This window comes from Schistocerca serialis, chromosome 5 (genome assembly GCF_023864345.2).
Source record: "Schistocerca serialis cubense isolate TAMUIC-IGC-003099 chromosome 5, iqSchSeri2.2, whole genome shotgun sequence".
NCBI lineage: Eukaryota > Metazoa > Arthropoda > Insecta > Orthoptera > Acrididae > Schistocerca > Schistocerca serialis.
Genome location: NC_064642.1, coordinates 257,686,584 through 257,830,762, shown reverse-complemented (window position 1 = coordinate 257,830,762; position 144,179 = coordinate 257,686,584). Strand labels below are relative to the sequence as shown.

The following is a 144,179-nucleotide window of genomic DNA, read 5'->3' as shown; positions in this document are numbered from 1 at the left end:
TTCTCTTTGCGGCGTATTAATCTGCGCGATTCGTGTTGCAAGCCTTCTATCATTGTTGGTGTGTCCTGTTTGGACTCGATAAACATGGTTTGTGTCGCTTGTTGGAATTTTGTTCGCGCCAAATGGAACATTGCTGTTATGTGAAGCCGTCTGAGGTGCTGCTTGTACCTCAGAATGACTTACGGAACCTGTATTTACTGTCTCTGAAAAGATTTGTCCTGATGTGTCACTGTGCTAACAGTCAATTTGATTACATTTATTATAATTAAAGAAAAACGCCTTCTTGGCATACACTAAGTGTTAAACGCAAGAACAAACAGACGAAACCTCACAACTCTTGTGGTGGCAAATCAGATAAGGAAACAAGACAATGGAAGAAAATACTGACCAAAATCTGATCTATAGAATAAAAAACACGACGTGCTAGAAAAATGCTATGGGGAGTGAATACAATGATAGAGCCGACCGGAAGTACTGGCCGGAGCTGTTCCTAGCGCGAGCGGTCTACGGCGCTGCAGTCATGGACTGTGCGGCTAGTCTCAGTGGAGGTTCGAGTCCTCCCTCGGAGATGGGTCGGTGTGTTTGTCCTTATGATAATTTAGGTTAAGTAGTGTGTAAGATTAAGGACTGATGACCTTAGCAGTTAAGTCCCATAAGATTTCACACACATTTGAACATTTGTTCCTAGCAGTTGGTAAACACTGCTGGTCTGACGGTCTAGGCGTGCTTGTAAAGCAAGGTCGGCAGAGTGCTACATGAGTCATATGAATTCCGAATGGTGGAAGGCTGTTACATGTTGTCTGGCGAAGTAGTTCCATGTTTATTTGGAAAGTCTGTTATTGTTTCAGTCTGCCCGCGATGTTCCTCTCCACACTCTTGAAAGGGCGTCGGCAACCCACCATGTGTGTCGGTTGTGTGGTCCCTCTAACGATAGTGGCCACCAAGACATTTCTCCCCCTGGGAAAAAATGCACAGTACCACAAACTTCCCTAGGAGTAGGGGCGTCCTGGTCGATAGACCAGGTAGACAATATCAAAATCGAACATAACCATGCTATCTGGGTGGACACAGTAGCACCTGGGTAAAACAAAGAAACCAAAGGTTTCTGATCGGCCTGTAGCGTGAAGTGACGAGTATACACGAAATCGTAGAATTTTGTCAGGACGAAAACCAGTACAAATGCTTCCTTTTCAATTTCACTGTATTTGGTTTGAACGTTGGACAGTTTTTTGGATGTGAAAGCCACCGGACTCTCAATGCCGTCGACCACTTGCGAGAGGATCGCACTCAGGCTATAGTCCGAGGCATTGGCGGCAATGATGTGGGGTATGGATGGATCTTAAGTGGCCAGACAAAGAGAGTGGGAGGGAGCTGACTTGAGATGTGGGAAAGCCTGCTCACACACCATGTCCCAAACTCAAAGTGCACCCTTGCGCAATAACCTGGTCAGGGGTGCCGAAATCTCGTCAGGTTGGGGTACAAAACGACAATAATAGTTGATTTGACCAAGGATGGATTGTAGTTGCCTCATGTTGGTGGGAGGAAGCAGCTTTTGAATCAACTAGACATACTCCTTAGAGGTGTGTAGGCCATGGGATTCATTCGTGAACCCAAGACAGCTAACCTCTCGCGCAAAAAAGTCAAACTTTTCTTTCCGGCAACGTAGGTTAGCCTCGGAAAAAGCTGAAACAGCCAATCCAGCTTGTCGGCGAGGCCTCTGCGGACGAGCCACTGATGATGACATAATCCAGATAATTGACTGCCCTGGGTACATGGCTTGTGAGGTGTTCCAAATAACGTTGGAAAATGGCGGGGATGCTGGCAATGCCAAACGGGAGGTGGTTGAACTGGAAAAGGCCACACGGGGCATTGATGACTAGGATCTGCTGCGATTCCTCGTCCAATGGCAGCTGCTAATAAGAGTCGTGCAAATCAATTTTGGCGAAAACGGCGAGCCCGCAAGACGTGTGAGTATGTCATCCACCGATGGGACAGAATAGGCACTGATGACAGACTGAGAATTGACCGTGACCTTAAAATCAGATGCGTAAAGCACCGTTCGGCGATTACGATAGGCGTCGCCCAGCGACTGTGTGCGACGGGAGAAAGGATGCCTTCGTCTTGTAAGTGGCTAAGTTCCACATGGAGCCTGTCTCGGAAAGCAAAGGGGATCGGGCGGGCCTTAAAAGAATGAGGAAGAAGCTGAACATGTGTGATGAAACCCTTCACCCCTGGTGTGGAGGATGATAACAAAAGTTTCGTATTTGCAGAGCAACGGGGCGAGGAAGGTATCCTATGATGGAATCGATACTGCCTGTACTGTGTCCTGCACTTATATCCAGATGACCAAAAATGTCCACATCCAGAAGGTTAGTAGCTCCGGGGGATCTGACCAAAAACTGAGTGGTGAATGAACGACTGTTGTAAGAGATTTGTGTGGAAAAAAAGCCATCGACTGATAAAGAGTGATTACTGAAACTGCGCAAGCCGCAAGTGTATGGAGATAAAGCCAGTGGGCCAAAACATTGGCATGTGGCACCATCCACAATAGAAAAAGATGGATGCCTTGTCAATTTGGAAGACCACCGGAATATGCGCGACCTCTAAGGTAAGGAGAAAACAGGCACCCGACTGGGGAACAATGGAAAATACTTGGCCGTCACTGGAATGAGAGGCTTTCAGGTCCTGAGCACCCGCAGGAAGCATGGCATCCAAGCAATGTTTCTGCAAAGCCTGACACACCACGGTGACATGGCCCACTCGGCTACAAGCAGTGCATCTTGCTTGCCAGCAGGGGCGCTCCGACCGTTGGAGAGGCTGGAAACAGTCCGGACAGGATGGAAGTTGGGTGAAAGACTTCATGTCACGGAGTGGACCAACGGATTGACGAGGCTCCTACTCGGCCGCAAAAACAGCTGGATCAAGACGCAGTGGTTGTAGCCAGTGAGATTATTCGAACGCACGAATAATCGGCAGACAGGTGTCGAGGGACGGGTCCTGTAACTTGAAAATATCAGCCAGAAGAGCCTCTTCCGGTGCGTGAAAGACTGCTTGCAGGCAACGTTGACGCACCGGAATTTACAATCGTGGGAGAGACCCTGGAGCGTCGTAATCCATTCCCGATAAGTCTGACCTGCGGACTTTCGACAAGAAAAGAAAGTCTGATGGGCGTAGGTGACGTGTATTTGTACGTCAAAGTACTCGAAAAGGCAGTCCTTATTGTGAGTAAATGAGAGATCTCGAGGGGTCTGATCAGGGCTCAACTGCTGAATTAAACGATACACCTGTGTACCGACTTTTGCTTAAAAAGAACTTCGATCTTCATCATGGATCCCATGCGTCACAGTGAATGTTGTTCGAACCATTCGACGTAATTTGACAATGGTTTGACAGACCTATCGAAAGTCAGGACCATCAGTGGAACCACGAGCAAAGTGTTCAATTTACCTGCGATGTAATCAACTCTATGAGCTACCTCTTGCAATGCTGGCGAGCGAGATCGAACTTCTGAATGCGTGAGCGCATTCCGTCCAGAAATGAAAGTTTTCTCCTCATACATTAATACTCCTTACGGGTGTGTTGGTCATGGGATTCATTCGTGAACCCAAGACAGATGACCTCTCGCGCAAAAAAGTCAAACTTTTCTTTCCGGCAACGCAGGTTAGCCTCGAAAAAAACCTGAAACAGCCGATACAGCTTGTCGCCGAGGCCACTGCGGACGAGCCACCGACGATGACATCGTCCAGATAATTGGCTGCCCCGGGTACATGGCTTGTGAGGTGTTCCAAATAACGTTGGAAAATGGCGGGGATGCCGGCAATGCCAAACGGGAGGTGGTTGAACTGGAAAAGCCCACACGGGGCATTGATGACTAGGATTTGCTGCAATTCCTCGTCCAACGGCAGCTGCTAATTAGAATGAAGTGTCCTGCGGTCGGCAGAAAAGAATTAATAGTCAGTTTGAATACACTTTATTATAATTAAAGGAAAACGCCTTCTTGGCATACACTAAGTGTTACACACAAGAATAAACAGAAAAAAACCCACAACTCTTGTGGTGGCAAACCAGATAAGAAAACAAGGCAATGGAAGAAAATATTGACCAAAATCTAATCTACAGAATACAAAACACAACGTGCTACTGCAATGCTACAGCTAGCGAATACAATGCTAGGGCCAGCGTAAGTACTGGTCGGAGCTGTTCCTACTAGCGATTGGTAAACACTGCTGGTCTGACGGTCTGGGCGTGCTTATAAAGCCTGGTCGGCAGAGTGCTACATGAGTCATATGAGTCCCGATTGGTGGAAAGCTGTTACATGTTGCCTGGCGAAGCAGTTCCAAGTTCACTTGGAAAGTCTGTTATTGTTTCAGTCTGCTCGCTATGTTTCTCTCCACACTCCTAAAAGGAGGTCGGCAACCTATCTTGTGTGTCGGTTGTGTGGGCCCTCTAACAATAAGGACCGCTATGACACTGTGATACTTCACTATTTGTTAATTCGGCAGTGCGTTCTGCATTGCCCCTGAGGTCATCCATTACATTGGTTGACTGTTGTAGTGAGATGGTAGAAACTTGTGTCGGATTATCTGTGCAAACATTTACCGCTTCAGTCTCTGAAGGCTGGGAATGTTCTGGAGAGATAATCTCATCATTAGTGGTGTCTGCATTTGTAACTTCCCTGAAGCCTTGTCAGAAAGCAAAGCCACCCACTGTGTCACTTCAAGCCCCACTGTCTCCTATTATCCCTCTAAAACTGAGGCATTTAGCAGCAGTTTATTTATTAGGACCTCTTGTAACGTCGGAAAATGGGTATGCTTGCATTTTTGTAGCAGTTGAATTGACATCAAAATACATTTCTCTTACTCCCTTGAGAAAAGCCACCGCAACGACAGTTGCTGCAGCTTTCCTAAAAAAAATTCCTAAAAGAAGTAGGCCATGTTGATAAGGTTTTATCCGTTAATGGCTCCCAGTTCATTCACGTTCTTGGGTACACATGCTACGTTGATCCAAGAGTAGACAGTAATGCTGCAGACAAAAACACTATCAAAATTTGAGGCAACGATGGCGTGATATTGTGTGGCAAGTCTGTGCCAAAGTGGTATGGAACTTTTACCGAGAACGCCATAATGAGCCATTATGCCGATATGCAGGAATGAGGGTCTAATAAGACGCACAACTATATATTCTACCTTGATGTGTACTTGCATACTTCTGATCCAGTTAATGGGGGAATTCAGTTTTATACCTCTTGTGGGAGATATTTCTGCTAAAAAAGCATGTATTAATATCCAGAATACCAAAAAGGGGGCTGCTTTCTCTGATCGCTTCTGGTTTGCGATAGAAATTACCTGAAACATGCATATCATGTGGATGCATATGAAACACTGGCGAGCTTTATAACTTCTAAGGCATCTCATTCGCTGCCACAATCTCACCACTACCAAGCTTCGAGAACTGAGAGGTTCATGTTTACAGCTTCGCCATGAATGAGAAAAAAAGCAAAACTGGAAATGTAAAGCATTAAGTAGCTGGACTCATCTACATTTACAAAGCAGCTGGTCAGTGTCCCAAACGTGTATACTTACTAATAATCTCCGAAGGTAGGAAGCATTCCTACATCTGGATGTTACAACATGTCTACCCACTTTACTCGTAACTGAATAAAAGTAGAGGGGACAAGGCATTTTTGCCTCAGACGCTTCAACTCTTCCAATAAGCATTAGTACTTAGAAAGGCATCATTTAATTGACTACTCAAGCAGGGGACCAATACGAGTGGGAACGTCCACTGAGGATAAGAAGTTCTTACAGTTTAAGAATTCCCACCAACAGGAAGGCTATCCCTTCATCGTATACACTGACTTTGAATGCTTTTAGTTCCTGTGGTGCATTGTGAAGCTGATCTTACAGCCTCTCGCACCACTTTCAAAGAATGACATGTACCATATGTGGCAGTGTATCAAGCGGTATGCTCAATTGACTCCAGTCTCAACAAATTAGATTCATACATGAGCAATAATCCTGTGAGATGGTTGCTCTCTGAGCTCGAGAAACTAACACTGAATCTTGATGTTTATAGCAACAACATTCCTATGAGCAAATCGCAGGAGGTGATGCCTTATACAAGCAGTCAGAGAATGTTGTATTTGTAGGCTGTTGCTGGATTGAAAAGCTGAAATTCTATATAGAGGCCACTGTCATCCAACGGAGAAATTCTGTGTTGCAACTCACAATGCATTCAACTTGAAATACAAACTGCCATGACACATAAGCGTCTGCTTCCATAATTTGTGTTGGTTTGATTTCTTGTTGAACCTTGGCTAATTTTGGGCTGAAGAGTAATAAGATAAACTTCATTCTCCAAGCAAACCACGTCGAGAATAGCACTCCGCCTCCTGGATTCATTTTGATTGATGCACGTGCCTCATTAGAAATTTGATGAGACAAGTGACAGGATGGTATGCATATCACTAGAGGTGCATACCTTGATGATGCAAAGTTTCAGCTTGTGATGAAGAAGGAAATTTTCCATATGAATGCCTGGATTCTGTAGAGAGGTACTCAACAAAACCACATTGCCTGATATAACCGCATACACCAGCAAACTCACAGACACTTTCATAATGGTTGCAGACTATAGGCACACAGTGAATGTTTGCCTCGGCACATAGACTCTGGATCCTGCGTTGTACGCTGACATGACAAAAGTCATATGATATCTCCTAATATCATGTCGGATCACCTTCGTCCATTGTAGTGCAGCAGCTTGACATGGCATAGATTCAACAAGTTATTGGAAGTCCACTGCAGAAATATGGAGCCATTGTTGGCTCTATAGCCACCCATAACTGCAAAAGTGTTGCCAGCACAGGATTTTGTGGACGAAATTACCTCCCGATTATGTCCCACAAATGTTCAACAGGATTCATGTCGGGAGACTTACGTGAGTAGATCATTTCTAACTGTCCAGGATGTTCTTCAAACTAATGGCGAATAGTTGTGGGCCAGTAACATGGCGCATTCTCGTCCATAAAAATCCCATCATTGTTTGGGAACATGATGTCCATGAATGACCGCAAATGGCGTCCTGGTAGCCAACATCACCATTTCCAGTCGACGTTCGGTTCAGTTGGACCAAAGGACCCAGGCTGTGCAAATAAACACGGCCCACACCATTATGGAGCCACACCAGCTCGCACAGTGCCTTGTTGACAACTTTGGTCCACTTTTTATGGAGTCTGCTACAGACTCAAACTTTACCATCAACATTTACCAACTGACATCGTGACTCATCTGACCAGGACGAGGTTTTACAATCATATAGTGTCCAACTGATATGGTCACAAGCCCAGGAGAGGTGCTGCAGGCAATCACATGCTGTTAGCAGTGGCACTCGCGTTGGTCGTCTGTAGCTATAGCCCATCAACGCCAAATTTCGCCGCACTTTTTTAGTGGATACGTTCGTCTTATGTCCCACGTTGATTTCTGCGGTTATTTCACGCAGAGTTGTTCATCTGCTACCACCGAAAACTCCATGCAAACGCCACTGTCCTCGGTCATTAAGTAATGGCCTTCAGCCACTGTGTTGTCCATTGTAAGAGGTCAGCACTGAAATTTAGTTTTCTTGGCACACTCTTGATATTGTGAATCTCAGAATATTGAATTCCGTAACGATTTCGAATGGAATGTACCATGCATCTAGCTGCAAGTACCATTCCATATTCAAAGTCTGTTAATTCCCGTCGTGCGTCCATAAGCAAGTAGGAAATCTTTTCACATGAATCGCCTGAGTACAACTAACAGCTTCGCCAATGCACAACTTTCGCGGGACACTGTTACTAAAAGACATGTATCAACATGTAACTGTTGACTGATGTTAGTACATTGCTTCTTTTCGAATGCAGGATTCACTGGGGACTTTTCCAGTGTATACACAGATAAGCCAATGCGAAAAATCCTCAAATAAGTGAGAAAGAGTAAAGCTCATCCGATGATTTGAGTCGCACACTTTACGAGGTGCATTCAAGTTCTAAGGCCTCCGATTTTTTTTCTAATTAACTACTCACCCGAAACCGATGAAACTGGCGTTACTTCTCGACGTAATCGCCCTGCAGACGTACACATTTTTCACAACGCTGACGCCATGATTCCATGGCAGCGGCGATGGCTTCTTTAGGAGTCTGTTTTGACCACTGGAAAATCGCTGAGGCAATAGCAGCACGGCTGGTGAATGTGTGGCCACGGAGAGTGTCTTTCATTGTTGGAAAAAGCCAAAAGTCACTAGGAGCCAGGTCAGGTGAGTAGGGAGCATGAGGAATCACTTCAAAGTTATTATCACGAAGAAACTGTTGCGTAACGTTACCTCGATGTGCGGGTGCGTTGTCTTGGTGAAACAGCACACACGCAGCCCTTCCCGGACTTTTTTGTTGCAGTGCAGGAATTTCGTAGGATGCACCTGTTACCGTAGTGCCCTTCGGAACGCAATGGGTAAGGATTACGCCCTCGCTGTCCCAGAACATGGACACCATCATTTTTTCAGCACTGGCGGTTACCCGAAATTTTTTTGGTGGCGGTGAATCTGTGTGCTTCCATTGAGCTGACTGGTGCTTTGTTTCTGGATTGAAAAATGGCATCCACGTCTGATCCATTGTCACAACCGACGGAAAGAAAGTCCCATTCATGCTGTCGTTGCGCGTCAACATTGCTTGGCAACATGCCACACGGGCAGCCATGTGGTCATCCATAGCATTCGTGGCACCCACCTGGATGACACTTTTCGCATTTTCAGGTCGTCATGCAGGATTGTGTGCACAGAACCCACAGAAATGCCAACTCTGGAGGCGATCGGTTCAACAGTCATTCGGCAATCCCCCAAAACAATTCTCTCCACTTTCTCGATCATGTCGTCAGACCGGCTTGTGCGAGCCCAAGGTTGTTTCGGTTTGTTGTCACACGATGTTCTGCCTTCATTAAACTGTTGCACCCACGAACGCACTTTCAACACATCCATAACTCCATCACCACATGTCTCCTTCAACTGTCGATGAATTTCAATTGGTTTCACACCACGCAAATTCAGAAAACGAATGATTGCACGCTGTTCAAGTAAGGAAAACGTCGCCATTTTAAGTATGTAAAACAGTTCTCATTCTCGCCGCTGGCGGTAAAATTCCATCTGCCGTACGGTGCTGCCATCTCTGGGACGTACTGACAATGAACGCGGCCTCATTTTAAAACAATGCGCATGTTTCTATCTCTTTCCAGTCCCGAGAAAAAAAATCGGAGGTCTTAGAACTTGAATGCACCTCGTACTTGGCTGTAAGCAATCACTACAGGCACACCATTAAATCATTTCTGTCGCGTGAAGGGTTGCAATGGCTGCTTGAAGATCAAATCGCAGATTGGAAACTGAGATTCAGTATGTGGGTGAGATGCTAGTGTGAGTCACGTCATGGAGGCAGACATGGGTTATCCCACCAATTTGCATAAGGAGCACAACGACTTGCTACTGTGTCCAGAGCGCCTGGTTCTGTCAAATTCTTCCATCACCAAACTTATGTCAGCATTGTACACAACAGCTTCCAACAATCTTCCAGGCTGGGGTTGGGACTAATTAGAATCACCCAAGCTGCCCTGCTTGAAGTAGTATGTTGATGTTGATACCAAAAAGAGAACTCTCACAAAGTGTGGTTTTTTAATAAATTAATGAATAATTCAGTTTTCCCCAAGCCTTGCAGAATGTAAGAACCCACTGGGAAATTTACTGCTGGGATGGGCGTTATGGCGCAAAAGATTAAAATGACAGGCGAAATTTGAAGCAGGCCATAATTTTCATGAAGGTCTAGTTACTGTTGATATGGCTAGGGTTCCAGTGCAGTTAATGAAACCTGTCTATATCGGTATGTGTATTCTGGACATCTCCAAACTCCACATTTAACCGATTCCACTACATGTTTGCAAACCTAACTTCATTGACCCCAGGTTATTTTACGTGGATATAGTCAGGTTCATCTAATGGTAAAAGACTGTAAGCCATGTGAAATAATTACATACAATCCCAAGAAACTGACATGTCTGGGCATGTGACCCATAATCCTTACAGGAGAACATCTCAGAAGAAGAAGGTTATAGAGCTCATGAAACACAAGGCAAATGGTGTGCAGATTTTCGAGTTTGTGCGGCTCAGATTCAACTGAGTAGATAACATACAGATGCAGGTGCACACGCAGGTGGGCTAAGGGTATGAATCGTGCAGCCTCAAAGGCTCTCACAATTGAGGACTTGCAAGGAGTACGTACACAGTGGAGCTGTGTCCCCACATATGGTGTGCCTACTGGTCTTTCGGCCCGTAAATAATGAGCGCCATAAGGTACACTGCAACTGAAATCAATCTGTTGTCATGACAACAAACACTTCATCTGTGTGGATGAGATTGGGATTCTCCCACTCTTAGAACTGTTCATCTGAGAATGACTGAGACTGCACACAATGTGTGCATGTATATGCATGTGTGTATGTGTGTGTGTGGGGGGGGGGGGGATGACTTCTCACTGTACAAGTATCCTTGCATATATTGTTATTATTATGTGAACCATGTACTCATTTTTTCACACTATGTATGCTTCCACATATTGTACAAGTGTGTATATATGGTTCTTTCTTCTTCACCAGTGTCTGATAGTACCGATACAGTGTAAATATTGTATATAAAAATCCATAGTAGTAGTGCCAGTATGATGTATCCCAGCAGAAATAAGCAAGCATCTGCTGTTAGTCATGTAAATATTATATAAAACAATGAACTGTATCAGTAGGGTGTATCTCTGCACATCAGCAATCAAATGTTACTAGCCATGTAAATATTATATAAAACAATGAACAATATATTAAAGCCTTCTCCATTCTTCCTCTTTAAGTATTAGTGTGATGTATCTCTAAATATAAGCAGTACTTTTTTAAAAAAGTTATTTAGAAATATTGTAAATAACTTTGAAAAAAGTATTGTTAATGGTAATAAACTATAAGTTAATTTGTTCTATCACTGATATTACTTATAAAAGATCATATCTTTTCACTATGGGAGTTATTATAGGGTGGAAAAAATAACATTTTTATTCACATATTCAGTTTTACAGTATTATCCCAATAATTGTTGTTATGTACCTTGAATTCAGCTTGATTCGTACTCAGACTCATAGGTGCAATGACTTACATAAGCATTCCTTCAGTAAATTTGGCCTCCACAGATTTTATGCTTGCAGGGTTTTCAGATGCATATTTTTGTATCGAATGAATATAACCATTTCTGCACTGTTTCAGTTGACACATTCACACTGTGCTCATGCAAACAGTCAACAAACTCACAGTGTGTGCCTTTAATATAAGGACGCCAGTGGCTCAGTCTGTCCATAGCAATCAGAAAAGCATTGTACTCCTTGTTCAGATTCACCACACTTGACTGCTTAATGTACGTGACCGCACCCTCAGATTTTAACTCAAGTACTGACGCCTCGCCCCTTAAAATACTGAGTATGTGGTGGGTTGCATTCAGTTGTCGTATGTCTCTCTATGATCTCTACCATACATTGCAGACAGTCCTATTTGTACCACACATACTGCACTCTGGTACCAAGGTGCTGAACATTCTCTATTTCAGTCACTTCATCAAAGTCACTCTGTTCTGCCGGGCCTAGATTCACACATTTAGATATACACTCCTGGAAATGGAAAAAAGAACACATTGACACCGGTGTGTCAGACCCACCATACTTGCTCCGGACACTGCAAGAGGGCTGTACAAGCAATGATCACACGCACGGCACAGCGGACACACCAGGAGCCGCGGTGTTGGCCGTCGAATGGCGCTAGCTGCGCAGCATATGAGCACCGCCGCCGTCACTGTCAGCCAGTTTGCCGTGGCATACGGAGCTCCATCGCAGTCTTTAACACTGGTAGCATGCCGCGACAGCGTGGACGTGAACCGTATGTGCAGTTGACGGACTTTGAGCGAGGGCGTATAGTGGGCATGCAGGAGGCCGGGTGGACGTACCGCCGAATTGCTCAACACGTGGGGCGTGAGGTCTCCACAGTACATCGATGTTGTCGCCAGTGGTCGGCGGAAGGTGCACGTGCCCGTCGACCTGGGACCGGACCGCAGCGACGCACGGATGCACGCCAAGACCGTAGGATCCTACGCAGTGCCGTAGGGGACCGCACCGCCACTTCCCAGCAAATTAGGGACACTGTTGCTCCTGGGGTATCGGCGAGGACCATTCGCAACCGTCTCCATGAAGCTGGGCTACGGTCCCGTACACCGTTAGGCCGTCTTCCGCTCACGCCCCAACATCGTGCAGCCCGCCTCCAGTGGTGTCGCGACAGGCGTGAATGGAGGGACGAATGGAGATGTGTCGTCTTCAGCGATGAGAGTCGCTTCTGCCTTGGTGCCAATGATGGTCGTATGCGTGTTTGGCGCCGTGCAGGTGAGCGCCACAATCAGGACTGCATACGACCGAGGCACACAGGGCCAAGACCCGGCATCATGGTGTGGGGAGCGATCTCCTACACTGGCCGTACACCACTGGTGATCGTCGAGGAGACACTGAATAGTGCACGGTACATCCAAACCGTCATCGAACCCATCGTTCTACCTTTCCTAGACCGGCAAGGGAACTTGCTGCTCCAACAGGACAATGCACGTCCGCATGTATCCCGTGCCACCCAACGTGCTCTAGAAGGTGTAAGTCAACTACCCCGGCCAGCAAGATCTCTGGATCTGTCCCCCATTGAGCATGTTTGGGACTGGATGAAGCGTCGTCTCACGCGGTCTGCACGTCCAGCACGAACGCTGGTCCAACTGAGGCGCCAGGTGGAAATGGCATGGCAAGCCGTTCCACAGGACTACATCCAGCATCTCTACGATCGTCTCCATGGGAGAATAGCAGCCTGCATTGCTGCGAAAGGTGGATATACACTGTACTAGTGCCGACATTGTGCATGCTCTGTTGCCTGTGTCTATGTTCCTGTGGTTCTGTCAGTGTGATCATGTGATGTATCTGACCCCAGGAATGTGTCAATAAAGTTTCCCCTTCCTGGGACAATGAATTCACGGTGTTCTTATTTCAATTTCCAGGAGTGTATTTGCAGTCAAATTGTGCGTATTGGCGAATAGCAGCATTCTGCTAGCACTTAGCTCAAACACGAGTTCTGGCTGTTGCTGTGCTACCCAATAGCCAAACTACAGAAGATTCGATAGGTCAGGAATACATCCTGTGGAGTAGGATGAAATAGAATCATGGCGTTACTTTTCAACAGGGCACTCCTTGTCCACACAAGAAAAGTGAGTCCATGTACTGTTGCCTGGCGTTTATGTACTTCTGTGGCCATCAAAATCTGTCGATCTGTACCCAACAGAACATGGGTGTAACCAGCTTGGACGTCAACTCTGTCCCACTGCCAGTATCTAGGATATAGAGGACGAGATACAGCAGTTATGAGCCAGACTGTCGCAGGAGACGATACAATGGCTTTATGACAGCTTTCCCAACCGAATCAATGCTTGTATCCAGGCAGAGGGTGTGCTCTGTCACAGTGGGTTCATGCTGCCAAGTTCTTTGCAAATTTGACTCGATTTTGTAATCACTAAAATAATACCACATACCCTTTCAACCCCGAGAAGTTTAATTTTGTTTCCTTCTCTGGTACTTGGTGCTCCCCTTTTATCACCAGGCAGTGCATTAATTACTCATTGTCATTTATTTGTAATTATGAAATGCAATCGCAAATTGCAAATACAGTTTACTAGTAAACTACGAAAATTTGTGCCAGACCGGGACTTGAACCCGAATTTCCCACTTTGCGATAGCGATCGTCTTAACTGTCTCAAACATTCAGGCACGTGCCCAGATCGACCCAAAATTCCCTATGTCCTAGTGTCTACGTCCCATAGCCCTCACATGCAAATCGTATGATTCCTGCATGGGAGACATTCTTTTGCTCGTCAGATTGCCTAACTTTGGTACCAAATACAGTAGGGCAGTGTCTGTATTTTACAATGTCTGCACAGTTCGATACAATGTTCCTCTGGACATGCATGCGTGTCCGAAGGAACAGACACTGCTGAAGATTGACATCTGTATTAAATTATGAAGTGCACTGGTAAATTGCAAATACAACTGTGCAACGGCTATACGATTCATTAATAGCATATGAAAATTTGTGTTGGACCAGGATTCTAACCTGGATTTCCCGCTTTACGATAGTGGTCACCTTAACTGCCTCGTCCATTCAAAGACGCGTCCAGGACCAACCAAAACTTCTATATGCCCTAGTGTCTACATCCCATAGAGCTCGGATACAAATCGTATCATTCCCGGAAGCTTGCATGGATGGCCGAGGCGGTTAAGGCGACTGTCCCTGTAAAGCAGGAAATCCGGGATAGAATCTTGGTCCGGTACAAATTTTCATATGTTGCTTGTAAATAGTTTACCCATGTACAATCGTATGCGCAATTTTGCCAATGTATTTCGTAATTTAATAGGGCTGTCAATCGTCAGCAGTGGCTGTTCCATTGGACGAGGATGCATCGAACTATGCAGACACCATACTACACAGCCACTGCCCTGCTATATTTCATGCTAATTCAAGGCAGTCTGACGAGCAGAACAATTTCTCTCCCTGTGTGGGAAACATACAATTGCATGCGAGCGAAATGAAAAATGGTTGAAATGGCTCTGAGCACTATGGGACTTAACATCTATGGTCATCAGTCCCCTAGAACTTAGAACTACTTAAACCTAACTAACCTAAGGACATCACACAACACCCAGTCATCACGAGGCAGAGAAAATCCCTGACCCCGCCGGGAATCGAACCCGGGAACCTGGGCGTGGGAAGCGAGAACGCTACCGCACGACCACGAGCTGCGGACTGCATGCGAGCACTATGGAATGTAGACACTAGCACGTTGGAAGATTGGGTTGATTCTGAAGCTGTGCTTCGATGGCCAAGATGGTTAAGGGCGAGCACTCGCATAAAACTGGAAATCTAGGTTCGAGTCTCAGTCCAACACAAATTTTCAAAAGTGCCTAGTGAATCGTATAGCCACTGTAAAATTGTATCTCGTAACTTACACTGGAGTAACAAAAGTCACGGGATACCTCCTAATATCGTGTCGGACCTCCTTTTGCCCAGCATAGTGCAGTAGCTCAGCGTGATATGCACTCAGCACGTCGATGGAAGGCCCACGCAAAGATACTGAGACATTGCAACCTCTGTAGCCTTACATAATTGCGAAAGTTTTGCCACTGCAGGATTTTGTACACGAACAGATCTCATAATTATGTCGCATAAATGTTGGACTGGATTCTTGTTGGGCTATCTGGGTGGCCAAATCATTCACTGGAACTGTCCAGAATGTTCTTAGATTAGATTAGATTAATACTTGTTCCATACATCATGAATACGACACTTCGTAATAATGTGGAACGTGTCAGGTTAATAAAAGATGTCTGTACAAGATATTACATTACACAAAATGTTGCATGACACTAATGTTTAAGTTGTTGTTTTTTTTTCCTTAATTTATATCTAAAAATTCAGCCAATGAGTAGAAGGAATTGTCATCTAGAAATTCTTTTAATTTATTTTTAAATGTTAGTTGGCAATCTGTCAGGCTTTTGATGCTGTTTGGTAGGTGACCAAAGACTTTTGTGGCAGCATAATTGACCTCTTTCTGTGCCAAAGTCAGATTTAGCTCTGCACAGTGAAGATCATCCTTTCTCCTGGTGTTATAGCTATGCACACTGCTATTACTTTTGAACTGGGTTGGATTATTAACAACAAACTTCATAAGTGAATATATATACTGTGAGGTTACTGTGAGGATCCCTAGATCCTTAAATAGATGTCTGCAGGATGACCGTGGGTGGGCTCCAGCAATTATTCTGATTACATGTTTTTGTGCAATTAATACTTTTCTACTCAACGATGAATTACCCCAGAATATGATCCCATACGAAAGCAGTGAATGAAAGTAGGCATAGTAAGCTAATTTACTGAGATTCTTATCACCAAAATTTGCAGTAACCCTAATAGCATACGTAGCTGAACTTAGACGTTCCAACAGACCATCAGTGTGTTGCTCCCAGTTTAACCTCTCATCAATGGACACACCTAAAAATTTTGAAAATTCTACCTTAGCTACCGACTTCTGTTCAAAGTCTTTATTTATTACTGGAGTTGTGCCATTTACTGTACGGAACTGTATATACTGTGTTTTATCAAAATTTAAAGAGAGTCCATTTGCTGGGAACCAGTTAATAATTTTGTGAAAAACATCATTTACAATTATATCACTTAGTTCTTGGTTTTTGGATGTTATTACTATACTTGTATCATCAGCAAAAAGAACTAACTTTGCATCTTCATCAATGTGGAATGGTAAGTCATTAATGTATATCAAGAACAGTAAAGGACCTAAGACCGAACCCTGTGGCACCCCGTACTTGATAGCCCCCCAGTTTGAGGAATCAGCTGTTGTTTTAATATTACATGAGCCACTTATTTCACCTTTCTGCATTCTTCCAGTTAAGTATAAATTAAACCATTTGTGCACTGCCCCCCTCAAACCATGATTTAGCTTATCTAAAAGAATTCCACGATTTACACAATCAAAGGCCTTTGAGAGATCACAAAAAATACCAATGGGTGATCACGAACAACTGAGGCCCAGTGATATGGTGTGTTGATGTCCAGAGAAATTCCATCATTGTTTGGAGACTTGAAGTCCATGAATGTCTGAAAATGTTCTACAAGTAGCTGAACGTAACTATTTCCAGTCAATGATTGCTTCAGTTGGACCAGAGCCCCAGCCCATTTCACATAAACACAGCCCATACCATTACAGAGCCACCACCAGCTGGCACAGTGCCTTGTTGACAGCTTCAGTCCATGGCTTCGTTGGGCCATATCAACTGAAATTTGGACTCATCTGTCCAGGGCAGGATTTCCCAGTCGTCGAGGGACCAACCGATATGGCCACAAGTTCAGGAGAAGCGCTGCTATAGCCCATTAAAGCCTGATTCCGCCGCACTGTCCTAACGAATACGTTCGTCATACGTCCCAAATTGATTTCTTCTGTTGTTTCATGAACAGCTGCTTGCCTGTTAGCAGTGACAACTCTATGCAAACGCCGCTGCTCTCTGTCGTTAATTGATGGCCAACGACCAATACGATGTCCATGGTGAGAGGTCATGTGTGAAATTTGGTATTCTCGGAACACCCTTGACTCTGTGTATTGCGAAATATTGAATTCCCTACCGTTTTACGAAATGAAATGTACTGTGCATCTAAGTACAACTACCGATCCACTTTCAAAGTCTGTTAATTTCCTTTGTGCGGCCGTAATCACGTCGGAAACCTTTCCACATGAATCACCGGAATACAAATGAAAGCTCTGCAAATACTTTGTGTACACGATAATACCGCCATCTATATATGTTCATATCGTTATCCCATGACTTTCGTCACCTCAGTGTAATATGACTGTTAATTGTCAACAGTGACTACGATCACACATTATTTTAGGAATACTATAGTGTGGTTCTTTTCTTGTAGCTGACCGTTATGCACTTAATATTGTAGCACTTCCTTTCATTTCTCAGACTAATCGATAACTTCTTCCACCCATCACTCAAAACATCAATATCCTTACTTTTAAAAAATGAATATATTCAAATAAACTGCCCATCTAATCTTCATTAAAAGTATCCCTTCCACAACTGCTGCTTCTGAACTCTCTGTAAAACATGGTTTACATTTTATCTGGCTGGCTCATTCATTTGTGTCACAGACCCTTGTACAATTGGCAGTGCAGCCTGGATATAGAACTCTGCTCTCTGAGCTCAGAGGTACACAGCTCGTGGTCTAGTGGTTAGCATCCCTGCCTCTGGACCACAGGCTCCCAGGTTCGATTCCTGGCTGGCTCGGGGATTTTCTTCACCTAGGGACTGGGTGTCTGTGTTGGCTTCATCATTTCATCGTCATTCAGAAAAATAGCGAGACTGGAAAGTGAAACGATTGGGAATTTGTAGAGGCGCCGATAACCACGCCATTGAGCGCCCCACAAACCAAAATCATCATTATCATCTGAGCATAGAGCTTCTAGGTCTCTGATTCCTGTGTAGTAATAGGACCAGCAGTAACAACAGTAATATAGTGTTCTCCATATGTAGATCATTTTTATAAGGGCACTGGACATTTTGCGCTATTACAATTTAAGAACAACAAAAATACATTAGTTCAAATATACAAACATTTACATGCTTATAAGTGTAGTTGACTAATATTGCACAGGTAGTCACGATGGCCTTAAAGTAGGAACCATCCTGGCATTTGCCTGAAAAATTGAAGAAAACTGTAGAAACAGTATGGCCAGATGAAGACTGGAGCCACCAACTTCCTGAATGCAAAGCCTGTCTATTTAAAACAGTTGTAACTGATTCGCTTTCTGCCTATTGTACTATAGCGTTTTGCAAACAAGTTATTTTATAATGTAAAAGGCTGGTGCTACATTGTTCATTCATTTCTCACTGCAAGTCACTGCACAATCTATACAAACATATTTCGTAATGTACCTCTTCACACACTACCAGCTGACATCAGCACAATACCGACAATGTATGGTTTCCATTTTATGTACCATACCTTCCTATCTGCTAATCTGAAAACTGAGTCAGCATCCTTCTATAATGAGTGAGACGATCAGCCAAGCAAGAGGACTGGTAGTATTATTATACTGCACATTACATAGTTTAGGAAGTAATGGGTCCAGTAATTAAAAAACAAAAAGGGCGAAAAGACTTAGTGTGAATGTATTATGTGAGATGATATACAGGGTGAGGCTAAAGTCTGGATACACCCCTATAAAAGTCGAACAGTGTAAGGAATCATAATTGTATCTGGTATGGGATGTCTGTATGTGGGGGTGCAATATATAGGAGTTATGACGACAGCGTCGGCCATCTTGAATTCCGCCATCTTGGGTTTGGGTTACGTGTCTCATACGGGAAGGGGATCGTGTGGCACAACATTTTGAACTGTCTTGTTGAACTACATCACAGTAGTAAAGATTAGGCACGACTAGTGTTTGGACTAATCTTTGTTTAACATGGGTTGGAAATATTTTTCTAAATTTTTGAATTGCACTTAGGGAGGAGAGCGATTTCCGGCAAGCTGTGACTGTTTGTTCTTCCCAGTTTAGGTGTTCATCCAAGATTATTCCAAGGTCTTTTACTGTTTTTTGGTATGGTAGTTGGGTACTATTGAGGAGTATTTGAGGGACTGTTTCGCGAAAGTACCGGCTGATTAACTTTAGATGAGATATAAGTATGACCTGGGATTTCTTGGGATTTAGTTTCAGACCTAGGTTCTGTGCCCATCGAGAAACAGAGCAAAGATCTGCATTCATACTCGCTACTGCGTCAGCAATGTTCTTGGATGTCGTCGGCATATAGATGGTAGTTGCAGGAGTGAATCACTGAAGAAATATCATTAATGTACAGTGAGAAGAGTAATGGACCAAGGACGGAGCCTTGGGGAACGCCAGAGCGAACGTTTTTCCATGATGAGCACATGTAACGTCCATATCAGCAGATAATTTTCTTGAAATCCCTATATTTGAAGCCCTGTTGAAAGAAATCTATTTTTATGTTGACTTACATGTCCCTAGAATATTGACTGGCAACGTAGATTATAGGAGGTAATGCATCACTTCAGGTACCAAATATGAAGCTGAAAACTTTTTAATATCAGTTTACATTAAACAAGTTCCTGATTTGTTACTGCGTAATATTTATTAGTAGTGGTGTGTTTGAGCAAGCGATTTCAGTTATGTTCTAGAGGTGCATGCATTATTTAGAACACCTCATTTTAGGAATGAAATATATTTAAAGTCGATATTGTAGTTCCTATGTTGTTAAGAAGAAGAATGCAATGCTCTTTCAGATATGCATACATGTCTGAAGGAACAGGCACTGTAGCTTCTGCAGCCATTGTGCAACACATGAAATTTATTCACAGTTGCAGATACGAACAGCCATCAGCTGTACAAGAGAATGACGACAGTAAAAATTTGTGCCAGACCGGGATTTGAACCTAGATTTCCCACTTTACATGAGCAGTCACCTTAACTGGCTATCAGCGCACGATTCACAACCAGAGACAAACCTCCAGATGGCATCGTTCCTGCATCACAACCTGTATTCCTACATGCGTTATGTAATAATCCTACAGTGGAGGACATTTTCAATTTAAAGTCAATGCCTAGTGCTGCCGGATAAATACGATATTGTGGTGCCTATGTTGTCAAGAAGAATGATGTGCTGTTACTCTAGACATGCATGCAGGCAGAAATATTGCCTCGTTCTTCTTAACAGCACAGGCAGTGCAATATCGTATTTATCAGTCAGTACCAGGCAGTGAGTTTCAATTAAAAATGTCCTCTCTGTAGGGGAACTATACAATGTGTGTACAAGCACAGGTTGTGACACAGGAATGATGACATACAGAAGTTTGGGTCTGGCTGTGAGTCGTGCATGGGTTGCCAAAGCTGTTAAGGCGACCACTTGCACAAAGTGGGAACACTGGGTTCATGTCCCCATCTGACCAAATTGTCATTGTCATATTCCCTTATTTAGTTGATGGCTTTTCGTATTCGCAATTGCAAGTACATTTCATGTACACACTGATCATGCAGAACATTATGATCACCGAGCTGCTATCGATATGAACACGTATAGGCGATAGCAGTGGCAATCAGAAAGGAATGACTACTAATCAGACACATGTACAGTGCATACAATAGTACCAGTGAGTGTGCTGTCCATGTGGAGAATGGTGAGGGTACCCGATCTATCTGAGTTTGACAGAGGGCAGATTGTGATGGCCTGGAAGCTTGGCATTTCAGAAATGGCACGTCTTATTGGGTGTTTGTTGAGTGCTGCAGTGTCTTAAAGAAGTGGCAAAACCAAGGATGAACTTCGCCCAGACGTTTTGGGTTTGAACAGCAATCCCTTACTACAGATGTCGTATGTTGTACGCTGGGCAGACTGGTAAAACAGGAGAGGTGGTGAACTAATGTTAGACTTTAACGCTGGCAGAGTATAAGTTTGCCTGAACACACCCTGCACACTGCTAATGATGAGCCTCCACAGCCGACGATTCATTCATGTGCCAGTGGTAGCACCACGACATCAGCAACTGTAACTGAAATGGGCACGTGACCATCAGCACTGGATGTTGGCACAGTGGCAGGGCGTTGCATGGTATGATGAATCTCGATATCTTCTTCATCACGCCAATGGGAGGGTGCGAATGTCGTCTTCCAGGGGACACCTGTACTGCACCGCAGAGATAAGCTGGCAGCAGCTCCATTATGCTCTGGAGAACACTCACTTGGGCATCCATGGGTTCAGTGGAACTCGTGCAAGGCACAATGATGACCAAGGAATGTCATACACTGGTTGCAGACTACATTCACCCCTTCGTAACGATCATTTTTCCCGACGGCACTGGTACTTTTCAGCTAGATAGTGCGAGATGTCACAAGACCAGGAATTTCATGAAGTGGTTCGAGGAACACAGTTGCGAGTTCTAATTGATGTACTGGCCCCCCAACTCTCCAGGTCTGAGCCCCATCGAACAGCACAGGGTGCGTCAGAGCTCATCGCCCCCTCACCGGAATTTACACGTATTAGGTGACTTGTGTTTGCAGATGTGATGCCAGCTCCCTCCAGCGACCTACCAATGCCTCATTGTTTCCACACCATGACGCGTTACCAATGTTATTCGTGGCAAAAAGCTGACATACTGGCTATTAGGTAGGTGGTCATAATGTTCTTGCTGTTCATTGTTTATTTAAAGATTAACGTATTACAATAGACCAGACCAGGAATGTAACTGCATAGCTGTGTGATTATGGCTGATGCCATCTTGGAAGACAGTATACTCACCATGAAAATGTAGGAGAAAGGGCAACACTTGAGTACAGACAACATTGAAAAACCTGTCCTGGTTCATGTTCACTGTAAATTGAATGTGTGGGATCAAGTCAAGGCATGAACAACACAACCAAAACACCACAGTGCCACATCGGATCTGAACTACATCCTCCATACACTGCGAGTTAAACGACTCATTGATCTGCTCATGCATTTGCACTTTGCATTATTTTGAAAGAGACTAAATCGTGACTCGTCAAAAAACACAGGCAGCTACTTATATCTGTGTGAGTGGTTTCTGTTCTTTTGGACTTTTCTGAAAGAACAGACATCATTTCTGTGTTTGACCCGGACGCTGGACATAGCATACATTCAAAAAGAAGAAACTTCGATTTCTGTCACATTTGGACAACGAAAGAATTCACTGACGACAAATGAAAATTTGTACCAAGACCAGGTTTCGAACCCAGGTCTCGTGCTTCCTAGGCAGATACAACTGAACGGGCTACCCAAGTGGACTACCCAAGCACGCCTTCCCCCACTCAATTCAGATTCCTAATGACAGACACTACAAAAGTAGCGTCCCCTAGCCCTTTGTCCTCATTTTGTTCGTCACATCACGTGCTGTCCTGCACGAAGTCGGGCTGAGAGTGCTCTGCACCACTCAATGCTCCATGAAGGCTAATACAGGGTAACTGTTATTGACCTATATTTTAAAAAAACTTAAATTAGTTAGAAACCACAGGGTGCATACACTTTATTCATCATGAAAATGTCACTACAGATATTCAAATTTACGTTATGATGTGTTCGACATGCCTGCCATCATTGGCGATGACGTGGTGTAGACGAATAGCGAAATTCTGCTTGATCCGCTGAAGTATCGAAACGTCAATTATATCGATGACCTCCTGAATGGCTGTTTTCAGCTTGGCAGTGGTGTTTGTGTTATTGCAGTACACCTTTTCTTTAATGTAGCCCCACAAAAATGTGTGGCATATGTCCAAATCCAGAGAAAATGGCGGCCAACCGAGGCCCATGCCAGTGACCTCTGGGTACCCCAGGGTCAGAATGCGGCCCTCAAACTGCTCCTCCAAAACATCAAACACTCTCGTGCTTCGATGGTATCAAGGTCCGTCTTGCATGAGCCACATCTTGTCGAAATCAGTATACTTAATGGGGATGAAATCATCTGCCGAAACCTTCACATACGATTTGGTAGTCACAATGCCATCAAGGAATATCGCACCAATTATTCAGTGACTTACATTACACACCATAGACCCATCCGTTGAGGGTGAAAAGACTTCTCGATCGCGAAATGTGGATTCTCAGTGCCCCAAATTCACCAATTTTGCTTATTGACGAATCCATCAAAATAAAAGTGGGCTTCGTTGCTATATCAAACCATACAGCGGATATAATTCCCATCATGCCCCATAGCCAACCATGCAGTTTGAACATCCTAACTGTAAACCGTTCAGAAGTTATGATGATTTTATTTCATGTAGTTCAATAATTGTCACCCTGTATGATTATTCAGCCTTCTTTGCCTGACCTCGAGGGGGACTGTGTGTGATGCGACGAACAAAATGAGGATAAAGTGCTAGAGGACACTACTTTTGCAGTGTGTGGCAAATGGGAATTTGGATGGAGAGGAGAGGCATGCTTGGGTAGTTCGTGCAGTTATGTGTAACGATTGTGCCAGGATGGCGTAGTTAGTTAACCCAGCTGCCTAGTAAACAAGCGACTAGGTTTAGAATTCCAGCCTTAGCGCAAATTTTCATTTTTCGCAGTGAGTTCCGTCCCAGCCCAAATGCGATAGAGTTCGGAATTTCTTCTTTCTGAATACAGTCAGCTGCTGTCCAGCTTCTGTGTTGTGTGGCCTATTGAACATTGCAGCTTTATATGCTGTTGTGAGTAATGGCGTTTAATATGGAATCCCACTCTATATGTTCAACGTATGCGCATGCAAAACGCACTGAGATGCTGGTTGATACGGACGTGTATCCATTCAAAGCAGAAATCGCTGTGGAGTTTGGAACTGACTGAAAAAGACAAGGCGTGAAATTAAAAAATAAAAAAAAATAATAAAAAATGAGGGAAGAAGAGCCCCCCCAGGTCAACGGTAAGGCAAAATGGAAAATGGAGCACAGCGACAAAAACAACATATAGAAGAAAGGCAGAAAGAATTAAAACTGTACAACAGAGAACCGTGGTTGGCTGAGCCAGCCACTCTCATCCTTTTATTTTCGTGATCAGGCAGCCACGGTTCTCTGCTGTACAGTTTTTAATTCTTTCTGCCTTTCTTCTACATGTTGTTCGTTGGTTAGGGTATTTTTACCACCAAAGGTTTGACGCTGTATTTTATGGAGGCGAGTGGTACACCTTTCTTTGTGGACACATTGGAAAGTCCACGTTGAAACTTAAAAAAATAGGATACTTTTATTCATTGTGTGGTCATGGATACGTGCATACACGAAATTGCAGCTCTTTTTTTGTCATTCTGTCACATCAGCTCGTCGACCGGTATTACTGTGTTGATTCCATATAATCAACGGCCACTGCCATGACTCTAGACAATGGTGGCAGTTCGCTGACCTCCGCCATACCAATCACAACCCTCCAAAAGCGAATAGCCTGCTCTTTAAAAAGGATGACAAACAATTTCTCTGGTGAGCTTATTTCGAATATTTCGTATGGTTTGTGACATGGGTAGTTTGTGAAATATCCTGTTCTTAAAAACACACAAACTGTAGCTTCTGGACGTATATTTATGAGAAATTTTACCTATGATTGAGACTGAACGACCATCCCTGACGATGGTAGAAGTATCTGTAATGCATTCTGTATTTATAATTTTGCAAATTAATCAGTGGTATACATGATCGTAGAGTGAATGGCTATGAGTAGTAACATAGATATTACTGATGTTTGTTCACAGAAAGAGGAAGGCAGTGGTTACACCAAAAGTGTACGGCATTTGGCTACATCGTGACGACGGATTCCAAAAAACGGCCGTTTGGCCACAAAATTGACGTCTCCTACAGGGGGTTTCTGTAAAACCGTGTTTGGACCAGAGTAAGTAATAGGATCTTCAGTTATTTTAGCCACTGTACATGTGCTAACTGGAACACACATTACAGAAATTCCAAAACTTAAAATAAAATTTTTCCTATATTACTTCATACTGACAGCAGTCTGTAAGAATGCATATTTCCCTTATTACACGCCTCCAAAAAGGACTGTGTAACTCGATGGCATGAAGGATGGCTAGCAGCGGGTCTGTGGACATTCTACTTAAAAAAACACGAGCACACTCTTTCTTCATGTAATTGACACATCGCATAACAGTGGTAAATTGTGTTCTCACATTGAAAGAAAAACTTTCTTTTGTATCTTTTCGTTTCTCGCTCTATGTAGATTTGAAAACTATTGAGCTGAAATATTATGTCTGATTCAAGAGGTTCTCTGTACCTACTAAAAGTTGACGTTGTATGTGATCGAGGCTGTATTAGGATCGTTTCTGTCGTGATCCACACTGTTTACAGTAAAATAATAGTGTTAAATGCCGATTAGCGAACTGGTATGTCAAATTATGAGAGTTACTAACATTTCACGTTTTGCGGGTCTTCATGTCCGCCAATGATAGCTTTTTAATTGCTACAAACAACTTTCTGAGGAGGGCAACCACTGCTCAGAGACATTGTGAATAACAATAAAAAACATTCACACTCAATACTCGTTCAAATTATCATAAAAATTTTAACAGTTTAAAAAGTCAAGAATGATGAGGCGTTTCCAAAAGCAACATAGCTGTATGAAGGTGCTTTGTTCGCAACTACCAGTTTGACGTCAGTGTAGACGCATCTTCACGATTATAATGGCTAGTTGGTATGGTCATAGCGTTTTTCCGTAATACACATAATAGATACACATAACAGAGACTTAAGTCACGAATATTACACTCTTCTTCACTACTTACAACAGCCTGCCAAGACTGGGGTAACTTTCCAATTCTGCGATTGTAGAAATCACGTAGTTTTACGGCGAAAAACTCTTAAGAGTCCTGTTCGGTACGCATTTTTATCCTAGAAGGAAGTTTCTTGAAGGTTGTTCGATAGAGAACGGAAAAGGTGAAAATCTGAGGGCACAAAATCAGGTAAATGAGGTAGGTGTGGAATGACTTCCCACCCCAATTTCTATATAGTGTTTTCTATCATTCTAAAAGAATATGGGAGGGCGTTATCGTGAAGTAGCATCACTTCAAGCAGTCCTCCCGGTCGCTGTTCTTTGATTCCGTCTGCAAGACGTCTCAGTTGTTGACATTGTCAGCAGTGATTATTATACCACGCGGAAGCAATTCGTAGTAGACCGCGCCGTCGCTGTTTCATCAGATGCATAACATTATCTTATGTGGATCCACACAGGTTTTGTATAGGGAGTTGCTGCATTGTTTGGGGTCGTTCAACCACTCCTTTCTTTCGCTTAAGTTGGCATAAATACGCGATTTCTCGTCACCAGTAACGGTCCAGGACTGGAATGGTCTGTGTTGTTCGCGAGCCAATTGATGAAAAGCAAACAAGCACATGCGACCATCTGCTGATTTTCGTGGATCTGGCTTAGAGCCTGTAGTACACGTACACCCGTTTTTTTGAAGCTTCTCCACTGAATCTAAATGTCACATGATGGTGGAATGTTCATAGTTCACCACATTTGCCAATTCTCGAGTACAGCGACGTAGATTACCGCGGATTAATGCCTTTAAACGATCATCAAATCCCTAAGTTCTTCATGAACATGGAGAGTCCCTAATGTCAAAAAGATACTCCATGAAACGACAAAACCATTTCCTTTCCGCGCTCTGCCCAATGGCATTACCCTCATACATAGCGCACACGTTTCTGGCTGCCCCTGCTGCTGTCACCCCTCTACTGAACTAAAACAGAAGAATATTTCGGAAACGTCCCGATTTCTCCAATTGGCACTCCATTTTCTACCGTCCACAGCTCCACTTACTATCTCCAAAAACTCAAATAGCAACAGTGAACTACAAATAGAAAATGACAATAGATAAATAAACACATAGCAACCGGAATATCAATATGCAAAACAAAAATGCAATGAACTTAATACACCAACCTAATGTTTTCGTAATGTGGATGGGCAACCCATGCAGGGACTCCATAATTAAAACAACACAATTTATAGCCAAAAACAATGGCTGTAACATCAGTATAGTACACAGAATCTGATACAAAAGCAAAATACAACTAAACAAAAATTAAAATAAACAGAGAACAAAAGCACCAAAGAACCCCACAAACAATGTAGGCACTACGACACACATAGTAACACTCATGACATGTCTAACGGAAAGTAACGGAAAGAAATGGACCCCTTTAACATACAAACACAAATCAACACGCATAATGGCATATATAACGAAGAAAGAAGGATTACACATTGCTTACAGAAGAAGAAACATACCTCACACTCATTTACGAACGGCAGGAGACAAACCAGGGTGTATACCAGTTAGAATGTCAAGAATGTGAATAAGTATATCAGGAAATGACAGAAATTTCAAAACTAAGTATAAAGAAAATATAAGAAGCTGGAAGCGTAAAAATAGCCTTTCTATCTGTACTGAAGACCTAACGAAAAATGGACGTGTACCACCCAAACATGGAACAAGAAAGGAAAATTATTGGATTGAACCATTAAAAAAAACCCTGATATTACAAAAAAAAAATTCATATACAAAGAGCCCTTGTAATGAAAAAGAAAGTAGTTAATAAATACCGCATTATATATGTGAATAAAACCTTAAAATATGCATGAAAAATGCTTAAAAATGCATGAAAAGTGTCGAAATATGCAAGATCAAATAAAGAAAACATGGTAGTTACTGCGTGCATTATATCGCAAAGTCGAACATGTCACGCGAAAAATCGGCACATTTAGAACGCTGATATCATTTTCTGAATGCTTTCTGGTAATCGTTGGAAGAGGTCCTTTCTGGGTTTGTTTTCTCAGAATTTGTAAAATGGGGACGCACAACGTATTTCAAGAATTGTTCCTTGTTTGCTATTGTTGTCAGTCACAAGCGGATGCGATGCGAGTCAGTCTCAGCGTACCAATCGATATGTGCCGGACCAACTTCGAGATCTGTCGCACGCAGAGGGGGGCCAAGCTAAAAAACTACGTAATATTTTATAATTGCGTAGGCTTTTGCGGCCAGAGTCAGTCGACATAAAAGTTTTCTGGGTATGGTACCACGTCATAATGTAAAAACATACTGCTGGAGAAAAACCAACGTTACAGCCACGATTGCAGCGGCCTTCTTCTGGGTCTAAGTAGTAGTTTTTACGTTGTGACGCGGTACCATACCCAAAAACTTTGTCTACCTAATATTTTATTTAAAAAACAACTTACAATCATGAATTTTTCTGAACAGCATTAGCTTTTAATTAATACCATTGGACCGAAGCATCATTTACAATTTATTTCACACTTTTCTACCACTGTAAACATAAACGACCAAGTGCTGTTCCAGATGTTCGGTAGTAAGATTGTGTCTTCGATCACTCAAAACATTTTTATAAGCAGAAAAGGACCGTTCTACATCAACTACGGTGACAGGGCAGTATTTGAATTTGAGTGCTATGTTGGCACTTATTGTTTCTGGTAAAAGTTCACCTGTCCCATTAACAAAACTATCTATTTGGCACAAGGGCTCAAAGCCTTGGTTATTGTTTAAAACGTTTTCAAACTTTTCTTGGGAATACCTCAGACAATGAGGAGTTCACTGGAATAAATGTATTCATTACTGAATAGATTCATTCAACACCAAACCTTGAGTTCCAAGCTTTTTCATACTTGCACGTATATGGGAAAAATGCGTGCTAATCACAGCAATGTCTTTTTTAATACCGGAATCATTAAAAGCTTCCTTGCACTGGCAAACAGCCAAAGCCTCTGTACTATCGAAATCGTTTACTACCCCTCTTTCTTCTGTAGTGGTCAATCCAAGGATTGGTTTGCAACAGCTACAATGGCAGCTTGTCTCCATTCTGTGCGTCTTTCAGCTTTTCTCTTCATTTCTTTATAGGTGTTACGTCCCACATCTTTCACGATTTGATCCATGTACCTCAGTCGTGGTCATCCTCTTAGTATTTTTCCCTCGACATATCCCTCTATGATTATGTTCAGGAGTCCTTTATGTCTTAATAGATGGCCTGTAAATTGCACTCTGCTTTTAACAATGAAACTCCAGAAGCTTCTCTTCTCACCTGCTCTTTCCAGAACCACTTCGTTTGTGACCTTGTCGATCAAATAGCACCACATTAGCTTCTGGTCTTCCTCTGTCCCGAGAGTCCATGTTTCACACCCATACCCCTCTAATGGCCTCGAAATGTTAATTGTAAAACAACACAGCTTCGACCCACGTACTGCAGTGAGTTACCAATGATTCAGGAGGTAAAGGCACATTTGGTAGCGGGAGCCTTTAGAAACACTTCCTTTGTGCATGAAATCAGTTTATTTACATTCACAAAGGTGGAACCTTCTTCTTCAGCAAAGCGATGTTCTCCATGAGCAAAGCACGTCTCATGAATCAAATTGAGATAAAATACTCGGAGGGCTTTTCCTGCCTTGATCATAGAGTGAAAATGGCTCTGAGCACTATGGGACTTAACATCTGTGGTCATCAGTCCCCTAGAACTTAGAACTACTTCAACCTAACTAACCTAAGGACATCACACACATCCATGCCCGAGGCAGGATTCGAACCTGCGACCGTAGCGGTCACGCGATTCCAGACTGAAGCGTCTAGAACCGCACGGCCACACCGGCCGGCGATCATAGATTGATTTATTTTTTTTCAAGACCTTTGCAGGCCGCTAAATAGGAAGAAGAAGGCTCTTCTTTTAAAGCACCAACAATTAAATTTTCAATGCAACGGCCACAATGTCTGTAGTTTCGTTAACTGAAATCCAGATAATGCTGTCCTCGCGTTCGTTGCCTCTTTCTTCCAGAATATTTACGTAAATTTTCGGTATGTAATTTTTACGCAATGTTGATCATCTGGTATATTTTAATTTAAGAAATATTTGCGCAGGAAGCCTTTGAGGGTAGGGTTTGTAAGTTTGTGAAGAGAAACAATGCATGCAATGAAAGCTTCAAGGCGTCTGTGTCCCCATGTCAGGGGCGGCCTGGACACATCTTCTGCGGCTAACAACTTCAGTCGTATAACTGGACGGACATGAGCTGTCCAATTCAAATTTTTTTTTAGCTCATGGAATCGAGATTACCTCAGGGGGACAATCCCCCATTGACCAAGGTCGACGATTCTGGGGGACCTGCCAAAAAATCGACAAGGGAAGAGTCGGAGCTCCCAAGAACCTCAAAGAAGATTAAAACTAAAAATACTTTCAGAATTGGAACCATAAATGTACAGACAATGATTAAGACTGGTAAACTTAAATAGGTAATAGATGAGATGAAAAAGAGAAGCATTGGTATATTAGCGATGCAAGAAACAAGATACACTGACGAAGACACAGTGGAGACAGAAGGCTTCATAATACTGAAGGGGAAACCAGGAATTAAAGTGGGAAAGGAAAGACATGCACCTAGATGCTTTGGTACAGGGTTCATAGAAGACAAGAGATACGAGGATGGCATAATTGAAATGAAGAGCAGGTCAAAAAGGATATCAACACTGACTTTTCAAGTAGGGAACAAAAAGTATACAATAATAAATGGACATGCACCTACAAATGACAAGAACAGGAAAGACAAGAAAGTTGCTGATAGTTTCTGGGAAGAGCTAGATGATACACTGAAAGACGTACCATATAGACATGTAAAGGCACTAGTAGGAGATTATAATGCACAGATTGGAAGAGAGAAGCAACATAAAGGAGTAGTGGGCCAGTACTCTGCACACCAGCGGAGAAACAAAAATGGAGAAAGACTAATTGAACTGTGTCGAGAACACAAAATGAGATTGATGACAACACACTTCAGGGTCAAACCATGTAAGAAAAAGACATGGGCAAACCATGCACCCACCTTGGGGAATTCCAAATTGACCACATAGCAATCAGCTGGACAAATGCTAAAGAGATCATGAACACAAAGGTCAGGAAGAACACAAGAATAGAATCGGATCACTATCTTACAGAAGTTAAGTGCCTTTGGATTCCAAACAGGGACAGAAGAACAGAAAACATAAAGGTAGACAGAGACAAATTAAGACACAATCGATCCAGATATGAGGAAGGAATTGAATAATTCAATGCATGGGACGACGTGAAGCGAAATATGGCGGAACAGGCTGAACTATGGGGAAAGGAAGAAAAGAAACAGAAGCACTGGTGGTGGAACAAGGAATGTGAGGAAGCAGTAGAGGTTCGCAGGAAAGCCTGGAGAGACTGGAGCAGCAAGAAGGACCCGAAAAAACTGGAAGTTTTCTTAGGAGCAAGAAAGGAAGCTGCCCGAACAATAAGATGGACCAGAAGACAGAAGATGATGCAGGGACTGGACGAGATTGAGACGAACTTCAGGAAAAACGACAGCAGACACTTTTTCGGGAAATTCAAAAAGAGTCTGATTGGATACATGGGTAGAGAACTGTTTATAAGAGATAAGAAAGGGGAGCTGGCTGTCAGTGCGAAGGAGAACTGTCGGAACCACCTGAAGAAGAGCTGGAACTGGAGACTGACAAAGAAGAGAGAGAGAAACACGCTCTCCAACCAGGGATGAAGTCGCACGTGCCATAAGCGATCTGAAGAATAATAAGGCAACTGGAGAGGACGGTATAGCAGCCGAGATGATAAAGTGGGGAGGCAACAAAGCAATAGACAACACGACCAACATAATTCACCAGATCTGGAAAACAAAGAAGTTGCCAGAAGAATGGAAGAATGCAATTGTAGTACCGATAGGAGGACAAGAGAGATAGAAACAACTACAGAGGAATATCGCTACTAGAGGTCGGATACAACGTGCTGTCAAAACTATTGCTCAAGAGAGTAGAAGAACAGGTAGAAAGTACAGTTGGCGACTACCAAGCGGGATTCAGGGAGGGAAGAGGTTGTGTAGAACAGATATTTATCCTGAAGCAACTAATAGAATATAGAGCCTTAAGAAACAAAAAGACAGTAATAACCTTCGTGGACTTCACAAAGGCATATGACTCCATCGACGGACAGACTCTTGTTAGGATCCTGAAGAACAGAGGACTTGATGGAACTACACAAGAACTCATAAAAGAAATTCTGACAGACACAAAAGCAAGGGTGAGATTCAGAGGAGCACTGTCAGAAGAGTTTGAGATCAAGACTGGTGCTAAACAGGGAGATGGATTGTCACCACTGTTGTTCAATATAGCACTGGACGAAGTCATCAGGCAGTGGAGAGCAATAAACGAGGAAATGGGAATACCAAAGACCCATGTGGGGGACAAAAACGACAACAGGGCTTAAGTGGACTGCCTAGCCTTTGCAGATGACATAGCAACAGTAAGTGAGACGGAAGAAGAAGCAAAGTCACAACTCGACAACTTAAGTAAGGTAGCCAGAAAGGTGGGACTGAGGATCGCCTATAACAAGACAAAGACATTAAACACCACTGCAGACTGGGAAACATCGGAAGACACTGTGCAAATGGTGGACAAATTTAAATGCCTGGGAGAATTTATAATAGGACGGAACAGGAGCAAGGAGGGAATAACAGAGAGGATAAAGAAGATGAGGTGAGCCTTCTGCATGACGAGAGAGATATACAATAAAAAGAATATGCCCACAGAGGCTAAAAGATAAGACACTACAAGGCAACAGTGAGGAATGCAGTATTATATGCTGCTGAGACGATGACACTAGGAAGAAATGGGGCAGAACAACTACAGAAAGAAGAGAGAAAAATACTGAGAAAAATACTAGGTCCCAAAAGAGGTGGAGAGAGGTGGATACGAAGACATAGGAAAGAATTGTACTGGAACATGAGAACAATATCTGGGGAAATCAGACTCAAAAGGGCAAGGTTTGCTGGGCATGCAGTTAGGATGAGTATGGACAGAATGACGAAGAGAGTTTGGGAAACAACAGGGAGGACAAGGGGAAAGACAGAAACCAAGTGGATTGTTGAACTTCGGAAGGACTGGTTGGAATTGGGGATCAAGGTCGAAGGAAAGGAAAATTGGAGGAAGAAATATACACCGACAAATATGCCGGAGATCAATGACAGAGAAGAATACAGGAAAAGATTAGAATGTCACCAGTGGAGCCGCCAGGAGAAACAGAAACTGAAGATCTCGGGAGAAGAGCGGGAGAGAAAGAGAGAAAAAATGAAAAGGTTCTGGGAGAAGAGGAAAATGCAGTCCATGAAGGGGCAACCCGTGGTCCTACAGAGGCCGTAACGCAAGAAGAAGAAGAAAGCTTCACATAGAGCCATGTTAAACCGACTTTTTTGGTTACCTTTGGACACATCCCTGCTACTGTCACTTTTTACTGTCAGAAGTCATTGTCGTGGTCCTTTCTTCTGCATTCCTGCGACATGAAGACTTGTCTTAACATGCAGGTCTATTTGAAAAGTTTTTTGCATGAAATATTTCTCGGTAACTCGACAATATAAAGTAGTTCCGTCATATGTAAATGTTCCAGGACGGTCGGCTATCCACGAAACGACGTTTCTTTTTTCGAGTGGCATGGCGCACAACACGTTACACGTCGTAAACACGTTCAACTGTGTACAAGTAAACAGGAAGCTGTACTGAAACAATGGACTGTGCGACTAAAAGCTTGCGTAGTTTAATTTTATTGTTGCTGACGCGTACGGTATGACAGCGGAGCGGAATAACCGGGCGCATGAGCATTCTGTCTGCCTCTTCCTGCTCCTCTTCTGTAATGATTTCGCTAGGCAGTGGCTTCTCGGTTAGCGATTGAACGCAGTTCTATGTCGCGGTCAGCCTGTGAGACATCAAAACCAGATCGAGCTAGAGGCCGTTCGTCTAAATTTTTAAAATATTGCAAACAGAGCGAAAATATGCATCGCCGCTAGTTTTTCGTTAAAATATACAAAACCGGTGAAAAGGAGCCAAATATGCAACATGCAAATAATCCGGTCTCTAGTAATTAATATAATTAATGACGTAACCAACATAAGGAACTACTCACTGGTTATGTTAGCCACAAACAATAACAAACAGAAATGTGAAACATAATCACATTAAATAATTAATTAATACTCTCTCTCTCTCACTGTTTCACACACACACACACACACACACACACACACATACATACATAACACAAATCCAATCACATGAAGAATAAGGCATTCACACGTACAAAACACACACACAACAAATCAACAAATACCAGGCCTCACAACACAAACAAAAGATGAAAGATAAAGAAACCGTGTCAGTTGGGAACACTACGACACAGTGAACACACGCACGTTTAACAAACAATGAGTGTGGCAGGTCAAGTGTTATCATAAGTTTGGTTGAAAAAAAAAAAAAAAAAAAAAACGAGAGAAATCGGCCTTTTGAATATGGGGACTGAGTAAACACATCTCCAGGAGCACACAAATGGACTGGCAACACTGGAAATCGTAATACCCAACTATAATTTAACCTCACGAACTTTATGATGCAAAACTTGTTTACAGCCTGAAAAAGAAGAAAATAACATGAGAAAACGTAACATATAACATACACGTAACTACATATTTATAAATATATCAGGCCACTTCATAAATAAAAGAAGCTAAAGGCGTATGCAAAAAAAACAACCTATCTTTATTTAGTTGCAAAAACAGAATATACCTCCACGAATTTTGAAGCAACTAAGGAACGACGGAAAACGGAAAAAATCACTGTTTTTGCTGGTGAGTTGGGAGACAGTGGATTCATTCCTTCACTAACGGATAAACTCTTTCTGGAAAATCAGTGGCGTTTTTGAAGGAATGACAAAATGATCCCAAAGAAGTACCTTCGGGGTAATGCAATATAAGTTTGTAGTGACAGTTTATACAAGTGGTAAGAGGTTTCCAGCACAGAACCTTCGCTACCTGATATTTACCGTCAGAGTCAACAGTATAGCTCTGTCTCGATCTGAAATTATTTATGTAAGTGGTGTCTATGACATTTCAACTTCGCTGTTTCCGAACCAACTCGGGTCAGGTTACTATAATATTCTCTGCAAAGCGCTGGAGCGGAAGCACCAACTACTGTGAAATACATCATGCAATTTTCTGAAAACTATTTCATGAAAACATTTGTTTTTTTTTTCTCGGCTTACAGTTTGAGACTTCACTGGATAAAAAACTGAATTTCTTTTCGTTATTCGTTGTAGTTACTTTGCTACACAAACCTATGTAAATGACTGCATGAAATTTCTCAAGAGTTCGCACAAGTAAAATCGCACTGCATAAAATTTGCGGCTATTTCATTTTAGGTATTACATATCTCCAAATGAAATGTAGCATATATAAATTATATTTAGAGTTGAGAACAGAATTATATTTCTCTCACTTCCCGAGATTTTGCATTGTATATGTGGCAGATGGGCCGCACGTGGCACACCCAAAAGCGTGGTCATAAAAATTGTCAATTTCGTAAATAGAAATCGTTCAAGATATCGAAAGAAGTCCCCCCCCCCCCCCCCCCCCCAAATGACAGCGCACAAAGAGGACGTATTTTGTCTAAGTGCGTCTAGTTCTGCAAAAAAATATTTAATTTGTTAAAAGTAATCACAGTAATTAACAGAAACTTAGTGATATGAGGAAAAATTGAAATATTTCACGAACAGCTGCCGCTGGCTATGTAAATGAAGTGTCAAAAAGTTCTTCTCTTCGCGGCCTAGACATTTTGTGCACAAAAAGATATTTAACTATCGAAAAGGATTCTTTCGGAAAAGAAGTACTAAATTTGGGACATTTCGAGAACAGGAGACACTAGGAACGCAAATGAGGTGTCAGTAAGATCATGCTGTCTGAGTAAAACTTGAAAATTAAAAAAAATAAAAATAAATGGTTCAGATGGTTTGTGAAATGCTTTGTGTAAAAGAAATAAAATAGATCAAGGAATCATTTGACATATCTCTGAATGATGCTCGAAATCATGTACAGCAAATGAAGTGCATCAAATGTTTCTCTGATCTGTTCTATTTCTTGTTTTGCCTCAGGCATGGATGTGTGTGATGTCCTTAGGTTAGTTAGGTTTAAGTAGTTCTAAGTTCTAGGGGACTGATGACCTTAGAAGTTAAGTCCCATAGTGCTCAGAGCCATTTTTATTTCTTGTTTTTAGACAAATAATTTAAAAAAATACAATTTGACCTTTTTCTTCAAAAATTTTGTATGCTTTATTTATGGAGACTATTTAGATTAATTGAAACAATTGGCATTAACATTGATTGCTGGCGAATTATGTCCCCAACAATCAAAAACCAGTAAAATATCATGATTGTTCAATGTGTTTTATTTTGAATTTTATCCTGGGATAGGTGCGTACACATTTAAAAATCAAATACTTTGGCAAGACCTTAAAAATATACTTTGACATGCAGGGTTCCGAGTATAGATAAAACTTGGTACATAGATCAGTTGTTAGGGCTGTACACATCAAAAATATCGGTTGAAGAAAAGTATTGACCAAGAATCGAACACAGACCAGCGGTTTGGTAGTTTAATTATCTCACACAACTCATGAGGAATGTCTAGGGTGACCAGACATCCGGGTTAATACGGACATGTCCTCCTTCTAAGCTCTTTGTCCGGGGTCCGGGTGGATTTTTACAGTGTTCGGCTTTTTTGCAAAGATGAGCGTAATACAGTTAAATTTACAATTCGTCCCCTTCTATAAAAACAATTGATGCCACACTGACACCACAATCAATGTTTTTAATTTAAAATAAAAAAAAAATATTGCTCTGGGAATCACCACCTGACCACCAGTAACAATTAACTACTAGTTTTACCAGTAATTCCCGGCAGTCAAGTGACTTGTCCAAAGCTGACGTGTGGCGTCTTCATCTGCAGTTGACCCGTTTGATGTGTCCTCTTTTTTTCTTCCTTTGTCCTCTTTTTTGAAGCTGTTTGTCCTCCTTTTTAAACAATTGCATCTGGTCACCCAAGGAATGTCACTCATTTTTCCATACTTACATTAGTCAGCCATTCTTAAACACTCATCGGCTGTTGAAAGTTCGTAGTCACATAAGATACACTCGTCTTAATTTAATTGATTATATAGTGGAATGTGTGTCTGCTTGTCCATGTGTATTTGAAGAATTAATCTGGTGATCTTCATAGTCAATGTTCTAAACTATGAAATTCTGCAAGACGATTCCTCCTCCTGCAAATATTATGCACAGCACTCCCTTATCACCCCATTTTCTTCAGTAAAGCTAATTTCAATGCCTTACTCTCGAGATACAATATTTTGTGGTTTATGGGCGCTGTTTTATGGAAACAGCCGGTCAGCTACAGCGGCCATCTAGTAGCGGGGATCGTCAATCGCACGCAGGACACGATGATATGTCGTCCAATGCTGCTGTTTGTAACTGCAATGGCCTGAATTCAGTGTCGAATGCTCTCAGTCACTTCAGTCGGTGACGTAGGACGCAGATTAAGGCCAGTCACACTGTTGGACTCAGTCATGCAGGGTGGGTCAGCGCGTGTTTCTGTGTTTCCCAGCAGAAGTTGAGGCACATAGCAGGATGACACAGTAGTGCAAGTGCTTCTGCCTGCCCCACACAATGTTCTAGAACAGTTTACTGTGGATATGCAACATAATTTCGGCAGTGGAAGCCTCTTTCCTTGGCATTCAGCTCAAGAATCTGCATCAGTTCATCTTTAACATTCCTTAATTAGCCCATTGCCGTGCCTTCAAGTTCATCTAATGGATCTCATGCTAACAATTTTTCTAATTAATTTTTCTAAAACTACTTCTATAATTCTAATTATTCCCAGATGCGAAGGAATGAGAATAAGGAAATTAATGAATAGCCATTTGTTAAAAGGGCAGACGTCACAGTATTTATGATTTTTTACTTTTTCATTGATTATAAAACCTGAAGGTGGATATATAATTCTGCATTAAAAGGGCAGCAATGTCTTAATTGCAAGTATGTTTAAAATGCTGTTATTTCCTTCATATTGTATGAAAAGGACAAATGTCCTGAACATTTGAGTTTTTAAGAAAGTAATTCATGTTACTTTGTTATTGAGTTGACAATGTACTTTGTCACCTTTTAGGGGAGAGCACAACAATGCATTGTAGTTGATACAATTGTGTAACGATTTTATTCTGTTGCTTGAAAGCACATAGCACCATGGTTTCCTCAGATGAAAGTGAATGTGTAACTGGAGGGAAAAGAAATCAAACCCCCAAAACTATAAGATAAATATAATAAAGAAGCAAGACTGAGAGGAGCATCTTATCCCAACAACTCAAGAAAGAATGAATGCCAGAATGGTAGAGAATGATGGTACTTTCATATTATTTAGTATTTTTGTCCCTTAAACTAAATCATTTCTACAAGAGGACAACCATTTTCTTAGAGAGGTCAATCAAACAGAGGAACGATGTAATTCATTTTGTGTAAGTTCTCTACACCACTTCATTTATGATTCCACCAACACTGCCTATATTGTGGGATTGCCATTCATCAGTGGTCTACTCAAACATACCTTTAATGTTGGCCTAAGCAAGAATGTTGAACAACAAAGAAATATATATATCGTATTTACTCTAATCTAAGCCGCACTTTTTTTCCGATTTCTGTAATCCAAAAAACCGCCTGCGGCTTAGAATCGAGTGCAAAGCAAGCGGAAGTTCTGAAAAATGTTGGTAGGTGCCGCTACAACTATAACTTCTGCTGTCGAATATATGTAGCGCTAAACAGGTATGCTTTGTAGGCACAAAGATAAATACTTTCGCCAAAACCTCTGCGTCAGTAAATAAATTTAAAAAAAAGGTGGAAGACGAGCTTTTTTTTTCTCCGCTCCGAGTTTCGACCACTGCATTTTCATACATTATCCAACGAAGTAAATACAAATTCCATATTGTTCGTCTTCGAATGTAGCAGAATTTCAATGTACTACGAAAATCCGACTGGCAAGACTGTTTAGGATGTTTGTCAATATGGCCAACTCTACGTTCTGAATTTTTTCCTACCAGTGAGAAGAGATGGTTGCTAATAGGAACCTGATGAAATGTGAATCACATGCAGTATCCTCTTCACCATAAGAATAATCAAATATAAACATTTTGCCATGTATTCTTTCGCGTTTGCTGCTATCTCATTTAAATCCTGTCTGCCTAATAAACTACGAAACTAGAGTGAGACAACAGCGAACGCAGAAGAATATACGTATCGTGTCATGTTTATATTCGTATTATTCTTATGCCTAATGTGATACAGTCAGAAATGAAGCACGGCAACTGACTAGATTTTTAAATCTAAGATGACTCTAATTTCTGTGCAGAATTTGATGTACTAAAGAAGCGGCCGCAAAGATTTTCAAACGGAGAAAAATTTTCGCCGAACTCTCGTTCAGAACATGTTCTATCATACGCAGTCTATTATTTGGTTCTTGTTGATCATTATCAAAGAAAGCAGCAGTGTAAGTAACAACAAATAGCAGTCTCTTGCCATTATTTCGCTAATGAGACGATTCCTCTCTCTCTCTTTTTTTTTTTAATTGTAAGCGGCGGTAGCGCGCACAAAAGCAAGCCGTGCCGCGAGCGGCGACAGGGCGTAAACATGCACTATCAGAATGCGACAAACAATGCATGACACAGTACAGTAATGCATTTTCAGCTTAGGATGACGTGAACACCTATAACAAAGAAAACAGCACTTATCAGATCAAAGCAAAATAACCAATCGATTCAAAATTGTGTCTCATATTACAATGGGCCAACTTTGTTTCGATTTGGAGGTGCGGCCTAACACTTTTCTCTCCCCTTGAATTTCGAGTAGCAAATTTCAGGTGCGGCTTAGATTCGAGAAATTTTTTTTTTCCTTTATTTCGAGTCTCATTTCTCAGGTGCGGCTTAGATTCGAGTGCGGCTTAGATTCGAGTAAATACGGTACTCATGCTCATAAATTAAAGCTAATGCAAATACATGGTGAAACAACGCTCTGGTGGGCGGTTTGGGGATTTAAATCAGCTCGGGGTATGACCATGCTGTGCATTTGACCTTCGGTCGTCGCACGGTAGCGCTGGCAGCAGAGGTGTGTTGGTGCATGTCAGAGTGCGACACAACGAGTAAGTGTGCAGATGTGCTAATGGTGACTGTGTGTTGAAAATGGCTCAAAGAACACATATTGATGACATTACTAGGGGTAGAATACTAGGGCGACTGGAGGCTGGTCGAACACAGTAGGTCATAGCATGAGCCCTCCGTGTGCAACAAAGTGTGATCTCAAAATTATGGCAATGATTCCAGCAGACAGGAAACGTGTCTAGGCGCTACAGTAAGGGACGTCCACAGTGTACAACACCACAAGAAGACTGATATCTTACCATCAGTGCCTGCAGATGGGCACGGAGTACTGCAGGTGGCCTTGCTCGGGACCTTACCGCAGCCACTGGAACAGTTGTCTCCAGACACACAGTCTACAGACGACTGAATGGACATTGTTTATTCACCCAGAGACCTGCAAGGTGCATTCCACTGACCCCTGGTCACAGGAGAGCCCGTAAAGCCTGGAGTCAAGAACACAGTACATGGTCGTTGGAACAGTGGTCCCAGGTTATGTTCACGGACGAGTCCAGGTATAGTCTGAACAGTAATTCTCACCGGATTTTCATCAGGCATGAACCACGAACCAGATACTAACCCTTAATGTCCTCGAAAGGGACCTGTATGGAGGTTGTGGCTTCATGGTGTGGGGTGGGATTGTGATTGGTGCACGTACACCCCTGCATGTCTTTGACAGAGGAACAGTAACAGGTCAGGTCTATCAGGACGTCATTTTGCACCAGTATGTCCAACATTTCAGGGGTGCAGTTGGTCCCACCTTCCTCCTGACGGATGATAACGCACGGCCCCACCGAACTGCCATCATGGAGGAGTACCTTGAAACAGAAGATATCAGGCGAATGGATTGGCCTGCCTGTTCTCCAGACCTAACCCCATCGAGCACGTCTAGGATGCTCTTGGTCGACGTATCGCTGCACGTCTTCAAACCCCTACGACACTTCAGGGGATCCGACAGGTACTGGTGCAAAAATGGACGGCTATACCCCAGCAGCTGCTCGACCACCTGATCCAGAGTATGCCAACCCGTTGTGCAGCCTGTGTACATGTGCATGGTGATCATTTCCCATACTGGTGTCAGGATACATGTGCAGAAAACAGTGGCATTTTGTAGCACATGTCTTTTGGGACAGTTTTCTCAACTTATTACGAATACCGTGAACTTATAGATCTGTGTCGAGTGTGTTCCCTATGTGCCTATGCTATAGTGCCAGTTTTGTATAGTGCCAAGTTGTGTGGCACCACATTCTGAAGTTATCCTTAATTTATGAGCATGAGTGTACTATCCTTCTGGTAAAGTGCCCATAATAGCAACATATGGACCTTCACAAAATCATTATGTGGAAGATAGTTGGAGTGAATTTTATGTGGGCTTTCTGAAGGACACTTTGGTGAAAGAAAATACCGAATTAAATTACTAGTATGAACTTGTTCCACATGTTTTTCTTTTTAATTTTCTTTCCAAGCATAATAAAAAAGTGGGGTCATGTACAAGCATGAAAAAGCCGATAAAATAGTTATTTTTTAATTTATATGTTTCTCATTTTTCAAAATTTGTTAAAAGGGCACAATTTCAGAGTTTTAAAAATGTAATAATATTATCATTCTTCTCAATTCAAGAGATTTCAGACCATCTATCTTCATTAAGAGTAGTAGTTTTGTGTTCTGTAATGGAAAATTTGGAGAAAACTCCCATAATGTAGTAATGCTGGTTTTCTTCTTTGTACCTGGAAAGTCATTCGGGTAGACATCTGCCTTTTAACATTTAGTTTCAGGCTAGTTTTGTAGGAAATTTACATAAAACTTACCTGAAGAAGATACCCAGCTTTTTCAGTACCAGCTGGGATTTGGACATTATCATCTTAAGAATAGGTAGATTTCTGCACAAGCTTGTGAACCCCGTGGCATTAACTCCTATCTAAAGGGCAACAGTAATCATTAACCAGAAAGCTCAGACATAGAAACAATTCACGGTGAGTTTTCCCGTTAGTCATGAATCCGTTTTTCCAGTCTGATATGTTCTCTTTTAAGGGGTCACATAAAAACAGATGACCATATTCCAGTCAAAATCCGACTCTGAACTAAGAGCCATGAATTCAGCCATTTGTTCCCAAGAAAATAATTGCAAAACTGGCTAAGAAACAGCCTCCCAGCATGTGCTCCTCTTGTGTTCCATAGCTTTCCATATGCTGCACTGTCATATCAGTGTCACACGCTGCCCAGTGTACACTTGGGCTAATACACTGGAGCGAATCTCCCTCTCCCCCCTTTTTTTCCAGGAGCTATTACTAAATAATTCCGTAGTGAGAGAAAATAATCCTCCAGTATCTTTACGACCATCACGAGCCTGCTGACAGATCGTCTTCTTGATGTCTCTACTAGGAACCATTTCACTCCACAAGTGCACAGTCATAAGGAAGACCACAACGGCTCTAGGATATCGACCTGAGATTCATTTACAATCATCAGTACTCCATAACAGCTTTCAAAAACACAGCTGAGTAGCGAGCATCACTCCTGGGGCTAAAAGGTGACCAGGGTGATGGGCTAGCAGCCCTCCCCCTTCTAGTGCCACAGCGAGCGAAGGGCTGCATTCTACCTGCAATCAAGGCAGAAGCCTGCTCGCAGCTTGAGTGCCACAGACTTTACTTATCACTAAGGTCTATCAGGCTACAATGTTTTGAGACAAGAACAAGAGAGTTCCAAGAACTTTTAACTGAATGAATCACAATAAGTAAAAAATTAAGAAAGAACGTTTTTCATTCTTGTCTTCTACTGGGTCTTCCTCCAGTTATACCAGTAGAATTGTTTACGGATTGTCTCCAAAAAACTGTGTACATGCTTAAGTAAGCACAGCAGACAGAAAGTCAGACCCCTTCAGGAGACATCTCACTAACATTATGCAACACTGCCTCTATCCTTGATAATGGTCTCAGTTCAGTGAGGAAGAGAGTTCGTAAGTTTCCTCATGCACACCACGACCAGCTGAAGTTACATATTGATGATTAGCTCTCGTAGAGCTACCAAACTAAGAGGATGTTGGTTGCTACATTTCGCTTATTGTTCCAAATAGTCCCAAACATTTTCTTGGTGTTAATACTGGGTGGTTATAATTAAGTACAACTGCTCACGGAGATCCCTTGTGGGTTGTAATTATGATGTGGCACCTAAACTTGGTAGATTTGCTAATGCATTAATTCGAAGCAGATCTGTGTTGGAAAAAAATTAGTTCCTATTTTGGCCACCAGGTGCAAATATGGCACCGTACACCTTTTGTATGAAGATATGACATTCATGCAGTCATTGGACAAGCCGGAGTGAAAGTGACTGAACAGTACATTTAACGAGAAGAGAGACCGTACACTGTTAGCGAAAGCGTTGCAGGGGAACGGCAGCAATTACAGTGATGCATTGAGAAAGTATCCCAAACTGAAAGTTATAAGGAGGGAACCAGTTTAAAAAATATGCCAATGAAATTCGAAAACACGAGTAAGCCTGGTGTGGCACCTTCAAGAGAAAGGCGTCCTATCCTGATGGCTGTTATTGACAAGGTTGCTATCACTTTCAGTGACCATGGGGTATGTGCCCATGGCGGTGCTAGAGCTCGTGCAATGTCACGAGAATTGTCCAGGCCAAGGTCAACACGAAGATGAGTATTTGAGTATTTTCTACAACCTGTTACACAAGAACAGTGTATTAACTTGAGATAAATTGGAATCCCCCCCCCAATCCAGTTTTATTTCATTCTAACATCTAGTATAATTCAGGAGATAAATAGCTAAATACAATGCGAAGAAAATTGCAAACACATGAAACTAAATAACAATACAAAGATATAATTATTTAAATTTTATATAATATCTGATTTGCTTATTTGCATTTCACTATCAGAAATACAATGTTTTTGTCTGACAAAATATTGCATTTTAAGTTTTCTAGCTCTCTTATTCAACTTTATGTTCTCCACCTAGTATACTCTATCCATTACAAAACATCACTGAGGAATTCATACCTGCAAATATGATTATTTGACAATATATATGTAAACTGTATCTAGGGTCACAGGAAGTAAAATACAGCCATGAAAATCAAGTTACCTTTGAACCTGCTTGCAGTGGTAAACAAGAATCAGGCTTAAAATTTTTCTAGTTTCCCTACATCAAACATAATGCATCTGGACAACATATGATAGCTTTGAAATTTACAAAGGCATTAGATATATCAACACATTTACACAGCAATGTCTTCCACGAGACAAAAATCAGTAATTCATAAAGAACTTCTTGACATTAAAAAACTATCACATTCCTGTAGCAGCTTCTGCATCTCAGAATACTTTGCCAGTTCACATGCTGCTTGAAGTTCAAGCCATTTGTACTCTTGGTGTTCCTTTGACAGTTGCACTGGAGTATCTATATTCTTTAACTGGGCAAGCCAGTAAACAACTTCTTTTGGTCGTCCACGAACATTGTACTGTAAAAAAATCAAATAAACAAGAAGTAAAGGTACATCAAATACCCAAAAACTGTGCGCTTCAATAAGCACATTCTGCTTTTCTCAGTAACTGATTTGTGCTTAGTGCTCAGGAATTTAGAGTTAGCTTAAATTGTTGAGAATATTTTATATGTATTGTCTTCCAAGTGAAGGAGAAAAAATATAATAAAATATTTTTAAGCCACCTATTTACATTCGCCTTTTTTTTTTTTTTTTTTTTTTTTAAATAATGTTCCTTTAAAATGTGGCTGTATGTACTATATGAGATACATTTCAAAAGTAGGCACTAACTGATAACAAATTAAGGAGAAATAACAAATAATTTAAAATACATACTTCCTCAGATCATTTTTTTCTCCAAGATGATAACTGTTTTCCAAATTATTCAAACAATGGAAACTCCAGGTAGGAATATGTCCTATCATCTCCTCCCCATTCTCATCTCCCACCCTGTTTATTTGCAGCCCTCTGCCGATGCAGCCATCCATTTTTCTCCGCTTCTCTCATATTTTGTTCCTTTTTTTCCCCCACCTCCCTGCCCCTCAACCTGCTCCTGAACTGTCCCTGTTGGAGTCTAGTCGCTGCACACTCCACCAGACAGCGTTCGTCTCTCTCCCCGCTTGTACACTACTACCCTTCCCCTTTCCCTTCCCCCAATCCCTCCAGATTGCTGCTTCTCTTCAAAATCCACTATTAAGCACTAAGGAGCTCAATTACTTTTTGTGGAGTTTTAATTCCTCTAGTTTTTCACAAATCATTGAAATATACGTCAATATTTTAATCACATGAACAGATGGAAGTCAATTAATAACTTTATCATTGTTTTGAATGTTGGGTGCTATGATAGTAAGCGACAAGTGCTAAATTTTTATTTCATAAGAGAAATTGTGCATGACCTTTTGGAAATCACTGACTCTTGCAAAACTTTATATCTGATTCAGATGGATAAATACATAGAGAACATAGAAATACAACTAAAATGATAACACGATCGCTAAAATACCTTCTGGATACAATAAAAAGTAACTGTAAGTAATGTAGGATTTGTAGCTCTGCCTGCTTATAAAACACAAACCAAATTAGGTTTGGCAAATTTTTGCCACCAGGGAGTTTTTAATATGTTCCTTTTCTTGCAAATCATATTTTTTGGTTTTTGTCAAACTTTTACAAGATGTGTTTGCTAGTATATCACATTATGTACAAGGATAGGTCATCAAATACAGGAACTTTTGTAATGCTATCATGAAAATGTAAACAAAATAACAGCAATGATAATGTACGACAGCAACCACATTTATACACTTACACAGACAAAGTTTTTTTTCTCTCTTGGTCTTTATTATTTCTGATTAGGCATTTTGGTTTTGCTTTCTCACCTGTGGCTGTATTAACGGCTGTACACACTTATACTTGGTATGATCATGTACTGTTTGATGAAATTCACTGTACTGATTCTTTAAGTTTTAGATCTGCCCATTTAACATGTCATTGTATGTCCCATATGAGGTACATTTCAAAAATAAGCACCTACTGGTTACAAATTAAGGAGAAACAAGACTATTTGTCCTCCATCAGTTTGTGAGCACATATGTTGAAATAACATTTATTCCATGTTCATCTATTTTTCTCTTAAAACACATCTTTCTTGTAATTTGTAAAATAATGTGTATCCCACGTTTATACTTTTTGTCTTTTTACAGCTGTGAAGATCGTGGAGAGCAAAACACATAATCAGAAACAATAAAATGCAGCTAAGACAAAAAAGATGTTGTTTGCAACAACAATGGTTTCTGGAAAGTATGCTCCAAAGTTGTCACAGTGATTGAGTAGTGTGCGACTGTGCAGTAGCTCTTACAAATGGCTGTGTTACTGCTTACATGCTGTGCAAAAACAGTGAGGTGTTATTCAACATTTGTGATCAGAAAGGGTGCCACTCTTATAAAAATACAGTAGAACTTTCACTCTCACTCTGTTACAATCTGCTGATCAATCCTGAACCACATGACATACTGTAGTATTAAATACATCTCGTACAAGTCTGAAAAATCAAGAAAGATGAAAAATGACAAACAATGAGTTAAAATCCTGCTGACAAGCAGTTTGAGAAAGACAAAGTGTTTTGCATCAGTGTGTATCTACAAATCCTAATGTAGATGCAACTCAATTAAGAGAAGAGCTGAACTATAGAATCACTGTAACTGAAAATCTATCACGACAGATCTGTTTGTTAAAAGTTCTCCTGACATTATGAAATCCATTAAACAAGCATATAGTTATCGCCTGCTTACTGCAGGAAACACAATTCGCATATTTAATTCAAGTATTCCAACTGGAAATGTTTGATAATCTGCCTTACGCAGTGATAGAAATGGGAAGTAGCACAGCGCGAATTTTAGACTGACCAAACAGTACCAAACTGGTACTTCAGTATTTCTATGTTTGTGAGATACATTGATTAGTATTTCATCTTTGTGTAAGCTTATTTTCAGAACAGAAAAAAGGTAGAAGAAAAGAGGTAAAGAAAGAAGAAAAGGTGTTGGCTGAGGGTGTTGGACTAGCAAATATTCAGGCTATTGGGTTTTCATAATATAGAATGATACGCCTCCCCCCATGAACCACGGACCTTGCCGTTGGTGGGGAGGCTTGCGTGCCTCAGCGATACAGATGGCCGTACCGTAGGTGCAACCACAACGGAGGGGTATCTGTTGAGAGGCCAGACAAACATGTGGTTCCTGAAGAGGGGCAGCAGCCTTTTCAGTAGTTGCAGGGGCAACAGTCTGGATGATTGACTGATCTGGCCTTGTAACATGAACCAAAACGGCCTTGCTGTGCTGGTACTGCGAACGGCTGAAAGCAAGGGGAAACTACAGCCGTAATTTTTCCCGAGGACATGCAGCTTTACTGTATGATTAAATGATGATGGCGTCCTCTTGGGTAAAATATTCAGGAGGTAAAATAGTCCCCCATTCAGATCTCCGGGCGGGGACTACTCAAGAGGACGTCGTTATCAGGAGAAAGAAAACTGGCATTCTACGGATCGGAGCGTGGAATGTCAGATCCCTTAATCGGGCAGGTAGGTTAGAAAATTTAAAAAGGGAAATGGATAGGTTAAAGTTAGATATAGTGGGAATTAGTGAAGTTCGGTGGCAGGAGGAACAAGACTTTTGGTCAGGTGATTACAGGGTTATAAACACAAAATCAAATAGGGGTAATGCAGGAGTAGGTTTAATAATGAATAAAAAAATAGGAGTGCGGGTTAGCTGCTACAAACAGCATAGTGAACGCATTATTGTGGCCAAGATAGACACAAAGCTCATGCCTACTACAGTAGTACAAGTTTATATGCCAACTAGCTCTGCAGATGATAAAAGAAATTGATGATATGTATGACAAGATAAAAGAAATTATTCAGGTAGTGAAGGGAGACGAAAATTTAATAGTCATGGGTGACTGGAATTCGTCAGTAGGAAAAGGGAGAGAAGGAAACATAGTAGGTGAATATGGATTGGGGGGAAGAAATGAAAGAGGAAGCCGCCTTGTAGAATTTTGCACAGAGCATAACTTAATCATAGCTAACACTTGGTTCAAGAATCATGAAAGAAGGTTGTATACCTGGAAGAATCCTGGAGATACTAAAAGGTATCAGATAGATTACATGATGGTTAGTCAGAGATTTAGGAACCAGGTTTTAAATTGTAAGACATTTCCAGGGGCAGATGTGGATTCTGACCACAATTTATTGGTTATGAACTGCAGATTGAAACTGAAGAAACTGCAAAAAGGCAGGAATTTAAGGAGATGGGACCTGGATAAACTGAAAGAACCAGAGGTTGTAGAGAGTTTCAGGGAGAGCATAAGGGAACAATTGACAGGAATGGGGGAAAGAAATACAGTAGAAGAAGAATGGGTAGCTCTGAGGGATGAAGTAGTGAAGGCAGCAGAGGATCAAGTAGGTAAAAAGACGAGGGCTAATAGAAATCCTTGGGTAACAGAAGAAATATTGAATTTAATTGATGAAAGGAGAAAATATAAAAATGCAGTAAATGAAGCAGGCAAAAAGGAATACAAACGTCTCAAAAATGAGATCGACAGGAAGTGCAAAATGGCTAAGCAGGGATGGCTAGAGGAGAAATGTAAGGATGTAGAGGCTTGTCTCACTAGGGGTAAGATAGATACTGCCTACAGGAAAATTAAAGAGACCCTTGGAGAGAAGAGAACGACTTGTATGAATATCAAGAGCTCAGATGGCAACCCAGTTCTAAGCAAAGAAGGGAAGGCAGAAAGGTGGAAGGAGTATATAGAGGGTTTATACAAGGGCGATTTACTTGAAGACAATATTATGGAAATGGAAGAGGATGTAGATGAAGATGAAATGGGAGATAAGATACTGCGTGAAGAGTTTGACAGAGCACTGAAAGACCTGAGTCGAAACAAGGCCCCGGGAGTAGACAACATTCCATTAGAACTACTGATGGCCTTGGGAGAGCCAGTCATGACAAAACTCTACCATCTGGTGAGCAAGATGTATGAGACAGGCGAAATACCCACAGACTTCAAGAAGAATATAATAATTCCAATCCCAAAGAAGGCAGGTGTTGACAGATGTGAAAATTACCAAACTATCAGTTTAATAAGTCACAGCTGCAAAATACTAACGCGAATTCTTTACAGACGAATGGAAAAACTGGTAGAAGCGGACCTCGGGGAAGATCAGTTTGGATTCCGTAGAAATGTTGGAACACGTGAGGCAATACTAACCTTACGACTTATCTTAGAAGAAAGATTAAGAAAAGGCAAACCTACATTTCTAGCATTTGTAGACTTAGAGAAAGCTTTTGACAACGTTAACTGGAACACTCTCTTTCAAATTCTGAAGGTGGCAGGGGTAAAATACAGGGAGCGAAAGGCTATTCACAATTTGTACAGAAACCAGATGGCAGTTATAAGAGTCGAGGGGCATGAAAGGGAAGCAGTGGTTGGGAAAGGAGTGAGACAGGGTTGTAGCCTCTCCCCGATGTTATTCAATCTGTATATTGAGCAAGCAGTAAAGGAAACAAAAGAAAAATTCGGAGTAGGTATTAAAATTCATGGAGAAGAAGTAAAAACTTTGAGGTGGTGGGGGAAGGGCGGCACTGGGTGGTGGGCGCCCCGCGACAGATCGTGGACTGCAGTCCTTCTGCCGATGACATTGTAATTCTGTCAGAGACACCAAAGGACCTGGAAGAGCAGCGAAAGGAATGAACAGTGTCTTGAGAGGAGGAAACAAAATGAACATCAACAAAAGCAAAACGAGGATAATGGAATGTAGTCAAATTAAATCGGGTGATGCTGAGGGGATTAGGTTAGGAAATGAGACACTTAAAGTAGTAAAGGAGTTTTGCGATTTAGGGAGTAAAATAACTGATGATGGTCGAAGTAGAGAGGATATAAAATGTAGACTGGCAATGGCAAGGAAATCGTTTCTGAAGAAGAGAAATTTGTTAACATCGAGTATAGATTTAAGTGTCAGGAAGTAGTTTCTGAAAGTATTTGTATGGAGTGTAGCCATGTATGGAAGTGAAACATGGACGATAACCAGTTTGGACAAGAAGAGAATAGAAGCTTTCGAAATGTGGTGCTACAGAAGAATGCTGAAGATAAGGTGGGTAGATCACGTAACTAATGAGGAGGTATTGAATAGGATTGGGGAGAAGAGAAGTTTGTGGCGCAACTTGACTAGAAGAAGGGATCGGTTGGTAGGACATGTTTTGAGGCATCAAGGGATCACAAATTTAGCATTGGAGGGCAGCGTGGAGGGTAAAAATCGTAGAGGGAGACCAAGAGATCAATACACTAAGCAGATTCAGAAGGATGTAGGTTGCAGTAGGTACTGGGAGATGAAGAAGCTTGCACAGGATAGAGTAGCATGGAGAGCTGCATCAAACCAGTCTCACGACTGAAGACCACAACAACAACAACAGAATGATACGGTGTGGTGGATATGATGATGGTGTCAAACATGTGTCAGCTACCAGAGTAATTGTAATTGTATTGGAAACAACTGAATGTAAATGGTTCGCTTCTTTCATAGGAGAAAGATAATCTCGAAAATTTCTCGGGTATTCAGACAGGTAGAGTCGTCCAAAAGGCGCGATATTTTGGCAAGCCGACTTCTTGCCATCTTCAGGCATTCTTGGTGTCTGGTTGAGCTCTCATGGATGCCGACTTTATATAATCTCCACCCCTCTCCTGCAGCCTTTGTCTGGGCGCTTCCGAGCGGTCCGAAGCCGGTGGTGGGGGAAGGGCGGCACTGGGTGGTGGGCGCCCCGCGACAGATCATGGACTGCAGTCCTTCTGCGGCTATGACCGCTTGCTGAACTCTACCGTCGTGGTGACAATGCTTCTTCTTCTTCTTCTTCTTCTGCAGGTGTCCTGACTGGAGCAGATTTCCGTGTAGACTGTCGTCGTGTTTTAATCATGCTTAAAGCTGGATCCGAGGCTTTGCTTAACTGGAAACCACTGTCTTTATTTATTAGTTCGTCATGCAGCCGGATCTCCACAGCCTGTTTGACGAGACAATCACAGAAGGTGTTCAACTGCCGTAACACCTTTGTGCCATCGTAGTTCATGTCATGTTCATGTGAGATGCAGTGCTCTGCCATGGCGTACTTGGTCAGCTGTGCGTTGTCTGTGTGGCGTTTATGTTCACTACATCTCTCCTGTACCATCCAGATGGTCTGGCCTATATACATTTTCCCGCACTGGCAAGAGATGCTGCAAACTCCCAGTTTCCGGAGTCCTAAGTCATCCTTGACTGATCCTAATAATGTTTTCATTTTGGATGGAGGGCGAAACATGCACTTGACATTATATTTTTTGAGTATTCTGTCAATCTTTGTCGATGTGTTCCTGACATATGGTATGATCACTGTCGCAACCAGCTTGTCTTCATCCTTGGAAGCCTGCAGTCTCGGCTTCTTCGGTCTTAAGGCCCGTTTTATCTGTCGGTTGTTGTAACCATTCATGCGGAACATGGCCTGCAAGTGCTGAAATTCAGCTGCTAGGCTGTCACAGTCCGAGATTTCGCATGCTCTGTGCACCAGTGTGCTTAGAACAGCCTCTCGCTGTGAAGGAGCATGACAGCTGGAGGCATGCAGGTACAAATCTGTATGTGTTGACTTACAGTAGATGCTGTGTCCTAGTTTGCCATCTGGTCTTTGCTTGATGAACACATACAGAAATGGAAGCTGGTTGTTTTCTTCTACCTCCATTGTGAACTTGATATTCTGGTTCAGTGAGTTCAGATGCTGCAGAAAGTCTTGGAGGTGTTGTCATCCATGCGGCCAGATTACGAATGTATCGTCTACATATCGAAAAAAGCAAGAGGGCTTGTAGGCTGCCGACTTGAGAGATTCTTCTTCAGAAGCCTCCATAAACATATTGGCCACTACTGGTGATAACGGACAGCCCATAAGTTCCCATCAAACAGAAAGTATGTTGACGTAAGTACAAATTCAAAAACTTTCGTTACTGTTGGTCCGAATTTTTCTCCTATGAGGCTTAGGGAGCCTCTTAGAGGTACCCTAGTTAACAGGTATACCACATCAAAGCTCACCATGAGGTCTTCTTGGCCCAATCAGAAGTTCTGGTGCTGCTGGGCGAAATGTGCGGAGTTTCTGATATGGTGCTGACATTTGCCCACAAAGGGACTGAGCATCGACGTCAGATGTTTTGCTAATTCGTATGTTGATGCTCCATTGTTGCTAACAATCAGACGGAGAGGCAATCCATCCTTATGGACTTTAGGTAGTCCGTAAAGTCTAGGAGGTGCAGCTGCTCATGGACGAAGTTTCTTCACCATCTTCTTATCTTCGAAGGTGTGCTGGAGAAGCTCAAAGTCTTCCTTTTCACTCTGTTGGTAGGATCGTCCGATTCTCTGGTAGGTTTCATCTTCTAATAGGTAGTACAATTTTTGTTAGTATACATTACATGGTAGTAGGACCGTGAAATTCCCTTTATCTGCTGGGAGGACGACAGTCTTGGCATCTTCTCAGAGCCGCTTCAGTGCTTTCCTCTCTTCCTTGGAGATGTTTGGCATTGGCAGAGCCGCCCTGGTGAGTACATGGCATGTTTCCCATCGTATTTCCTCTGCAGCATCACGTGGAAATGCAAGAGCGGCCTGTTCCACCGTGCTGATGAATTGTTCTGTTGGTAATGTTGTCGATATTGGTGCGAAATTCAGCCCCTTTTTAAGTACAGATACAATGGACCATAAGGTACTAAATACGATCCTTCACTTAATACAACAATTTCGGCCAAATGTACAGTACGAAATGCCAAAACTTCACGTGATGTAAAACTTTCCAAACCAGTCCTTGAAGCGTCATGACAAACAACAACAGCAAAGGTAATCCAACCATTACCTATAGTACTTGATTCAGATGCTTTTGAAATGGAAAAATTCAATTTAAGTCCTAAAAAGTAATTAGGACCTGACAATACAGGTAAAGAAGCAATCTTCTTCAGATTGCCAGGGAGCGAGGCCGAGTTCTCAAGCAGCCGTTAACACACAGTAGATAACGCTTTAACACAGGCCTGCAGACTCCGCCACAGCGTGTAATCGAGTACAGGCGACCAAGCAGCGTGCGCTTGTATCTTGAGCTATAAATAGCTGCTGATGCAACTTCGCGCATTCATTATATGAATAGCATTATTCAACAATGGGTCGCCGTTTTGAATATCGCCGTCGCTGGAAGAAGATCAAAAGAAAAACAAATTATTTCAGATGGAATAATAATCACTACCTGTAGAGTCTTTTCAAAATCTTCAAAAATTTTCAAATCATCTTTCTTTAATCCAGCTTCTTCTTCAGTTTCTCTGTATGCAGTTGTAATATCAGATTCTCCCGGATCTACATGACCTGTAACATGGACGGAAAAGTCAGTGGGCATCCATATTGATGCAGGCATTGTTTCACATTAATGTGTTAGAGAACACAGAGAGGCTAAACAGTAACTGACTATTATTACAGCTAAGTAACAATTTGGAATATACTTTCAATCTGCTGCAAAATTAAATGTGAAAATGCTTTCTTAGCCTGCATATTTTTTTATTTAAATTTTATTATCTTCTTGATGATGACATTATACCCTACACACAAACTAGGCACGTGTGTGTTGTAATACACTTATGAGCAGTTGAATTAGACACATCTATTAACATAAAGCAACCCTCATCCTGATAATGACAGCAACATCTCATCTCATTCAGTGCCTTCCCAAATGAGCTCAACAGAAATGAGGTCAAGTGACCTGAGGAGCCACACAGGAACCGTCATGTCTGTGGAATATTTATGAAACACTGCTGACCAATTCAGGAGGAATTGTTCACCTGTAAGTACAGGTTAACTGGAGTGTTTTTGCATCCCATATAAAAAACATTTCCCACATATGAACATATCTTCCACCAGCCTGACGGCAGTCTGTTGGCAAACAGGATGCGACAGCTGATGTGGCTTTTGACGTACTCGTATCCTGTCATCAGAATATACAACTGTATGATACAACTTTTTTCTTGTCTTGTAGGTATGTTTCTCCAGTATGGTGTTGCAGGATTTTCCCTGGCCTAAACAACTTCTTTCCCCCCCCCCCCCCCCCCAACACACACACACACACACACACACACACACACACAGACAGAGAGAGAGAGAGAGAGAGAGAGAGAGAGAGAGAGAGAGAGAGAGTTATGCAAGCTGTACAAACATGACCACTGTCTGGCCACAGAAGTCTGATTGCAGGCAACTTAGCCTGATGGTAGAAGCAATCTGGGCAGTAGGGGTTCAGGAAGTGGATGGGTTGGGGAGGTGGAGGGATAGCAGAATAGGGATGGGTAGAGTGTAGTGCTTGGTGAAAGAGCATACAGGACCGTTGTGGGGACAGCATGACGCTGCTAGGTGCAGTTGTGAGGTTTGAGGGGTCAGGGTGGGGGGTAGAAAAGGAGAGAAGCTGAGGAGGGAAAAAGCGAAAGACCTTTCAGTGTGATAGTGCAATAGAAGGCTGTGTTGTGCTTGAGGGGTACCAGGGAAGGGCATAGGTGGCCGTAGGCTAAGGACTAGTGAAATCTGCAGCCAGAGCAGGAATGGAAAGGTAGGATATATTGCAGGGAGACTTCCCACCTGCACGATTCACAAAAGCTGTGATTGGCAGGAAGGATCCAGATGGCTCGAACTCTCAAGCAGTCAATATAGCGAAGCATGATGTGTTGGGCAGCATGCTTAGCAACTGGACAGTCCAGCTATCTCTTGGTCATAGTTTGTCAGGGACCATTCACGAGGACAGATAACTTGTTCATTGTCAAGCTTCTACGTTGAGGGATTTGGGAAATGATTTTGAGCAAGGATTGAGGATAAGAAATTCTGGAATGTTAATAGAGAGTAATTTGGGGGCAGTGGCAGTGGATCACAGCTGAATGGAGGACAGAACTGAGTCAGGCAGGGTTCAACATTGGTTTTGAACCAATGTTGAACCCTGCCTAACTCCATTCACTCTCCCATCCAATCATGATCCATCTCTGCTGTCCCAAGCACATTCCCTATTAATGTTCCAGAATTTCTTAACATCAGATCTTGCCTCGCCATCGTTCCCTAAACCCTCAACGTGGACACTAATAAATCTGCAGAAAAAACCAAAAACCACCACCCAAAAGCTGATTATCTTATAATCTTACCACCCGACCACAGCTTCACCACTGTGATTTTGAACTGCGAGGATTACCTGGTAGAAGGATTCTATCACCTATCAGATTCATCCACCTACAAATCCTGCCACAGTGACCTCATTCCGGAAATACAACGGGATATCCAGTCTCTCCTCAAATCCTTAAGCCCATCCAAGAACCTCTCCTCTGAGTCTCTCTCTCACCCCTACCACTCCCCATACACTTCCATCTTCCACAGGCTTCCTAAAGTCTATAAACCCAACCACACAGGATACCCCAATGTGGCCAGTTACTGTGCCCCCACCCAGAGGCTATCTTCTCTTGTGGACCAACACCTTTAGCCTATTACCCAGAATCTACCCTCACATGCCAAAGACACCACCCATTTCCTCCACCAACTCTCCACAGTTCTTTTTCCTTTACCGCAGGACACCTGGCTTGTCACTATTGATGCCAATTCCCTCTCTACACTAACATTCTTAATGCCAATAGGTGGTGTATTAAACGTTGGTATAAACAGTTTACAGAGAATGGGTGTTTATGCAAAGGGAAAAGTTCTGGATGGCCGAGAACGAGTGATGAAAATGTAGCATGCATCCAGCAAGCATTTGTTCACAGCCCAGGAAAATCGACTCGCAGAGCTACCAGAGAGCTGCAAATTCCACAATCAACTGTATGGAGAGTCCTACGAAAAAGGTTAGTTATGAAATCTTATCGTCTGAAATTGGTTCAAGCACTGTCTGCAGCTGATAAGATTAAAAGAATCGATTTCTGTGATTTTATCCTTGCTCAAATGGAAACACATGAATCTTTCGTTTCAAAGATTGTGTTTAGTGATGAAGCAACTTTCCACACTAACGGGAAAGTCAATCGTCACAATGTCTGTATATGGGGCACTGAGAATCCGCGGGAAACAACTCAGTATGAACGTGACTCGCCTAAGGTGAACGTTTTCTGTGCCATTTCAGCCAATAAAGTTTTTGGTCCCTTTTTCTTCAAAGGTGCTACTGTAACTGGACTACAGTATCTGGAGATGTTAGAGAATTGGCTGTTCCCAAAGCTCGAACAAGAAGCACAACAATTCATATTTCAGCAGGATGGAGCGCCATCACATTGGCACTTATCTGTCCGTAACTACCTGAATGTCAACTACCCGAGGCGATGGATCGGCCGCCAGGCAGCCCGTGACAGAGCACTTCATCACTGGCCTCCAAGAAGCCCTGATCTTACCCCCTGCAATTTTTTCTTATGGGGGTATGTTAAGGATATGGTGTTTCGGCCACCTCTCCCAGACACCATTGATGATTTGAAACGAGAAATAACAGCAGCTATCCAAACTGTTACGCCTGATATGCTACAGAGACTGTGGAACGAGTTGGAGTATCGGGTTGATATTGCTCGAGTGTCTGGAGGGGGCCATATTGAACATCTCTGAACTTGTTTTTGAGTGAAAAAAAAAACCTTTTTAAATACTCTTTGTAATGATGTATAACAGAAGGTTATATTATGTTTCTTTCATTAAATACACATTTTTAAAGTTGTGGTATTCTTTTTGAATCACCCTGTATATCTCTCACCATGTCCTGAAATGAGGAATGCCCTACCCACCATCCTCCTCGCCTCTCCCACAGTAGTATCCCGATGCCCATCAAACCTATGCAATACCCTTGTCCATCCCTGCTCCTAACCCCTTGCCTCATGGCACATACACCTGTATTTAAAACCTATCTCATACATCCTCCTACCATCACCTATTCCAGTCCAGTCACAAGCACCATCCAATCAAATGCAGGGCTACCTCTGAAAGCATCACGTGATCTACAAACTAAGCTGCAACCACTGTGCTGCGTTCTATGTGGGCTTGACAACCAACAAGCTGTCTGCCCATATGAATAGTACCTGACAAACTGTGGCCAAGAGAGAGCTGGACCACCCAGTTGTTGAGCATGCTACCCAACACAACATGATTCACTTCAATGACTGCTTGAGAGCCCGAGCCATTTGGATCTTTCATACCAACTGCAGCTTTGCTGAAATGTGCAGATGGGATCTCTCCTTGCAATATATCCTACCTTCCTGTACCTTCCCTGGTCTCAAACTTCACTAGACTCTGTCCTCCTCCCAGCTATCCCCTTCCTATCCCCTTGTGCCACTCCAGCACTACACGGCCTTCTATTCTACAATCACACCGAATGGTATCTCTCTTTTTCCTTCCTCAACTCCTCTCCTTTTCTGCTCCCCTTCCTCCTCCCCCTCCCCACCCTCAAACCTTACGACTGCACCTAGCAGCCCCATCCTGCCCCCACAACGTCCCTGCATGCTCCTACAACCACCACTACACCCTGCCCATCGCTACTCTGCTATCCCATCTCCCCCACAACACAGATTATTTCTCCCATCAAGCACAGTTGCTCACAGTCAAACCTTTGGGCTAGAGACAGTGGTCATGTGTGGGTGTGAGTTGTGCTTGTGTGAATTTGTGTTTTCAACAACAGAAGATGGCCTTTTGGCCAAAAGGTCACATGTACAACAGTCTTTTTGTGTGTGCCTGTCTGCATCTCCTCTATAAGGTGAGTAGCAGTTCATTCTTTCCATAAATTGTAATTATTATACCCAGGATTTTCTATTGTTTAAATAAAATTATAATATACTCATGGCAAACTTTATAAAAAAAGAAGAATTAGCTAAAAAAGCCAAAAAGGTGCTAAAAATTATTTCCTTGTACTTGTGAAAGTCTAATACAAATAAAAACAGGGAAAGTGCAGGCCCACTGTGAACACAAGTGAATGCTGGTTAACAGTTCATGAAACGGATGACAAAAGTGATTACATAAAAACCTGAGTCTCTGCTTCAAAATACTGATTAATAATGAAATGGAAAAACATATAGAATTGTAATATTATGATCCAGATAATCATGGTTCCTACAATTTTTGGCAGGGGTCCAGACAACATGCAAAATCTTCAAATATTTTCACATTTGTCTCAATGTTATTTAATACAGTGGAAAAATTGTCATGAAAGATTGCCATCCTGTTGTCAGCACTTTGGTGTGGCACACTGTGATATGACAAGCACTGCATAGTGGTGGGACCACCTGCTGGAGGAGGTGCCAATGTATCTGAGGCCAGCGTCCTATGCTCAGTTGTGTCAACGGCAGTTCTTTTCATTTGTGTGAATGGAGCAATGTTCACCATGGCAAAATTGTCAGCTTCATCAGCTTCCTGCTCAATTATTGGATAACAACACACCATGGGATAGCAGGAGGCAGTACATTCCTTGCCTCATGTGCCTCACTTACTCCCATGTTAGACTGCTTATGTCCCAGGGTATGCATGTGGCCTGGTACTTCTGTTCCATGACACTGTAGGAAGTGAAGTGCCTTTTATATGTTTGAGGCTGCTGTATCTGCTGGGCACATATGCTGAACGGTCTGTAGGTCACTTAAGGAAACAGAGAAAATGAGAAATTTATTGTGCCAACTGCACCTCATCTGCTCTTGTGTCTTTAGCATTCCACAGAGCTCTGCAAGAAATACTGCAAATTTGTCTGGAATTCTAACCATAAAGATACTGTCTGGAAAAACTACTGAGCAGTGAACAGTATGGCCTGGCATAGACCAAACAGTGTAACTAACTTTTAAATTAAAGGGCACATATTAAAAATTTGTACAAAGCTTGTTTAAAACCTGTTGTTGTTGTGGTCTTCAATCCTGAGACTGGTTTGATGCAGCTTTCCATGCTACTCTATCCTGTGCAAGCTTCTTCATCTCCCAGTACCTACTGCAACCTACATCCTTCTGAATCTGCTTAGTGTATTGATCTCTTGGTCTCCCTCTACGATTTTTACCCTCCACGCTGCCCTCCAATGCTAAATTTGTGATCCCTTGTCCCTTCTTCTAGTCAAATTGTGCCACAAACTTCTCTTCTCACCAATCCTATTCAATACCTCCTCATTAGTTACGTGATCTACCCACCTTATCTTCAGCATTCTTCTGTAGCACCACATTTCAAAAGCTTCTATTCTCTTCTTGTCCAAACCAGTTATCATCCACGTTTCACTTCCATACATGGCTACACTCCATACGAATACTTTCAGAAACTACTTCCTGACACTTAAATCTACACTCGATGTTAACAAATTTCTCTTCTTCAGAAACGATTTCCTTGCCATTGCCAGTCTACATTTTATATCCTCTCTACTTTGACCATCATCAGTTATTTTACTCCCTAAATAGCAAAACTCCTTTACCACTTTAAGTGTCTCATTTCCTAATCTAATTCCCTCAGCATCACCCGATTTAATTCGACTACATTCCATTATCCTCGTTTTGCTTTTGTTGATGTTCATTTTGTTTCCTCCTCTCAAGACACTGTTCATTCCTTTCGCTGCTCTTCCAGGTCCTTTGGTGTCTCTGACAGAATTACAATGTCATCGGCGAACCTCAAAGTTTTTACTTCTTCTCCATGAATTTTAATACCTACTCCGAATTTTTCTTTTGTTTCCTTTACTGCTTGCTCAATATACAGATTGAATAACATCAGGGAGAGGCTACAACCCTGTCTCACTCCTTTCCCAACCACTGATTCCCTTTCATGCCCCTCGACTCTTATAACTGCCATCTGGTTTCTGTACAAATTGTAAATAGCCTTTCGCTCCCTGTATTTTACCCCTGCCACCTTCAGAATTTGAAAGAGAGTATTCCAATCAACATTGTCAAAAGCTTTCTCTAAGTCTACAAATACCAGAAACGTAGGTTTGCCTTTTCTTAATCTTTCTTCTAAGATAAGTCTTAAGGTTAGTGTTGCCTCACGTGTCCCAACATTTCTACGAAATCCAAACTGATCTTCCCCGAGGTCAGCTTCTACCAGTTTTTCCATTTGTCCGTAAAGAATTCGAGTTAGTATTTTGCAGCTGTGACTGATAGTTCGGTAATTTTCACATCTGTCAACACCTGCCTTCTTTGGGATTGGAATTATTATATTCTTCTTGAAGTCTGAGGGTATTTCGCCTGTCTCATACATCTTGCTTACCAGATGGTAGAGTTTTGTCATGACTGGCTCTCCCAAGGCCATCAGTAATTCTAATGGAATGTTGTCTACTCCCGGGGCCTTGTTTCGACTCTGGTCTTTCAGTGCTCTGTCAAACTCTTCACGCAGTATCTTATCTCCCATTTCGTCTTCATCTACATCCTCTTAAAACCTGGCACACAAGATTTCTTGAACATTTCCAAATTTAAAAACAGCCTTGGTCTCACTACTAACCAACAGAAATACTTGCACCAAATCTGTGTTAAAATGTTCAGGTCCATTACACCTAGCTCTGCAAGTTGCTCCTCGACTCCAGTCCCATCTTCTTATGTTATTAAAAGATTCAGTCATTCTGTTCTTCACTGGACAAGAAGAGTAAAGATCAGAGACTGGGGGAATTAGCCAGACTTTATATGCATGTTACACCGTGAGGAACTTTTGCCAGATGGTTAGAGGTGGTTCCCTAATCACAGCACAGAGAATGGATATAGTGCCTGTCCTGAAGGCTCCTGTTGCCATCTAATGCCCCCTGTAGTTAACTGAGTCCAAAATCTCTAAATATGGTGACTGTGTTGAAACATGTACAATCCTAGACTTAAAACCAGGCTATTGCTGCAGAGGCTGAGTAGAAGTCATTCACTTAAGGTGGCCAATGTAATCGGCTGCCTCTCAGATTTCTAAGACAGGCCAAATGCATGGTCTGGCAACACTGTAGGATGTCGAACTGTATGGAGGAAGTGCTGTCACTCTTCACGAGCTGTTAAGAGTGCTGTATCTGCTCATGGTCTAGAGGTAACTGTCATGCTGTGTAGAAATAACATCTTTAGTTTGAGTCCATTTCATTTCCTGTATTTTTAAATTGCATTTTGGTTGATTGCTAAAGTCATCAGTTTCATATCCGCCTTAATAGCTGAGATGTCAGTGCCTGGGTTCGATTCCCTGCTGGGATGGAAATTTTCTCCGCTCACAAACTGGGTGTTGTACTGTGTTCATCATCATATCATACCCATCGACACGCACACCACCGAAGTGGTGTCAACTAAGACGACTTGCACCAAGTGACTAGTCTACCTGATGGGAGGTTCTAGCCATACGGCACTTCATTTCATCAGTTTCACGGAACCTCAAGGATCATTTGCTTCACCTTCTAAACCATCTGTAACTGCAAGAACTTCCAGGAACAATTGCGCCGAACAGCTCTTGGCTGCATCAAGATGAGATCAGTTTATGATTGAGTTTCCTTACCTTGCAGTGGCCACCGGCCACACGCCAAATGAATGCTGCACAGGGTTATGAGTGTATTTGTCAACTGCCAATGTCTTACCTGGAGTTCTAGTATTTATCTTATAGCTATGTATTAGATGTTGCATGCTTGAAACTTAAGAAACTTGTACAAGAGTTGTAAAATACACTTTCAAGTGGGAAAAGGTCAAACATTTGCAACATATTATTCACTCGGGATTTAAAAGAGAGGTGAAGGCAGCAGAAGTGGCTCAGAATCTTTTTATTGCATGTGACATGAATGCCTTTGGGCAAAACATGTTGGAAAAGGATTTTATTGTTTCAAGAAAGATCATTCTGGTATAAATGATTTTCCACATTCAGGAAGACTCAGCAGCAGACACATGTGGTTAACTGCAACCATTTAAGTGCCATGTGACATTTGGATTCTATAGGCAAGATTCAAAAGTCAAGTGTAGGAGTACTCTAAGCTGTCATTCCAAGCAATAAAAATCAAACAGCAATTATTACTGCATTTCTACTTGAACACCATCAGTTCATACACTGAGCATTACTATGCAATATTGTTACTGATGGCTAGTTATGATACATAAACTACTTAAGTAGGTTATTATTATTATTATTATTATTATTATAAGAGGTGATCGGTGCTCAACATCATGGTCATCAGCACCCTGACCAAAAATTCAGCTAATCTCATGGGTGGGGACAAAGGCTGTCCCCACATGCGGAGTAGTTTATAATGAGTTGTCTTGTGACAGCCAGAGCGAGAGCACCAGCAGCAGCGAGTACTGTTTGTATAAAGCGTTTATTTTGCATTTTGTTTAGATTTCTTAGTGTTTTCTTGATCGTTTAGAACAGAAAGCGCCCTAAAACCGTCTTTTGTTTGTTTCGCGGCCGTTAGCCACTAGTCACGTGAATCAGCAGTTGTCTTGTGACAGCCAGAGCGAGAGCACCAGCAGCAGCGAGTACTGTTTGTATAAAGCGTTTTTGTACTTATTTGCTGCGCTTAGCTTTTAAATAGTTTTTCTGGGAAAACCTAGCGTAGTTTTCGCGTCTCGTATTTCAGTGAGTGTTTCTTGATTATCAGAGTAGCTCATCAGAAGATTATCTTGGGAATTTGTCACCGTATAGAGTAGGGTAAACATAGTCATGTGTAGGGACTGTGGTTGTTGTGAGCGGACGCAAGGAGAATTGGCCACTCTTCGGGGGCAGGTGAAGGCTTTGTCTGTTAGGCTCATCAAGCTCGAGGCACAGGCGTCGGCTCGTAGTGGCGTTGGGGCAACTGTGGTGAGACCTATGCCTACTTCGGTGGCCTTGGAATCACATGGAACCCCTGATGTCGCTGCGTCTTCCGGCAGTGAGCATCTTACCGGTCAGCCATCACTCCAGGGTGAATGGCGGACAGTGGTGGGCTCGCGCGTGCCTGGCCGAAAGGCAAAGGTGGGATCTGGCCGCGTGGCAGCTGCCTTACCCCTTTCCAACAGGTACGGGGTGCTTCCTAGTGGTGATGACATCGTTTCCGAGCCACCACAGGATGCCTCGCCTGTTGGGCCAGTGGCTGATTCTCCGGCAAGGTCCCACAGTCACAGAGGGCGGGCCTATTAGTTATAGGGAGCTCCAACGTTAGGCGGGTTATGGAGCCCCTCAGGAAAATAGCGGGTAGGTCGGGGAAGAATGCCAGTGTGCACTCAGTGTGCTTGCCGGGGGGTCTCGTCCGTAATGTGGAGGAGGCCCTTCCGGCAGCTATTGAACGCACTGGGTGTGACCGGCTGCAGATAGTAGCACATGCCGGAACGAATGACGCCTGCGGCTTGGGTTCTGAGGCCATCCTTGGTTCCTTCCGGCGGCTGGCTGATTTGGTGAAGACAACCAGCATCGCACGCGGAGTGCAAGCTGAGCTTAATATCTGCAGCATAGTGCCCAGAGTCGATCGCGGTCCTCTGGTTTGGAGCCGTGTGGAGGGTCTAAACCAGAGGCTCAGACGACTCTGCGACTATAATGGTTGCAAATTCATCGCCCCCCTAGACAGGTCAGGCGTGCACTACACACCGGAAGCAGCTACTAGGGTAGCAGAGTACGTGTGGCGTGCACACGGGGGTTTTTTAGGTTAGAGGGACCCCCCCTTGGGCGAAACGATAAAATACCTGACGGCTTACCAGAGAGGACATTATCATCGTTGATAAAGAACGTCCGTCCTCAGAGACCAAAAACAGGAAAAGTTAACGTAATATTGGTAAACTGCAGGAGTATCCAGGGCAAGGTTCCTGAATTAGTATCTCTTATTGAAGGAAATAGTGCGCATATAGTATTAGGAACGGAAAGTTGGTTAAAACCGGGAAGTGAACAGTAACGAAATCCTAGACACAGAATGGAATATATACCGCAAGGATAGGATAAACGCCAATGGTGGAGGAGTATTTGTAGCAGTAAAGAATTCAATAATATCCAGTGAAGTTATTAGCGAATGCGAATGTGAAATAATCTGGGTTAAGTTAAGTATCAAAGGTGGGTCAGATATGATAGTCGGATGCTTCTATAGACCACCTGCATCAGCAACCGTAGTAGTTGAGCGCCTCAGAGAGAACCTGCAGAACGTCGTGAAGAAGTTTCGTGATCATACTATTGTAATAGGGGGAGACTTCAATCTACCAGGTATAGAATGGGATAGTCACACAATCAGAACTGGAGCCAGGGACAGAGACTCTTGTGACATTATCCTGACTGCCTTGTCCGAGAATTACTTCGAGCAGATAGTTAGAGAACCAACTCGTGAAGCTAACGTTTTAGACCTCATAGCAACAAATAGACCGGAACTTTTCGACTCCGTGAATGTAGAAGAGGGTATCAGTGATCGTAAGTCAGTGGTTGCATCAATGACTACAAGTGTAATAAGAAATGCCAAGAAAGGAAGGAAAATATATTTGCTTAACAAGAGTGATAGGGCACAAATCGCAGAATATCTGAGTGACCACCATCAAACGTTCATTTCTGAGGAAGAGGATGTGGAACAAAAATGGAAAAAATTCAGAAACATCGTCCAGTACGCCTTAGATAAGTTCGTACCGACTAAGGTCCAAAGCGAGGGGAAAGATCCACCGTGGTATAACAATCATGTACGAAAGGTACTACGGAAACAAAGAAAGCTTCATCATAGGTTTAAGAGTAGTCGAATCATAGCTGATAAGGAAAAGCTGAACGAAGCGAAAAAGAGCGTAAAGAGAGCAATGAGAGAAGCATTCAACGAATTCGAACATAAAACATTGGCAAACAATCTAAACAAGAACCCTAAAAAGTTTTGGTCATATGTAAAATCGGTAAGCGGATCTAAATCCCCTATTCAGTCACTCGTTGACCACGATGGCACCGAAACAGAGGATGACCGAAGAAAGGCAGAAATACTGAATTCAGTGTTCCGAAACTGTTTCACTGCGGAAAATCGTAACACGGTCCCTGACTTCAGCCGTCGCACGGACGCCAAAATGGAAAATATTGAAATAAACGATATCGGAATTGAAAAACAACTGCTATCACTTAGTAGCAGAAAAGCATCCGGACCAGACGAGATACCCTTAAGATTCTACAGTGATTATGCTAAAGAACTTGCCCCCTTTCTATCAGCAATTTATCGTAGATCGCTGGAAGAACGTAAAGTACCTAGCGACTGGAAGAAAGCGCAGGTCGTTCCCATTTTCAAGAAGGGTCATAAATCAGATGCGAATAATTATAGGCCTATTTCGCTTACATCAATCTGTTGTAGAATAATGGAACATGTTTTGTGTTCTCGTATTATGACGTTCTTAGATAATACAAATCTCCTTCATCATAACCAACACGGATTCCGCAAACAGAGATCATGTGAAACTCAGCTCGCCCTATTTGCCCAAGAAATTCACAGTGCCGTAGACACTGGCGAGCAGATTGATGCCGTATTCCTGGACTTCAGGAAGGCATTTGATACGGTTCCGCACTTACGTTTAGTGAAAAAAATACGAGCTTACGGAATATCGGACCAGGTTTGTGATTGGATTCAGGATTTCCTAGAAGAAAGAACACAACATGTCATTCTTAACGGTTCAAAATCTGCAGATGTAGAGGTAATTTCGGGAGTACCGCAGGGAAGCGTGATAGGACCTTTATTGTTTACAATATACATAAATGACTTAGTTGACAACATCGGTAGCTCCGTGAGGCTATTTGCAGATGACACGGTTGTCTACAAGAAAGTAGCAACATCAGAAGACTCGTACGTACTCCAGGAGGACCTGCAGAGGATTAATGCATGGTGCGACAGCTGGCAGCTTTCCCTAAACGTAGATAAATGTAATATAATGCGCATACATAGGGGCAGAAATCCATTCCAGTACGATTATGCCATAGGTGGTAAATCATTGGAAGCGGTAACGACCGTAAAATACTTAGGAGTTACTATCCGGAGCGATCTGAAGTGGAATGATCACATAAAACAAATAGTGGGAAAAGCAGGCGCCAGGTTGAGATTCATAGGAAGAATTCTAAGAAAATGTGACTCATCGACGAAAGAAGTAGCTTACAAAACGCTTGTTCGTCCGATTCTTGAGTATTGCTCATCAGTATGGGACCCTTACCAGGTTGGATTAAAAGAAGAGATAGACATGATCCAGCGAAAAGCAGCGCGATTCGTCATGGGGACATTTAGTCAGCGCGAGAGCGTTACGGAGATGCTGAACAAGCTCCAGTGGCGGACACTTCAAAAAGGCGTTACGCAATACGGAGAGGTTTATTATCGAAATTATGAGAGAGCACATTCCGGGAAGAGATGGGCAACATATTACTACCGCCCACATATATCTCGCGTAATGATCACAACGAAAAGATCCGAGAAATTAGAGCAAATACGGAGACTTACAAGCAGTCGTTCTTCCCACGCACAATTCGTGAATGGAACAGGGAAGGGGGGATCAGATAGTGGTACAATAAGTACCCTCCGCCACACACCGTAAGGTGGCTCGCGGAGTATAGATGTAGATGTAGATAGATGTATTAAAATGTGCCTCCCTTCCCCACCAATTTAGGGCATCCTACAGTGTTACCACACCATGCATTTGGCCTGGCTTAGAAAGCTGAGAGACGTCGGTGATGTTGACCACCTTATGTGGATGACTTTGAGTTAGTCTCTGCAGCAGCAGCCGGGTTTTAAGTCTAGGACTGTACATATTTCAGTACATGTCACCATATTTAGCGACCTTGCAGACTTAGCCTTTACAGCAGTAGCCGGGTTTTACATCTAGGACTGTACATGTTTCAGCACTGTCACCATATTTAGAGACCTAACACTCAGTTAATTTTGTAAACTGTCAGTTCACAAAACTTCACCACCCTTGTAATACTGAAACCAGTATCTGTGAGGACGATGGGCAAATCTACATCGAGACTGAGGGCTGTCCTAATATCAGTTTACAGGACACACATTGCCACAGTACGCTGAACTGAAAGTGATATGCCACAAACTATACAGAGTGTTGGATCCTTCTGCTGGAGGAGGAAGCCAAGTGTTAAATGGCTATTTCCAATGCATAGTCTGTTAAGTAGAACTTCCTTCCAGCGGTGAGACTGACATGAAGTCTGCCATGCCTTTGTGATCGATTTGAGTGACTGCAGTTTGTTTTCTGTCACCTGCAACCATTCAGTCTCCCTCTGATGCATGATGAATTGGTCAGAAAATGAGATGATGGCGTGCAACGGGATGGGACATTGGTGGACAGCACCATCCCGACAAGCTTTCTTGGCGGCTTTGTTGTTGCCCTGTACCCTAATGTGACTGGGTTCCCAACAAAAGAGCAGAACAACTGATGACATTCTCTTGCTGCTATCCACCTGTATAAACAACATTGACACTGTGGTATGTACTTAAAATGGACAAACACAAAGTTGTAAAAACATAATCTGGAGTACAAGTTTTCTCATGGGGCCAATTCCTGAACAGCTGTTCAAAGGTGGGTTGGACCAATGAACTAAATGTCACTGACTGAGGTGATGTTGAGATTTTCAGCACCTGTCGAGCCAAAAGGATAAATCACGGAAACTAGAGTGGTGATCCACCAGCCTCTGCACACAGACTCTGAACTGGGCTAGTCCGAAAGGCTCCAGTCGGTATTTGAATGCCCTAATGGTGGATAGCATCTAACATCTTGAGGTAGGAAGGATGGGCTGATCCATAGACCACGCTGCCATAATCTAAACATGATCAAACAAATACCCCATAAACTGCAGGAGACGGGATCTGATAGCTTCCCATGTTTTTCCGCTAAGGCATTTCAAAATATTCAAAGACTGGAAGCCCTTTGTTCATAGGTCTTTCAGGTGTGAGAGCCAAGTTAATTTCAAGTCAAATAATAAACCCAAAATGCTCACAGTTTCTTGAAACCATAAAATATTGTCCCTCACTGTGAGCACTGGTTGGCTAAAACTTCAACAACAATGGTTAAAAATGACACACATAGTCTTCTCACATGAGAAATGAAAACCAGTTGTCCTGGCCCAGGTTTTCAGCTCCTAATGGTCAGCTGTAGCTGCCTCGTCGTCTTTATAAGATCAGAGGAAGAGTAGAAGACTGCAAAGTCATTCACAAACAAAGGCTACTGACTGCAGAGGAAATGCCACTATAACGATGGTAACAATGTGACACTGAGGACACTGCCTTGGGGAACCCCATTCTCTTTAACATAGCAGTCAAACAAGGCATCGCCAACACGATATTGACAATGCCATTCCTAGAAAGAATTGGATAATAAGTGGCAGGCGTCCACATAGTTCCCATGCATAAAGTTGGTGAAGAATGTTTTAATTCCAAGTAATGTCATATACTTTTTTGAGGTCAAAAAACACACCAACGAAATGGTTCTGCCATAAGGAGGGCTCCTGTATTGCCATCTCCAGTAGCATTAAGTTGTCAAGGGTGGAATAGTAGCACCTGAAACTACACTGGGAGTGGTTCAGGTGACCTCGGAATTCGAGTAGCCAGATGAGGTGGCAGCAAACCATGCGTTCAAGAGTCTTACCCATACAAGTGAAAAAGGGCTACACTCTGGTAACTGTTAGGGGCACTATGGTCCTTGCCTGATTTCCAGAATGGAATTAATATTGTCTCCTTCAAAGTCGTGGGGCACTGTCCATCAAACCAGATCTGATTGAAATGAGAGAGGAGCTGGAATTTCCTGGCAGATTAAAACTGTGTGCCGGACCGAGACTCGAACTCGAGACCTTTGCCTTTCGCGGGCAAGTGCTCTACCAACTGAGCTACCCAAGCACGACTCACGCCCCGTCCTCACACCTTTACTTCTGCCAGTACCTCATCTTCTACCTTCCCAACTTTACAGAAGCTCTCCTGCGAACCTTGCAGAACTAGCACTCCTGAAAGAAGTAAACCTGTGAGGATGGAGCGTGAGTCGTGCTTGGGTAGCTCAGTTGGTAGAGCACTTGACCGCGAAAGGCAAAGGTCCCGAGTTCGAGTCTCGGTCTGGCACACAGTTTTAATCTGCCAGGAAGTTTCATATCGGTGCACACTCCACTGCAGAGTGAAAATCTCATTCGAGAGAGGAGCTGTCTTTTTGATTCAGGGCACAGATGATGAAGCATGGCATAATGGATCTCATCAGGACCTAGAGCAGTGTTTCTGGCTGTATGATCATTTATTTCTTGTGATATTGGCATGTGCCATAAAACCCTCTTCTGAAAACTCCTTGCTATGAATCAGGCTGTATCATCAAGTCATAATACTGCAGTGGGATTCCTGGCTGTTTGCAGATACGAGTGTATACAGTGGTTCTTAGCTAGTAATCTATGGATCTGATCTAGTGTATCTCAAGAGGGTTCATCTGCCCCTCCGTTGTCTACACCCATGCACCCGGCAAAGTGCAGTGCTCCACTAGCACAAGAATTTAGCCCAGTCTGCACTCGACTGAGCATCCTTCCTGGTGTCCGTATGTGACTATTTCTACCTGCCTTTTCCACTAAAACGATTTCATAACTTTAAGACAGGTTAAGACTATATGTATATTTGACACACAAGCGGTTCCACTGGATGTGTAAGCCTTACTACGGGTTCCTGGAATATGTACACTTCAACTTTTCCCAATGAAGTGAGTACCTTAGTGTAAAAAGCGACCACTGCTAAACAATGTCTATTGAACCTACATAGATACTCTGCAAGCCACTGTACGTTCGTAGCAGAGGGTACTCTGTACCACTACTTGTCATTACCTTTCCTGTTCCACTCGCAAATAGAGCAAGGGAAAAACAACTGTCTATACACCTAATTTCTCATATCTTATCTTTGTGGTTCTTACACACAATGTATATTGGCAGCAGTAGAATCGTTCCGAAGTCAGCTTCAAATGCCAGTTCTCTAAATTTTCTCAATAAGTGTATCTCAAAAAGAACATTGTCTTCCCTCCAGGGATTCCCACTTGAGTTTCCAAACATTTCTTTAACACTCGTGTTGTTCGAGCCTACCAGTAACAAATCTAGCAGCCCACCTCTGAATTGCTTCGATGTCTTCCTTCAATCCGACCTCATACAGATCTCAAGCATTCGAGCAGTACTCAAGAATAGGTCGAAGCAGCGTCATATATATGGTCTCCTCCACAGACTCATTCCTAAAATTCTCCCAATAAACCAAAGTCAACCATTTACCATAGTTCTCACATGCTCATTCCACCTAATATCACTTTTCATTGTTATGCCCAAATATTTAAACAACTTGACTGTGTCAAGCAGGACACCAGTAATACTGTAACTGAGCATTACAAGTTTGATCTTCCTGGTCATCTGCATTAACTTACATTTTTCCACATTTAGGGCTAGCTGCCATTCATCACACCAACTGGAAATTTTCTCTAAGTCATCTTGTATCTTCCAACAGTCACTCAACTTTGACGCCTTACTGTACACCCCAGCGTCATAAGCAAACAACCACAGATTGCTGCCTGCCCTGTCCGCCAAATCATTTATGTATATAGAAAACAACAGCAGTCCTATCACACTTCCCTAAGCCACTCCTGACAATACCCTTGTCTGTGATTAACACTTGCCATCAAGGACTACATACTGTTTTCTATTATTTAAGAAGTCTTCAAGCCACTCACATATCTGTGGACTTGCTCGTACCTTTGGTAACAGCTTTCAATGGGGCACTGTGTCAAGTGCTTTCCAGAAATCTGGAAATATGGAATCTGCCTGTTGCCCTTCATCCACAGTTCTCAGTATATCATGAGAGAAAATGGCAAGCTAAGTTTCGCATGAGCGATGCTTTCTAAAACTCAGTCTCAAAAAAGTTTATTATATTCGAAGTGAGAATACATTCAAGGATTCGGCAGCAAATAGAAGTTAGGGATATTGGTCTGTAATTTTGCGGGTCTGTTCTTTTATCCTTCTTATATACCGGAGTCACCTATGCTTTTTTCCAGCTGCTTGGGACTTTGTGCTGTGCAAGAGATTCTCAATAAATGCAAGCTAGGTAAGGTGCCAATGCCATAAAGCTCTCTTTGTAAAATCAAATTGCGATTCCATCCGGACCTGGTGATTTACCTGCTTTCAAATCTTTCAGTTGTTTCTCTACGCCAGGTATGCTTATTATTATGTCGTCCATAAGGGAGTCTGTCCTATGGTCAAAGTACGATATGTTTGCAGGATTCTTCTGTGTGAACGATTTCTTCAGTCTGAAATTTAAAACTTTGGCTTTAGTTTGCTATCTTCAACTCCCAAACAAAACTGGTCAACAAGAGCCTGAATGGAAGCCTTAAACTGCTTAGTGATTTTATGTAATACCAGAAATTTCTCAGGTTCTCTATCAGATCTTTTGCTAAAGTGCGATGGTGGTAGTAGTTGTACGCTTTGTGTATACATTTTTTGACAGATGCACGAATCCCTACTAAACTTTGCTTGTCATAATTTGTGCAATCCCTTTTGAACTGATAGTGCAACAACCTCTGCTTCCTCAGCATCTGCCGAATGTTGTTTTTAAAGCATGGTGGATTTCTTCCATCTTATATCCACTTACAAGGCACTTAACTCTCAAGACCATGATTTACAATGTGCTTAAACTTTGCCCATAATTTCTCTATATCCTTCTTACTGGAACTAAGCGATTCCAATTCACTGTCTAAGAGAGATACTGATAACTGATGATTTGCTCTATCTAGCAGAAACACTCTCCTAGCTTCCTTGACTGATTTATTAACTTTCGTCATCATAGTTGCTATAATGACATGATCACTAATCCCCATTGCTATACTGACATTGTCGATAATGTCCGGCCTATTTGTAGCTACAAGGTCTAAGATACTTCCATTGTGTGTGGGCTGCTGAGCTAGCTGCTCAAGACAATTTTCAGAAAATGAGTTCAAAAGTATTTCGCATGACTGTCTATCCATATCCCCCACAAAGAATCCATAGACATCCCAATCTATTATCGCAGTTTAAAGTAACCTCCAATTAGTATTGTATGATCTTGGTTTTTACGTGCTACTGACCATAGACTTTCTTTTAATGACTCTAGAGCTGTCACAACAAATCAGTTGGACAGTAAAAACATAACAGGTGTAGGTAAAACCAAGTTATTTGTCGATGTGTTCAGATGTCTTCACTGTCATATTCAGCTTTGACCCCAAAAGAGACAATATTTTTGTCAACTGCAATGAACACCCCCCTCCTGTGGCCTCTAAGCTGTCTTTCCGATATACATTCCACATGACACACTAAATACCTCTGAGCTTTCCACTTCAGATTTCAAACAGCTCTCAGTCCCAAGAATAATTTGAGCTAAAGAATAATTTGAGCTAGAGAACTTTCCTGGAGGGCAGTAAATTTGGGATCTTTATTAAGTATACTTTGACAGTTTACTTATAAAACTGTGATAGTGGAAGTGTCTTTATTCTGAATGCCGTCAGACTTCCCTTGCTGCATATCAACTGGCGAGTGTTCATCAGAACACCTCAAACTACTGCATAGCCTAAACAAACCTCATGTGCATTCTGGAAGTACTCTGCTACTGGAGTAGCTGCTCCCTTTGTGTAGCGCACCCCTGACCTATTAAGGGGAGTCCTACAAATCCCCACATGATAATACAGGTCTAGAAATCTGCAGCCAAGAGCATCACAGAATCGATGAAGCCTTTGGTTGAGAATATCCACTCGGCTCCAAACTAAAGGATCCCAGTCAACTCTGGGAACTATGCTGCAAATTGCAAGCTCTTGTTTGCTCCCCACATGTGAGGTCAGCCACCTCCATCAGCTGCCTGTACAAACTGAAGATAGCCTTAGAACCCAAGCAATACGCCTCGTATCGTTGGTGCCGATGTGAGCACAACATGCAGACACCTGCACACTGCACATTCGACAGCCACAGGTAAGGCCTCCACATCTGTGATAAGGACCCCCCCCCCCCCCCCATAGACATACCCAGCGCACATTGGCTTTCTTTCCAGAACAGAATGCTATCTTTCTAAGGGGTTATAGTGCCTAACATTGTAGCTCCCAATAACTAGTAAACATCTCCTCCCCCCCCTCCCCCGTTGTGCCTGCTTGGACCCTGCTAGAGGAACAGCCACCTGTCCACTCACAGGGTGAACGGGTGAGCGGTGAGGCAAGGTGGTCAGTCTACACATTAGCCCTCCACCTCGATCGACACCACGGCGTTACCACCTGCCACTCACCCTGCTGTGAGGGCAGATCCAACGTGTCGTTCGCACTAGGCGGTGCCTTGGTAGCAGACCTGTGGGCAAAATAAGCGACACCTGAAGTGTCCCATGCTATGTGCCAGATTCTCTGCCACCGCTACTCCCCAGGCAGCAGCCTGAAGGTGACTGACCGTAACCAAAAGCATATTCAGCTGTTTGCGAACTGCGGCCAGCTCCTCCTGCGTCTGTACGCAGCCTGAACACATCCTAGTTGTCCTAGCAGGACTAACTGGAAGTGAACTATAAAAGCGCACAATTCTAGATATGCAACTTGCTACCCTCCTGATGGACACTAAAGTGTTAATGAACTACATAGCTCCCTGTTCACAGAGCAACTATTGCTCTAAGGACCAAATGAATTTATACTTACAAAAATGCGAGAGTAAACATCGCAAACAGAGAAACAAGCATGAAATTTAATAAATATACTCAAGGAAGACACGGAAAAATATAAACACTTAACTTGCCACTCTGTATCTGTGTATCAGCTGAGAGCTGGAACCTGACTCTGAATCTTCGTAATGACTAAAATTATCTCGCCTCCAGCACTGCATTCCCATAGCTGCCTTGTTATTAAACACTTGTATACCTCCACAACAGTTTCCATAGAAATAGAATATCCTGGCACTTGTTTCACTACACACACTTGTGTCTCATCATTAGTTTATGTACTTATTTCTATAACTATCTTTCCAGCTACTATCCTGTGCATTCATCCCTGGAAAAATATTAAAGGCTGCCATTGCTGCTTTCAACTGACTGTATGAAAGCTTTGATACCTTACTAAGTGCCCACCTATTGGGTACCAGACCCAGCCAATACAGAAACCACAAATACATACATCCAGAACCTATTCCGTAAACCCTTATCTCCAGTCCAATGCCGGTGTGGCAATTTCACGATTGATTGGAAAGCTGTGGTTTGGATGGAAAAACTATCCTAATCCTATCCAGAAAATGATCCATTTCAGTTACCTGTACCTTTCCTCCACAGTCAAAATTTCTACTCTGGCCTTGTTCTAAGCATACTGCCAACTCTGTTAGCTTAACCCCAGTCAAATATGTGGCAATCCTTATTTTGTATTGTACTGCCTTCCATGAAACATGGACGTCGGTGTTGGTGGGTTGGCTTGCGTGCCTCAGTGATACAGATAGCCATACTGTAGGTGTTACCACAACAGAGGGGTATCTGTTGAGAGGCCAGACAAATGTATGTTTCCTGAAGAGGGCAGCAGCCTGGAAACAGTCTGAATGATTGACTGAACTGGCCTTGTAACATCAACCAAAATGGCCTTGCTTTGCTGGTACTTCAAATGGCTGAAAGCAAAAGGAAACTACAGCCGTAATTTTTCCTGAGGGCATGCAGCTCTATTGTCTGGTTAAATGATGATGGTATCCTCTTGAGTAAAATATTTCTGAGGTAAAATAGTCCCGCATTTGGATCTCTGGGCAGGTACTACTTGGGAGGCTGTCATCTGGAGAAACAAATCTGGTGGGCTAATGGATTGGAGCATGGAATGTTAGATCCCTCAATCAAGCAGGTAGGTTAGAAAATTTAAAAAGGGAAATGGATAGGTTGAAGTTAGATACAGTGGGAATTAATGAAGTTTGGTGACAAGAGGAACAGGGCCTCTGGTCAGGTGAATTCATGGTTATAAATACAAAATCAAATACGGGTACTGCAGGGATGGGTTTAATAATGAACAAGGAAATAGGAAAACAGGTAAGAGCCTATGAACAGCATAGTGAACGCATTATCATAGCCATGATAGACATGAAGCCCAAACCTACCACTGTAGTACAAGTTTACATACCAACTAGCTCTGCACATTATGACAAGACTGAAGAAATGTGTGATGAGATAACAAAAATTTAGTTTACGGAGGCAAAAAATTAATTGGGACTGGAACTTGACAGTAGGAAAAGGAAGAGAAGGCAAATAGCAAGTGAATACAGACTTGGGAAAGGAATGAAAGAGAAAGCTGCCTAGTAGAATTTTGCACAGGGCATAATTTAATCATCACTAACATTTGGGTTGAGAATAATAAAAGAAGGCTTTATATGTGGAAGAGACCTGGAGACACGGAAAGGTTTCAGACTGATTATATAATGGTAAGACAGAGATTTTAAAATGTCAGGGACAGATGTGGATTCTAACCACAATTTGTTGGTTATGAACTGTAGATTAAAACAAGAAATTGGAAAAAGGTAGGAAATCACAAAGATGGGGCCTGGTTAAGTCGAAATGGCCAGAGGTTGTTGAGCATTAGGCAATTGTGGACTAGAATAGGGGAAAGGACTGCAGTAGAAGATGAATGGGTAGCCTTAAGAGATGAAATAGTGAAGGCAGCAGAGGATCAAATATTTAAAAAGATAAGGCCTAGTAGAAACCCTTAGATAACACAAGAGAATTTGAATTTAATTGATGGAAAGAGAAAATATAAAAATGTACCAAATGAAGCAAGTGAAAGGGAATGAATACAGAAAGTGTAAAATGGCTAAGTAGGAATGGCTAGAGGAAATGGAAGGATTTACAAGGACATTTCTCTAGGGGAAAGGCACATACTGCCTACATGAAGATTAAAGAGGCATTTGAGGAAAAGAGAAGCAGCTGCGTCAGGTGTCCTAGGGCTCCCAGCTCAACCATTTTCAACTTTAATGAAATTTATACAGTCTGTACCTGAGGGACCTGCATGAATTTGTGCAAAGTTTCAGGTTCACCTGTAACTTGGTTGAGGTACTAGAGCCATTTTTGTGAATACCATTTTTTCAGAGACCAGAAAGTCACAAAGAAATCTTCATGTTTGGCATGCCACTGTTCCTTGCTTCTGTGCATAGTGGTACAACATTTTGTACTCAACACATAAATGATGCTAATAAAGGTCAGAAAACAATGCTTTTGGCATAATCTCAGTTCAAAGTGGGCAAAAAATCATCTTGCGACAAATTTGCTCCGTAGTTTAACATCCCATAAGTAGTGAGGAAAGGGCATCATGGACCTTGTCTTTTGCCAAACTATTGTCTGTCTGGCTGTCAGATGTTTCACAAATTAGGATCTAGTTTGTGTGTTTAATTACTGTGCTACCATCTTGTGCATTTGCTAAAAATTTTAATGTACCAAATTGTACCTGCCTTCTAAATCACGTGTCTCAAAATGGACACCTACCACATTACATTCATTAACACCAGTCAATGGAGCACATTTCATTGCATTAGAAATACTTACTTCCATTTTGGTGTCTTGGGTAAGGTGCAAAAATTTCACCTGAACTATTAACATTTTTTTGTAATTTGAGAAAAATCCTTCCATTGTCCACGGTGGCTAAGTCACTACCAATCCCAGTGACTGGTAACCCCACTGCCAGGCACGGTCAGCCACAGGTGGGTTTCTTTACTGGAGGTTCCCAAGCCTGAATGTGGGAGTCTTTTGTTGTCGAATGCTTTAAATTGGTTGCTGATGTCTGAAACTACTGCTTGCGGCAAATGATATCACCACCACATCATTGATGTGGCTGGAACTGGAACGGCTGCAATTATCTGTTGTTCTCGAATCCAGCATATATCTCTTCTAGCAGGCCAATGAAATGATTGAGCAGCTCCTTGAGAAAACACAAAATTACTCAAGACATCTTTTCCCTTGTATGAAACTTCAGATATTTCTTATCTACCACTTTCCATCATAAATACAAGCATTGTACTTGCCAGATTATAGTTCAGTAATGGCTACGCGTTTAGAAGTAACTTAGCATTTCGGTCAACATTTGCTATAAAGCACAACATATTATTTGATACTTCACAAATCTGAAGTCGCTTTTCATCAACTGGCAAAAAATGGTGATGCTCTCTTGTACCAGAAACTGTACATCCATCCTCAAAACACTTTTCTTGATCAATATTTGCATCTTCAAGGATTTCTTTTTTGATATAAATAAAGTCAGTGCCTTGCACATTTGCTTTGCAATATTGAAACAGATCAGTTGGTGCTAAGATTTGGTTTTCAATTGGATGCTGGCGGATAGCCCTTGCTGCTGAACGTTAACTGTGCCCCCAGTACCACCATGTAGTGATTTCCCATGGCTTGTTCCAAAAAAATTCCATTCTGCAGTGATGTCAAAATCTTTTTGATGATGGCAAAGATTTGAAATATTCTTAAAATTCTTGTTTTGGGCAGCAGAACCGTCACTAAAATGATAGATATGCTTAATTTCTGCAGACGTGCACTTCAGGGATTTGATGTCGGAGGCAGTCTTGATTAGGCAGTAGCTGATCCTTTTAAGTTCTTCATTATTATTATAGTACATAAGAAATTGATGTAACATAGCTTGGCTATTTTCCCAATGAAATCCTTGAACTGTTTGCTGGACAATAAAGGAATAATTTTCAGCAACATCCATTAATTTAATCTATTCTCCTGGTTTGAGACCTTCTTTAGTCAATTGCAAATGCTTGCCCTGAAGCTTTGCAATGTAGTAGTGAGAACAAAGGGCCAAAAGCGTTGTAACTAATTCTTCAATGAATTCCTCCACTGTCATATCTCTGGTTTCAGTTGTATCTCTGTCTGTGTCAAAACATTGCTTAAACTGAATTGGATCCTCAGGATCAATTTCTGCAAAAACACTTTACAAATAGTCCAGAGCTTCTGTTGCTGGACACACTTCACAGCGATTAAGTGTACAATCTTTCTTTTCCAAATTACACACAATTTTGCTCAAGAAAATATTACAGTCTTCTTTTATTGGACAGTGTGCCAATGTTAGTTTCACATTCCAATGTACTGTGCAGATGCAAACTGAATGTGAACCAGTGCACCAACAGTCACACACCACTTTGGCCTTAATTTACAAAATTTGGAAACTCCAGTTTCCAGTCCATTTTTACTGCAGTAAGCAACAAACACTTCTTTTAAGCTTCTCAGTAACAAATACTTTTGTTTTTAAACATTTTCTCCATCTACTTGAACAATAATACAGTCCTTTCTACCTGGACATATCCGGCCAAATTCTTTATCATAAAAATACTCTGTGACTCTTGCCTTCACAGCCTCAGGAAGCTTTTTCCCCCAAATTTACCTTATGGCTGTGCCAATATTCCCTGTTCAGCTTTTAACTTTCTAGTCTTTCTTACCATTCTTTCTGGAACACTGAATCCTTCCATAGTCTTTTTGATAGACCAGCTTTGGGGAACTAAGGTTGACATTTGAATTTCCTCATTATTATTTGATGTACTTAATTTTTTTCTCAATTTTTCGGTCAGCTGGCTGTAATCTAAACAAGTCAAGCATTGCTTGCTTGTGCATGGCTGCTCCAGTTCACTGGGATCAAATCCTCCAATTGCTACAGTTTTCTTAGTAACTCCACCTTCAAGTTGATGTATTTTTCACTTTGCATAGCCTTTTGTATCCTTGCACCAATTCATTGAAATTTTAATGGTGATATTCCAACAGCTGTTAAGCTTCCATTCAAATTGTGGTAAATGTTAGTCTCGTCATCTTCATCTGACTGAGGTGTAACTCCCATTTGCGAATATTTCATTGTATCAAATGCTTTTCTACAGGATGGCACATTTTTTGGGCAGGTTTAATATCAGATGTCGTCTATCCTTTTTAACTGGTCAGCTGTTTCCATGTAGACTGAACACAAAACATTTCTGTGCAGTATGGTTTTTCTTACCGAAAGGGTTGCAGCATCATCTTTGCAAAAATTCAAACCTTTGTAAGAGTAAAGCTTCACGATGTAAGTATAGTTGAGCATTTTCAGTAGTGTGTAAAGCGCTCTGTCAAGTGAGCAATTTTTGTTGTTCTAATGAAAGTTCCTTTACAGCTTTCAGTCCCTCTAAGGCACTGTATGCCGTTAACTGACATTGGTTGGTTGGTTGGTTTGGGGAACGAGACCAGACAGCGTGGTCATCGGTCTCATCGGATTAGGGAAGGATGGGGAAGGAATTCGGCCGTGCCCTTTCAGAGGAACCATCCCGGCATTTGCCTGGACTGATTTAGGGAAATCACGGAAAACCTAAATCAGGATGGGCGGACGCGGGATTGAACCGTCGTCCTTCCGAATGCGAGTCCAGTGTCTAACCACTGCGCCACCTCGCTCGGTAACTGGCATTGGGAATCAGCATTTCTATAACTGCATACACTGACTTGATCTTGTTACTCCATTTTAACAACAACTTGATAAGCTTCAGGCACTAACATCGAATTGTTGAGTCCTAACTAAAGAAAAGAAATAAAAACAATAAGTAGGCAATTAGTATTCAGAAAAAAGTTATGTAGCAGTTTCACTACAGTGAAATGAAGCAATGAACCTATCACAAGAGGTTTAAGTTTTCATTAATAAAAAAATAAAAAATGAATACTTAAGCTACAAAATTTCAAATTTTAGGCAAAATTTTTGCACATTACCCAAAGAGACATCAAAATGGAAATAAATATTTGTAGCAGAACGAAATTGTGCTCTACTGACATGTTAATGAATGTAGTGTGGTAGGTATCCATTCTGAGATATGTGACGTTGAACATGGGCATAGTTTGGTACATTCAGTTTTTAGCAAATTTGCAGAATGGTAGCACAGTAATTAAACACATACACTAGGCCCTGGTTTGTGAAATATCTACAAGCCAAACAAACAATAGTTTGGCAAAAAAACCAAGTGCACTTTCCTCACTACCTACTAGTTGTAAAATGATTTGTTACCCACTTTGAACTGAGATTATGCCAAAAGTATTACTTTCTGATCTTTACTGGCATCATTTATGCATTGAGCATAAAACATTGTACCACTATGCCCAGAAGTAAGGGGCTAGCTCTTTTAGATTAGCAACAGTGGCATGCCAAACTTGAAGATTTCTTTGTGATTTTACAGTCTCTGAAAAATTGATATTCACAAAAATGGCTCTAGTACGTTAACCAAGTTACAAGTGAACCTGAAACTTTGCAGAAGTTCATGCACATCCCTCAGGTACAGACTATACAAATTTCATCAAAATTGAAGCTGGCCGAGCTGGGAGCAAGTTCTAAACTAGGATACTTGACATAGGACAACCCAGCTGTATAGATATCAAGAACTCAGATAGGAAACCAGTGCTAACAAAAGAAGGGAAAGTTGAAAGGTGGTGTAGGGAGCAAGATTATAGAAAGGGCAGTGGACAGAGATGAAGATGAGGTGGGAAATATGAGACTGCGAGAAGAATTTGACAGAGTTCTGAAAGACCTAAGTCGAAACAGGGGTCCGGGAGTAGACAACATTCTGTCAGAACTACTGATAGCCTTGGGAGAGCCAGCCATGAAAACCTCTTCCATCTGGTGTGCAAGATGTACGAGACAGATGAAGTGCCCTCAGTCTTTAAGAATAAGGTAATAATCCCAATTCCAAAGAAAGCAGTTGCTGACAGGTGTGAAAATTACCCAGCCATCAGTTTAATAAGTCAAGGTTGCAAAATATTTCCATGAATTCTTTAGAGAAGAATGGAAAAACTGGTAGAAGCCAATTTTGGGAAAAATCAGTTTGATTTCTGGATAAATATAGGAACACATAAGGCAATACTGACCCTATGACTTGTCTTAGAAGATACATTAAGAAAAGGCAAACCTACATTTATGGAATTTGCAAACTTACAGAAAGCTTTTGACAATGTTGAGTGGAATACTCTTTGAAATTCTGAAGGTAGCAGGGGTACAACACAAGGAGTGAAAGGCTATTTACAACTTGCACAGAAACGAAATGGGAGCTATATGAGTCGAGGAGCATGAAAGGGAGGCAGTAGTTGAGATGGGAGTGAGACAGGGTTGTGGTCTCTCCCCAATGTTATTCAATCTGTACACTGAACAAGCAGTAAAGGAAAACAAAGAAAAATTTTGAAAGGAATTAATGTTCAGGGAAAAGAAATAAAAACCTTGAGGTTTTCTGATGATGTTGCAATTCCATCAGACACATCAAAGGACTTGGAAGAGCAGTAGAACAGAATGGGCAGTGTCTTCAAAGGAGGATATAAGATGAACATCAACAGAAGCAAAACAAGGATAATGGAATCTAATCAAATTACATCAGGTGATGCTAAGGGAATTAGATCAGAAAATGCGACACTTAAAGTTGAAGATAAGTTTTGCTATTTGGGCAGCAAAATAACTGATGATGGCAATGGCAAGAAAAGCATTTCTGAAGAGGAGACATTTATTAACACTGAATATAGATTTAAGTGTTAGGAAGTTTTTTCTGGAGGTATCTGTCTGGAGTGTAGGCCTGTGTGTAAGTGAAACATGGACAACAAACAGGTCCAACAAAAAGAGAATAGACACTTTTGAAATGTGTGCTACAGAAGAATGTTGAAGATTAGATGGGTACATCATGTAACTAATTAGGCAGTACTGAACAGAATTGGGGAGACAAGAAGTATGTGGCACAACCTGACCAAAAGAAGGGATCAATTGATAGGACACACTCTAGACATCAACGGATTACCACTTTTGTACTGGAAGAAAGTGTGTGTGTGTTTGGGGGGGGGGGACAAGAGATGAATACAGTAAGCAGATTTAGGATGTATGTTGCAGTAGTTTTATGGAGATGAAGAGGCTCGCACAGGGTACAGTAGTGTGGAGAGCTGGATCAAACCAGCCTTAGGACTAAAGACCACAACAACAGCTGCCTTCCATCCATGGCAGGCAATAATATTGAATTGGAAACTCAACTCTACCCCATAAACATCTCAGATTACAATTGCTGATTCTGGTTTCCTGCGAGATCCAGAATGTGTTGCTAATGCCTTATTTCAGTCTTGTGGTAGACAAGTGCCTTCTTGTAGCTGCCACACCACAGAAAAACCCAAGAGTCAACACTCACGAGCAATACCAGATAACAATCCCTGGATGCCAAAGACTCCTTTTTTAAACTTTCGAGAGTCCACAGCCGGTGATCACTATGCGACTACATGTTGGTCCCACTATATGTCTATTAAACACCAAATGTTGACACCTCCGTCACCAAGCACAGATAATTACTTACACTGTTCTTGTCATCATACTATATGATATGCATTTTCAACTCCATCTTAAGATGCAAAATTTGGTCTTCTAGGTAGTTGTGCCTATCAACATCACTGTGGCTGCACCACCTGCCTGTCGGCTTGCAAGCCAAGTTGACTGCTACATTACCACTGTCTGTCATGTGAATTTCCGCATTCTACACAATGCTTAAAAATACAGTGTGGCATCATGTTCATTTTTCTAGCCATAATCACTGAGCTACTGCCATTCCACATCCAGCCCTCTCAATCAGGTGTGCTATTTGAATGATTGAACAACCTACTGCACACACTGCTCCAGGCTGTAACTCTTGCAGAAATTAAATTGTCACTGTTTCACAATGAAGAAGCTAAACTGCAGCATGTAATTGGAGGATGAGAGAAGTGAACATGCTTCGATCAACATGAAACAACCAAAAGACCTCTGTTCCTTACGAGACGTAATCAAAATGATTAATAATGCCCACAAACAGTTACTTGGCATTGTGGTGTCATCCCACCAGATCGCCTCAAGACAGCATGGTTCAGTGCAGGAGGATCAATACTTAGAACTGTATTCCGAACATCTGACCAGGCAGATACCAAACACAGGAATGCAGCTATCCACCATGCCACTTCCCTTGAAGGTAGCTATCACAGCACTTTCGTCCACCAACACATTTGCCTTCTGCATTTGGAAGACAGTCTGCTCGCTACTAAAAACACCATTGTCCGGAACTTACAGTCGGTAAATGAGAACATGAACAACCTCACTGCTACATCAGAGGTAACAGGAGTTATAAAGATTCTTCCCTACAACACCCATGCAGCTCAACTGCATCTTACATACTACTCTCCAGTTGGGTTTACAGCACAAAGTTAGTCCTGCCCTCTTACCTGTCAACTTGTTCATGCATGTGTTAACTAATGCTTCCACTTGTCTTATGGTACCCTCACACGTTTTATCCAGTATCCCTACCTTACCCGTCTAACTATTACATTGCCACCCACATTTTGACAGCTAGGCTTTATGACAGTCTTACTGTGCATGTAAAACTACAAATCACATGAAAAAACTGTGAGCTCGAATGTTATCGGTTACATTCTTTTCCTGTTATGTGGGAACCTGTGTGAAAGTATATCACTTGACAGATGCAAGATTTTCTGACTGTTTGTAAAGATAGGAAAACACATGCTACTCAAACAGTTTCTGAGTTACAATGCTGTGTCCAAAGGAAACAGCGATCGTGTGAGACCCAACTAGCTTTATTTGTTCATGAGACCCAGAAAATATTAGATGCGGGCTCCCAGGTAGATGCCATTTTCCTTTACTTCTGGAAGGTGTTCAATACAGTTCCGCACTGTCGCCTGATAAACAAAGTAAGAGCCTATGGAATATCAGACCAGCTGTGTGGCTGGATTGAAGAGTTTTTAGCAAACAGAACACAGCATGTTGTTCTCAATGAAGAGACGTCTACAGATGTTAAAGTAACCTCTGGCGTGCCACAGGGGAGTGTTATGGGACCACTGCTTTTCACAATACATATAAATGACCTAGTAGAAAGTGTCAGAAGTTCCATGCGGCTCTTCGCGGATGATGCTGTAGTATATAGAGAAGTTGCAGCATTACAAAATTGCAGCGAAATGCAGGATGATCTGCAGCGAATAGGCACTTGGTGCAGGGAGTGGCAACTGACCCTTAACATAGACAAATGTAATGTATTACGAATACATAGAAAGAAGGATCCTTTATTGTATGATTACATGATAGCAGAACAAACACTGGTAGCAGTTACTTCTGTAAAATAGCTGGGAGTATGCGTACGGAACGATTTGAAGTGGAATGATCATATAAAATTAATTGTTGGTAAGGCGGTTGCCAGGTTGAGATTCATTGGGAGAGTCCTTAGAAAATGTAGTCCATCAACAAAGGAGGTGGCTTACAAAACACTCATTCGACCTATACTTGAGTATTGCTCATCAGTGTGGGATCCGTACCAGATCGGGTTGACGGAGGAGATAGAGAAGATCCAAAGAAGAGTGGTGCATTTCGTCACAGGGTTATTTGGTAACCGTGATAGTGTTACGGAGATGTTTAGCAAACTCAAGTGACAGACTTGCAAGAGAGGCGCTCTGCATTGTGGTGTAGCTTGCTGTCCAGGTTCGAGAGGGTGCATTTCTGGATGAGGTATTGAATATAGTGCTTCCCCCTACTTACACCTCTCGAGGAGATCATGAATGTAAAATTAGAGAGATTCAAGTGTGCACGGAGGCTTTCCGGCAGTCGTTCTTCCCGCAAACCATACGCAACTGGAACAGGAAAGGGAGGTAATGACAGTGGCATGTAAAACGCCCTACGCCACACACCGTTGGGTGGCTTGCGGAGTATAAATGTAGATGTAGAAGATTTATTTGTGCTCAGACTTAATGATTCAAACAAATGGGTCTGAATGTGAGATAGCCGTCATGCTACGTGAGTTCATTAAACCCTTGTGTCCACGCACTGTGATTGCATTACAGTCACCTGTATTCCTTCCTGTTGGTAATAGCAGACTATAGCCCATGCCTATGCTATCAATTATTACCTTAGTCTGCTATGACTATACCCTGGTCCCTCAAACTTATTGCGTATCTTTAGCTGGTAATGAATTGCTCCCAGTGTGATATTATCATGGTCTTTTAAACTGTCCACACAGTTGGAAAACAAATTCAATGTTTATTTGAAACCATTTGTGCTTTATTCACCCTACTTACCTCTGTAGGTGCGCTGTCATGACAGTTCCCCATGAAAAAGAACAAATCAGTCTGGATCACTCTTTTACACACATTGATTGTCACCAGTAAAAAATATGTTAATTATAACACTACCTAGCACCATTTCCACCCCTCTATATCTAGTTTTGCTTGGTGTTACAATGTGGTTCTTAGACAGAAAAAGGTACTGTAAATGCTTTAGAAAACCACCTCAACCAATTGTACCTGAGTGCTGCCAGCCACCAGAAATCTGTCACAATCAATGACAAGATCTGGATGACACTCTCAAGAGACTAATTACCCACTTGCTTTTGATTTCAAGGTAAGCCATAGTTTAAGCTATTTAGGGAAACCAGAGACATAAACATGGAGGCAGGATGGGGATTTGAATGCTACTCCTCCTCCTCAATACAAACACGGCTTCGGGGCTTTTGGTCCGTATGTATACCCTCGATGAAACGAAAACACTATCAGTTATTATAACAGCAGGAATGGGAACATAATTGCTGGAAAATATAATAAAGGACTGGAGTTCGCTCAGATACTTCACGCAGTGAGTTAAATGTCAAAACGTGTGACAATATATGGCATCCTGAATAACTTCTTCATACAAGCACAGCGGTACATACAAAAACTAGTGATGTCATGTTATATGACAGGAAACATTTTGCTACAACCAAGTGATTATAAATGCTGTGGACTATGGCAATAATATCATTGTGTTATTGTTTATATATGGCACTAATATTGCTAATCCTTTCCTAGCTAACATTTTTTGCAGTAGTATAGAATTTTTCAGTATAACAAGGCAGAAAATACTTTCAAACTTAACATAATATAATAATTTCCACCATACCCCATGAACCACGGACCTTGCCATTGGTGGGGAGGCTTGCACGTCTCAGCGATACAGATAGCCGTACCGTAGGTGCAACCACAATGGAGGGGTATCTGTTGAGAGGCCAGACAAACATGTGGTTCCTGAAAAGGGGCAGCTTTATTGTATGGTTAAATGATGATGGCGTCCTCTTGGGTAAAATATTCCGGAGGTAAAATAGTCCCCCATTCGGATCTCCGGAAGGACGTTGTTATCAGGAGAAAGAAAAGTGGCATTCTACGGACTGGAGCGTAGAATGTCAGATCCCTTAATCGGGCAGGTAGGTTAGAAAATTTAAAAAGGAAATAGATCGGTTAAAGTTAGATATAATGGGAATTAGTGAAGTTCAGTGGCAGAAGGAACAAGACTTCTGGTTGGGTGAATACAGGGTTATAAACACAAAATCAAACAGGGGTAATGGAGGAGTAGGTTTAAGGAAAATAGGAATGCAGGTAAGCTACAACAAACAGCATAGTGAACGCATTATTGTGGCCAAGATAGATACGAAGCCCACGCCTACCACAGTAGTAAATGTTTAAATGCCAACTAGCTCCGCAGATGACGAAGAGATTGATGTATGATAAGATAAAAGAAATTATTCAGATAGTGAAGGGAATCAAAAATTTAATAGTCATGGATGATTGGAACTCTACGGTAGGAAAATGAAGAGAAGGAAATGTAGTGGGTGAATATGGAATAGGAGTAAGGAATGAAAGAAGAAGTCACCTGGTAGAATTTTGCACAGAGCATAACTTAAATCATAGCTAACACTTGGTTCAAGAATCATGAAAGAAGGTTGTATACATGAAAGAAGCCTGGAGATACTGGAAGGTCTCAGATATATTACATAATGGTAAGACAAAGATTCAGGAACCAAGTTATAAATCGTAAGACATTTCCAGAGGCAGATGTGGACTCTGACCACAATCTATTGGTTGCGAACTGTAGATTAAAACTGAAGAAACTGCAAAATGGGGGGAAGTTGAGGAGATGGAACCTGATAAACTGAAAGAACCAGAGATTGTAGAAAGCTTCAGGGAGAGCATTAGGGAACGACTGACAAGAATGGGGGAAAGAAATACAGTGGAAGAGAATGGGTAGCTTGGAAAGACGAAATAGTGAAGGCAGCAGAGGATCAAGTAGGTAAAAAGATGAGGGCTAATAGAAATCCTTGGGTAACAAAAGAGACATTGAATTTAACTGATGAAAGGAGAAAATACAAAAATGCAGTAAATGAAGCAGGCAAAAAGGAATACAAATGTCTCAAAAATGAGATCGACAGGAAGTGCAAAATGGCTAAGCAGGGATGACTAGAGGACAAATGTACGGATGTAGAGGTGCACATCACTAGGGGTAAGATAGACACTGCCTACAGGTAAATTAAAGAGACCTTTGGAGAAAAGAGAACCACTTGTATGAATATCAAGAGCTCTGATGGAAACCCAGTTCTAAGCAAAGAAGGGAAAGCAGAAAGGTGGAAGGAGTATATAGAGGGTCTATACAAGGGCGACGTTCTTGAGGACAATATTATAGAAATGGAAGAGAATGTAGATGAAGATGAAATAGGAGATACGACACTGCGTGAAGAGTTTGACAGAGCACTGAAAGACCTAAGTCGAAATAAGGCCCCGGGAGTAGACAACATTCCATTAGAACTACTGACAGCCTTGGGAGAGCGAGGCCTAACAAAACTCTACCATCTAGTGAGCAAGATGTATGAGAGAGGTGAAATAGCCTCAGACTTCAAGAAGAATATAATAATTCTAATTCCAAAGAAAGCAGGTGTTGACAGATGTGAAAATAACTGAACTTTCAGTTTAATAAGTCATGGCTGCAAAATACTAACACGAATTCTTTACAGACAAATGGAAAAACTGGTAGAAGCTGACTTTGGGGAAGATCAGTTTGGATTTCATGGAAATGTTGGAACACGTGAGGCAATACTGACCCTACGACTTATCTTAGAAAATAGATTACAGAAAGGGAAACCTATGTTTCTAGCATTTGTAGACTTAGAGAAAGCTTTTGACAATGTTGGTTGGAATACTCTGTTTCAAATTCTGAAGGTGGCAGGGGTAAAATACAGGGAGCGAAAGGCTATTTACAATTTGTACAGAAACCAGGTGGCAGTTACAAGAGTCGGGGGGCACAAAAGGGAAGCAGTGGTTGGGAAAGAAGTGAGACAGGGTTGCAGCCTCTCCCTGTATATTGAGCAAGCAATAAAGGAAACAAAAGATAAATTCAGAGTAGGAATTAAAATCCATGAAGAAGAAATAAAAACTCTGAGGTTCGCCAATGACATTGTAATTCTGTCAGAGACAGCAAAGGACCTGGAAGAGCAGCGAAAGGAATGAACAGTGTCTTGAGAGGAGGAAACAAAATGAACATCAACAAAAGCAAAACGAGGATAATGGAATGTAGTCGAATTAAATCGGGTGATGCTGCGGGAATTAGATTAGGAAATGAGACGCTTAAAGTAGTAAATGAGTTTTGCTATTTGGGGAGCAAAATAACTGATGATGGTCGAAGTAGAGAGGATATAAAATGTAGACTGGCAATGGCAAGGAAAGCGTTTCTGAAAAAGAGAAATTTGTTAACATCAAGTATAGAATTAAGTGTCAGGAAGTCATTTCTGAAAGTATTTTAATGGAGTGTAGCCATGTATGAAAGTGAAATATGGACAATAAATAGTTTAGAGAAAAAGAGAATAGAAGCTTTCGAAATGTGATGCTACAGAAGAATGCTGAAAATAAGATGGATAGATCACATAACTAATGAGGAGGTACTGAACAGAATTGGAGAGAAGAGAAATTTGTGGCACAACTTGACTAGAAGAAGGGATCGGTTGGTAGGACATGTTCTGAGGCATCAAGGGATCACCAAATTAGTAATGGAGGGCAACGTAGAGGGTAAAAATCATAGAGGGAGACCAATAGACGAATACACTAAACAGATTCAGAAGGATGTAGGTTGCAGTAGGTACTGGGAGGTGAAGAAGCTTGCACAGGATAGAGTAGCATGGAGAGCTGCATCAAACCAGTCTCTGGACTGAAGACCACCACCACAACAACAACAACAACAACAATTTCCAGCTAGCTTCAAAGTTTAGTGGATATCATCCACATCATACATCATAAGGGCAGTGACCGAAATCCGCTTTTCTGATATGATTATCTACATGTTGTTTCCATTATTACTTACTATCTATTTGGAATCAGTGATACGATATTTAAATAAAGAAATTTCATTTCACATGCAACCACTAATATGTACTTCTAAAATTTATAAATGGAACAGCAGCAGCTACCTATCTGCAGACAGCTACAGTAAAAATCTAATGAGTTAACTGGATGATAGTAGGTTTACAGACACACAAAAAATACAAATTTGAGCACCTTAACATAATATAAAGAGGATTGCACAGGAATGGTATTCAGGAACCCATGCCAAAGGAGATATATACAGACAGAATGAGCTGAATGCTAACAATTACACGCATGTAACACACGATATCTGGAAATTTAACAATTTAGAAGGGCATTTGAGAAGTGACAAACAAGAGGAGCACAAGTGAAGTAAATATGACACAAAGATCGTAGAGGAAGCAATCATCAAAAAGAAATTCTAGGAAGAAAGAGGATACCATGAATAAATAAAAGTAAACGCAGGGAGTACATAATATGGCATGACTCTGCTCTGTGACATAGCTATGCTATGTTTAAACCATGTATCTAATATGCATCATGTTTGGAGATGGCATTTTGTTTTCTGTGATGGCACACTATTGCTGAATGTCTATCTTTAGGAGTTGTACTTCAGTGATGTTAGTGAAGCTAACAGACTAAGTGCTGTTATATTATTCCCTATTCTAGAAGTCTATTTTTGCTGGCTTGTCAGAGTCATTTTATTGTTGTTCACTACTGATTTGTTTTCAGCTTTGGAAATGGTATGTTATCTTGTTGTTAATGGTTGGAAATTTAATTTTTGTTTATCATTTGTTACTAGTTATGTACCTAACAACAAAATTTGCCAGTCGTACATAAGATGCCACCATGGGTGACAACATGGACACGACATTTAAATCTCAGCAGTTATTTGGCCTTGTGGTGGAATGTATGAAGGATCAACAGTGGGGTGAAGTAATGAAATTAATTGAAGTGGCTGAGTCTAACAAGGGATAAGTAGTATAGTGTTCTGCTGACTTATTATCTTTGACAGGGTTTTGTACCCATGAGATGGACTTTAGCAATATGTCTGGAGGTTCATTCTGAGTTTATGAAGTACAGAGGATTGTTTTGAGGGGTGTTGGGTGCAGGATTAGGTGCGGAAACTGACAAGTCTGTGTTTGGAAAAGCTAAATAATATGGGAGGGGTAGTGGTGTTATTGGAGTCTGGTTGTGGACGGCATCATCCCCCCTCCCCCCCCCCCCCCCCCCCCCCCCCCCGGCTGGCTATGTTTACTGATGTGATTTTTCAGTGTGGTGGCAGGTAGGCAGACAAAATGGGTTTTGGTTGGATTAATTGAGCAATACAGTGTAGAGGGCTCTACTGTTATTTTAGATTAATTTTCTTTAGGGAGCAGGGGTTCTCAACATTAAATGATGAATCAAGTGTGCAGAATTTTAAAATTATGTAATGGGGGCTGGTGCTAATACTATAGAGTCTCAACTTTATGAGCTCTGTTGAAGGAAGAGTTTGCCTGAAAACTATTGTCAATTGCAGTGTTGAAATTTGTTGGTAAACTATACAGCCCTAAGTTTGTAAGTTAAATCTAGTGGTTGGGGGAGGGACGGAAGAGGGGGAGGGGTGTTTATGTGCATAATTTTCTTTGATATGTTGGAGTGGAAACTGATTTTGGGGCAAATTTTTATGATTTTATGTGCTGAGTTCTTGACTGAAGTTCGTAACTATTAGTTGATATGTGGGTATCATGGTGTGTTTTGCAGTTATTTTGCTCAGGTTGGGTTTTTGATAAGAGTTTAGACATGGGAGTTTTGGTTTGTTGGCATTGTGGGCTTTGGTTCAGCTATACAGGATACATGTCAAGTGAACTTTTTGATACCAGCCTTTAGAGTGATTTTCACTTTCATGGTATTGTGGGGTTCGTTTGAGCTGAACATGTAACATTTTCGATACCAGATTTTTGTGAATTTTTGCTACCTTTTTTTTTTTTTTTTTTTTTTTTTTTTTTTTTTTTTTTTTTTTTTTTTTTTTTTTGCTGTGTATTGTTAGCAGGTACGTTGTTCACTTTGTCCTGTCCAAAACCCCAAATTCCTGTGGGTGTCCTGCTAGACTGATACTCTTTCTTGAATTAATTGGATTATAGGTGATGTCATAATAACGTTTTTCTTCATGTGCTTAGTGTGTGACGTCTTGGATGACACGCTGTGTAAGTGTGAAATGGCAGTGCCCACCATTTTGATGACATCACAGGTCAAAGCTGACTGGCGGTAATGGATGCTTTGGTATTCACACGGAGGCACAAACTCAGCAGATGAGCAGCTGTTGATGTGTGCGCTCAGCAAAAGAGTATCATCCATTACCAATTTTGACACAATGCACGTGTCTTTCCATCCTCAATGACTGGCATTATTTTTATAGCATATCTAATGAAGTGCTAACAATGGCAACTTAACAGTACCACGACATGTTTGTTTTCTCAAAAGTAATTACCTAATAAATGTTACTGGTTCATCTAGCTTGACTTTTTTCCACTGATTAGCAAAATTTCTGGTGAAAGAATTAGTGGCACCCTTCATCCTTGGGAATCTCATTTCACAATGAATTTGTCTGTTTCTTAATTTGTTTTACATTTATATTCCAGTATACTGTAGTCTTGAGTGTACAATTTCAATTAGTGAGGTTGAAGTAATGTTCAACCTGCTGCCAGCAGATATGATAATTTTGTAATTTTATGGGGGAAAGAATAGTTATAATTCTCTATATAATTGGTGATGAGATTATTTTGGCAGTCCAATACATTTATAGCCAAAAACGTCTTTCTTCAGCTTTAGAGTTTTCAACCTACATTGCTCAGTCATTTCCAACTGAGACATATATGACCACAACACTAGATGAAAGAATGTTCAAATGTGTGTGAATTCCTAAGGGACCAAATTGCTGAGGTCATTGGTCCCTAGACTAACTTATGTTACGAACAACAAACACTATCACATATAAATTAAGTGCCTAAAACAAATGGTTAGGTTGGTTAAGGCAGTATTTTCTACAATACTCTTTGACACAACATACCGAATAGCCAAGTGTTATCAGCATTCAACAATAAATTAATGCAACACTTGCCTCTGGTTAGCCCATAAACCTGTAAGGAATGCTTAAATTTAAATTCATGATAGCAGGCAATACTTGCATAGATTACAGGTCATAAGAACATTTGATGCTGCTATTTTCTGTTTGCCTTTTCTTTTTTTTCCACCCCCCTCCTCCCTACCAACAGACTGATAGAAAGTGCAAATGGTGACAGGCAAAAGTCAATAGAAAATCATGCATCAGTAAGAAGATCAATGCAAGAAGTACACAACAGCTTCCACCATTATATCTTAGCAAAAGATCTTATCAAGAAGTGGAAACTTTGCTCGTCCTTAAAATCACTAGGTAGGTCAAAGGCTTCTATCACATCATTTGTCAACTAGTCTGGGGTGGCATTAGAAGACAGTAAACAGAAAGCGGGAAGCTTTAAATTTCACATTTAAGAAATCATTCACACAGAATAATCATGGAGACATACTGGCACACAGACTGCTGAATAGAGGACATAGAAATAGGCATCCCTGGGTTAGAGAAGCAACTGAAAGAGTTGAAAAAAGGTAAGTTGCCAGGTCCAGACAGAATTCCAATTTGGTGTTACAGAGATTACTCTGCGGCATTCGCCCCTTACTTAGCTTGCATTTATCACAAATCTCTTGCCCTTTGCAAAGTCCCAAGCAGCTGGAAATAAGTCCAGGTGACTCCAGTGCACAACGAAGGAAAAAGCACGGATGCACATAGTCACACACCAGTCCTTAACATAAGTTGGTTGCAGAATCCTTGAAAACATTTCAAGTGCAAACGTATTACATTTCATTGAGACAAGAAAGCTTCTGTCCACAAATCAACATGAATTTAGAAAGCATTGCTTGTATAGAACCCAGATTACCCTTTTCTTATATGATATCCTGTGGACCACGAATGAAGAGCACACGCAAATTTCACATTCCTAGATTTCTGGTAATCATTTGACACAGTGCCCCATGCAGACTGTTGATGAAGGTCTGTGCATACAGATTAGTGTCCCAAGTGTGTGAGTGAAGACTTCTTAAGTAACAGAACCCAGCATGTTGTCCTTGATGGCGAGTGTATACATCAGACAGAAGGGTATTGTTATGAGTGCTCCAGGGAAGTGTGACAGGCATATTCCTATTTTCTATGTACATAAGTGATCTGAAAAACAGGGTGAGCTGCAGTCTACAGTTGCTTGCTAATGATGTTGTGCTGTACAGTAAGGTGCCATGGCTGAGTGAATGTAGGAGGACATAAAACAACTTAGACAAAATTGCTAGTTGGTGTGATAATACGAAGCTTGCTACAAGTGAAGAAAAATGAAGTTAATGCAGATGAGCAGAGAAAACACACCATTCAACATTCCACACACCACAACATTCAAATACACCATTAGAAGAGTGCTGCATGAAACGGTGTGTCAGTCAAATACCTACGCCAAACGTTTTAGAGCAATATGAAATGGAACAAGCATTTCAGGTTGGTTGAAGGGAATGTGAATGGTTGACTTTGTTTCAGTAGGAGCATTTTGGGGAACTATAGCTCAGCTGCAGAGGACACAACATATATAACTCTATTGTGACCTTTTGTTGAGTACTGCTTGAGTGTTTGGGATCTCTGCCAGGTCAGGTCAGGTCAGGTCAAAGGACGACATTGAAGCTATTCAGAGGCATGCTGCTAGATGTGACAGCAGTTGGTTCCCTCGGCAAGCAATTATTATAGAGATGCTATGGGATCCTACAATGGAATCCCTGGAGGGAAGATGAACATTTTTTTCACGAGGTCCTGGTGAGAAAAATTTAGAAAACCGGCATTTGAGGCCAGCTGCACAATGATTATACTGCCACCAGCAAACATTTCACATGACGGTTGCAAAGATAATACGGGAGAAGTTAGGGCTTATAGCAAAGCTGACAGGATTTTATTTTCCATCACTATTTGAAAGTGGCACAGGAAAGGAAATGACTAGTAGCATGGGAAGAATTCTCGGATACGTTGTGACAAATATGCAAAACAATAGAGCTACATAGCTAATAACCATTGCCTATTCCGGTTTTCATGGGTACTATGCACGTTTCCACCGCTGAATGATCGTGTGAACGCTACTAAGTGGACCTCCTCCTTTAAATTTTCCATTGTCGTATACGACATACGTACATAATTTCTTTGTGACGAGAGAGGTGGAGCGTGATCTCATGTCACCTTTAGTAAAATTACCGTTATCGGCTAGATAAAAATCACTCTTACCTTTTGGAGGTGTCCAATGATGCTCCCCATATGACGCCTGTAGTAATAGGTACTCAATTTTACTGCTGATGTACCTAAAAATTACAAAACCGGCTGCACGGACACTTCGAGGCATTTCCTTGTGGTTAGAAACGAATTATTTCGTCGGTTTTCTATCCTTCGCTTCTCCAACTTTTAGTCATGAACCTGCAAAAAGGAAACACTAATCATTCACTACATAAACCAAATTATATGCTACACACACACAACGGTATTACACACCCTCAAGCTAAAACCAGCTAAAACAAATCACCTGTACACTGTTTACAAACACCTTTGCTTTTTTTTTTTCTATAAACAGACCAAATGTCAATTGTAATTCGATAGATATCGATTTATGTGAATAGTGAGAGAATTTCATATTTTATCACTTTCAACTTCGGCGTGTTATCATGGATGTAGTGGTGCGGGCATGCACATTCGAAAATAATTTACGTCGGTTAAACAACTTATTGCATTTCAGAGTCACGATGAAAAAGTTCTTTGACAATACTACCACAGTCTATAACAGTCGCGACTCTCCTCTCGATTTTGTTACCTGCAGCGACAGCAGCGCCCCGAGCGGCTAGCCAGCACACTTCTGAAAACGCTATCTGGTGAGTGCTAAAGGCCCGTCCACACGCAACGATCTGTCTGCGCAAATGTCTGCGCACATCACATCTGCGCAGACTGATCGTTGCGTGTGAACAGAAGATTTGCACCAACCTGAGGGGTGTGCAAACCTGGAAGTTGGAGTTGGAGGTTTGAGCGAAACCTCTCAAATCTGTCGGTTCAAACCACATCTGCGCAGACAAATTGGAGCGTGTGGACAGGAGATCGTCGCAAATCTGGCGCGAAACAGCTGTTTGCTCAGTCTAGTGTTTGTATTTGTGTGCACAGGGCATTAAAATGGCTGATACTCGTCAGTGTTCTCGAGAGTTTGTAAGTGATTTCATTGAAATATACAGAAACCACCCATGTTTGTGGAAGATTAAAAGTAAAGAATATAGTGACCGAGACAAAAAGACAGCAGCATACAATGCTCTAATTGAAAAATTGCGGTCAGTTGGCGCCTCGGCAAACAGAGAAACGGTAATAAAAAAATAATTTCGTTGCGAACTGGCGAAATTATTTGCGGATGGATGTCGAAACTTATAATTATCTCTTAAAGCATGTAACCCCTCATATTATGAGAAAAATACTTGTATGAGAAGGGAAATTTCTCCTCATGAACGCCTGGCAGTAACATTAAGATTCCTAGCAACAGGAAGGAGCTACAATGATTTGGAATTTTCATCTGCAATATCGAAACAAGCATTGAGTGAAATAATACCCAACACATGTGAAGCTATTTACGCTTTCCTGAAAGATGAGTTCATGAAGGCAAGTCAAGTAAATTAGTCTGTCAGCGAACTGTTTACCGAAAAGAGTTATCCAAAGTTCAGAAATCTAGAAGATCTGGTGTAGGAGTAGATCAAGTATACCAGCCAACGTTATGGTATTTTGATCTACTTGGCTTTCTTAGTGATCAAGAAACGCCAAGACCAAGCAGGAGTACAATTGAAGATGAAATTGGAGTGCCAGTGTGCGAGGAAATGGAACACGAGGTTATGTAAAACAAAACAGGTTCGCCCTGCAACTCTCGCAGTAAATTTACGTGACAAAACTACTTTCGCTTTAGCAGCCACTGTCTGCACCAATTTGACCGCTTTCTCTGTTTCCTGCGGTTGGTCTGAATGTTTTTTGCAACACAAGTTGCGAACACAGACCACAACAGAACTTCCTCCATTTCTATTTTTCAAAATAACTGAATTAAATTTTGACGTTTTCGGGGAGCGTAGTCGCTTGCCACTGATATTTCTTTTCTACACCGACAGATGGCGGGCGAGTAGTAGATTGGGGTTTGTGTCGTGTGAACACACCACATTTGCAGCGATCTTTTGCATGTACAGACATCTGCGCCGATGTCTGCGCAGACAGATCGTTGCGTGTGGACCGGGCTTAATGCTAACGTTTATACCGATCTGTCTAATAGTTGTTATGACAGGGAATCATTATGTAGTGCGATAAAAATCGACAATAACAGCAACTGCAACATGACACCACATTTGTTATTCATTAGTTTCCTGAGGACCCTGGAATTTTCGAAACGATAGTTTACAGCACAGTTTTGCCATGTACACGATTATTTACCGAATAATGTCTTTTTCTTTTAATAACAAAAAAAATCGCTAGTAAACACCGTAAGACCTGACCTTTTGCAGAAAGTCTTTGTATATCTAGCCAGAAAAGTGGAGTTCCGTTCGCTACATTTTCAGCCAGCTCACCGATTTGGATCTTGGGAATCCTATATGGAATGTAATACTTACATTAATTAATGTACGAAATAAGCCACCACAGCTGTATCTTAAGAGAAAACGACACAAGCATGATACTAAACCATCAAAAACAATAAAACAGTTTCCCAACACAGAACAAACCAGTTCCACAATTGAGCTACAAATGGTAAGACTCTTCAACAAATTCGCTTTTGAAGCAAAAATAATTACATTTACAAAATTATTCATGTATTGGACAGCCGAGTGAAGTGTAAGAACGGGTGACTCATTAGAATTCACAAAATACATTTAAAGTGTCAAGCAGAGCGCCTGTGATAATAACAATAGTCAACAACAAAAATATAGGCTTCACATGAAATAATTGTTAATATTCTCTTGCTTTCAGCGGAGTAAGGTGCAAATACACATATATTGGAAAGTATTTTTTCATGATTAAGTTGTAGCTTATGTCATTAATTCAGTGTGATTATGCTGGTTTTACATGTATTTCACGATAATTCATGCCTCTTGGTAATTTACCAACGCATGGAATGCACAGTTATGATAAATATTTCGCTAATTAAGTAGAAAATAATTAAAAACGAACATTATCCTTACGACGCATGTGACTGATCAGTCTCTAGTCGCTTGAAGCGCTAGTGTCGCTCCAGCTATCAAACGGTAACAACTTTGACACCAGAGAGGGTCGTGACTGTGTTTATTAGACTGTGATACTAGTCAGTCTACCCTTTGATATATTGAAGAGACTCTCACATCATCAATAGTATTTCCAGTATTGTAGACATCAAAGGCACAGTGGTTTGGGAAGGTTAAGAATGATACACAAAAGGAAAAGTGTGACGAAATTTATTAGCTACAGCAGGGAAAGAAAAAAAGAAAAAGAGGAAATGGGTCTGAGAATTATTGCAAAGAAGCGACTTGTCACATGTTAATGTACTGCAGTAGTATTATTAGTAGTAGCTTTATTTATCCATAGGTTTGGACACCTCCAAAAGGTAAGAGTGTTTTTTTTATCTAGCCGATAACGGTAATTTTACTAAAGGTGACATGAGATCACGCTCCACCTCTCTCCTCACAAAGAAATTATGTACATATGTCGTACACGACAATGGAAAATTTAAAGGAGGAGGTCCACTTAGTAGTGTTCACACGATCATTCAGCGGTGAAAACGTGCATAGTACCCATGAAAACCGGAATGTATGGAAGTGAAACATGGACGATAAATAGTTTGTACAAGAAGAGAATAGAAGCCTTCGAAATGTGGTGCTACGGAAGAATGCTGAAGATTAGATGGGTAGATTACATAACTAGTGAGAAGGTATTGAATAGGACTGGGGAGAAGAGAAGTTTCCGGCACAACTTGACTAGAAGAAGGGATCGGTTGGTAACACATGTTCTGAGGCATCAAGGGATCACCAATTTAGTATTGGATGGCAGCGTGGAAGGTAAAAATCGTAGAAGGAGACCAAGAGATGAATACACTAAGCAGATTCAAAAGGATGTAGGTTGCAGTAGGTACTGGGAGATGAAGAAGCTTGCACAGGATAGAGCAGCATGGAGAGCTGCATCAAACCAGTCTCAGGACTGAAGACCACAACAACAAGGTTTACTTTACAAGGCTATTGGACACGTCTTGGCGTTAAACTTTAAAAACTACAAAAATAAAGTAATTCCCATATACAGGCGTTCCGGTGTAGAATGATAAGGATGGACAGGTAGTTCACTGTGGCCTTATAATAGGAACCATCTCGACATTTGCCTGAACTAATTTAGGGAAACAGTGGAAAACCTAAATCAGGATGGCTGGATAAAGACTGGAGTACCCATCCTCATGAATACAAGGGGACTGTTTAGAACAGTGTTACCTCATTAGGGTTGCCCCAGGGTACAAACAAGTTATTTAATAATGATGAAAGCCTAATGCTACACTGTTCATTAATGTCTAATTCCCAGTCACTGCACACACAACATACAGTACACACACTGTTTCATAGCACTACACACACTATCTGCCGATGTCAGTGCTGGAATACGGTACATTATATCGATAGTTTTGATTGTGTCGATAGGGAAATCAACAATGAGCATTATATATTTACTGCACGTACTTTAGCCAGTCAGCTGCATGTGCTATGAATCGTTCACTGTGTAAATACCGATGTAACTGTATTTACCTTTTTCCAAATAAATATTCTTAAGATGGTAGCAGTCTACTGTTGTAAACTAAAAAAGGAGAATGTTATTCGGGAAAATAGTGATCGGTCGTGAACTAAAAGGAAGATCGTTGTTCGAAAAGTGTCGTTTGTGAAATGGGACGTGGCTGAGATAAAGATACCGCTTTTTGATGGAGAAGACTCTGGGAACTGGAAAAGGCGAATGGAAACGTATCTGAAAAGGAATAAATGCTATATAGTTGCTTCAACAGCGAAAACGAACATGGCAAAGCGGATACTTGGCATGGAGAAAATCTATATGAGGCGTCCAGAAGCAAAATGCAGTGATTGCACTAGAACATTTTTTCAGGAAACGCAAAAAACTTCTTACTTACTTCATATGGCAGATATTTGAAATTCTTTTTCATCATAGATTTATGCTTACCTAAGGAGTATATTTCTCATAATCCCTGAAATATTCGGCTTTTATTTTGCTAGTTGTTACCTAAAATAATTTGGATTCACCAATTTTTGCCTCTGTTCCCAGGGATCTACCGAGTTATGCTGCTGTAGAGATTGATGTGCATATATTAAAATAACAAAAATAAAAAGACACCTTAATACTGTTACAAAAGATTTAATGACTAAACCTGAATGTGATTACAAATTATGTGACATTAAACAATAGTTGGAAGGTAGTTAATACGCCACAAGCTTTCAAGTCCTCTCCCGTCCCCTCTAAATTACACTGGCAACTCGTTGTCCTCTGGATGAATTTCAAAGTCTGAATCTTCATCTGCATTGTTCCCAGGTGTCTGACAATGAATTATGTTCTTGTAGAAAGCAAGATTTTAATTTTCTTCCCAAGTGTGCCCGAAATGCTTTTTGAGCAAGAAATAAATGTCCTTCAATTTAGCTTCCTTTAAGGCTCTTCCAATTCTGATAACATTTGGCTCCATGGACGAGTAGGCTCTGCCTCGTCTGCATATCCCTCTTCCTTTACCAGCGTCCATTCTATAAGCCACTTCACCTCTTACTAGTGCGTTTCTTTGTTTACTTCTGGTGGTCACAACCCGTTTTACAGGGGCAAATCTGAAGTGCCACTGACAATGTGGCTTAATGACATCAGCAACTGCTTCCTTCCAACACAGATTGTTGACATCTACTCCTAATTGCAAGACTATCCTGTGATCCTTAAACACTTCATTATACTCACTCTGTGCGGTAATTGCGACTTTAGACCTGAGAACCTTTTCTGTTCGGCCAAAAATTCTGTCGGGCGGGAGAAACGAATGTCCAGCTGCTCATTTCACATTGACAGGAGCTTGTTGCGTTGGGCAATAGCACAGCATACCCAACATCGTCTGGTTTTTGTTTTGCCCTCCACATCTGTCTGACATCAGTTGGATGGTATTGATGTCAGTTAGGTCTGTAGATGTTAACCTGTGCTGTACACAAGAAACAATTTAATTGGATCCCTTTCCAAAGTCTGTTTCTTTCCATGTGTATATAAACGTGTTCTCTTTGTTTTGCCATGAACCAGATGGTCCTTGACACATAGTAAAATTATACATGTACATTTGACATGCATAATAAGCACTTTGATCTTGCAGTGCAGGCAATGGAGGGTTTTTCTGGCAGTAAAATGCCAAGGTTATTTCATCATTGTCTTCAACTTTCAATACATCATAAAAAGCATTTGCTGTAGCTTTGTGTAAAGCAAGTTGTGTTGTCAATTCTTGTTTCTTCACCTCATCTCAAGTATTTCAGGTTAATTGCTTTATTTGTTGTTCTAAACTGATGCACACTGAGCAACAGTCGGTTGCTGGGGAAGCGAAACTGATATTATAATCAGATACAAAAATAGATCTGAAAGACTCGTACATAACTTTGTCCACAGTTTTCTCTGGATCCAAATAAAACATTTTCCAAAGCTTTGCAATCGAATTTTCAATGAACATAAAGAGTCTACTGATGTTTTTTTCCTTGGCAGTAGCGTGATTGAACTGGTTTCAGCTTCTCAACAAACTTCTTAACTGTGAAAGGTGGCTACACTGAGCCACAGCGCCAGAGATTGCGCCAAAGAGTTTTATTCCGCCGCCTCCACTGGCAGTTCTTGTCGAGAAGTCGTGGTGGAGAGTGCTTGTCGAGATGTGGTAGTAGTCAGTGCTTATCGAGATGTGGTATTAGTGAGTCGGTGTTGAGATGTTGTAGTAGGGAGTGCTTGTTCCATGTTTTATGCAGTTTTGATGGGCTAGACAGCGGATGTTGTTCGAATGGAGATATTGTAATGATCAGAGTGCTTTTCGTCAATATATATGAAGGTAAAAAAAAATTCCCTTTTCTTTTTATTATTTCAATGTCTTAAATTATGCGTCATTACAGGTTCAGTCAACAAAGCATCTGGCTTGTGTTCTTGTATTAGAGTGTAATTCTGGTTTCCTTACGCAATTATAGTATTTCTATTTTTTTAATTACTTCAGTATAAATGGTATTTAAAATTTCATGTCTTATTGAAGAAGAACCGTGCCAGATGTGTACGTTGAATCACACTTCCACACACAGAACAATTACACTTGTGTTTTGGTTTCGTAGGTTTTATAGTTGCTGGGGACTTAATTAATTAATTGTGTTAACGGAAATTTTCTTTCATTCTTTGTTGTTATTCTATGCAGTCAGATTGCGTACTAAAACTAGTCAGGGCCAACCGTTTACGAGACTGCGCAACCGGACAGTTAGCTACTAAAAATTAAAAATATTTGCATTAAATTTATAATTAAGCCCCCATGCAACCACACTCGTTTTCCTTGATAAATATTCAACATTACGTCTCCACCTCGTCTTGGAGCTTCTCCTGTCTGTAAGTACCATCAACAGACTCTTTGTATTCTCGCTGTTGATATGCCAAGAAACACAAGTAAACATCTTTTGGCCCACACGCAATTGCTGAGATTGGTTTACCTCTTTCAGATGGGGCAAATAGTATCTGATGTTTTTCGTGGAATCCGCTGCTTCAATCCGACGCCTCCTCGGAGATTCGACTGATGTGCGTATAATTATAAACAAGTCCTGTTTAATTTTGTCTGCAACTTTATAAAAGGCCTGATGTGATCTCCTTATATCCTGCATTGATACTCTTGCACACTGATATACTGATGAAGCTGCAGGCTTGCAATTGAGACAAACTGGAAACCCACTTGCGGAATATCTACCATAGAACAGTATTAATAAGGAGAAAGCTAGGAAAATGCACTAAGAAAATCCTGTACTGTACTACGTTTTCCTAAACAAATAATTATAAAGTCAATGATGCCCTGTTCATTCAAGGAAATCGTTCCTGACTGCAGCCATATGAAATGAACATAATTTATATTAACATAAACCTAAAACATCACAGTTTTACTTACTGTTTACAGAAATGTTGGTAATGAAGTTCTTATTATTTCCATGCAGTGAAATCGCATAAAGTACTAGGGTTGAGGACTCAATGTTACCTCATGCGTTTTGCTTTGTTCCTCTTCCAGTCACAAGGATTGTCCCATTTTTATGGCCTATTCCTTTTGGAACTGATTGTACATGTTTTCCATCAGTAACATCCATGATTATGGAGGAAATGATAAAGCACTCTTTGTATTTTATCTAACAACAATACCACAAACGCTCTCCATGCACTCACAAACAAGCCAAGCCAAGAAAAACGAGCCAATATGGGTAGGTAACAGTTTACTTGCTACTGTTCCTTCTTTCACATTAGTTTGCAGTAGGGACAACTTGACAAATTGCCACCCGTCGGCTCAAAAGTAATGTATATGAAGTAATAAGGACGGAAAGCTGTATTATTCGGACAAAATTCATAATGCATACAAAGCGAGTTTTGCATCTTCAAATCTTATTAATAATGGCGCATGCTAAGGATACACCAAGTTCTTCTTTATCATACAATGGATTCACTCAGTATTGCTTTGCAACTAGAAGTGGAAAGACAGAGTTTTACATCTGTAGACGGTTTTCGAGGTACATTTGAGGGCAGAAAAAAAACTGTTTTGTTAGTGTAATCGATAGATGGCACCACAGAGAAAAAAATGGTGGGCAAACTCATTTTCGAGAAAAGGTGGATTTACAGCAATTTGCATTTTGACGCCTCATATATATGGAATAATCTCGAACAAGCTCAATAATTCGTAGATGATAAGGAAACTGTGTTTGAGGTAGTGAAAAAGATCGACAAATTATACTCCAAAGAATCAACAGCACTACAAATTGTTTACGGAAAGAACTTGGACAAACAGTTTCGAAGACTATAGGGTCACAGCAACACTCTTCATTATTTTTGGAAAAAGTGAATAAATTAAAATCAGCAGATTCAAAAGGGACAGAAAAGAAGAAGCTGAACTACATGTAGAAATCGTTGCCAGGATTCATAAACTGTATTGGGGACTTGACCGATGTTTTGAAAGAAGGCGATCAAACAGTCGACTATGTTAAAAATAAACTTCAGACGATGGATTTAAAAGCCAGGGATGGATGCGAAAGCGTAAAACCCAATGGATTTCACACTGAAGAGAAAAGTAGTTCAAACTACCAGGAGCGGCTGCATTACAAATGTGGCAAACCAAGATTTTTAAAGATTGACTGTCGCCAGTCAGGAACAAGCAAAGATTCATAGACACATGAGGCACATCGTCGAGATCACCCAACTGAAGAGCATGTTCCGCCACAGCTGACTTGTCTGCTTTCCCTTCAGTTGGTTGATCACGTAGTAAACTGAAGTTTTATGTACTATGGCGAACTATTATCCAAAGCTATAGAGAAAAGTCATTGAAATATATAAACGTGGGGATAATTTTAACAGAAAAGAAGAAGCCATGAAACTCAGCGATATATGGGTAGTGGCGCTACAGAATTGATGAGAAGTTTTTCTCTTTGACGTTCTATGATCGATAGTTATATTTTATCTTTAAGAAGGTTTATATCTGCTATCATGTGAAATCCGGACCGCGCCCACTTTCCACGGTATTTAGGCCGCTCTTCGACGTCAGACTCGTCAGTCGGCAAGACTCAGCACAACCAGGAGCACCTCTGAAGATGTCCAACGTAGCTTTGGACCAAAAGTCAGGGATAGAAGAGTTCCATGTACCACAGCCATACAACCCAGGAGAATTCTCCGCAGCTGAAACATCCGGTCGTGAAAGCCGACATTCTTGTATCTGTGCCAGAACCGCTAAGAAAGTCAAAGTTGGATAGTAAAGAAGAGGGATTTCAGCAGGGTGTAGTACAGTTGGACTCAGAGTATTGATTAACAACAAAGTAATAATTTCAAAAAATGGTTCAAATGACTCTGAGCACTATGGGACTTAACATCTGTAGTCATCAGTCCCCTAGAACTTAGAACTACTTAAACCTAACTAACCTAAGAACATCACACACATCCATGCCCGAGGCAGGATTCGAACCTGCGACCGTAGCGGTCACGTGGTTCCAGAGTGATGCGCCTTGAACCGCACAGCCACACCGGCCGGCAAAGTAATAATTTCAGTCAAGTTGATATTGCTGAATATGACGTCAGATATAATGGTTTTGAGGACTCTGCACCATGAAGTGACCATATTAGTGATTCTGAGCACAGACGATGAATCAATAAATGGGCAGATGGAAGAAAGGAGTACCAAATTGTGTCCAAGCAAACACAAAAAAATAAAAAAAACAGGAACAAGATGTGAGGAGGTCCAATAGCTAACATAGAATCCTCGAGAGAGTTTTTGATTATGTCATGAATAACTTCATTCATGTAAACTTCTGTAGTGTTGAAGTCTAGAAAATTTTGAGGCGGCGATGAAATGTAATGAGTCAGAAATTTGGAAGTGAAAAAACGTAAAAAGAAATCGATAGTTTGAAACCAAATAAAACCCGTAAACTTGTACCTTAACCACTGAATGTAAATATTCTTGATGTAAAGTGAGTTTCTATAATAAAATCAGATAACAACTGTAAAACAAGATTGGCTGTATCGTAATTTCATCAAAAAGAAATTGTTATTTATTTGGAAGTTGCTATGACAGAAACATTGAAAGTTTTGTTGGCATTCTGTTGTCAAAAGGGTTTAATTGTACTGCATTTCGTAATGGTTAAATTTTCTCAGAACTTTATGTGAAACATCCTCCTTGATACAAGGTTGAAACACAGAGAGCTTGTGAGTTATTTAAGGCATTATATGGCTTGAGGGAAAGTCGTACAATATGGTATGATAGTTTGGATGATCTCTTAAAAGTTCAATGTTTTAAAAGAAGTATGTATGATTACTGCCTACATGTACTGATTACTACAAATTATATATCTATAAAACCGTGTTTGTTGACAATTTGTTAATTTGCCGTAAAATAAAAGGAAAAACGCAAGAAACAAAAAATCAGTAACCCAAGCGATTTTAGATGAAAGACTTAGGTGAAGTAAAGAATTATATTGGGATAAACGTTAATTATAATAATGCAAGGAACATAGCGATTCTGAGTCAGGGAAGCTTTATTGAATCCCTAGCTAAGAAATATCAGATTGAACATTCAGTGTTGTACAGTACTCCAATGGAAGCAAATTTGAAACTAGAAATAGCACAAGATAAGAGTCATGCTACTAAACACAGGAACTTAGCAGGTGCTCTCCTGTACATTAGCTCAGGAATACACAAGTTAAAGTGCAAACTATTTGAGTAGATTTCAAAACTGTTACAATGACTCTCACTTTAAGTATGCTTTGCAAGTACTGAAATATTTGTATGAAACAAAAGGTTTTAAATTAATGTATGAAAAGGCTGAAAATATTAATTTTTTAGATTATTTTGTGGACATATATCGTGCAGGCGATTCTGAAGATCGTAAGTCCACATCAGACCATGAAATTAGATTGTTTGGAAATGTAATATTTTGGAAACCTAAGAACTAAAGACGCATTACAAAACCTTCTACTTTTGCTGAGTATGTAGTACTGTCAAAGGCTATCACTGAAGTTCAGTTAATTCAATATATTTTGAATATTTTTGATTCAAAGCCTGTTAAGCCTTTAAGTATATCAAGACAACTCGGCGGAATTCAGTATTGCTAGATGTGGTAACCTTGCTACAAATTGAAACCATTTTGTGAATGAATGCTAAATGAATGGAATTGTAGACATTTTAAAGTAGATTCAGAAAGCATTGCAGCAAACATTTTTACCAAATCTTTGAGAAAGGATAAATTTTTAAAATTTTAGTAAATGTTGAATGCAACTTGAGTGTGATTTAAATATAAGGAGGCATGTTGGAATTTGGCACATTTATATCGATGCATTGACTGGGTCGATAATGATCCCAACAATGAGTATTATACATTTGAGAACTATTAACACTGCAGCACATCAGCAGTCGTGAATAATTTAATGATTACAAAGTATCCGCCTCAATTGGAAATAGAAACAGGATGGTGACCTAGATTTCGGCGCAGATAACCACGCCTTCTTCGGAACACACTAAAACTACAAACTGCCTAAAGAAGCAAGGTCCAGCATTAATACAGAACGCCCAAAATGGCATAAAACTCACATAAAATATAAAATAGCTGGTACGTGTGTACCATATCAATAGCTGTACTTAGCTCAAACGTCAGAAGCGTGCTTCCTCACCCCAGCCAACGTTCGGTGGACCATGGGCTCTCAGGTTAACTGAGGTAGCGCCAGCAGCTGGACTGTGAGAATGTTGGAAAGGAACGTGCATGTGCAAATTGAGAAATCGTCTTCTTCCATGTGATTGGCAGAAAATGTGTTATGAAAGTGATCCGATGACCAGTTCAAAGGCACAGGAAGTTAATGCGTGTGTTTGTATAATATCCTAGCTCGAGGGCGATTTTATAGAACAATAGAACGTGGATAGGTAGAAACTATATATGTGGGATAGGACACTCCATGGATGGTCAAAATGCATGCACGCAGGATAGACGAAATACCATCAGCTAGAAGCAGGCTAAAAATATGGGGATGAAAAACCGATTTTTCAATTACTTGGGGTCGGTGATAGTATTTGATGATTACGCTTGGATAAGTCTGTAAAGTTACTATATTAAATTATAAGCGCTATCGACCAGAAAAGGCTCAAATTAGTATGACAGGCTTAATGTAATTGCGTGAAAGGGCGTACAATGTCGCCTTCATCGCCCTAAATACCTAATGACCGACAGAGGTCATTTTCAACAGTGCTATCACATATGACCAAAATAGTGTAAAAAGACCCTAAAGCTAAACTAGTTTCTTAAAATCAGGTGCTTGTGGTACTGAACCAAGAAGCTTATTCAAGTGAGGTCTGTGAACGCATATAGTGTGGAACAGACAAACTACCTATATGTTCTAATAGCTGTTGACATGAGAGGTCAGATAATGTAATGGGCCTAATATACGTGCGTGAAAGGACGTAAAACGTCGCTTTCATTGCCCTTATTATCTATTGACCAACAGAGGTCAAAGTGATCAGTGCTATCAGGTGTTACCAAATTGATATGCAAAGTTATGTGTACAGGCGTGAAGAGACGTGCAACATCACTTCAACGTTTTTAAAAAAAGGTTAAGGATTTATTTCCTAATTTGAGGCCAGAGCTCGGACTTGGAATGAATATGACGATAAACATCCTTGCATCACCATATTCAACTTGGATAATCATAACTAAGTGGGAATGGCTATTTGGACAATATTACAAATATTGGGGCTTGTAAGAAGTGAGAATACTGTGAACATGTACAAGAATCACTCATTATAAGGCGTTAAATGAAAGAAAAAAACATGTGTATTGTATCAGTGTGCCCACGTTTGTAAGGGGAGCCATCATAACTAAATTTAAGGGAACGGAGAGCGTGACTGAACGAACTGACCATCCGTGACACCAAGCGACTGCATGAATGCATCAGATATCTCCTGTGTTGTATGGTATTATGTGAAGCACTGAGCAAGGGGATAAAACCTTTGAAAAAACTTTTGTTTTTTAAATGGAGTTGGTCGTTAAGGATGCGGTCTTTGTCACACTACAGATGTTTAAAAATCTCTAGTTCTTCTAATATGTCTGATGTCATACTTCAGAGTGAAGCAGCTCCGTACTGGCTGGGGGATTAGGCGCGTGTGTCATTTGTATAAGATGTTCAGCGAAGGTGGAACCTCGCGTACCGTCACCACTTCTGGTGGGAATAAGTTCCTTATATCTAGAAGCTAGAGGTCGACCTGTTTGACCAATATAATATTTCGAATTCGTACAGTCACCACAGGTAATTTTGTAAAGTTTATCACCAGCGAATAGTAAAGAGTGGATTAGCTTCTTTTTCAAACTATTGTTAGTGGATAAGGCTACTCTAAATCCATAGGTTTTAAGTAACTGTCCTAATTTGTAACTTATTTTACCAACGAAAGGAACAGGTATAATTGCTATTGTTTCGTCACCTACTGCATCACCTAATGTGGAAGCCGTATTATTATTTATATTTATTTTCTTACTGTACATTCGTCTTACTAAGTAACCATTATTTTAGAGATAGTTTCCAACGTAACTAATTCCATTTCTAGCGCCTCTGGGGAAAGGGGGATAGCCATGGCACAATGTAGACTTGAATGAAAGAAGGTCATTTTTCGGGCTTGCGGATGTGCAGAGTCAGCAAGAATAATGTTATCAGAATATGTATTTTTTCGTATATAAAGCAATGTGTCTGTTCACTACAGTCAAAATGAGATCTAAATAATTTAAGGACCTCGTAGAGGACTCAATTTCATCTGTGCAATCGAGGCAGATTCTTTATAATCATTATATTATACATTTACTGCACAACAGTTCATCAGTTAGTTCTGTGCCACGAATATGTCCACTTTGTAAACGCAGAGCCATTTGTATTTACCTTTCACTAAATAAATATTCTTAACAGTTAGGACCATATTTGGGCACTGCAACAACCCATTAGCTAGCCTGGGAAACTAAGGCAGGATTCCTCTATAACAAGTGATTTGTTGAGCCCAGAATGAGGGTAAGGTATTAGTGTTACATATGGCGTAGGTGTGGGAGTAAGTTTTTCCAGAAAAAGATAAAAAGGAGGAAAAATATATTCTGAAAGTGTTATATGGGCTGATAGATATTTTCATTATCATTACTATTATGTGTGGCATGTATTATATTTTTTGACAAACCCATATTCTGTGTTATCTAACTAATACTTCGATGTCTGGGGATATCAAAGGTGACACTCTTCGCTGTCCAGAGAGCAGAGGAATTTCTGTGTGGGTGAGTCAAAGACAGCGCTCCATTCTGAGTCATTATATGATGATACGATCTAGACATGCTGAAGTGTCACACTTTGGTAAAGTATTTGTTTCCTGTAATCCAGTAGGGAAATACTTCTGTAGTTTTGACCCCACGTCAACAAAGAAACACGTATTGCAAGTTTTCATATGAATCGTTTTAATGTGCATTAACAATAAAGCCATCTATTGCTGTGAATACAGCTCTGCCAGTTCCATGGAACATTGCATATGGTATTAATGTGGGTGAAGTATACCGACAGTGCAGTCATTGTGTGGATCATCGACCTGTGATAGAACACGTTTTTACCATGGCTACAAGTGCAACTTTACCAACCACCATGACTCCTACTATGTTACGACAATGTCAGCCAACAGACAACTTGTTGCTGGACTTTGAACAGGAATCTACCGCAAATTCACAGTAGTGTGCAAAAATCTGCAAGCAGATCATATTTCAAACTGTGATATGCTTCATGTATCAACCACAACATCTGTACCAAGTAATGTGAAAAGACATTTGCCCAATTTGCGTGTGAATTACGCAGTTGGTCAGGTATTATGACATCTCAGTAGCCACGTTTCCTACCACACTGATCTCAGCAACATCTCTCATTGCCGATATCAGCTCAGCCTACGATAACTGAGCCACATTGCAGCCACTACCTACCTTACAGGCTAAGCTCCCAATACAAACTGTCACCGTCTCGACCAGAAAAACTCACTTTCTTGTTCACCAGTGTGGAGTGTGTGTTTCGAACATGGCTGCAATCCAGCAACTGTTTCAGAATAGCAGGTTAATAAACAGCCGGCCAGTTACAATAAATGGTGGTATTCAGTGTAACATTAAGCATGGTACCGACGGATTTAAACCTATCTTCTTCAGAAGGACAAGACGGAAACTTCACATTAGCAAACAGTCAGTTAGTAAACCACTCTAAAACCCCCTCATGAAATATGTCAACAACGATCGTCACATCCATCATGAATCAGCATGTACCACTTAACACGGTCTGACTTTTTAATGTGATGGATTTTTCTGATGTTACAAGCCCTTGAGTTTAGGGGCCTAAACTTATACAAATGTATGTACAGATCGTTACCAACACATTTCATGTAGGGATGTTAGATTGCTTTACTTGGCTGTTTGCTAATGCTAAGTTTTTATTTTTCCTTCTGAAGAAAACGGGTTGAAACCCGTTGAAACCATGGTTAAAGTTAATTGAATATCGCTATTTATTGCAACTGGTTGACTGTCTTATTCACCTGAGTATGTACTTAGTTCATTAGGCATTTCAGATGATGACACACGCCTACCCACAATTAGTGTGATGCAGCTAAATCCACTCTGTTGCAACGGTTCTCACAGAAACCCAAGCAACAGCTAAAACAAGCTATCTATGACAAACAATTGACTGGTAGGATGCGACCTCACCTTTGGTTGCACTTGACATTAACCTCATGCTGGATGCTGCCCTCTGGAATCTCTGGAATGTTAAATTTTCACAACTACTACTGGCAGTAACATCACACAAACGTGAACCCCTGGAGAAACAGATGAATCTGGCTGACTGCATGCAACAATCCCTGGACAACTACCTGGCTGACCTGACCGCCTGATCTTCCATGATTACACATAAAGAGGACAACACACCCCCTACCCCCTTCTCCCGAAACGACCAACAAGCTGCCTACGCATCATGTCAGTGTTACCTGGCTATGGGGCTGCAGGCACCAGACACCTCAAGGCAGCAGTTATGCTGGCAGCATTGTCACTTTGGCGCCATTGCAAATAACTGTCACGCACCTTGCACGATTGCAAACTCTAGACATGCTGCCATAGATGCACTGGCTTGCATCATATTGTCAAGTCACAGACAGTCACTGTTGTTGACTCAAACTACCCACCCCTCTCGACCACATGCATGGGAGGCCAACCTCAATTCCAGAAAGCTGTTTTTAATAGACACTGGATCTGACATTAGCTCAATATCACTGGACAGCACATCGACATTCACCAAAACGTCAGTACTACAACTTCACGCAACTGACAATTCAAAAATCACATGTATCTTACAACTGATGCCTCATCACCAACTCAGATGGACCTTTTACATAAGAGACATCATTGATCTGGTAATAGGAATCGACTTCCTTTGTTGCTTCCATCTTTCTTCAGACATACAACATGCTTCGCTCCTGCACCAAAATACATCCCATGGCTATTTGCCCTGTCTACCTCATTTCTACTTAACACAGTAACTGTCCATTCAAGCTGCAGGATGACGATTTTGCACTCTCACAGAGTGTGTCATGACTGCAGAAAAACTACTGTTAGCGCATCAGCATTACAATGACTGTCAAGCAGCTTCCAACACACACCATTGCAAGATCGTGTCTCTCTTATAAATAGTAGCTGGGCCTTTGCACTCCAAATAGTTCACAAAAATAGCAATGGGCAGCGCCCAAGTGGTGACTAACCTCAGATTACTATCAGAACAGTACATCCCATGCCACATATCGAAGACTTTGCTTGAACATTCACTGTAAGACTATTTTCTCTAGGTTCGACATTGTGCTTACTTTTTATCATATGTCAATTGCACTGGAACATATACCCTGAACTGCTGGTTGGTTGGTTGATTTGGGGAAGGAGACCAGACAGCGTGGTCATCGGTCTCATCAGATTAGGGAAGGATGGGGAAGGAAGTCGGCCGTGCCCTTTGAGAGGAACCATCCCGGCATTTGCCTGGAGTGATTTAGGGAAATCACGGAACACCTAAATCAGGATGGCTGGACGCGGGATTGAACCGTCATCCTCCCAAATGCGAGTCCAGTGCCAGAACTGCTGTTTTCATTCCATTCAGACTTAAGGAATTTGTGTGAATGACACTTGGGCCATGCAATGCCACCCAGACTTTAAAGCACATAAGGGATGATGACCTGTTTCTGATGTCATGTAGAGAGGCTGAACATCTAATGCATCTAAAATCTATTCACTACACTACAAGAACATGGTACTTCGAAGTGGCATAAGTAACATTTTTAGGGTAACGTATCAATGCACAAGGAATTCCGCCGCTTCAAGCTTTATCTCAGTTTCCCCAGTCCACTACAGTATAAGAATTGCCTTACTTGCACTTGACAATTTTTTACCACCATTTTGAGCACCGTCATGCATTGTTGGCACCACCTCTCAATGAAATGCTAAAAGCTAAAGGGTGGAGCCACACTACTGTGGTTTGATAAAAAGAAAGCATCCTCAGGCAAAGTAAAAGCTGCTTTTGCTGAGGCTGCTTTGCTAGGTCAGCATCTTCCTGATGCACATCTTGTCGTTATAGCAGATGCATCAAGTTCTAACAGGAGCTGTGAAACAACAATGTGTGCAAAATGACTGGAAAGCTCTAATCCTCTTCAACAAGAAACTATCACCTTCACAAGCACATTGGTCAACATATGTCTGCTACCTCACGCAGCCTGCGCCTCAATCAAAATGTTTAGGCAGGCGTTTTACAATTTTCATGAGTCATAAGCCATTTTCGTTTGCTTTCCCCCAGAAGCCAGACAAGGCATCACCGCATCAGCTACAGTATCTGTGTGCACTTCATTGCACAATTTGCTATGGACTTGCAGCATGTTGAAGGTGTACAGAATTTAGCAGCAGATTTACTATCTTGCACTGATGCCGTATTGAAGCACCTTGAATTCATAGCACTAAGAAGGAGACAGTGAATGAATACATGCCTTGAAGCATCTTTAAAGTTAGAATTACGATGCATCTGGATACTGAGCTCGAATGTAGCTCTATAATGCGACATATCAGCTCCACAAGCGCGACCATTCGTTACGGCAGGCCCTTGTAAACAAACAACATTATCTCTTTGCACGATCTCTCATCCAGAAGTGAAAGCTACTGTAAGACTGGCGAAGAAGGCCTTTATTTCGCAAAACATCGAGAAAGATTGTAAGGCATTTGTTCATCGGTGGAACACTTTGCTTGTCAGCACAAAATAGTATCTCGGAACACAATGGTCCACTTGGTACTTTCGCCTCACCAAGTGAACAGTTTCAACATGTGTGCATTAACATCATCAGAACTTTAGCACCATCGAAAGGGTATCAATATTGCCTGCAGTAACTGACCGTTTCTCTCATTGGCTTGGAGTCTATTCCATGAAACACACAATGGCAGCAGCTGTAGTCAACGCCCTTCCTTGAGTGCTTCCCACTCTTTGGCATTCCTTTTCATGTCACTACTGATTAGAACAAGGAATTCGAGTCATATTGCTTTAAAGTAATTTCATCATTTATTTCGCCAAGCATCGAGAAAGATTGTAGTGGACGTATTCACCAGTGCAATGCTTGTTAACACAACAAAATAACTCAGCACATACTGGCGCTGCATGGTACCTTTGCCCCACCGAGTCAACACTTTTAACAAGTCCACATCGATGTCACTGGTCCTTTGGCACCATCCGAAGGAAACCACTACTGCCTTGCACCAACTGACTGTTTCTCTCCTTGGCCTAAAACTTATCCTATGACAGACATAATGTCAGAAAATGTAATCATGATCTTACTCCGAGAGTGGATCCCACACTTCAGCATTCCTGTTCGTGTAATTGCTGGTCAGGGCAAGCAATTCGCGCCACATCACTTTAAAACATCTTCAGCATTGTTCAACATGACCCATATTCGAGCCTGCACCTACCACCCTTTTGCTAATGGTCCTTTTAATTGCCTTCATCGGCTGTTACAGGCCTCTCTCGGATGCCTTCCCATAGAGCACTCGACTGACAGCCTAACTATTGTTCTGTTGGGCCGGTGGACAATTTTCAAATAGCTCAGTGCAACAATAATTGAATTAGTGTATAGGCAAACTCTTAAACTGCCGGAAGAGTTCTTTACTGACACTTCTAACAGTACCGAAGCCTTGGACTTTGCGCAACGACTTGAGCCCAGCCTGCAACTTCACAAGAACTTCTGTCGAGCTACCATTTGTTTTCTGTGATTTAATGTCGTGCAAACAGGTTTTCATCTGACACAATGCTATTCGAAAACGTCTCCAATCACCGTATGACAGGCCATACACAGTACTGGCACACCCCAACAAAACATTTGATGTCAATATCAATAACCCTCCTATCACAATATCCATCAACAGATTGAAGGCAGCCTCCACCACAGCTAATACCAAGATGCCACCTATGTGTAACTCTCTGAGAACACTGGACAGACCTAGTGTCCAGCACCACAGCCCATCCCTTCAACAACAGCAAGTCACAACTCGTTTTGGGTACTGCATACATTTCAGTCCCAAGCACTGTTGAAATTTGGGATGGAATGATATGAATAGTGAATCAGTGGCTACATATTTCATATGTAAACTCTTTTATCTCTACGTCATCCCTGTGCAAAAAAGTGTAGGTATGGACACTGTCAACGGTCTTACTACCTCAATTACTCATTGTAATTAACGATCATGTTGTGCTCTTATTCATGACATAAAAAGTTGGAGTGTAGTATCTGAATTGGGGAACTAACAGGGATAAAGTTTATTAATGGCGAAAGTACTCTTCATAAAGGTTTTCACAAGTTTAGTATGGTAAATTGCTTAGTAGTGAAACAACGCTTCAGATATTTATTTGCTAGGAGAATACTTGCACCAAACACATCAAAAAATATTTATAAGGGAATATATAGAGCCTGTTTACCTTATCCATTGCGGTTTTTACCTAAATATCAAATAATGTCACAAAAAGCAGCTTGTTTCTACTTCAATAGAGCTGACTTTTTCACTTAAAACATTAGTTTATGAAAATGGCTTCATCGCCTTGTGTTCTTATACACACAGTGTAGGCATCAGCTCTGTTTTGTTATTGTAAAACAAAAATTATTCTTCACTTCCAAATATCTGACTCGTTCATGGAATAACACTCAATGGAAAAGTATTCAAATCATCATGGAAGGTTAAGAAGAAACAGAAGCATAGAATCCACTACCACAACATGACTGAGTGCGGGGGAAATAAATTAGTTCCCATGTTAGCAGACGACAACACCGTTTCCTCCACAAACCGCACCGTGGAAACTGGCTTCCTAAGAAACAGTGACGTGACACTGACGACCTGTGTGAGTCTCACCATTTGAAATATGTTTTGATGTGACATGATGGGAAGTGTGAATTGGTCTTAAAAGAGTACTGGAAACTTGAATCTAGTGCATGATATGCACAATGAAAGTCCTGAAAACGTAAACAGTACACACTAGCAGCATTTGGCTTTCATGAAGTTCTGTCAGTATCTCAGTGTTGAATATTGTCGATCTGTCAATGGGGCTATTCGACTTCACATGTTCAGTATGTATTGACAAAAGTGAACCACAGATACTGGTCGTCAATATATCTAGGACTGAAAATATATCAATACGCGCCCAATGTATTATCGATTTGATAATGTTGTTTAATGTGTGATGGTAATACCCCAGTACATCATCAAAGATTATATGAAGCGTCTTTTATAAAAGATATTTGACAAAGATATGACTCTCATGCCAGATGGTATTACACATTGAGGAAAAATTGCTGCTCTATGGTTTTACAGCGACACAGGAGGGTGCTCCCTCAGAAAAGTTGGCTACTGCTGAGAATAGGGCAGTGAGCTCAATACTAAACTGGAGAGACTACTACACGAAACAATACAATGAGGTGTGACCTCACAAAAGCAATGTTAAACTGGTGCATGGTGTCAAACGGTTCTGCTACATAAGAAAAATGTAATTGCCACTTACTTACATTACTGATGCTGGGTGTGTTTAGTTTATAGTTGACAGTTAGCTAATGTCTTGTACCTTCCAACCTCTCCCTGCAAAATCAATTCCGCAGTTATTCTGCTGTGTTTGCATATATAATTTCCGTAGTGCCGCTAAAGCTGCCGATACATTATTCTTCTCAAGAATCTTACCTCTCTGCAAAAGATGTTTTGCTGTCACTTTTCACATTTTATTTCTTGAATGACGGAACTATACAGCAATACAAAGTGACCGAAACATTGACAGGAGAAACGTCTTATAATTACTTCATCAGATACGTGGCGAACTTTCATACAGCAACACATGACGCAAAGTGCATTTTTCTCTACACATAACGAGACAAGTTCTGTACACCTAAATAGCAAACGAAACTGCTGAACCTTTGCTTTGTTACTAATTTCTGCTGTAAACAGGATGAAAAATCTTTAACGTTAACACAGATGGATGAAGCAAACTACCTGTGCCACCCTGCGTAGTAAAGGCAGGTGAATCTGGCACAAGAGACTTGCCGTAAGTGTGATCATTTGGTCATCTATCGAACAGCAGTAAGTTCTTTGTACTCAGAACATGTTAACATTTGCATAATCTTTTTCACAACTTATCTTGATATTATTATTATTATCGTTAATTCCCCATTAAGGAGAGCGTTAAAACGCAATCAATATTCACAATGACAATATGGTACATAAATTGGTACATTTCAAATTCATGGCACTTTTTTCTGTCTCTTTCTTTTCTCTTCCCAAAAACCTTTCATAAATTCACTGTGTTTCTTCTTCCTCTCTTCTGTCCACTTCTTTCCTGGTTTCTTCTCTTTTGGTGTATCTTCGAATTTCTGTTTGATGATTTTTTCTCTGAATTTTCCTCTATTTGATATTTCTACTGTGGAGATGTTTAGATTTTTGAGGTCTTCCATGGTTTCCTTTACCCAGTTAGTTTCCATCTTATTCGTCACCACTATGTTAAAAATCTTCTTGGTCAGCCTATTTTCATTCATCCTATGAATGTGCCCATAGAATTTTGCCCTTCTTTTTCTGATGATGTCTGTAATTGTCTCTGCCTGTTTGTACAATTCCTTTGTTGGTCTCTTTATCCAGATCCCCTGTCTTTGAACTGGCCCATAGATCTTTCTCAGAATTTTCCTCTCTTGCTTTTCCATTTCCTTGATTTTTGTTCTTCCTCTGATTACTGTTGTTTCTAAGGCATACAAGGCCTCAGGTAAGACTACTGTTTTGTAATGTCTTAATTTGGCATTGACAGAAATATTTCTTTTATTGTAATGGTTCCATGTAAGTCTGTATGCTTTTTGTAGTTTTGTAACCCTTTCTTCATTGGCTGTTGAATTCAGTCCTGTTTTCTGAATAATCTCTCCCAGGTATTTGAAACTTTCTACTTGTGTTATCTTTCCGTACTTTGTAATCAATGGGCTTCTGTCTGTAGATTTTGTGTCCACGTACTGGGTTTTTCCATATGATATTTGTAGTCCTGTTCTGGCTGCGATTTCATGCAATGTCTCTAGGGCTTCTCTGGCTTCTTTTCTGTCATTTGTAATGATGGCTATATCGTCGGCAAAGGCCAGACATTTTATGTTGATGGTTCTATTTTTCTCTCTCCCCATCTTTACCCCATTAACTCCTTTGTCCCACGTCCTGATTATTTTCTCTAAACCAGCGTTAAATAAAATGGGTGACAGGCCATCTCCCTGTCTCACTCCTGTCTTGATTTCGAAAGATTCTGAGATCTCGCCCATGAACTTTACTTTTGACTTTGTATTTGTTAATGTTTCCTGAATTAGTTTTCTGGTCTTATTGTCTACCTTCATTTCTTTTAGTGTATTAAAAAGTGTTTCTCTGTCTATGGAATCGTAAGCCTTCTTGAAATCAACAAATGTTACTATGGTGTTTCTGGACTTTCTCGTTGTTAATAATGTTCTCAGACACCAGATCTGCTCACTGCATGATCTTCCCTTCCTGAACCCTCCTTGGTATTCTCCGATCTGTGGATCTATCTGAGGTTCTAGGCGATTTAACAGAGCTTTTGATAGAATTTTGTATGTCACCGGCAGTAACGAAATTCCTCTATAGTTATTAGGATCTGTTTTGTCTCCTTTCTTATGGAGGGGGTGTATTAGGGCTGACTTCCATTCTTCTGGTATCTTTTCTGTTTCCCAGATGTTTTTGATTATACTATGGATTTTGGGTGTAATGTTTTCATGGTCTAATTTCCAGATTTCTGCAATCAGTCCATCTTCTCCTGGTGCTCTATTATTTTTCAAGGGTTTTATTATTTTCACGATTTCTTCATATGTTGGGGGTTCGGAGTCCCGGTTGGGTTCTGGTTTTGTAAACTGTAATCTCTGTTTTGGTTTATCACAGTTAAGTAACGTGTCAAAGTATCTGGCTAATATTTCACAGTTTTTCTTCGGATTTGTCTCCAGTGTTCCATCTTGTCTTTTGAAGCATAAGCTTGGTGGCTGATATCCTGTCATATTTTCTCGGAATACTCTGTAAAAATTTCGTGTGTTGTTTCTGGTGAAGTCTTCTTCTATCTCCTTCAACCTGCTGTTTTCGTAACCTCTTTTTTCTCTTCGGATTATTTTTGAAGTGTTTTTCTGTATCCTGTTGAAGTCTTCCCATTTTTCTTGTGTTTTATGGCTGTTAAATTTTTTCCAGGCTTGTATTCTGTCTTCTATGGCCCTGTCGCATGTCATGTTCCACCATCGGTGTTTCCTTTTTCTCGGTGGCTGCCCCAATTTTATCAGTTCTTTTATTTTTTCTGACAGTTCTGTCCAGTTGTTGCTGTTGATTTTCGTAATTTCTTCTATTATTTCTTTCTTGTTAATTTGTAGGTACTCTGGATCTGTTCTGAAAGATCTGTTGGTTCTCTTGATTTGTCTATTGGGTATAAATTTTACTTTAATTTGGAGAAGGTGATGATCAGATTCGAGAACTCCTTTCCTTGTTCTTACGTTCATTATTTCTCTGGTGTTTTTTGTGGATATTGCTACGTGGTCTATCTGAAATTCTCCTAAAGCATGGTTGGGGGATTTCCAAGTTTCAAGTTTTCTGTGTGGTTTCTGGAATTGCATTGACATGATTTTCAGATCAAAATTTCTGCAGAAGTTTATCAAGTTCTCTCCATTTTTGTTTTGTTCTTGATATATAATAAATATCATCCTGGTATTCACTAAGTAATGCTGAATCAAGAGCCTCAAAGTAACTAGTATTTTCACTATCATCAGTGAATTTGTGATTTTCCTTCTTATGGCATTTCACTTCAAGAACACTGAAAAAGCTCACTTTTTCACTGTCATCTACATTACTCTTGACACTTGCAGTAACATTGTTCTTCAGCAGAATTGTTCTCAGAGCAGGCTGAAACTGTAATGTGGTGGTATTATTGTTTCCCAAACCTAGAACTAATGCAGGGAGAAAAGGAGTTCTAGATGATCTTGTGAGAGGTTGTATCTCAAAAAATACTTTAGAAGTTCATTATCCCAAAACAGAAACTCCTGATAGAGGTTTCTAACACCTTGTATGCACATAAAAAATCCCAGCACAAATGTTTTTGTGGATCTACTAATGTACATACACCATCAATCCTAAATGTCTGAACGAAGTTTCCTACACAAGAACGAAATTCTGTCCAATAATTTAAATTTTCAGGTCTCAATGGCTGTTTACAGCCCTTAGCGTAAAGGCACCTAGAGTTGCAGTTCATCAATAATTCTGACGAACTCTACAGTTGCAGAGGCGTCCTGAATATCTGGGTGCTGGGAACTCTCTACAAATTCAATGGCATCAGCAGCACTGGAGTTCATTGTCTGGGCTGCTAAAAAGACATCCATTTTCTTATTATAGAAATTCATTTATGAACCAGAGAGTGAACTGGCAAATTTTAAAGATTCACTCTTGCAGGTAATGTAACTTTAAAATAAAGTGCCACTTCACATCTCCAGCTACACAGTTAATAATTTTCTTTTCACATAAAGTATTATGAACTAATTTCTGCATACGGCATGAATTAAGGATTGCATGAACATTACTGTCACTGGCAAGATTCTTGAAGTAAAGTGCAAAATTTTCTAGCTTCAGTAAGCATTCAAGATTTTTCAGTGTCTCAATATTGACAGCAGCATCATCACATGTCACTGAACTCATAAAGACAGCAGTTTCAGTATACAAACTCACAATTTCATTCGTTACATCTGACAGCCTGCCCCTCTAGCCGCACGGTGTAATGGGCTGCTTCCTGAGCGTTAAGGTAAGCTGCTCCCTGGCACGAATCCACCCGGCAGATTAGTGTCAAGGCCCAGTGTACCAGCCAGCCTGTGGATGGTTTTTAATATGATTTTCCATCTACCTTGGCGAATGCAGGCCGATTCCCGTTATTCTGCCTCAGTTGCACTGTGTCAGGGATTGCTGCGCACACACAATTTCCATGTACGTGTTCACCATAATTATTCTACAACATAAACATTCGGGGCTACACTTGTCTGGTATGAGACGTTCCTCAGAGGACGACTGGGCGCCGAACCGCACAATAACACTGGGTTTTGTGTGCGGCGGCAGTGGGGTGGGTGGACTGCTGTGGGGTTGTGAACCACTGATGGCTACGGTGGGACGAAGCCTCACCGTCGTTTCTAGGTCCCCCGTTTAATGTACACATACATACATTACATCTGATGACAGTTTATTCACAAAGCAATATGCAATTGGGCACTTAAACTTTTCAGTATATGACACTATCTGTCAGTAGGCAGTTCTTCTGCATCTGTATTCACAATGTTTCCCAGATCAATACAGCCTGCATACATTGTTTTGTTCTTGTCCCACACAAGCTGTTTCCTAATAGACATTATATCAAAAGTAAGTGCACACACTTTAAGATACCGTTTGTCGCTGGTATTATGACTGAGATAGTTGAAAACCTTTTGTAGACAACCAGGTTCGTAATTTACTGATGACACCAAACCACGAAGAATGCTGGAGAGGGGCAAAATAAACATAGGGTGTACAAATCTATATGCCCTAGGAGAACAGAAATACAGTATGAGGGCAAATTATTTGGTTAGTTCAGGGTACCACCTGGATTGCTTCTTTGCATCACTGTTTTTCACCTCAGTAACTGTAAAGTCTAAAGGAAACCACAAAAACGTTCCCTAAGAACACATTCCCGGTTGTCATTTGCACAGTTTCCTTTTTTCAGCACTGTAATCAATTATGCCATTGTTTCCACCCTTCTTTTCACGCCACTCAAGTTTCATCTGCAAATGTCCCACTTTTTTCTAAGGGTCAGAGTTCTATGAGAGACATCAGTCTTAATACTTGCATCACACTTCTCATGATTGCCATCGGTTTTACACAACGTAATTGTCGTTTGGATCTTATTCATTTCCTGAAACAAAATTAAAAGAATCACTTAGCAACAATTATGAACTACTACAAATTCAGAACGATATATTAACAGCAAGATGTACTCTTGTTGCTAGTTAAATACATGGTTTTTACCTCAGAAACGGATGGTTTATTCCGAACAACTTGCCTTTCCGATTGAATTTCACTTGAAAATGTCCTGGAAAACTGAATGAACTTGGGATAGCGTCATACTTCAGCAGCCATCCATCAGCTCCTGGTGCATACATGTAGCTGTCTTTTGTAAAATGAGAGCTACAAATGATGATGTTGTCTCAAGTTATGTGTGTTGTACTTGCGATCTCGTTATCGTGTTCTTGTCCGCAGCGAGAATACGTATGACGTATAATTCTGTTCAACACTTTATTTAGACTTGAAGTTTTTTAAGCTCACATAACAGTAGGAATAACATTATGAAACATTTCCAGTGCACCGAATATTACCAGTTTTTGGTAACTAAATGAGGAAAACAGTAACAGGACTACTAAAAAATTCAAAGCAAATTATTAACTCATGGAGCGCACGCTGCAGCCTGGAGAAAGCGTCGCACAGTGATCCTGCCAGTCAGCACGCGAACCCTGTTGACATGCGCCGGTTACAGAGTCCAGTAATGCCTTCGTAATGCGTAAATCTATTCCATTAAAATTTCTGGACGTGACTGAGGAAAACTGAAAATATTTTACATGTCTTTTTGCAGGATCTGAATTTCCCAAACGCTATTTCCTTTGACACATATTAAAGCATATGTAACTTAAGGTGGAATTGAGTACCACTTTCTGTTGTGTATCGATTACTATATCCGTGTGCAACAAAACTGTTGACCATGTTTGTTAAAAAGAAAAAGAAACATTATCGCTTTAAAGTCATAAGCAGAAGAATGACAATAGGTACTACTGCCCTGTTACAATGTGGCAACTCCAACACGGTTATAGATCATATATATATGGAAGTCAACCTTAACGTCTTTGCCGTTGAATTTGTGTGTGCTGTGTGAGTGTGACCGTATGTGTGAACAACCGCGAAGTTATCGATTGATCATTGCACACAGTTTTCCGAAATAGCGAAGTGGGAAGGCGTTTCAGTACATCTGTGTTTCGCTAGTGGAGTTTCGTGCCGCATATCTGCAACTTGAAAGGTGGGTCCCGATTGTATACCTGCGTTTATAAGAAGGGTTCTTTTTCTTTTGCCCACAATGTCACATAAAAAGTTTTTCTTTAGGGAGTTCTTTTGTAAATTTAATTAATTTATCCGTTTTAGCTCAAAGTTGTTTCTCGATTCTGTTATTTACACGTTCGTCATGAGCGCCATCGGTGGTAATGATGAAATGGTAACGAGTAGACTGAAAGCCTTAACAGATAAGCTTGGTGAGTAACCTCTAGTACTTCGAAAGTAACATGTGTCAGTAGGCAAATTTGAGAAGTAACAAAATTTCTAAATCTCTTACAGAAGAAATGGATGCAAATTTATTGAGAGTTAAGAGGGAATATAAAGAATTTCTGGAACTTAACAGGACTGTTTGCAGTTATATTCAAGCCTCCATCAGAAGTGTCAGCTACGATGAAGACAATCCTGACACACGAAACGCTGGGAGTCAGCTACGATGAAGAAAATCCTGACACACGAAACGCTGGAAGTTAATAAAACAGAATTTTGGTGCATTTCGTTGGTATTATCAGTTCTGAATTTGTGCACACTCAGCGGCAAGCAATGTATCGAGATGTTCAAAAATTAAAATTTGTTTCCGATACCTCAGTAATTGCTTCTACATCAGGTTCTTTATTTGGGATGTCGTTTTATTTGTGAAATGACATTAATTACGGTTAACAGTGTGGTGATAATGCAATTTCTGTAGAGGTATGTAAGTAATTCCAGGCCTTGTTGTCTTTCATGTGTAAACGAAAAGTTGATTGTGACTGCGACATGCAACGTGCACGAAAATGTTTCCATGTTTGTTCCAGTGCAGCCTGATGAAGACAGTTCCATAAGTAGAGAAGCATAATTGCAATACTGTATGTTAATGGATGGAAGAGGTGAAATATCCACAACATGTGTGATGGTCTCTGTACTTTAAGTTGGCTTTGATATGAGGCTGTTAAAGTAGGCTTAGCTTACAAGCTGATAGATCTTGCACATATACTTATTCAAATTTCAATGGATATACTTGTTAATATGCAGCTTACAGCTTTTAGTGAGTTTGAGTATATGTGATTTTTATTGTGAAGGTGTCTGCTTTGCTTTATATTAGTGTCAAGAAGTTGCATGTAATGAGACTGAAATAAAAATATATGGACACAATTGTTTGTTGCATAATGCTGACTTTTTTCACGTTATTCCTTCACAGAGAAACCAAAAAGAGTCTAAAATGATGATCTGATAATAGAATAACCAAATAAATGGAAAAATGGCGTTTCATGTGATGAATATGTGCCTTAGGATAATCTTACTGTCAGTGAATTTGCTCGTAGATTTGATGCATCTTGTGGAAAAACAAATTTTTCTTCTTTTATCTGGACATGGGTCTCTGAAGTAACAGCACAAGTGCTTTTTTTATTTATTATTATTTTTTTTTGGCACATGTTGTGGTTTTGTGTTTTGCAAAACAGTTGTGATTTTTTTTCAGTTTCATTTGTGCTTGTTACAAGTTTCACTTTAAAAATTGCAGTTTTTCATGGTGAAGATTATGAGGAAACAAAAAAAGACAAACTGTGTAAGAAAAATGTAGAGAACCATAGCGTGTGGTAACAAGAAAGGAAATAAACTGATTCTGTAACTCCATTGGATTAATTGTCTGGTATAATGAAGTACTGTATCAGTTACATCACTTTCATTATGACAATTTCAGAACCTCCTAAAATCCTAGTGCCTGGAAAGTAGATAGTGGAAAGTTCATTTGTGTATGTATGTATAGTTTTAAGAGTGTATTGGATAAGTTGACGAAATAAAATATGTACAGTTGTTGAAATGAACATAATACATTCACTTTGAGAGTTTATCTGAATATTTAGACTTAGGTATGTAAATTTCACTGACTTGCTTGCGTTAAACAGACCTTGACTGTGCTAGTGTGTACACCATTGGTCATTAAAAACTGTGACACCAGATAGGGAAGTAAATAATGATACGTTACTTATTGTATGTATGCTGTGTAGCAGTAACAATACTTGGTGATTAATTTCTTAGATACTTCAGGGGTATACAGGGTGTGAAATTGAGTGCTCAGAGCTGCCATCTTAGGCAGCAACAATGGATGTCACCCAAACTTGGCACTCTGTCGAATTGAGCTTGGGTGACATCAGTTCTACGACAGAGTTGATGGTCATAGTTCGTGGCAAGTGGTGAAGTTCCAGAGGATTGCAATGGGTGAGAGATATGGAAAACATGCTGTCTGTAAAGTAACACTTTCAGTTTGTCTTAGGCCACCATGTTGGAAGATGGCAGGGAGACCTCAAAGATAGGGCACACTTACTGACCGTAACATGTCATAAATGTAATTGCTGCTGTTCAAATTATGTGATACACAAAGCGGAAGGGATAACTGTGTGCTCAGTGGCACAACATGTCATCACGTCAGGTGCTGGGTTTGAAATGAGGATGACAAATGCAGTCGGGCAGCATTTTCTCATGGAGTTTCTTCTCATGGACACGACCATTGTGGTGCTGTACATAGGGGCGGAACTTGCCTGAAAAAATGACATGGTGTGCAGTGTTGTCATTGCTTGCCTCTCTGCTGCTGTGTTGAGAGTATGTAATCAACACTTCCATGGAAGAACATTTTCTTCCTCAGTACAATCGACACAATGTAACTGCACTCCTCAATTTTCACAAGGCACTTCTAGTTAAACATTGTTAAGTCAATGTTCATGTATGGTTGATCACCGTTATAAAATCTAGTTAGACACAATTAAATGAAAACAAATGAGCAAATTTGCTTCTGTTTGTTTTGTGTAGAATTACACCAAGAATTAAAGTAATTGGTATGATGGAAATAACATATTCTGTTTTTGTTCTATATTGACATTGTCATTACAGTACCTACACTGAATTTAAAAGTGGCAAAATATGCTTAAAATTAAGTTCTTAACTTTTGTTTGTTTAAATCTCATAAGTGAAAATTGAAATTCACTTTGATATCATGCCGGGTAGTTCTTTTCTTTGACAAATAAAAGATGGCTTCAGAAGGGTTCTTAGTCATGAAGCAGTATGCAGTAAAATATTTGGATGTGGAAGAGTACATTTATGGTATCGCCCCTGTTAGGCTGTCTGATAATAGGTATGATAGTTCAGTCAGAGGGTATTGAAAGGTTCTCCAGTACTGCTGATAAGATAATCTGTAAAATCCAGATGTTTCCCAGTGGTTATATGTGCTCTTTCCTATGTACTACTTGCAGAATTGGACATTGGTCACAACTTGCAAAATTCATGTATTGTGCAATGCACTAAAAGAAAGCCAATTTCTTATAGGCCTGTAATTCAATACCCATTCACAGTAGATAGCTTCCAGCAGATTCCTTCATTTGAGATCTACACTGCTGACATTCCATTGTCAGAGCTGTCTTTACAGCAGATCGGGAGGCAACAGTGTTACATAGAGCATCTTTATGCGGTACTGGAATGCTATGACATGGATACCATCAGTGTAATTTGAATCTATTACCTGAACATGTTGACAGTGCAACTCTTTTTCATGTGTGTTCACAAATTGGATGTAACAGTACTTTTAGTTTCTTATGTGTTGTACTGTGGCGTTGCCAGTTAAGTTTTTGCTACTCGTGACACGTTTAGTGCAAGCTAGTCAGTAAGCTTCTTTGGAAAAGCCTGGATACGTTGCAGAATGTCTTAGCTCCAATGTAGGGAGTTTTTCAGAATAAACCTTTTAGTTAACAGTAGTGTATATGGTGAAATGAAACTTTCTGACATGTTAAACTCTTGTTACACACTAGAAGTTAAATCCAACAACTATTATGGATGATGCTAAATAGGTCAGTGTGTTCCATAAGACTGGAGAATAGCATAGGTGATAACAGATTTGCATAAATCTTTCACAATGGGTTTGCAGTATGTAAACCACATTGATAACATTTTGTTGTAGAAAAATTACACAACACACCTTGTACCTGATGTTTCTGGAGTCAACCCATTTTTTTATTTGTGTACCAATGTACTTCTGCAGACTACTGCAGTGAAAAACTTGACTGTTCTTATTTCTTCATAAAATCCAGAATGATGTAGATACAGCTGTCTTTGCTGACTTTGGCCAAGTCTTTGCATCATTCCAGCGCTGCCAGTCAATTACAATATATTCGCTTACAGGATGTTGAACTAAGTACGTAAGCATTAGAAAGAAATTGTTGTCCACAGTGCAGATAGGCTACGTCCACGGAAGAGTAATTGGACTGATGCTATTTAAAGTAGTAGACTGTGTAAATAACTCTAGTATCATTGTGCCTTGACTGTCGTGCAGAGGGATGACATTAACAGTACGTATTGTAGAATGTCACTGTATTTGTAGATTAAAGAAGTGCGCTATTTATGTTCATTGAACGTTTTATGATGATTCTATAGAAGCGTCATTCTATCCAATTTTTCAAAAGTTTCCCACTTTTCCCTATCTGATTTTTGTTTAAATTTACTGTGGATAAAGATATACCATAGAACTGAACTTACACAAAATTTGAGCTCGTAATACGCACTATGTTGGAAACTGTGATCCTACATTTGGGAAGCTCTTTGACAAGGGTGCGGCAAAGGTGAGCAAACCCCAATGTTTGAACCTTTCTTAATACAGGGGAACAGGAACTTCTTGTTTTCAGATCGTACACAACTTTTTGTCTGAAGCAGAAAAACAGTGCGTAGCAGTGTGTAAAACACTTTCTGAGCCAGCATAATGATTCAGAGTACCCCAAGAAACCTGCAGAGGAAAGCATTCAAATTTTTTGGCCTTCTTTGGAGTCAGATGGGTCTGGAAGGGGAAAAAAAAATCCAGAAGACATAAAATTAGGCACATACATTAACAGCACCTGGGGCAAGACTGTTATCAGTATATCTTCCTGCCTTACACTTTTGTGGATTGCACTCAATCAGCTACATCATATGCCAAATATAAAACTGCAGAAAGTGAGCCAACTTAAGGTGCAAGTATTGCAAACAGGTCACTTCAGAAGTTATCCTTTCCAGCACCACTGGAAAGAACACACTTTTCTGCACTAGAAACATCTTTTTGTCTCTTAAGAGTTGATTCAGCAAAGGGGTGGAAAGTATGGTAGAGTTTCACCAAAAATTATGTGCAGCATGCTACCATCACAAGATTGTACAGCTTGTTAAATGCACAGTGATAGGTCAAGTGACAGTGGTGATTGGTAAACTGATGTAAAGAAATAGAAGACGAAAGAAAACTACAAGAGAAATGATTTTCAAACACCCATATTTCAGTTGGAACTCGCGAAAACACCAATTTTTGGTAATGGATTTGAACCACATTCAAGTTGGTTGGGTTTCAAGTGATACAACTTCTTTGGTCGCCTCTGTTTATCAGTAAACTGACATTAATGTGGCTTTATGTCAGTTTTAAGCTTTATTCCCGGACGATACACAGCCTGCATCTACTGCAGTCGCTGGTGGATTGGCAACATAAAAGGGTTGGAACTTTAATAGTGGCAACTATTTATTTACAGCTCACACAAAAAAGGTATGTGGTTCAAAGTTTTACTGAGCATCAAAGTAGTCACCAGCATTGTATATAACCTGTTGCCAGCGATTTGGAAGTCGTAGGATACTGTTAGCAGTGTCAGTTGTGTTGACAGTTCGAGCGCCGCGGTCTCTCGGCTGACTAATTGTAGCAGTTCTGAAACGAATGCCGTGAAGTGTTTTCTTCAGTTTAGAAATCAAGTTGAACTCACAAGGGCGTAAGTCAGGGAAGTGCAGTAGGTGATATAGCACTTAGCAGCCCCATCAGTCAATCAAATCAGTAATAGCTTGCACTGTATGTGCTTGAGCATTGTCGTGCAAAATGATGGTCAGGTCCTGCAGAAAGTGTCCTCACTTCTGTCTCTAAGCTGGTCGTAGGTTGTGTTCCAAAAATGAATAGTTTGAGTTCAGCTCAATTTCTAAACTGAAGGGAACAATTCACAGCATTCGCTTCAGAACTGCTACAAATTTGTCGGGCAATAGACCACACCACTTGAACTGTCAACACAACCGGCACTGCTAAGAGTATCCTATGACTTCCACATCACTGGCAATGGGTTATACACAATGCTGGTGACTACTTTGAAGGTCAGTAAAACTTTGAAACACACATCTATTTTGTAAGAGCTGTAAATAAATAGTTGCACTATTAAAGTTCCAACCCTCGTATGTGTGACTGGCAACATGAAGAACATTATGCTCAGGTAAAATTCATGCACCCTTTTGGTCCAGCTTGTTTGTTCTGTTGGCCTGAAAAAGAAGACAAATGTTGGATTCGTGAACAGCACATCATTATGAACATTGTAGCAACTTCAGCAAGTTGAACAGGACGAGAGTATAACTTTCCATGAGCCATACTGAGAACTATTGAAGAAAAATTTAATTCCATGAATCAGTATTTTAAATGGCGCTGGCTTGGGAACTAACATGAAGAGACCCATATATTGTATTGAGAGCCATGCCAAGAAACCCAATTGAGGCTTTGGAACCTCGATGAAGAAACCATCTAACACAGCTTCAGAACCAAGGCTAGAAACTCAACTGAGGCTTTGGAACCTTGATGAAGAAGTTAGCAAACACAGTCATCTATATGTAACAGGATAAGCAGTGTCTGCTAATGTGGTGATGCCAATCTTGCCTTTGCAATCATACATGGTCACTACCAGGATTTGGACAGAAACTGACTCAACTAATGGTTTTGAACTGGTTGAGTCAACAAGTTTCCATGGTTTTCATGGCCAATTGGAACACTAGCATTAATTTACTAGTTGTCATTCTTGCTTGTCTTGAAGTTATTTGTTCAGCGACCTGTATCGTGTTGCAGTCATAACATATTACACGTCTTTTGTTGAAGTTCAACCTCATATTAGGTCCCTTTGGTGAGCTGGCCCTAAGTTCCAACAGGATGTTGCTAGTGCAGAAAACTGTGTTCTTTACAATGGGACCAGAAAGAAAAAAATCTGAAATGACACTTTAACATATTTATGTCTGAACTTGGCTTATTTATTGTAATTTTAAACTGGACGCCATATTTGTGATTGAGTATAACTGAAAACAGTTGGCTAAGCAAGAAGATGTGCTAATAGAATCTATGCACTTTTGTGTGCAGGTTTTCTGAGTCACTTTAATGCATTATGTTGGCTCACAAAATCCTTTAAATTCTGCCACACTGTATTTATCTGATTCACAGCAAAAAGTTATCCAGGACCTTAAAGTAAGAGTTTCCAGCTTGCTTTTGTCTTGTAATAAAAGAGCTTCAAAAATTGGTTTTGTTCATTTTCACCCACATTCATCGAAAAGCCATCCAAATAGAAGGCCACAGTTTCTCACGTACTTAAGCTTCTACTTTAAAATTTTGCATGGATTCATTTTTAGAACTGATCTACACCCACAGCAAATTTCAGGGAAACTGAAGCACAGGGGGCGGGAGGCCTATGATCGTATGAAATGGTGTGACCCAGAGGGGTCCAGAAAAATGAAGACACTCTTTGATAGTTAATATCTTTGGAACATAATGACATATTGTCACAATTTTACATGGTAGTGTAGTGGTGTAGTCCATTGTTTTCTCTAAAGATCTTGGCACACATTTTCCAGCAGATGACAGTGCAGCAATGAACGAAGTAAGATTGTCATTTGAGCAATGCAAGGCTGTATTGATATGGTACTGGAAGTATGAAAACATGATGGAGGTACAAAGGCAATGGTGTAATGTGTATTAAATTCAACTACCAATGCATACAACAATTTATCATAATCAGCATCAATTTGAAGCTGACGGTACTTCTCAGGATGTGCATAAGGAAAGGTCTGGCCGACCAAGAACATCAGTAAGTCCAGATCCCTGCACTGCTGTGTTGCAACATGTTACTAACTCACCTCAAAAACCTGTGAAGCAGGGTAGATGTGAAAGCAGGATAAGCCAAGCGTGCGTCAAAGTCTGAAGGCCGCAAAGTGGAAAGCATAAGTTCCGAGATCACTGCACGCTGTGAATGAGGGCGAGCTGGATTGAAGGATGGAGTACTGTAAGTGGTTTGAAGGCATGCTTTGCGAGGATGAACAGTTTGCAGGGATGGTCATCTGGTGTGACAAGGCATGATTTGAACATAACTGTACTGTAAACCACCTCAATTGTGCGTACTGGACTCCGGAAAATCCTTGCCTTCACATGGACAAACATGTTAATCTATCAGGTGTTAATGTGTGGTGTGGTCTGTCATCATGCATTTCAATCATCTCAGTCTTCTTTGAAGGTACTGCAACTGGTGAGGTGTACTTCATATGGTGGAAACATCGATTTTTCCTGCCATCGAAGAGCTGTTTGAAAATAAAAGATTTTACCTAGACCAAGATGATGCTCCACTGCACTAGCACTGACATGTCACAGCCTAGTTCGTTGGAAATTTACCTGGATGATGGATAGGTTGAAGAGGAGGTACTGAGTACCCACCAGTCTCCAGACCTTACACCTCTTGACTTCTACCTATGGCAGACCTTGAAAAATGAAGTTTATCGACAGAAGCCAGCTACACTGAACAAGCTATGAGAGACCATTGAGGCATCCTGTGGGGCTATCACACCAGCAGTTGTAGTTTGGTCAGTAGTTCAGCAGCATTGGCATCATTTGGCTGTTAATGGGGGCCACTTTGAACACACAAAATAACCTTCCCCCCTTGCAAGAATTGTAATGGTATATCGTCTGGGTACTTTAGTATTGCTTATCAAAGAATGTCTAAATTTTTCTGCGCACCTCTGCATATCATCAAGATATGATTCCTGGATGAATAAATAAATATTCTTATGTTTGATTATGCTACTGATCAGGTGCAAGCTGTTCGAGATTCTGAAAAAAGTAGGGGTAAGCTATAGGGAGAGACGGGTCATATACAATATGTACAACAACCAAGAGGGAATAATAAGAGTGGACGATCAAGAACGAAGTGCTTGTATTAAGAAGGGTGTAAGACAAGGCTGTAGCTTTTCGCCCCTACTATTCAATCTGTACATAGAGGAAGCAATGATGGAAATAAAAGAAAGGTTCAGGAGTGGAATTAAAATACAAGGTGAAAGGATATCAATGATACGATTGGCTGATGACATTGCTATCCTGAGTGAAAGTGAAGAAGAATTAAATGATCTGCTGAACGGAATGAACAGTCTAATGAGTACACAGTATGGTTTGAGAGTAAATCGGAGAAAGATGAAGGTAATGAGAAGTAGTAGAAATGAGAACAGCGAGAAACTTAACATCAGGATTGATGGTCACGAAGTCAATGAAGTTAAGGAATTCTGCTACCTAGGCAGTAAAATAACCAATGACGGACGGAGCAAGGAGGACATCAGAAGCAGACTCGCTATGGCAAAAAAGGCATTTCTGGCCAAGAGAAGTCTACTAACATCAAATACCGATCTTAATTTGAGGAAGAAATTTCTGAGGATGTACGTCTGGAGTACAGCATTGTATGGTAGTGAAACATGGACTGTGGGAAAACCAGAACAGAAGAGAATCGAAGCATTTGAGATGTCGTGCTATAGACTAATGTTGAAAATTAGGTGGACTGATAAGGTAAGGAATGAGGAGGTTCTACGCAGAATCGGAGAGGAAAGGAATATGTGGAAAACACTGATAAGGAGAAGGGACAGGATGATAGGACATCTGCTAAGACATGAGGGAATGGCTTCCATGGTACTAGAGGGAGCTGTAGAGGGCAAAAACTGTAGAGGAAGACAGAGATTGGAATACGTCAAGCAAATAATTGAGGACGTAGGTTGCAAGTGCTACTCTGAGATGAAGAGGTTAGCACAGGAAAGGAATTCGTGGCGGGCTGCATCAAACCAGTCAGTAGACTGATGACAAAAAAAAAATGATCAGTCGCAAAAAAGGAAGTGAGGCATTACCATCCTTGGTGATTGCTGTGGAACAACCACAAAAAACCAATTTTTCATAAAGTGAATGACAAGCCCAGTTTATTTCAAGATTATCAAAAAATGCAGGAGGGTCACAACTGAATTCCAACTTTAGTAGTTATTGAGTGATGTTCCATACACTGGAATCCACACTAAAAATATTTAACAAGAAGTTCTAAGGGCTCAAATAATAGTTGCATCACTATTAGATATTTACTTAATCAGAGTGTGTTATATATGATTGATGTCTTCCAGCAGAAGACGAAACAGAGTTGACTCATTCAAGGTGTCTGCCTTCTCAAGGGCTGTATTACTTACACTAGTGTATGTGCCACGTAATGACAGCAATATTAAAACGAGAGGAATCTGGACTTGCATGAGAAAATACGGACAGCCATTCTTACTATTTATTTACAGAATATGAGGAAACAATGATATAGTTACACTAGAAAGTAGCATCATATGGTGGTGCAGAGGCTACCAATGTAGGCAGGGATAAAATGGTGTCAAGTCTTGGTGCCATGAATTTGACAAAGTGAAGTTGACACATAGAACTACTTGTGTTGTATTATAAAGTGAAAATGGTGGTAAATTGGGTCCAGAAACTCAAATTACTTTATTAGAGATCCTACAGTGATACTCATAGGCATGATTTTCATTGTTTTTTTGTCCACTACAAGATTCAGGATTTTATAAAGCAGTCCAGTCAATGAAGGAGAATCTGTGGAAAAAATTAGTGTAGTTGCAAATTTTTGTAGAGTGATAGGAAGGAGTGTCGTGAACAACACACTAAAAATTCCCACCAGTGGGGTGAGGAGAGCATTTAAAGGTCATTCTTTTTATGGTTGTCTTTAACTCAAAAACTGTGGCTTCTGGTCAAAATATCTCCCAGTACAAAATTAAACTACATTAAATTTCCTACAAAAAAGGTCCTATTCATTTTTTCTGTTGAACCAACAATTTCCATGTGGCAGCGGATGCAAAAATCACAGACTATTAGAAACAGTGTTTTAATGGTGTAAAATTACTGTTTACTGTTAAATGAAGCGTGTTAAATACAACTATTACATGAGTGTACCACGTCTAGGTGCAGTAGAGGCACATTAAAGGATAAATTGTGTTCTGGCATTGTGAAAGGGGGCAGGGGTGCAGGGTAGACCCACAAGGAAAGGTAGGTCGCTGGGTTCTGGTCATGAGCTTCCCTCTTTTTTAGGTCTTCAAACTGAAGGGCAAGAAGGTGATTGCCAGCTCTGTCTACCCTGCTATGTCAGAAGAACCAAATACAGGGTGCATCACGAAGTTACACTGACCCTCTGCAGTGCACCTTATGAACCACTTGTGATACAGTGTGCAGACATTCACGGAGGATGTTAGCTTTCCACAAAGTGCATTAACACTATATGGAATACAGTTATACTAACACAAGAAACACATACGTACAGGAACTGTTTAAATCTGTGTACACTGTTCTACACTGCTAGAGGGGAAACCGAATCTCAGTCATCCTGTATGGGAGCAGTAGCAATTTGGAAAAGGTATCTTTGATACTGCTCATTTTTTATTTTGCAGATGGACCATACCTCTGCAACATTTCCTGTTCAGTTCTCTTATGTGAGTAGACAAAATGCCTTCACCAAGCTCGGGTTTATATAGTGGAATTATTTTCAGCATATTAAATGAGCACTTATTTGCAGTTGTTAAGTGAACTTTAATGTAAAATATGTTCCTATAAGCAGTGTTGAGAGGCGCATAATTTGTAAGTGTGATGTTGTCAGTGACCTTTGTAGTGTTGAGGGAAAGAGACTGTATTGGTAAATGTGGCACCTTGCTGCTGTCAATCATTGACAGGATATTGTAAAGCCAGGCAATTGTGACCTGTTCAGATCTTTAGCTCAGATATTTAACGATAAATTTGATACCCCTAATGCTGTGAAAAAAATTTGCAGGCAATGACCGTGAAGACAATGAAATAGGCATTGTCAAATATGTGTTGACAGCATGTTACACAGGGGACAGGCTCTTCAGTGTGGCAGGCAGTTGAAAGCTCCAGCTGTTGAACTTTTGTACACAGTAGCTCACTTAACAACTGCAAATACAAGATCGTTCAAAAAATTCTGGAGCATTTGTAATTTCACACCAATGGTGTGTTGGAGAGAAATGTGGTTGGTATCCCTGCACACGCCTGTGGTTAATGTGTAACTACTGGAAGTTTCATTGTTGTATGTCCGTTAGTGATTGTTCAGTGTTGCATTGAGTAGAACGTTGTGGCGCACTGTTTGCGAATTCCAAGATGGCAGAGTTAGAGGAGCAACGTGTCTAAATTTTGCGTGAAACTTAAGAAAACCTTTACAGAGAGACACCAAATGATGCAGCAAGCCTACGGTGATGAGTGCTTAAGCCATTCTCGATTTTATGAATGGTTCACACAGTTTAAGAATGGCCAGATGAAAATTAAAGATGACCCTCATTCAGGGTGCCCTTCAACATCTACCAACGACACTCATGCCAGGAACATCAACAAAATTGTGTGTGCCAATTGAAGACTGGCTGACTGACTGACTGACTGAGAGCTTACAGAAGAATGTAACATTTCAGTTCGATCATGTCATGAAATCCCGACACAGCATCCTGGAATGCATCGTGTTGCTGTCAAGTTCATTTCACTGCTCACGAGTGAAGACCAGAGAGACCTTTGCCTCACAATCTGTGAAGAGCTTTCGGATTGCACAAATGAAAATAATATGTTCCTTAACAGAAACATAACTGATGATGAGATGTAAGTCTACGGTTACGATGTTGAGACCAAGGTTTAGTCTTGACAATTGGTCGGGAAAGGTTCTCCAAAACCGAAAAAGCTCACTAGGTCAAGTCAACTGTCAAAGCCATGCTGATAGTTTTCCTTGACTTTGAAGGATTAGTTCATCATGAATTCATGCCACAGGAACAAATTGTTAATCAATGGTACTATCAGGGTGTGTTGCATTGCCTGCGAGAAAGTGTGAGAAGGAAACAAATTGCACAGAAAATGAAATCACTGTGCTGCCTTATCCTCAGTATGCTCTTCACTTGGCCCCAGCAGAATTGTTTTTTATTTCCAGAGTTGAAAATCCCATTGAAAGGGTGAAGATTTCAATGATGGGTGAGATAAAGGAAAATTTGTAGACATGTGATCCAGCAACAGGCATACCAGGATTGTTTCTGGAACTGCAAATGGTGATGGGAGCAGTGCATCAATCGTTAGCGAGAATATTTTGAAGGAGACCATGCACAATAACTAAAAGGAAAGCATAGAAAAATTTTGTGGATGAAGTTCTGGAGTTTTTGAACAGACCTTGTAAATATACTATAGCTATTTTGCTCATATCAACAATGATGCTAAGAACAATTATGACACAAAAGTTATTTATACATTGAGGAAAGAATGACACTAAGAACAATTATGATTCAAAAGTTACTCAGACATCAGGAAAAGACTGATAATGTACATTTAAGTCATTATCACAGCTATTCAGCTGTTGTGTCATTTTTGCTAGAGGCTGTTATTTAAGATTACTCAAGAAAAACATTAAAAAGTGACCTTTACACACGCCTACACCAATATTCATACCCTACTGCGATGACAGGGGGTGGGGGGTGCAATTTTAGTAGGTTGTTGACACTCCCTCATACCATAGTGCAAAAATTTCCTACTACACAAATTTTAAATTTTTCCCCCTACTTGACCTCTTTTGATCTTCGTTGAGAGCACTTATTACAGAACTATAAAATTTAATGTAATTGGACACATAAGAAATCTACTCCCCAAGCGGTGGCAGGAGAACACACTTATAAAAAAGGTTTTTAGTATGCAAGCTTTCGCAGCCAGCAGCTACTTCTTCTGGCAAAAAGGTTGAAGAGGGAGGAAGAGGAGTGAAGGGAAAGGAATTGGAGAGGTTTAGGACAAGGGATAGAGTTCAGAAAAGTCACCCAGAACTCTAGGTCAGGGGAGCCTTGCCAGTAAGTCTCTCCTGAACTGGGGTTCTGGGTGACTTTTCTAAACTCTAATCCTTGTCCTAAACCTCTCCAATTCCTTTCCCTCCACCCCACTTCCTTCCCCTTCTCTAGGTCAGGGGAGCCTTGCCAGCAAGTCTCTCCTGAACTGGGGTTCTGGGTGACTTTTCTAAACTCTAATCCTTGTCCTAAACCTCTCCAATTCCTTTCCCTCCACCCCGCTTCCTTCCCCTTCAACCCTACTGCCAGAAGAAGGAGCCAGTGGCTCCAAAGGCTTTCCAATTACATTATGTCATCAAAAATTGATTGTTTTTGTTGTTGTAGAACCTTAAAATTGTTTTATTGTCAATGCAAATTCCGTCCGAAGATATATACAGAAAGCAGAGATCTGTGAGAGAAAATAAATAGAAAAAAATGTATAAAACAGATCAGTTATGTTATGCAAATCATTTATATTTTTCCAATCCCCTCACTATCTTGTTGTTAGTGTAAGTACGTACACTGAGTGGGAGTGGGGTGGGATGGGGTGGAGTGGGGATGGGGTTCAGTGGAGAAGACACTGGACAATGTTTTGAAGTGATAGGTTTCTCAGATCAGTGAAGGTGAATGCCAGGATGGTTCCTTTGAATGGCCAGATTCTTTCCTCATGTTTACTCTTTTTGAAACTCGTCTCAAATGACATCATGGATGAGACACTAAAATTAATCTTCTTTTCTTCTACAGAATGCCCTGCAATAATGTGAATTTCTATCATGGGCCCTGCACGTATTTATTCGTCTTTGTTAAGACAGATAAGTTTGTTTGTCACATTTGCTGGAAAAAGAGGTAAATTTTCTTTTTAGTATTCCTTCTATTTCCTTAACTTTAGAAGTATACGTTAGTCTGACCCTGGAGGTTTTCATTTCTTACTGTGCATGCACCACTGCACATACACATTGCACTGCCACCAATGTAAATTCAGCACTGAGTGAGACCTAGTAGAGGACAGACATTCAAAATTGTGTGACATTGAAAGGAATATTTTTTGAAGGGTCACTGTGACTGTGGAGTACACTTTGTGTAACTATTTGGTTGCTGAGTGAGAAGTATATTTATGTGAAAATGGCATGTAGGATTTACTTACGGAAGATGTTACATGGGAAGCATTGTTAGAACAACTCAATCGTGGAAGTCAACCAATGGAAACTCCAGGCAGAAATATCAGCAATGTAGGAAAAGATAGATTGCTTCTTACCATAAAGAAGACACATTAAGTTGCAGACAGGCTCAATTAAAAGACACTTACATAAAGCTTCTGGCCACAGCCATCATTAGTAAAAGAGACATACACAAACCATTCACACATAAAAGCAAGCGGACTTCATGCACACACGACTGCCAACTCCAGCATCTCAGGCCATAATGCAGCTATCACGTGGGATGCAAGTAGCAATCTGGAGAGGGCGAGGAAGAGATAGTAATGTATGGGTGGAGAGAGAGAGGAACACTGTCTGGTGGAATGTGCAGGGACTAGAATGCCAACAGGGGCAGCAAAAGGAGGTTGTGGGGCATGGAGGTGGGGGAAAATGGAGCAGAAAACACTATTGCACCCAAAGTGGTCCTCCTCAGCCACCCCTCATAGCAGTTAAACCCTGCCTCTCTGGCTTTTTAAATTGCCACATTTCCCAAAACTCCTAACCAACTCTCCACCTATCTAGAACCAACACATTCCTGTAACATTGTTGTTAACCTTTCCAACTAAACTCTCAGCTCCACAGAAGTCTCAGTCCTATTTAAAAGCCTCACCTTTAGCCCTGCAACCAAATTTAACCATGTTGGACTTGTCAAAGACCTATTCTCCTTCTCCCAATCCATGCAATGGAAATCCCCTGTGGGTCAGAGGTTACAATATGCCCGAGGCATTCCTGTCTGTCACAAGAGGTGACTAAAAGGAGTCTCACACTTTTCGGCCAACTCAGTTATGGTCCCCTTTCAGGGTTTGACCTGCACCTCATTCAAAACTATCTGAAGTGTGGGCCATTTGGGGATGGATGCCTTACATTGTGCACTGTATATCCAGTGTGCGGTTAGATCTTTAGCACCTGATATTGTCCTGGGTCTGCTCCTCCACCTGCAATCCAGTTATCTGCATTACAGGGTACATCATCTACTTCCATATTGTGCTGCCCTCTTTCGCCTAAGACAATATTGGGTTCCTTGGGACCCAACAACCAGTACGGTTGCCAGTCTACTGTGGCGAGGCCATCATTTACTGATTTGGTAGTAGCCTCCTGACAACACAAGGACCGCACTGCCGATGCCAGAGCTGCAACCTCCCCACATCTGCCAAGGAGTAGATGCCCATCTTCTAGGGGCATCAGGACTCCCGGCAACGGCCATTGTGCCAGGTGGTCTTTGCTGAAGCTGGGTGGTGCCCATGGGGAGAGCTCCTGGTCGGAGTGGATGACATCAGGGTAGATGACCCACAATGAAGCGGGCCAAGTCCTCTTTTGCTGGAGACCGAATAGCCCCCGCAGTCTCTAAGAAAGGGAAGGTTGATTATATTGCTGATAGGTATGACCCTAAATCATTCCCATTTCTAGCAACACCATGGGAGGAATGTAGGGCTACAGAAGGATGACATCCATATTTGCCTCATTACTTAGTGTGCAACAGAACTGATGGGAACTCCTTTCTGGATATGAAGCGTCTGTTTTTTGTTGAGTACCTTTAGGATAATTTTGGGGAAGTGACAGCACTGTCCAAAATGTGCAATGGGTCGGTTTTGATTCGGACAGCATCCCCAACTCAGTCCCAGACGTTACTCAACTGTGACAAGCTGGGTGATAGTCCTGTTTTGGCCACTCCCCATAAAAGCCTCAACATGGTCTTGGGAACAATTTTTCATTGCGACTTCATATTGCAATCTGACAAGAAGCTACATGCCAATTTAGAATGGTGGGGTGTTCATTTCATATAACACATTTACAGGGACTGTAAAGACAATAGGGTTGCTACCGGTGCCTTCCTCTTGGACTTTGAGGGTGATTCATTACCTGAAAAGATCAAGGTTATGGTATACTGATGTGATGTCAAAACTTATGTCCCTCCCCCTATGCAAAACATTAAAGAAGTAGTCTGCTAAGAAACAGGAGCCTCCAGTGGCCCCCAGACCACCACTTACCCACGGCCCTGCATCTGAGGATAAGGTGGTGATTCTGGCAACTCCTGAGGACCTAGATCTAGCTGATGCTTTGGATGCAATGGTACTGGATGCCAACTCTCAACCAGTGGTGGCAGGTAATGCTGAGGTGTAATGTACTTCCTTTGTCACTTCATGCCTTCCCAGATGACAGAAAGTGTCATTTACTGTGGAACTGCAGTGCTTTTCTCCCACCTGGCTGAGTTATGTCAACTTTTAAGCATTACACCTGCATTTTGCGTTGTCCTTCAGGAAACCTGGTTTTCTGCAATGCAGATCCCAACCCTTCGTGGCTATTGGGGTACTGTAAAAACTGTCCTGCCTGTGACAGACCGTCAGGTGTAGTTTGTATCTTTGTCCTTATCTCTGTCTGTAGCGAACCTGTGCTGGTTCAAACACCTTTAGAAGCTGTGGCTGTCAGGACAACACAGGAAATTACCACCTGCAATATCTACCTCCCTCCAGATGGTGATGCACTGCCCCAGGTATTGGCTGCACTCATTTTGCAACTCCCCCCACCTTTTCTCCTTCTGGGTGATTTTAATGTCTATAACCCTTTGTGGGGTGGAACCGATGTTGGCCTTGGCAAAGATGTCAAGAACCTACTAACTCGACTCAACCCAATCTTTGCCTCCTAAATACAGGTGCTTTCACATATTTCAGTCTGGCACATGACACATACTCAGCCATTGATCTCTTGGTCTGCAGCCCTCACCTTCTCCCATCTATCCACTGGAGAGCTCATGAGGTAGTGACCACTTTCTGCTCTTCTTGTCCCTACCCCAGCATCCCTCATCTCGACACTTGCCTCAGTGGGTTCTTCTCAAGGCTGACTGGGACACTTTCACCTCTGCTGCCACCTTTGAATCTCCGTTGCATGCCACCATCGATGAGGTGACCCTCGCCATCAATAACATCATTATTGCTGCAGCTGAAACAGTAATCCTTTGTTCCTCTGGTTGCCCCTGGCAGGAGTCACTGCCTTGGTGGTCACTGGAAATTGTTGCGACCATTAGAGACCACAGACTGGCTCTCTAACATCGTAAGTACCACCCCTCCCTGGAGAACCTCACTGTCTTCAAACAGCTCTGTACCTAGGTTCACCAACTCATCAAATGATGGGAGGAGGAGTGTTCGGAATGCTGTGTCTTCACCACTGGAACATGAACTCCCCTATCCTTGATTTTGACCAAGCTCTGCTGACTTCATGGCTATCAGACACCTGTAGGTGTACCTGGAATTTCCACAAATGGAGCTGTATCTGCTGATCCAGACATAATCACAGAGCATCTTGCCAAGCAATATGCTCACACCTCTGAATTTGAGAATTACCATCCTGCCTTTCATCTCCTCAAACAGCATGTGGAATGACAACACCTCTCTTTTGCTCCACACCAACCTGGACCACATAGTACTCCTTTCAGTGAGTGGGAATGTCTCAGTGCCCTTGGTGACTGTCCTGACACATGCCCTGGCCCAGACCGCATCCATTCCCAAATGATTCAACATCTGTCAGTGGATTCTCAGCACCACCTCCTTCCTGTCTTCAACCTCATCTGGAGTGACGACGAATTCCTATCGCAGTGGTGAGAAAGTATCATCGTCCCAGTGCTAAGGCCTGGTAAGAACCCACTAGATGTTGAAAACCATTGTCTCATCAGCCTCACCAACGCCCTGTGCAAGCTGCTTGAATATATGGTGAGCAGGCGTTTGTGTTTGCTCCTTGAGTCTCGTGGCCTTCTGGCTCCATCCCAGGGCTATTTTCACCTTAGGCGCTCCACCATTGATAACTTGGTCCACCTGGAGTCTGCCATCTGATCAGCCTTTTCCCAGTTACAACATCTTATTGTCGTCTTTTTCAACCTGACGAAGGCCTATGATACTACTTGATGACACAACATCCTCGCTACTCTGTATGAGTGGGGTCTCTGGGGCCCACTCTCTATTTTTAGTCAGAATTTTTTGTCACTCTGCACTTTCAGAGTTCGTGTTGGTGGTTCCCACAGTGCACCCCATATACCAGAGAATAGGATCTCACAGGGCTCTGTCCTGAGTGTCCCACATTTTTATTGCCATCAACGGTCTCACATTAGCCATAGGGTTGTCAGTCTCTTCTCTCCTATATGCTGATGATTTTTGTATTTTCTTCTGCTCCTGTTCTATTGGTGTGGCTGAACACCAGCTGCAGGGAGCTATATGGAAGGTGCAGTTGTGGACCCTCACTCACGGCTTTCAGTTTTTGGCTGCCAAGACTTGCGTCATGTGCTTCTGTTGTCATCATACTATCCACCCCCGTCCAGAACTTTACCTCGATGATCAACTACTAGAGGTAGTGAAGACTTACCGCTTTTTGGGACTGGTCTTCGATGCCAGCTTAACTTGGTTTCCCCATCTTCGTCAGCTTAAGGACAAGTGCTGGCAGCATCTTAATGTTATTCGATGCCTGAGCCACACCGACTGGGGTGCTGATCATCCTACACTGCTGCAGCTGTACAAAGCCCGTCCTGAATCAACTGTGGGAGCCAGTGTCCGGTTCAACATTGCCCTCCGCACTGCGTCTGCTGGACCCTATACACCATTGCGGAGTTCAGCTCGCAATGAGAGCCTTCCAAACGTGTCCTGTGAACAGCCTCCTTGTGGAAGCTGACATTCCGCCATTGCAACTCTGGCAGAAACTACTGCTTCCAAATGATACTGCTCACATTCATAGTTTGCCTCACCTTCCAAATTACTGTCTTCTTTTCCATAACACAGTTGTCTATCTCCCACAACGGTGGCCCAGAACTGGGAATACCCTTGCCCTCCGTGTCTGGTCACTTCTTAATGAACCTGATGCTTCCCCTCTACCACCTTTCCTGTGGGACCACTTACGTATACCTCCATGGTCCATACCTTGACCACAGATTTGGCTGGACTTATCGCAAGGCCCAAAAGGCTCTGCTCCACCTCCGCTGGCAATTTTTTTTCCCTTCTCAGTGTGTTTGAGGGCTCAGAAATAGTCTATGTGGATGGATCAATGGTCAGCAGTCTTGTTGGCTTCTCTTATGCTCAAGTCCTTGTCTGATGGCTGCAGTATTTTCACTGCAGAGTTGGTAGCCGTCTGTCGCGATCTTGAGCATATCTGCTCTTGCACCAGTGAGTCCTTTTGTCATCTGTTGTGGCTCCGTAAGCAGCCTCCAGGCTCTCAACCATTGTTTCCTTCGACATCCTTTGGTACTGACTATCAAGGAGTCTCTTTATGCCCTTGGGAAGAGTGGAAGTTCAGTGACCATTTGGATCCAAGGACATGTCAGGGTGTTGGGCAATGAACTTGCTGGCAGCCTGGCCAAACAGACTACAGGTGAACCAACTCTGGAGATCGGCCTGCCAGAAACTGATTTCCATTCGGTCCTCCACTGCAAAGTTTTCACAATTTGGGATACTGAGTGGCGCATCCTCATCACCACAAACAAACTCTGTTTTATCAAGGTGACAACGAATGTGTAGCGGTCAACTGTGTGAGACTCTGGCAGGGACTCTGTTGTCCTTTGCCGGCTCTGCATTGTCCATACTTGACTAATACACGATTACCTCCTCTGTCGCAAGGACCCACCTCGGTGTCACTGTGGCTTACATATAACTGTCACCACCTCCTGTTGGACTGCCCAATTTTAGCCACTCTGGGGCAGACTTTTAACCTTCCCAGCACCCTACCTATGGTGTTGGTAGACAATGCCTCAATGGCTGATTTAGTTTTACATTTTATTCATGAGGTTTTTTTCATCATACCATCTAAAGTTGGGTGTCTGGCCTCTCCCAGGCCTATGCTCTCCCTCCCTTTTACCTCTTTCTCACTCTTGCTTTGCATTTTGTTTGCCTTGTTGTTCGTCTTTTCCCTATGTCTGTTTTTCTCACCTTGTCTTTTCGGCTGGCGATTTTAGTGTGTTGCAGAGTGAATGGCTCATTCTTTTTTATCTTTGTGATCAGCCAGCCCAAGCCATCTGCTGTATGATATTAATACCTTCCTCTACCTTTCCTTGTAGCATATGTTTCCCACTTTGCTTCACTTCTTTCATTTTTTGTTTTGGCGTGGTTCCCCGTTAGTTTTACCCCCTTTACTTCCCCCAACTCCTTTGTTTTTAATTGTGTTACCTTGAGAGTTGTTTGCTTGAAGAAAAAGGGACTGATGACCCTTTAGTTTGGTCCCTTTATACCCCAAACCAGCCAACCAACCAACTAACCAACCAACCTGCAATGGAAGCATTTCTTTGCTGCAAATCCCTCCACCCATAACCACCCTAATTCCAACATT

General features: G+C 41.3%; 1 protein-coding gene and 1 long non-coding RNA gene across 3 annotated transcripts; one reads left to right on the top strand and one right to left on the bottom strand.

The window, feature by feature from the left end:
- Window positions 1-44,107: 44,107 nt before the first annotated feature.
- LOC126481562 (bis(5'-nucleosyl)-tetraphosphatase [asymmetrical]) lies at window positions 44,108-95,066 on the bottom strand. 2 transcript variants are annotated; one of them, XM_050105407.1, is made up of 4 exons: window positions 94,894-95,066; window positions 94,602-94,787; window positions 53,549-53,664; window positions 44,108-44,744 (listed from the first exon to the last, which is right to left on the bottom strand). In XM_050105407.1, the coding sequence occupies exons 2-4, from the start codon at window positions 94,714-94,716 to the stop codon at window positions 44,541-44,543; spliced, it is 435 nt and encodes a 144-aa protein (XP_049961364.1). In that variant the 5' UTR covers window positions 94,717-94,787; window positions 94,894-95,066; the 3' UTR covers window positions 44,108-44,540. The 2 variants fall into 2 exon arrangements, with proteins under 2 accessions (XP_049961364.1, XP_049961363.1); XM_050105406.1 differs by having other exon boundaries at window positions 94,863-95,062.
- A 27,516-nt stretch (window positions 95,067-122,582) lies between these two features.
- On the top strand, window positions 122,583-124,397 carry LOC126480901 (uncharacterized). The gene is made up of 3 exons (XR_007587478.1): window positions 122,583-122,761; window positions 122,884-122,990; window positions 123,073-124,397. It is a non-coding gene; the product is annotated as an uncharacterized LOC126480901 (long non-coding RNA).
- The last annotated feature ends 19,782 nt before the right edge of the window (window positions 124,398-144,179 follow it).

Excerpts from the sequence above, each read along its gene's own strand:
- LOC126481562 (XM_050105407.1), bottom strand. The coding sequence starts at position 94,716 with ATGCCTCGAAGTGTCCGTGCAGCCGGTTTTGTAATTTTTAGGTACATC. Across the intron at positions 53,665-94,601 it reads TCATTGGACACCTCCAAAAG|GTCATGTAGATCCGGGAGAA; the intron begins GTAAGAGTGATT and ends TCCATGTTACAG. Across the intron at positions 44,745-53,548 it reads ATTTTGAAAAGACTCTACAG|TACAATGTTCGTGGACGACC; the intron begins GTAGTGATTATT and ends ATTTTTTTACAG.